This window comes from Grampus griseus, assembly GCF_964374135.1.
Source record: "Grampus griseus genome assembly, chromosome: 5".
Classification (NCBI taxonomy): Eukaryota; Metazoa; Chordata; class Mammalia; order Artiodactyla; family Delphinidae; genus Grampus; species Grampus griseus.
The window spans coordinates 130,647,736-130,791,914 of NC_138998.1; the positions used below are offsets into that span (position 1 = coordinate 130,647,736).

The 144,179-nt window shown below is 41.1% G+C and overlaps 2 protein-coding genes across 5 annotated transcripts; one reads left to right on the forward strand and one right to left on the reverse strand.

Annotated features, from left to right (window-relative positions):
- The first annotated feature begins 21,776 nt into the window (after positions 1 to 21,776).
- SOD1 (superoxide dismutase 1) lies at positions 21,777 to 29,184 on the forward strand. Its single transcript, XM_082655700.1, has 5 exons — positions 21,777 to 21,938; positions 25,073 to 25,166; positions 26,868 to 26,937; positions 27,752 to 27,869; positions 28,981 to 29,184. The coding sequence occupies exons 1-5, from the start codon at positions 21,867 to 21,869 to the stop codon at positions 29,086 to 29,088; spliced, it is 462 nt and encodes a 153-aa protein (XP_082511826.1). The 5' UTR covers positions 21,777 to 21,866; the 3' UTR covers positions 29,089 to 29,184.
- A 2,438-nt stretch (positions 29,185 to 31,622) lies between these two features.
- On the reverse strand, positions 31,623 to 87,826 carry SCAF4 (SR-related CTD associated factor 4). Of its 4 annotated transcripts, none has more exons than XM_082655071.1 (20): positions 87,422 to 87,826; positions 66,768 to 66,851; positions 65,818 to 65,862; positions 64,144 to 64,305; positions 62,850 to 62,985; positions 62,384 to 62,523; positions 61,589 to 61,759; positions 56,885 to 57,108; positions 56,422 to 56,530; positions 54,841 to 55,005; positions 54,223 to 54,308; positions 53,352 to 53,542; positions 52,319 to 52,419; positions 51,756 to 51,869; positions 50,743 to 50,899; positions 48,976 to 49,133; positions 47,173 to 47,338; positions 46,997 to 47,083; positions 46,649 to 46,840; positions 31,623 to 32,898 (listed from the first exon to the last, which is right to left on the reverse strand). In XM_082655071.1, the coding sequence occupies exons 1-20, from the start codon at positions 87,449 to 87,451 to the stop codon at positions 31,985 to 31,987; spliced, it is 3,432 nt and encodes a 1,143-aa protein (XP_082511197.1). In that variant the 5' UTR covers positions 87,452 to 87,826; the 3' UTR covers positions 31,623 to 31,984. The 4 variants fall into 4 exon arrangements, with proteins under 4 accessions (XP_082511197.1, XP_082511196.1, XP_082511198.1 ...); XM_082655070.1 differs by having other exon boundaries at positions 56,885 to 57,105; positions 61,589 to 61,765; XM_082655072.1 differs by having other exon boundaries at positions 46,649 to 46,774; positions 61,589 to 61,765.
- Positions 87,827 to 144,179: the final 56,353 nt, after the last annotated feature.

Sequence of the window (144,179 nt, forward strand, 5' to 3'; positions counted from 1 at the left end):
GGACTGAACCCAGGCCACGGCAGTGAAAGCCCGGAATTCTAACCACTAGGCCATCAGGGAACTCCCTCAATTACATGCTTGGTCTGGGGCTTCAGCTGACACTCCCAGACGGGGGTCTGTTACAGTCTTCCAAATCTGGAGGTCTGTGGATTCATCCCAGACACCTGATCTGTTCAACCATCAGTTTCATGGCTGACTCTTTCTCTGTGTCTTCAGTGTGAATATGACTCAGTCAAAATATGACTTCCCATCACATGGGCCATTCTGGTCGCCCTGAAAGGGATTTCCCAGCATCTTGGGCTTCCACAACTCCAGTTAGATACTTTCTTTCTTTCTCCAGTTTTAAGCATCTGGGAATCTCAGCCAGGCCTAAAATCAGAGGTCCTCATCTATCACCTCAATTAATGAACAATAAATATTATATACCCGGCTGGTTTCTATGTAAAATGTTTCTAGCACCAATTCCATTCCATTGTGCGAGGGGAGGGTGTTGGTGGCAGTAGGGAGGGTGGTTCCCAACACTATCCAACAAGTCTCCAGACACCAGCTCAGTGTCCCACAATTCAACTCTATTCTGACACTGCCTACTCAGAGATGGCATCGTATCCCACAGGTTAAGGGCTCAGTCTCACACGCCTACCCCCTTCCCCAGCTTCGGAAGCCAGGCATAAGGCCAGCTGATCACCTGTGCTTCTGACCAACCAGCTACAGTGTCGATTGGAGGTTCCAACAAGACCCCTCCTTGAGTTTGATTAATTTACTAGAGCAGCTCACAGAACTCAGAGAAACATTTAATTCACTAGATTACTGGTGTATTATAAAAGGATATGAACAGCCAGATGGAAGAGATTCGTAAGGCAAGGTATGGGGAAGGGGCGTGGAGTCTCCATGCCCTCTCCAGGCATACCATTCTCCCCCCATCTCCAAGTGTTCACCAGCTCAGAAGCTCTCCAAACCCTATCTTTTGGGGGTTTTCCGGAAGCTTCATTTAATAGGCATCATTGATTAAGTCATTGGCCATTGGTGGCTGATTCGACCTCCAGCCCCTCTCCCCTCCCTGGGGGTGAGGGGGTGGGACCAAAAGGTTCAGCCTCTAATCACGTGGTCAGTTCTTCTGGCAACCAACTCCCACCCTTAGGGGGATCCAAAAGTCATCTCATTAACATAAAAAAGAACATTCATCCTTCTAGTCACTTAGGAAATTGCAAGGATTTTAGGAGCTCTGTGTCAGAAATGGACGAGGACCAAGTATATATTTAATTACATTACCATACCATGACCCAAATATCCTTTTTTTTTTTTTTTTTTTTTGCGGTACGCGGGCCTCTCACTGTTGTAGCCTCTCCCATTGCAGAGCACAGGCTCCGGACGCGCAGGCTCAGAGGCCATGGCTCACGGGCCCAGCCGCTCCGCAGCATATGGGATCCTCCCGGACCGGGGCATGAACCCATGTCCCCTGCATCGGCAGGCAGACTCTCAACCACTGCGCCACCAGGGAAGCCCCAAATATCCTTTCTTTAGGAAAATGCAGAATTGGGGATCATAAGTATCCCGCATTTTGTTTTGACATCAATTGATTTAATCATCAAATACCTACTGAGGGTTTACCCTGTGCCCAGCGCTATGCTGGCACTGGAGGCTTAATGATGAGCAGGGTAGGCGAGGTCAAAGTTGAAGAAAGGCACCGCTGTGAGATGGCTTTCAGTTATTTTTCATTCTGAAGGGAAAAACCCTCTGAGACCTGAAAACTCTACCTCTGTCTTGTCAAAAAATAAACTGAGGTGTATTAAATGTTTTAAGAGTTTGAGCAGAAGTTAATTTGATTCGGGCAGCATCCAATCTAGGAAGTGGAAAGGAGCTCTGAGGAGCTGTACAAAATGAAAGACTTTTATAGGTAGAAGGGAGCAGAAACAAGGACATTATACTAGGCAAAAATGCCAGGTGGTTAGAGCAGGTTACTTTCCTTTCGAGTTTGTCAGGCAGATGACCTAACTAGTGCTAGGAGTCAGGCGATTCTAGGAATCAGGTGATTCCTGATTGACCAGTTAAAGATTCCATTTCTAGGAGAGCAGAAACTGTAATTAAGTTGTCTTGGTTTGGTGACATGGGGCTTAACATAAGCGACTCCATTTGGGGCCTGTTGTCTTGTTTTTAACCGTCTCAACCAGAGGTGGATCTTACATCTTATAAAATTTATCTTAGTAGTATTTTTAATAGTTAAGCATTTTAAAAATATATAATAAAATATTTTTGAAAAAAGATTACCCAGTACCCTAGCATGGTAAATTCAAATGGCCCAGAAGGGATCACAGGTAAGTCAACCGCTCCTTCCCCCAGAACTGGTAGAAGTTTAGGCTTCAGGCCTGCAGGGGGACCTCCTAGCCAGCTCTCCTTTCTCCTCAGGCCTATTCTAGATCCTTGGACCCGAGGGCTCTGGCATGCTGGGCAGAGGGGGGGTGGCGGCAGGGGTGAGACAAGTCCCCAGTCCCCAAGAAAGGCCTTGGGTTCACATATCCAACCAGCTGTTTGGGGTAGGGATGGAAGTTACTCATTCTCAAATGCTTATGGATGCCAGACACTGATCCAGACATTTAGCTGGGATACATCACCTTCTTGCAGGTGAAGAGCTGGTAAGGTGTGGCTGGATGAGTGCCTGGTGTGAGAACCAGGGCAAAAAACCTTCCCCCACCCCACTATTCTTAACTGCATACTAAACAGCTTCCTGTTGGCAGGGGGGCAGTGCAAGTCTTTTCTTCCTTAGTCACCTACAATGCAAGGGATTTGTAGCCACCACTGATGCCTCTGCATGAACAAAGGATCCCTGAAGGATGTTATACTCTACTTTTCTTCAACAAAAACTGACCTTGCAACACAGGAATCCCAGTGAACTACCGATTTTTCATCTTTAAGCAGTGCTGTACGCTGCCAGTTCTAGACAAGGAGCCATTTCTGATTTCTAGAAGACTTCTTGCAGCCAGTGGGTTGGAGACGAGGCCTGGCTGTAAAGGACTGAGAGTGGAATTCAGTTACAGGGCCTGCTGTCCTGGGGTTGCCTCTTGTGTTGGAAATTACCTGCTGTGAAATGATGTTAAAAACAACCGCTCTTCACTCTTCACTGTTCCTTCCTTCCCTCCTTCCATTTATTTTTAATTGCGGTAAAATATATACAACATAAATTTTACATTTTTAAATTTAAATTTTTAAATTGTGGTAAAATACACATAACATAAAATTTACCATCTCAGCCATTTTTAAGTGTACAGTTCAGTGGCATCAGGTACATTCACATTATTGTGTATCCACCACCACCATCCATCTCCAGAACTCTTGCATCTCACAAAACTGAGACTGTGTACCCATTAAACAACTTCCCATTCCCTCCTTCTTCCAGTCCCTGGCAACTACTACTCTACTTTCTGTGTCTATGAGTTTGACTATCTAGATACTTCACATAAGTGAAATCAAGCCGTATTTGTCCTTTTGTGTCTCACTCAAAAGCATAGCATAGGGCTTCCCTGGTGGCGCAGTGGTTGAGAGTCCGCCTGCCGATGCAGGGGACATGGGTTCGTGCCCCGGTCCGGGAAGATCCCACATGCCGTGGAGCGGCTGGGCCCGTGAGCCATGGCCGCTGAGCCTGCACGTCCGGAGCCTGTGCTCGGCAACGGTAGAGGCCACAACAGTGAGAGGCCCATGTACAGCAAAAAAAAAAAAAAAAAAAAGGATAGCGTAATGTCCTCAAGGTTCACCTGTTGTAGCCTGTGTCAGAATTTCTTTCCTTTTTAGGCTGAATAATATTCTGTTGTATTGATAGACCACATTTTGTTTATCTATTGATCTGTCCATGGACATCTGGGTTGTGCCCACATCTTGCCTCTTGTGAATTATGCTACTATGAACCTGGGTGTACAGATACCTGATCATGTCCTGTTTTCAGTTCTTTTGGATGTGTACCCAGAAGTGGAGTTACCCTCCTCACTTTTCTTAATTACAAACTAAATGACTCTGTGCTGGGAAGAGAAACTCAGGATGAACGTGCAGTCTGTTGGATGTTTACCACCAGTTTGATAACCCAGCCGAAGGCTTCTCATTTAAAAAAAAGAGAAAAAGGGATTTCACCTTCTCACAGTTTTGTATAAACTCCCACCCACTGACACACTTTCAAACATACCTCATTTCTGATATAACTGTCCTCCCTCTCTCCCTCTCTCTTGCCAGAAATTACAACCACCACGGATACCATACTCTTATGAGGTACTTTGCCTACTCACGTCAGAGCTATATCATAGAAAATTAGCCCTGAAAAGCAAATACTCCTTCACTGTAGGTATGGACTTTCACACAATCTCTTGTCTTAGATTTACGTAAAAGATCAAGCTCCATTTAAGAGAAAGAACAAAGAAAAGATGGTGACCAAAAATGCCTGAAGTGGATTAAACAAAAAATAGATCAGCTGCTCAAGAGGGAACAGGAAACAACTAGCAATTCACAGACTTAGAAAGTCAATAAACACAAGGAAGTGTGCTCATTTGCATGAATAATCAAATAAATGGCAATTTAAAATGAGATCTTATTTTTACCTCTCAGACTGGCAGATAAAGAGACCGGTATTACGGAAGTTTGATGAGGCTGTACGGAAACAAACACTGAGGGTGGGGATGGAAATAACTGCAACCTTTTTGAAGCACAATTTGGCCAAAAAAACCCCTATGGCTCAGCATTTACGCTTTTAGGAATCTGTATTTCAGAGGCATTTCACAAATCCATAAGAATACCCGTACAAGTCCATAAGAAAACATGCAGCCTCTGTTCTAATAGCAAATAACTGAAAACTTCCACGTGTCCATCCAAAGATAAGTTCGAGTCCTAACAATTAGCACCTGTGAATGTGACCTTATTTGGAAATAGGATCTTTCTAGATATAATTAGTTAAGATGAGGTCATACTGGATTAGGGTGGACCCTAAACCAATGTCTGGTGTCCTTATAAGAAGAGGAGAGGACACACACACATACACACAGGGAAGAAGGCCATGTGCCCATGGAGGCAGAGATTGGAGTGATATAGCCACAAGCCAAGGAATGCCTGGAGCTTCCAGAAGCTGGAGGAGGCAAGGAAGACATCTTCCTTAGAGCCTCTGGAGCGATCAGAACTCTGTTGACACCCTGATTTTGGACATCTGTCCTCCAGAACTGTGGGAGAATACATTTCTGTTATTTTAACCTATCCAGTTAGTTATAATTTGTTATGGCAGCCCTAGGAAAGCAATACAGTAGGGGATGGCTCAGTAATGATACATACACGTGACTAGGGATGGGTGTGAGACCCTCAACCTATTCCTTATTATGCTTTGGATTTTTTTTTTTTTTGCAGTACGTGGGCATCTCACTGTTGTGGCCTCTCCCGTTGTGGAGCACAGGCTCCGGACACGCAGGCTCAGCGGCCATGGCTCACGGGCCCAGCTGCTCCACAGCATGTGGGATCTTCCCGGACCGGGGCACGAACCCGTGTCCCCTGCATTGGCAGGCGGACTCTCAACCACTGCGCCACCAGGGAAGCCCTATGCTTTGGATTTTGAACTATGTGAATATAGTTCCTTTCATAAAAATAAAATTTAAACAATTAATAAAATATCATTCTACTTCTTTCCCTATAACCTAGTTGTTTGGGTTTTATTTATTGCACTTTAAAGTTACAGTAATGGAGGACAATTATATTGAGTTTTTTCATAACATTTTGAATTGGAAAGATCTAAGAGATTGCCTAGTGTGGTAGGCAGAATAACGGCTCCCAAAGATGTCCACATCCTAATCTCCAGAACCTGTGAATATATTAGGTTATATGGCAAAGAGGAATTAAGTTCACAGACGGAATTTAGGTTGCTAATCATCTGACCTTAAAATAAAGAGGTGGGACTTCCCTGGTGGCGCAGTGGTTGAGAATGTGCCTGCCAATGCAGGGGACACGGGTTCAAGCCCTGGTCCGGGAAGATCCCACATGCCGCGGAGCAACTTACCCCGTGCGCCACAACTACAGAGCCTGCGCTCTAGAGCCCGCGAGCCACAACTACTGAGCCCGTGAGCCACAACTACTGAAGACCGCACGCCTAGAGCCTTTGCTCTGCAACAAGAGAAGCCATTGCAATGAGAAGCCTGTGCACCGCAACAAAGAGTAGCCCCTGCTCGCCACAACTAGAGAAAGACTGCGCGCAGCAATGAAGACCCAACACAGACAAAAATAAATAAATAAACAAATAAATTTATTTATTTATTTTAAAAAATAAAATAAAAAAATAAAGAGATAATTCTGGCTGAGCTGGGTCAATGTAATCACAAGGATCCTTACAAGTGGGAGAAGGAGGCAGAAAAGTCAGCGTCAGAGTGATGTAATGTGAGAAGGACTCAATTGGCCATTGCTGACTCTGGCCTTGAAGATGGAGGGAATGGCCATGAGCCAAGGAATGCAGGCAGCCTCTAGATACTGGAGAAGGCAAAGAAATGGATTCACCACAAGACACTCCAGAAGGGAACAAGGATCTGCTAATACCATGGTTTTAGCCCAGTGAGACCCCCATCTGACTTCTGACCTCCAGAAACACAAGAAAATAAATCTGTGTTGTTTTAAAACACTAAGTCTGTGGTAATGTGTTATAGCAGTAACAAGAAACTCATCCATCTTGTCAACCCCTCGTTCTGTAGAAGAAGAAACTGAGATACAAGAACACCAGAGAAAAGAATCAATACTCTACCCCAGAGGTCCTGGTTAATAAGGGTGTTTTCACTATAAAATGTGTACACGAATAATTAGAGGATAAACTTCCTTTCACCTCGTACACATTTTGTCAAAATCAAACTTTCCTGGAACATTTAAAAAATGATTTGCTCTTTGAAAAATTCAGCACATTAACATTTCTGGAATATTTCTCATCTTCAAAGCAAAAATAAACAGTAGGGACATTCCACACTCACTCTCAAACCAACTTATTAAGAACCACTTTTTTAGGACTTGCCTATGGTTCGCCATAGTTTACCGTCCTGAATTGTAATTCCTCTGCTATTCCCAAATAAACTCATTTTCCTGTTGAAATAACTGGCTCTTAACAAAACCAAACCGAACAACTTTTCCTCCCAGCGGAACTGGTTTGACTTCCCTTCCTGGTAAAACTGGACTAAATTTCTCACTTCAAACCAATGCAGTTTTTATTCCAATGCAAATGAAGAGCTTTATGAGAAGAAAAACATACCATGCTGGTTCACACACAATGAATTGCATATGTAACAGGATTGCTATAAATTTAAATACCTGTTAATTGTCAAGAGTAATAAAAAGGTCACTTCTAGAATTAATGTGATTCTGAACCCTGTTATATAAGGCATTAAAAGGTTAACTCAAAGCACGTTTGTAAGAAAACTGGTAAGGGCAAAAACAGTCTTGATCAAGTGGCTTATGAAAGAAAATTATTGTTATTTTGAGTAACAGAAAACCAAACATACCCTAGAGACCTTAGGTATTTAGTGTGTGTTTTGTTTGAGTCCAGACACATGGGAGTCTTACAATGTTTAGTTACTTTAATCATGCTTAACATGTAAAATTAGAATAACCAAGTAAGAACAATGATGTCATTTTAGACTTTAAAACAAATTTCATGGTGTGGGTCAAAGAGTGCCGGCCTGGAATCTACCCTGGTTCGAGTCGGGGTTTTGCCATTTCTAGGCTGTGATCACCTCCCCAAAGTCTTAATTCTCAGTTTGTAAATTGGGAATATGCCTGGCCTCCTAACAGGCGCTTGTGAGCACAAAGTGGAATAGGAAGTGTGAAAGCAATTCATGGACTTGACTCTGCGCCTAGGACAGTCTTGTGTAGGAGGGCGGAGCTCGGAGTTGACAGGAGATGATAAGGCCTTGGGCACAGATACCCATACAGTGTAAAACACCGGCCCTCTCTGGCAAAGAAAAAGTAGAGACCTATGACAATACAAGCAGTTTCTAGTTCAAGTTCATAATCCAGTCAGTTCTTTGCACTGGAAATTGCCCTGCTGCTGGTACTGGCCTGACCTTGCCAGTGACAAACGGGCACCTTAATCTACTGCCCTGAACTTTCTGTGGTTTCCTCCTCAGGATGACTTTCTCTCCTTCCTTTGTGTACCAGTTAGGATGCTTTAACAGGCAAGTGAAGAAAACCCTTCTCGAAGTGGCTTAACGAATCAAGGGGTGCGTTATCTTGCGGAAGAGATCCAGAGAGAGGATGGTTCCCGTTAGTTAACTAATGGGCTGGAAAATGCTATCTTTCAGCTTGACCATCCTCAGCTTGTTTTTACTCACATCATGTTTGCAGGATGGTTGCCCTAGGACATCCAGGAGAAAAAGCCAGACCAATTCTTTCTGTAAATCTTTTTTAAAGAAAGAACATTTCCCAGAAGCCTCCAAATGACTGCCCCCCACGTCTCATTGACCCGAATTGAGTGGGCGTCAGGCTTACCCTTCTACTCCTCACTGACATGCAGAATGGGGTGACCCTGGCAGGTTTAGACAACCAGCATTTTCTCCAGTCACACAGGTGAGGTTAGACACTGGAACAAAATCAGGGTTCTGCCAGTGTGGAATAAAGGGAACAGGACAGTTGGGCAGGCACTCAACAGTGCCTGCTGGAATTGGAAAATAATCTTTATAGTTCTGTCTACGGTAATGGCATAGAAGTTGAAAGGGAAGGTCCATTATTACCTTTCTTATCTTAGATATTGAAAAGACATCACAAACTGTGTCCAAAATGAATCTACTGATCTTTTCCAAAGAAAACCTGCTCCATCTACACTCTTCCCAACCATCCTAATTAATAACAACCTCATTCACTGAGTCAAAACCCTGGAATCAGCCTGGACTCCTCTCCTCTTGCACCCAATATTCTAACCATCAGCAAATCCTATTTGTGTTGCCTTCAAATTACATCCAACTTGGGACTTCCCTGGTGGTCCAGTGGTTAAGACTCCATGCTTCCACTGCAGGGGGTGCAGATTCAATCCCTGATTGAGGAACTAAGATCCCACATGCTGCGTGGCGTGGACCAAAAAAAAAAAAAAAAAAAATCCAACTTGGGGCCCAGGAAACAAAGTGTGGCAGGAAGTTGGGGGAGAGGCTCTGCATAAAACCCAGCCATGCTCTGGTACCAGAGACGAGGGAGCACCCTTGGCCTAGAACGGGGTCCCCATGATGGGAAGCTGCAGGAGTGACACTTCTCCAGGTGGCTCTATGGACTACGGATGGGAACAAGAAGCCTGAGCAGAAGAGGAAGGACAAGGCCATATGGGGGCTGCAGCTGACATTCTGGTTTGTGGGCACTTGTGAGCTGCTACTTTGGGCTTGCCCAGAAATAACTAAGGACACGGGGTGAGGAAGAAAAGGGCTAATTTCCAATAGAGCTGGTGAGGCTTGTGCCAGGAGGAAATGCAAACTGCCTTTATTTTGTGCCCACAGGCTAGTTAGGCGCTTTGGTGCTATAGGCGGTTAACTCCAAATGTATATACAGGAAGTCCCCTACATACGAACGAGTTCTCTTCCGAGAGCATGTTTCTAAGTCCAGTTTGTTCGTAAGTCCAACAAAGTTAGCCTAGGTACCCAACTAACACAATCGGCTCTATAGTACTGTACTGGAATAGGTTTATAATACTTTTCACACAAATAATACATAAACACACACACACACACACACACACACACACACACACACACACAAGAAAACATTTTTAATCTTACAGTACAGTACCTTGAAAAGTACAGCAGTACAGTACAACAGCTGGCATCCAGGGGCTGGCATCGAGTGAACAGGCAAGAAGAGCTACTGACTGGAGGAGGTAGAGGAGGTGGGAGATGGTAGAGCTGAAGGGTCATCAGCAACAGGAGACGGAGGGCTGCAATTCTACTCACACCTGACGCTGATGGAACGCACGTTCGCCTCTTTGAAAGTTCGCAACTTGGTTCGTATGTAGAGGACTTACTGTAATGGGGATATGTTTTGAAAATATTAAACCACTGTGTTTTGTTTCCCTCTTAAATCACATTCCCTGGCAGTCTTCCATCTCCAAGTTTTTTTGTTTGTTTGTTTGTTTTTTGTTTTTTTTTTGCGGTACGCGGGCCTCTCACTGTTGCGGCCTCTCCCGTTGTGGAGCACAGGTCCCGGACGCGCAGGCTCAGTGGCCATGGCTCACAGGCTTAGTTGCTCCATGGCATGTGGGATCTTCCCGGACCAGGGCACGAACCTGTGTCCCTTGCATTGGCAGGCGGACTCTCAACCACTGGGCCACCAGGGAAGCCCTTCCATCTTCAACTTTGAGCCACCAACCTCTTTGTCCCAGGGAGGGAGAGCTTGTTTATTCCTAGAACAAGGAAGTAATTGCTTTGAGTTCCAAAGATGATTTTCTTGAGGCCGTAGCATGGGGTGAACAGGCATCCTGGTCTGCCTACGGCAGTCCGGACTACTCTTGTGGTCCTGGCATTATTATTATTATTAACCCATTTAAGCATCAAAGGTATCCCTGTCTGGACAATAAATTATAGTCATCCTCACCTTAGAAGATAATAGTTTGAAAATCTTTTGTTGAGAAGAAAGGATTTTCTAAGTCCCTTTAGCATCCATTAACAAACCAGGTATCAAGTTTTGCGAAAAGACAATAGGATTGTACTTGAGATCGGGGTAGCAAGAAATCAGGGTAGAAGGTAGACCAGTGGTTCTTAAAGTGTGGTTAGCACCAGCAGCAGCAGCATCTCCTGGGAACGTGTTAGAAATGCACATTCTCAGGCCCCATCTCAGACCTGCTGAATTAGAAACTCTGGGGATGGGGTTGAGTCATCTGTGCTTTAATAAGCCCTCCAAGGGGTTCTGATGCAGCGAAAGTTTGAGATCCTCTGAGGTGGAGAAAGTAAAACACTCTTCCTTCAACATTATGGGAAGGGAGGGAAAAGGAGGGAGCTGTAGAGCAAGCAAGTGGCGTGTGCCACTTGGGTCCTCACTTCCTCTCTCCCTGTGAGTGCTGAGGGCTGAGGTAGAAACACCCAGATGAAATGGAAGATCTTGACAACTTTAGGAATGCCGCTGGCATTCATACAACGGTGGGTGGAGGAGGAACAAAGTTTTAAGAGAGGATCCATGTGGATACATTTCAACATGGTGCCAGGGCAGGGCAGTGGGGTGTAGAGGGAGCTGTCAGGATAGAAAAGTTGGAGCAGTAAAATGTGGCCTGTGCCTAGCACCTGACGTTCCTGTGGGCCCCCTTGCTGGGATACGAAAAGGCCGAGTTGACTGGGGACCAGCAGAAGACTGGGGGCCATGCAAAAGAAGTGGAGATTTGGTGACAAGATGGCAGTGGTTGGAACCACAGATGATAGTGGTGGGACGAGTCACGCCATAGCTGTCACCGGTCCAGAAGCAGAATGGACCAGCTGCTGTGCAGCAGAAACCAACGGGGATCCTGATGACAACACGTGGATAGGCAGTGCCCTCCTCTATTGCTGCCTGACTTCTGCCAACTAGATGCCCAGAGTCCATCCTGGGGTGCAACAGTTGGAAAGGGAGGAAACTCGGCATTTACACATGAGAGAGAAAACTGTCCACTTCCACTATCTGAGGAGGGCCGTCTGGAGAAGAACAGAGGGGCCTGGTAAAATCAACAACCTCCTGTGGAAAGTGTCTAGCATTCCTGATAAAATAATTGAGCAATTTTCTTGTAGACTCTGATGAGATTAAGAGCTCCCGTGGGCTGCTAGACTTACTGGCGTGTCTTGTTATGAATCACCCGAATTGTTGACCATCAGGCTGGTTTGAACAGAGAGTGTTTCACCCGACAGGCCTGTCTTGAAGCTAATGTTAACAAAATTATCTAGTAACCTTTACTTCTACCAAAAGTTTCCACCAAAAGGAAATATCTGAACTGGTTTTATTGGATGCCTTGTTCCCCTGCAGCAAGTTTAAAATAAAATTTTATGTGTGCTCATAATGAATTCATATCTGAGAAAGTTGTTTTCACATCTGAAAGAGATTGATTTAACCTAAAGCAGTGGGTTTCAAAGTGTGGTCCCTGGGCCAGCAGCATCAGCATTAGTATTACCTGAGAACCCATTAAAATTCAAATTCTCCAGCTACACCTCAGGTCTAATGAATCAGAAACATGGGGAGGAAGCAGACTTCCGGCTACGGCCAAGTGAAATGGTTAGCAAATCCTCTCCCCAGATAGCAACCGTAAAGCTAAAAAAAATTGACAAGAACAACATTTAAGTGCCCTGGAAATTGACCAAAGACGTACAACAATCTGAGAAGTGTTTATGTCTGAAAACTGCTGAACTTCGGATAAGAATAGTGGATATCCGAGGCATGCTTGCCAGTACTGCTTCCATCTCCTCCAGCCCAGTGGGTGTGGAGGTTCTGCCAGGGCTGGCCAGGCCGTGAGGACTGGCACTTATGGTGCTGTGATTAAAGGGGTCTCAATTGATCGGGTGTAGTGGGTGATGCTTACATCCAGAGGCATTGTTAATGGAAGTGATGACAGCCTTGCCTTTCAAGACATATTACAGAAAGTCCTTCAGACTGAAAGGAAGTGACATCAGATTGCAATTTGAACACATGGGAAGAAATGAAAAGCACTGGAAATGGTAAATATGTGGGTTAATATAAAAGACTCTATAAATATATTTTCCTTATTTCTTCTCCTGATTTCTTTAAAAGACATAAGATTGTGTAAAGCAATAATCATAACACTCTATTGTTGGGTTTATACTACATATAAATGTAATACATATAACTGTAATAATATAAAGGTGAGAGGAGAGAATGGAGGTATACTGGAGCCAAGTTTCTATATTTTACCAGAATTAAATTAGTATTAATCACAACTGGATTTTGGTAAGTTAAGATGTTGCAATCTATAGAGCAACCACTAATAAAATAAATTTTTAAATAGTAAGAAAATTAACAGAGGAATTTAAATGATATTCTAAAAAAATTTTTTAACACAAAAGAAGGCAGTAAAAGAGGAACAGAGAAACAAAGAAGATAAGAGATGTATAGGAAACAAACAGCAAAACGGCAAAAGTAAATCCAAACATATTATTAATTACATTAAATTTGAATGGTCTACAATCCAATCAAAGAGCAGGGATATTCATATTGGACAAAAAGGGTAAGAGTCAACTATGTACTGTCTGCAAGAGAACACCTTAGATTCTGAGACATAAATAGGTTGAAAGTAAAAAGATGGAAAAAGATATGCCATGAAAACAGTAACCATAAGAGAGTTGGAGTAGCCATACGGGTATCAGCTAAAATAGATGTTAAGACAAAGAAATATTACTAAAGACAGAGATGTTCCAAAATGATAAAAGAGTCACTACATCAGGAAGGTATAACAATTATAAATATATATGCATCTACTACCAGAACCTCAAAAACATGAAAGAAAATGGAGAAAATTAAATGGAAATGTAAACACAAATAATAAATGTGGAGAGGGTGTGGAGAAAAGGGAACCCTCCTACACTGTTGGTGGGAATGTAAATTGATACAGCCACTATGGAGAACTGGCATGGAAGTTCCTTAAAAACCTAAAAGTAGAGTTACCATATGGTCCAGCAATCCCACTCCTGGGCATATATCCAGAGAAAACTCTAATTCGAAAAAGATACATGCATCCCAATGTACATAGCAGTACTATGTACAATAGCCAAGACATGGAAGCAACCTAAATGCCCACTGACAGATGAATGGTAAAGAAGATGTGGTATGTATATATACATAATGGAATACTACTCAGCCATAATAAATTGAAATAATGCCACTTGCAGCAACATGGATGGACCTAGAGATTATCAACTAAGTGAAGTCAGACAGAGAAAGACAAATATCGTATGAATCACTTATATGTGGAATCTAAAAAATGATACAAATGAACTTATTTATAAAACAGAAACAGATTCACAGTCATAGAAAACAAACTTATGGTTTTGCCACAGGGGAAAGGGCCAGGGTTGGGGGGCGGCAGGGATAAGTTAGGACTTTGGAATTAGCACATACAAACTACTATATATAAAACAGGTAAACAACGAGGTCCTACTGTACAGCACGGAGAACTGTATTTAATATCTTGTAATAAACTATAATGGAGAAGAATCTGAATCACTTTGCTGTACACCAGAAACACAACATTGTAAGTCAACTGTACTTCAGTCATTAAAAAAAGGAAATGTAGACAACACAATAATAGTAGTTGGAGATTTCAATATCCCACTCTCAATTAGTTATAGAAAAAGCAGACAGAAAATCAGCAAAGGTAGGGAGGACTTAAAAAACACTATCAACCTACGCAACCTAATGATATATGTAGACTATTTCACCAAACAACTGCATAATCACATTCATTTCAAGAGCAGGTGGAACATTCTCCAGAAGAGATCAAGCGCTAGGCCATAAAACAAATCTCACTATATTTAAAAGGAGTGAAATCATACAGAGTCTATTCTTTTAACTCACCGTGGAATTAAATTAGAAATCAACAACATGGGACTTCCCTGGCGGTCCAGTGGTTAAGACTCTGCCCTTCCAGTGCTTGCACTGCAGGGGGTATGGGTTAGATCCCTGGTCAGGGAACTAAGATCCCACATGCCGTGTGGCATGGCCAAGAAAACCCAAAACAACAACAACAAAAAACACAACGGAAGGAAATTTGGGGAATCCTAATATTTGGAAGTTAAGCACTATATTTTAATGCATGAGTGAAAAAAGAAATCATGAGAGCAATTAGAGAATATTTCAAATTATATTAAAATGAAAATGTGACGTATCATGTTATGGGTGTAGCTAATGCAATGCTTAGAGGGAAATTTATAGTTTTAAATACCCACACTAGAAAAGAAGAAAGATTTCAAATCAATAAACAATGCTTCCACCTTAAGAAACTAGACAAAAGAAGAGCAAAATAAACCCAAGGCAAGCAGAAGGAAAGACATAATAAAGATTAGGTTGGAAATCAGTGAAATAGAAAACAGAAGAACAATAAAGAAAATCAGTGAAACCAAAAGTTGGTTCTTTGAGGGGAATTCCCTGGAGGTCCAGTGGTTAGGACTCCACCAGAGTTTGATCCCTGGTTGGGGAACTAAGATCCCACAAGCCGTATGGTGTGGCCAAAATACAAAAACAGAAACATAAGTTGGTTCTTTGAAAAACGTTAACAGAACTGACGACTGTTTAGTAAAGATTGAGCAAGAAAATAAGAGCAACAAAGAAATAGGCAAAATCAGTAATGACGGCAGGGACACTACTACCACCCCTATAGAAATTTAAAATTTATAAGAAAATATTATGACCAACTCTATATCAACGAATTACACAATTTAGATGAAGTGGACAAATTCTTTAGAAGACATACATTACCAAAACTGAATCAAAAAGAAATAGAAAATCTAAAATGAATTCTAATAAGAACTGAATTAGTGATGAACAATCTTCTCACAAAGAAAAGCCTGAGTATGGATGGCTTCTCAATTCATTCAATGACACCAGTATTATCCTGGTATCAAATAAAGACATCACAAGAAAATAACATTACAGATATTAACAAATCAAATTCACAACACATACAAAGGATTATATACTCCGTTCAAATGGGATTTATTACAGGAATGCACGGTTGATTAAACACCTGAAACTCTATCAATGTAGTACACTAGATAAATAGAACAAAGGACAAAAACCACATGATCATCTTAATAGATGCAGAAACATCATTTGACAAAAGCTAACATCCTTCATGTAAACAAACTAGGCATAGATGGGAATTTCCTCAACCTGGATAAAAGGCATCTATGAAAAACCTACAGCAAATATCACACTTAATGGTAAGAGACTGAATGCTTCCCCTAACTATTGAGAACAACCCAAATATCTCAACTCTCACCACTTCTGGTCAACATTGCACTGGAGGTTCCAGCCAGTGTGATAAGGCCAAAAATGGGAATAGACTGGCATAGACATTTCATCAAAGAAGATATATAAATAGCTAATAAGCACATGAAAAGATGCTCAACATCATTAGTCGTTAGGGAAATGCAAAATAAAAGTACAATAAAATACCACTACATACTCACTGGAATGGATATAATAAAAAAAGATAAATAATAGCAAGTGTTGGCAAGGATGTGGAGAAAGTGGAACCTTTGTCTTGCTGATGGGAATATAAAATAATGTAACCACTGAAATATTGTTTGGAGGTTTTAAAAAAATTGGACAAAAGTTAAAAAGCAAACTAAAGGGAAATGAAACTGTATGTCCACACAGATGTGTATACCAATGTTCTTGGCAGCATTATTCATAATATTCAAAACCTGGAAATCACCTTGCATTAGTCTGCTAGAGCTTCTGTAACAAAGTGGCTTACATAACAGAAATTGAATTGTCTCAGTTCTGGAGACTAGAAGTCTGAGATCAAGGTGTCAGCAAGGTTGGTTCCTTCTGAGGCTGTGAGAGAGAATTTGTCCCATGCCTCTCCCCCAGCTTCTTGGGGTTTGCTGGCAATGTTTGGCTTTCCTTGGCTTCTAGAACCATCACCCTGATCTCCGCCTTCATCTTCACATGGTGTTCTCCTTGTCTGCCTATCTGTGTCCAAATTTCCTTTTTATAAGGATACTAATCATATTGCATAAGGGGTCTACCCTACTCCAGTATGATTTCATATTAACTAATTTCATTTCCAAAATCCTATTTCCAAACAAGGTCACATTTCGAGGTGGTTAGGACTTCAACATATGAATTTTGGAGGGGACACAATTCAACAACACAAATGTCCACCAACCTGTGACTGGAAAAACAATTTATGGTATATTCGGCAATGGAGTACTCTTTTAGACGTAAGGAGCAAACTACCAAAATATGCTACAACATAGATTAAGCTCTAAAACATTACGCTAAGAAGCCAGGTGCAAAATCATACACTACATACTGTATGATTCCATTTATAAGAAATGTCCAGATAAAGCAAATTTATAGAGAAAAACGTAGATCAGTGGTTGACTAGGGCTCGGAGTGGGAGAATGGCTTAAGCAAAAACCAGATGACAAAATCTCCTATGCTGATGGAAATGTTCTAAAACTGCATTTTGGTAATGGTTGCCAATTACATAAATGTACTAAAAATATCGCTTAAGTGTATACTTACAATGGGTGAATTTTTTATAGCATATAAACTATATATTAATAAAGTGCTTTTTTTTTTTTTAAAGAAAAAACTTCTGGGGTTGGGGACCAGCAATCTGAGTTTTAACAAGCCTTCCAGCTGATTCTAAGGTATATTAACGTTTGAGGATCACTGCTCTAAAGAGACTGTTTAAACCAGACGAACCCGAGAAAATGTCATTGATGCTTAAGTCTCACCAGTTGCCTACCCAGAGTGGTAGGGAATCGTGAAGACAATTATATCCCCTAAAGCGAACGAGTAACTACATTTTCCTTACAAATCTGAATAGCACGTGTGTTGAGTTTGATATAGAGCCTACACTTAGGGGTGACCCTGAGGTTCACATCTGTGTCCAAAAGGACACTTCCAGCTCAGCACTTCGAGGTTTCTCAGGCACCCAGATGCACCCTGACCTCACCCATGAACACAATCAAGCTGCTTCCTGCTAAAACTCCTTTTGTGGCTTCTTATCTCATCAGTTAGAAATTGTTTCGACCTCATGTAACAGAAACCTGGTTATGCTTGTTTAATCAAATATAAGTTTATTTTCTTCATGGGATGGAAAGTGCCAAGGTAAGCAGCCTATTTCCAGTGAAAACCATTGTTGGTATCTTACGTATCTTACAGCAATGTAATGTGCATTTACTGTTTAAATATATGCAATTTGAAGCTGTGAATATAATTGGGCCCAAGCACACTGTTTTCAAAAATCTCCCAGGTGGTTCTGAGGTGCAGCCACTGTGGACAAGCACTGTACCCAACCCAGGTGCCTCTGATCTACAGTTGAGTTCTAGAGAGAATTACCCAAGATGATACAGTGGGCCAGAGTGGGCCTGAGCCCAGGCTGCAACTGCTAAACAGAGACCGTATGACAGGTTATAGCCAAGATTATTAAATATACAGCTAACTCTCAATTATAGTTTGCAAATTTCTAATCCCAGGCTGTTCACTCCTGTTTACTAACAATATAAATTAATTTTTATAATTTTCCCTCTCCAACTTTCAAAAATGCCTCAGAGGGCTTCCCTGGTGGTGCAGTGGTTGAGAGTCCGCCTGCCGATGCAGGGGACGCGGGTTCGTGCCCCAGTCCGGGAAGGTCCCACATGCCGCGGAGCGGCTGGGCCCGTGAGCCATGGCCGCTGAGCCTGCGCGTCTGGAGCCTGTGCTCCGCAACGGGAGAGGCCACAGCAGTGAGAGGCCCGCGTACCACAAAAAACAAAAAACAAAACAAAAAATGCCTCAGATACTTTGTGATTCTGGGATATAATCTTCTCACAGTGTTTACTGGTAATAGCTTCCAGTTTTTGGAATTTACTAGCATTAAATATATGCAGGTAGGACTAGCTAATACTGCCTTTAACTGTTTTTAATTTGCTTCCTAGTTATTTTGTTTTTATTTTTTGGCTGCACCGTGCAGCATGTGGGATCTTAGTTCCCTTACCAGGGATTGAACCTGCACCCCCTGCATTGGAAGCGTGGAATCTTAACCACTGGACCACCAGGGAAGTCCCTGCTTCCTAGTTATTAGTGCATTTATTTCTTAGCATTTAAAAAAGCCTCTCTTGGGACTTCTCTGGTGGCGAAGTGGTTAAGAATCCGCCTGCCAATGCAGGGGACATGGGTTCGATCCCTGGTCTGGGAAGATCCCACATGCTGCGGAGCACCTAAGCCTGTGCGCCACAACTACTGAGCTTGCACTCTAGAGCCCATGCGCCACAACTACTGAGCCCGCGTGCTGCTACTGAAGCCCGTGCGCCTAGAGTCTGTGCTCCACAACAAGAGAAGCCACCACAATGAGAAGCCCACGCACCGCAACAACGAGTAGCCCTCGCTCACTGCAACTAGAGAAAGCCCGGCGCGCAGCAACGAAGACCCAACGCAGCCAAAAATACAAATAATAAATAAATAAATATTTTAAAAAGCTTCTCTCTTTGTACTTTGCTTCTTTTGTATTTTCCCTAGTTCTGACATTTTCCTACAATTCATATAAAAACATATTTTTCAACAACAAAGGTCTTGGTGATAATCCCTTTGTGATGTGTGATGTGAAGGAAATTAAAAAACTACTTATTTCCTGAGCATGAGGAAGGTGTAAAGGGGGGAATCACCTTGGGATTACAGAAGAAAAAAATGATTTGGGGAAAGAGAGAGATGAGATAAAGGAGAAAGGGGAAGAGTGAGTCCTAAGAAAGGAAGGAGAGGAAGAGAAAAGGATGGAAACGCCAGACCGAATTTCTGGTCTACCTTCTTGCTTACCTCTTAACCACAGAGGTCCCCAAACACCGATTTTCATCCCCAGGAATGCCAGAATGACACACGGTAAACTGCTTATTCATCCGCACAGGCTGCCTTAGAAGCAAACAAATACTGTTCAAGATCACATATTTATATTCCTTAACCTTGTTCTAGAAGGAGGGGTAAAATTCTGGGTGGAAGCATTTTCTTGGCAAAACACCCCCCAGGGGAAATATGGCCTGAGAGGAACAGAACAGGGTCCTCTAAAGTGTGGGACCCCCTTGCCCAGGTGTGAGGGTGGTCATAGGAATAAACCCCAGGGGTCCTCTAATCCTGCATGACACAAGCCCTGGCACTGACCCAGGCTTTGTCTACATATCTCAAAAGAGGAGGGACTCAGGGTCCCAGGGCCACTCTGTACATGGGCTGCTTTGTTGGCCAGCGAACTGAAATCTGATTCCAACTTCCTGGAATTTTGAAGCCAAAGAGAAACTCTGGCCTTGGGCAAAGACCCTGTGGCTGGAATTTGCACATTTATGCAATTGCCTAGCACAAGTCAGCTATCTGGGAAATGCTAGTAAGTACAACAAGCAAAATTACAAATATGTATACTTTCAAGAGGATGATAAAAAAATGTGGATTGTGTATCTCTGACAGAAGATGCCTTTGAGTCCAAGGGTGTAATTCAATAAATAAGTTATGGACAGCCAAGATGTGGTTGAATCAGCTTCTGCCTTGTTTCACTCTGGCCTTGAACTACGTGTCAGTGTTTCATCATCCTTACAACTAAATCCTCCCTACGGAGCATTAGAGGGAAATGCAGATTGCGTTGGAGTTCATGGGGAGATGGGAAGGATTTCAATCCCACAAAACAAAAACAGAAATCCCCAGTAGCCAAAGCTCTTCTCCCTTAGGTGTGTCCCTTATTGGGTCCCCTTGACTCCAAGTTTCTTTTCGGGATGCTTTCTCTATCTCCTCTTTTGAGTCAAGTAGGTCCAGCTCTTGCCCTCAACTTGCATACTTCACTGGGCATGAACAACACCTGCAAGTCAGAGTTTCTCAAAGTGCCAGCATCAGTGCTACCTGGGCACAAGGTAGGAATGTAAATTCCAGGTTCCCACCCCAGACTCGCTGAGTCAGAAACATAGCAACCTGCAGTTTAATGAGTTTTCTGGGTAAGTCTAAGGCATACTTCCAGGTTAAATTAACCTCACCTCTGAAAACAGTTCACTCATCTTTGTTATTCAGGCAGCCCCGAAGGGAGGGAAGATGAAAATCCTTCTCTTGATGCTCCCCTCCCCAGCCCCCTGGTTTATCAAACTGTTCTGCCAACAAAAGTATGTGTGTGTGTTGGCGGGGGGAGGGGAATTCTCATTCTAAGCCGAACTGTGGCAGACAAATGCACATGTATCGTAAAAAAATTTTTTGAGAGAACATTAGTAAAAGTTTAATTTGCACTCCCCAAAGGTACCCACCCATAGTCTCTTTGTACATCTTTCTAGATTTCTGAGCGCACAAGTAAATATGTGTATACTTTTAAATAAAAACCCACAGAAGTAGTTTGTACTGTTTGCTCATTTCATGTTTTTGAAGTCTTGTCCTTGAAGGATAAGAAGTACTCTGAGGTACGGAGGTATCATAAATTATTCACCCCTTCTACCCTTTTCCTTGACATTTGGGGCAGCAGAGTCAGACAAAACGCAGAGGTATGGAGAAATCAATCAGTTGACATTCTTTGGTATTTTCACGTTTGCGGCCTTGCCAAACAGGAAATATTCGAAAAGAATACACAATTCTGATAACCAAGTAACTCTATACGTTTAGGACTACGAAAATTGCGGGGAAGAAAAGGTGAGACCAGGGGCTGAGATGCGTGGACTTTACATACCCTCCGAAACCCAAAACACAAGACAATTAAAAAGTAAAAGCTATCAAAAGCACCCAGCTTGACAGTCCCAACTTTTAAAAAAACAAATGCGACAATATTATGACCAAAGTCAGTTATAACTAACTACATTTCCAGACAAAGGGACTTCAGATCTTCAAGGCGTGCCGCGTATACCTCATTTTCCTTATTTTGTGTACTGCAATCCACGGACTACACCCTTTGGAGGAGAAGGGCTGCTGTTTTTCGCCGTTCCAGGTTTCTGGGCGTTTTACGGGCGCCGGGCGGAGGGAGCCAGCAGCGCGAAAGGCAAGGCGCCCCAGGCAGCCCTTTGGCCCCGCCCCCGGTGATTCCCGGCCACTTGCGTCCCGTGGGGAGCGGGCTGAGAACGCGGGCGGCGATTGGTTCCGGGCCAGGGTGGGCGGGGTGCGGCGGCCCGGCATATAAAGGTGCCGCGGCTCGGCGCGGTGCTGCGTCCTCGGCTGTGTTTCCCGCTTCTTCTCTGGTCTTCGCAGTGGACCGGAGCGCGTCCCCGTGAGTCATGGTGACGAAGGCCGTATGCGTGCTGAAGGGCGACGGCCCGGTGCAGGGTACTATCCACTTCGAACAAAAGGCAAGGACCGGCGGGGGGAGACCGGCGGCGAGGCCGTGCCCGCACACCTGTGCCCGGGAGCGGCCGGCGGGGCCTCGGGCCGACCTCGCCACGCACCCGGCGCGTGGGTCGGCGGGTCGGCGGCCCCCGGGTCCTCGGCCGTGCGGCGCCCTCAGAGCCGACAGCCGCGCGCGGCCGCGGAGTGCTGAGTCACCGGGCGAGCCCAGCAGCGGCTGTGCGTGGCGAGGCCTGGGCGGGAGTGTAGGGAGGGAACACCCGGCCGGCCCGGTGGGTGCCGACCACCGCGAGTTTCGGAAGGAGAGAAAGCGTGAGAGGAAAGCCGGTTGCCCTGGCGCCTCCTCGGCGTCCGTAGGCCCGGGCGGAGACCTGAGGTGCTTGAGGACGCTGTGGCCCTTCTTGCGGGCTCAGATTCTGGGTCCTGAGATACCGCGGATGCTGAGTTGCGCAGTCCGAAGCCTGGCCGGTCCTTGAGACCCGGGGGTGGCGGATGCGGCTGGGCCGTCTGGGTTTCGTAGCATCCGTATCCGTTTGGGACTTTCCACCTTGAACTCTCTAGTTCAGGTGGTCTGCAGACTGCGGCCCGCGGGCCTAATCTGTCCCGAGGCGGTGTTTGTACAGCTCTCGAGCCGAGTGGCTTTTATATATTTATGGTTTTATATGTTTGTGTTTAAAGGGTCGTGAAAACAAGAGTAGGTGACAGTGATCCTTTACAGAAAAGTTTGCTGACCCCTGCTCTAGGTCAGGGTCATCCTCTAAGGGCAAAGAGGACGGCCCTGGTCAGAGCTCCAAAAGCCAGAGATCTAACAGCCTCCATGGTTGGGGGTTTTCCAGAGGAGCGATTTTTAACTCTGGGTGCACAGCAGACTCATTTGGGGAGCTTTTAAAATACAGATAGCAGGGCTCAACTCCGGATCAATTACATGAAAACCTGATGGGGTGCAGTCTGAGTGTTGCTCTTTTTAAAGCTTCCAAAGTGGTTCTTAACAGTGCACGGAGGATTGAGAATTCCTGTTGGTAGAGGGTAGTGGATGAGGTTTGGAAGTCCAATGTTAGGACACCTAGAGTATTTCCATTGCATGGAATTGTCACTTCTGTTCTTGGAGCATTCGTTTAAACAAATTCCCTGTAAAGTGACTTTGAAATTTCTCTACCCGTGGGCCTGTTAACTGAGATGCAGGTGGATAAACCCCTGAACAAATCTTGTAAAATAAAGTGTACAGACATACTCATTGATGACACTGCAAAACACAGGTGTTGTGAGGAAGGTGCTTGTGATAAGCCTGTCCCCCCAGATCTTAGTGAGGTTACCAGTGGGTGGAAAATTGTTTATGTTGGCTTGTTAATCATGAGGGAATATGAATGAGATTTAATCGTTAAAGTGGTTTATGGAAATGTGAGAGGACATGCAAAGTAATCTAGGTAAGTGTCCCCCATCTGTGAGATTTAAACGAGAGAGCTTATATTTGAGCTTAATTTTTTTCCTTTAGGTGGTTTCCAAATTTTCTAGAAAAGGCTCTTTGATATTTGACTGAATTTTGCTGTTTTCATTTGCAAGACTTTGTTTTGTCCATCCTCTCTCTCTCCACTAGAGAACCTAAGAAGTCTCTGAGGGATTCTTGCCCTGTGGCCATTGAGAAAACGGCTCGTGGTGTTGCATTCAGAAGTTAAACTGGTTTTTCCACCTTCCCTGAGCAGCTTCTATGGCCCCTCCTTTAAGTTCCAGCATCATTTTGGTGGTGCTCTTTGTACCTGATAAAGACCCTTGGATATGCAGATGTATTAAATTGACAATAAACTGTATTTCTTGGCCTATTGAGTGTTTAAAGTTTGGATTAGTTTCCAGTTTTCAAAAATCGGAAATTTTCACCTATTAAGTCCAAATTCTTAGCTTCTCTTGAAAAATCTGGAGATCTGCCCATACTGAGCCTTCATTAGCCCAGGGCAACGCTGTGCTGGACCGGTTTACATTCCTCCTGCTTCCCTGACCTGTTTTACTCATTTGAGACAATAGCCTGGTCCCTGCAGGGTTGTACCCAGGCAGCTTACTGTTGAACTTCTTGTGCTCTATGCATTACCAATTAAGTGGAGGCTTGGAAGAACCTGCCATGTTTGTCTGTCTGTGCTCTTGATAACATGGCGTGTTTGGGGGAATTACTTTCACATTTGGGGTTCTCCAAAATTAAAGGTTGTACGTAGAAGAATCATAGTGTATCTATTCTCAGAAAGAAACACAAGAGGCAGCGGTTGCCAGGCTGCTTCCGTTGAGCAGTGGTATCTAGCCAGTGGAAAGTACGATCTTCAAGGCTAACACCTCTTGTAACTGTTGGCCCTGGCTTTTTAAAAAACAAAGACACCGTCGTGTATTACTATATGGTGTGGATGCTGTGTCTATTTTATTTTACTTCCTAAGATCTCTTTGTAGCTGTAGAAGTAACTTCTTTGATTTCTATATGTAGCATGCGGTACCATTATCCATCAACATTGCCTGAATTGCAGTGTGTTTTTTTTCACCTGTTTTAGTGTTTCATTGTCCTTTCTTTTTGGTCTCTGTAGTGGAAAGGTTATGTAGGTTTCAATGCCTAAAAAGACTTGAGAAAGCAGTACTTCTGTTTGGACTAGGATCAGTCCCCCAGGTGCAGTGAGGTAGGATATTTTCTGGCTGTAAATCAAAGATATCCACGCCGGAAACGGGTCAACACCCCTCTGGTGGAGAGTGGAGAACAGGGATCCTAGGGTAGCAAGTTGGATATTGTTTTTCTTTTTAAGGCAGATTTGTATGATTGCTAACATAGAAGAGTGCATGAAGAAAGTAGGGTGCTAAAAAGTGTATGATGTGCTAACATTTGGGTTCAAAAGTTTGATTTGTACACAGACACTCACTATGCGCAAGTACGACCTATTCGAAATATTTACATAATAAACAAGAACTTATTCATATTACGTATGAATAGAGTAGCTTAGCAGCTTGCTGGAGGTTCACTGCTCCCGGCGGACCTGGGATTTGGACACAGATTTTTCGACTCCTGAGTCCATGTTCTTTTCACTTTCCTGTCAGTGGTAAAGATAATTCAACTGTTTTCTTTGTTCAGAAGCATTTGCTGTCTCAAACTTCTTGCACTTTTCTTTGAATAAAGGAAGATGGGACGGTCGTGGTATCGGGATCCATTACAGGATTGACTGAAGGCGATCATGGATTCCATGTCCATCAATTTGGAGATAATACACAAGGTGGGTGCTGTGCTGGTTTAGTGACTGACAGTTATTTCACCTAGTAAGATACACCGAGTAGAGTTACCCCCAAACATTAAAAACTTGTGACAGTTTTTTTAAAAGTCAAGTTAATATGACTACTAAAGTCGATCTCAGGGATAAAAATGGCTTTTGACTCTTCCGTGTGGAATGGAAGGAGAAGGAGTTGATGTTTTGTGATTATGGGTTGATTATGTAAGAGTCTCAGGTGTGTTTTAAGTAAAAACGCAGCTTCTTTCTGACCTTCCCCTTTACTCCCAGGTGTTGGTGAGCTGGGGCTTGAGGGCGGGTGTGGCAAGCAGGGTGCATATCTGCATAACCCTGCGAGGTAGCTCTGCGCTTCTAGCCTAAGGGCCTTAGCGGGGGGGGGGGGGGGGGGCAAGGTACAAACTGATGAGGGGGTGTAAACTCTTCACACTTTGGATTGTGCTTCCATTTTCTCAAGTTGGGTTTAGAAGCAAGTCAACAAAAGCTTATGGGTTAAATTGCCATATTTGAGTAAACTTAGTGTTTAGACTTTTTATGGTGAGAACTTAATTCATTGTGCTGGAACGTGTGTGTGTGTGTGTGTGTGTGTGTGTATTGGAGTATAATTGCTTTACAATGTTGTGTTGGTTTCTGCTGTACAGTGAAGTGAATCAGCTATATGTATACACATATCCCTTCTGTCTTAGAACTTGTTTTTAATGTTCCATAATTTGGTTTCTGTAAATAGTGATTTAATGATCAGATTTGATCCATTTCAACAATTATAAAAGGTCCTGGGACTTCCCTGGTGGTCCAGTGGGTAAGACTCCACGCTCCCAATGCAGGGGGCCCGGGTTGGATCCCTGGTTGGGGAACTAGATCCCGCATGCATGCTGCAACTAAGAGTCTGCATGCCACAACGAAGACCCGGTGCAGCCAAAATAAATTATTAATTAAAAAAAAACTCCTCACGTCGTTTTTTTTTTTTTTTTTTTTTGGTTTTACTGCTTCTGCTTTGGGAGGTGATTGCTCTGTGGCTTTGACTTACTGTGCTACTTTCTGTAACCTGCATGTCTTCTCCCTGGGTAGAGGATGGATAAAAGCTGTGAACAGGGGAAACTTTCTGTCAGCTGTTGAATGAAGAACCATGTCATGAAAGAGCCTCCTGCATTGTCGTGGTTGTGTTCTATGTGAACGCTGTTCCCTGGTGCACTGGAGTGCCATTTTTACAGAGTACAGTCTGAATGCCCCGGAGTTGTGCCGGGCAGCAGCCCTTGGATTAAGGTGCCGTTTTATATTCTGCACGCAAAGTAAAGGCCATAAACAGGAGAGCTGCCTGGTAGTATGTTGCTGGGGAGATAAGTTTTTTGTAGTTGAGGTGTGGTGTTGTCTAATGAAGTAGGATCATAATCATGGGATTTTAACAGAAGAACTATTGAAGATCGAGTCTTGGCCTTCTCATTTTACAGGGCAGTGAAGAAACCAGAGACCAGAGAAGGGTATTAATTTAACTTCACCAGTGTTACACAGTAGTTAGAATGTCTTTACTCCCTGCCTGTTTAATGTGTTGCTTTCTGTTTTTATTAGCCTAGAAGTCGCAGTGTGGGTCAGTACTTTCTCCATTTGAGGTTTTTAGCAATGACCAGTTTCTTTTGAGAACTTACTTTGGAATTTTGATTCATAATTTAGCACTTTTTTTTTTTTCGTAAACAGGCTGTACCAGTGCAGGTCCTCACTTTAACCCTCTATCCAAAAAACACGGTGGGCCAGAGGATGAAGAGAGGTGAGTGACCTTAACTCTTTTTGAAATAATAGCGACAGCTTTGAGGGGGCAGTATGGGTATATGACCTGCAGATTGCATGCTAAGATAATTGCACCTCTGCTCTTGAGTTTGTTGCCCTCATGTAACCCCTTGCCCCCAAGTGCTGGAATGGCTTACCCCTTGGGCTAAGGAATTAAATAGGGACACTTAAAACGATTTGGTTTTGTAGCATTTATTGAATATAGAGCTCATACAAGTGTCAAAGGGATCTAATACAGGAAATGTCATGAATAACAGTACTGTCAACCACTAGCAAAATAAACCATTGTGAAACACTGGAAGGTTTGTAGGTAAAAATTTGATATTGAAAATTCAGTGAGACTCCCATTTGTGTTTGTTTTCTGAGAGCCTTTCAGGAAAATATTAAATTTAAGGACAAGGATTAATTTATTTTTATATCAGAGGCCTAGGGGCATAGCTCTGCCATGCCAGGAAGTAACAGGCGTAACTCAGTAACTTAGAGTTTACCCTTTGGTCCTTTACCTGTGAAATTAGAGGTGCACCCCATCCTACCACTCTTCCCAGAGCATTGCTTTATAGACTTGAAGCCTGTGTTTGAAGAGCTGTGTGTCTAGAACATCTAGTTACTTGTTTTTAAACTTACATGTTTTTCAGGGTTTTGTCAGTCTGGAAAAGTGGGTTCTATTTGATACAGACTGTATCCACCTCTTAGCCCACCCTTACATATCTGACTCAGTCCATTTTTAATTTAGCTCATGAAGTAAAGTTAAATAGAAACCAGTCCTGATCCCTCTAACGCTTTTTCAACGTTAGGCATGTTGGAGACCTGGGCAATGTGAAGGCTGACCAGAATGGTGTGGCCGAAGTGCGTATTGAAGATTCCGTAATCTCACTCTGTGGAGACCATTCCATCATTGGCCGCACAATGGTGGTAAGTGTTCATATAATAAGAATATGCATAAAATTACTTCTAACACATGGTCACATATGTTTTCATGATTTCATGATTATTAGTCCTGGTTTCTAAGGATCCATATAAATTGTACTTTTAGTTCAGATTAGGAAAAGCAATTATTTTATTGGATGATTACAGTGAAGAATAATTAATGATCTAGGTCAGTTAAGAACACTGTTTTGCTAAGATGCGGTAATAAAGTAGATTACATTAGATCGTATTAATTAGATTTGTGTTACAGAAACAGGAGTGGTCTTCATCTAGTTTTTAAATGGCCAGACTTTCTTGCCACTACTGGGTTTTCCCCTTGTAGTTAACCAGAGCGTCTTAAGTCTGAAATCGGATGGACCTCAGTACTAATACTCATTCATGTCTGCAGGTTATCACCACTTGTTTAATACGTGGGAAGCAGTTGCCCCAAGTTACGTAGAGCTGCATCTGGTTCATACAGAACACCACCTAGGATAGGCTCCCTTTTGCCTGCCCCAGAGGACAGTTAACATTCAGGAGACACCTCCTTTCAGTTGACCCTTTTATTCTTAGAATTTTCTTCACCTGTAGTTGTGAAGCAGAAAAATCACGTATCAGTGTTTGATGAGCAAAATTTAAAATACTACTGCTCGAATACGTCAAGATATTTTTAGGATTACCTCTTGTTTATGGGTCCGTAATTAGGCATGATTTTGATGTTCTTTTTTGTTGTTTACTTTTTTTTCCCCCAAAGCAATTTATACAATAAAAGAATGACTACTGTAACTGAGATTACTAGAATTTCTCATGTTGGATTCAGCATGTGGCAGCCGTGTAACCTAATTGTGTGGGTTTTTTGTATTTCATTTAGAGATAGCACTGCTTACCTAGTGTTTGAGGGTAACTATTTCTTTGCTTTATCAAGAAAAAGCTTTGAGGAGTAGTTTCTACTTTTTACTATTAGATTAAATATTAGTATACTTTCCTCCTAGTAAAATTATTTTAACATGTTATTTTCTAATATTAAATGGTTCTTAAAAGTCTTTTGGGTATTGTTGAGAAGATACGGTAATTGCTTGATAGCCCTAAGTTAATGTGTTCTTAAAATTTTTTAAAGGTCCATGAAAAACCAGATGACTTGGGCAGAGGTGGAAATGAAGAAAGTACAAAGACAGGAAACGCTGGAAGTCGTTTGGCCTGTGGTGTAATTGGGATCGCCCAATAAACATTCCCTAGGAGGTGGTCTTGAGTCCTAGTAACGCATATGTTATCTTGCTAGTTGTAGAAATTTAGAGAAACATTAAACACCGTAACCTTAAAAGTGTATTTTGTGTGACTTTTAATTGCTTTAAGTACCTGTAATAAGAACTGATTCATGATCACTTGAAGATTTGTATAATTTTATAAGACTCATACTCAAAGTGTCTTGTTTCAGTGGTCTCTGTATTTTGCCAAACTTAGTCACATATGGATATTATTTGTCTGAATTTCTTCAGTTCTCAAGCCTGCAATAAACATTCTCTGTGGCACTACTGTATTTTGAGCCTATTAAAGTATCTAAGTTGAAATTCTAAATTAGCTCTGATACTCATACACAGAGCTTGAATGGAACAGATTTAGTAATATGTTGACGGGTATTAACTTCCATAGAGCTCTTTTTTGAAAGTGTTTGTTCTAAATGAGATCAGAATGTTTAAAATGTTAGCAACTGGTACATTTAGCTAAGACTAAGCTGAACTTTAATCTCAGACAAATAGGCTATCCTTTGTTAGCTTTAGGGAAATTAAAGTGGTACCTTTATTTTAAAAAGTAGATGTTACAGTTTAAGAGAGCCCTTTGATAACTTTCAGTGAAATTGTGAATGGCAAGTTAGTTAGAGCTTCAGGTAGCTGAGAAGACTTACCTACCTGTCAAATAGCACATACTGCATTTTTGTAGAACTGTGAACGTTTAGTTTATAATAAAAGTAGAGGTTGGCACAATCTGCTTTCAGATAAGCTCCTTAAAGAAATACATTATGCCACTGTAAGGTGGAAGCAAAGAAATGTTTGATTGTGGGTTCTGTTTGTTTAAATACAAGAACTGACACACCCAGTTAGTTAGTGAATTCAAGTCTGTTTCTCTTAATGGAAATATGTACCTGTAAGAGAATGCTTTTAAGTGTTAATCTAACTCAGGTTTGACGGTGGGTTATAATATTACTTCTGATAGGGAAGCCAGATAAGCAACAGTTTTGGTTGGTCGTAAATTATATGATGGACTTTATCAAGCGAAGGTCACTTAGGAGAGGAAAAGCTAATTTAGAGTAAGAATTTGTAGTCTGTGTGTGTTTTCAAAGTTTTAAATTGGTGATAACAGTATGCTCACAATAATGGTTACAACTACCATCAGGTAGGGAATTTAAAAACAAACACTAACAAACAGATTTCATAATGTACAGTTTTGTTACATAAATGGGATAAGACTCAAATACAGGACTTGCTTGTGTCCTTTAAAGCCTCAAGTGTAATTACTACCACTTGGTACTTTCGGGGTTTTGTCACGTGCAAATAGGGTGACCCTTAATACTTTCAATTGGAAATACAGGGCTGCGAGTCCTTGAAATCTGAACACTAATCAGTCAGGTGTATTTTTATTTCCAAAAGCAGTTTCAGCTGGGACTTTTAAACTTCTCAGTGGGCCAACATAAAACAAACAGGATAAATTTTATAACTCAAATCTGCATATATGAAACCGGATTTTCTCTTACTTTCCAAAGGCAGGGACTCAAGAACACTGCCCTAGATAAATACATTTTCCCCCCATCAAAACAAACAAAGGTCTTGCTGCAGAAAACTCAAAACCAAAGTAATAAAGCAGCTTCTCGCCTGGGGATGAGGGTAAAGAAAAAAGTTATCTTACGCACACTGAAACAATGACAGTTTAAAAATGTGATTTAAGAAGAAAAAAGCTTCAAGGCCGAAAGTACTAGGATTATGTTAACGGTCTTTTCCTTGGCACTAGGTAAGCAGCTTTATGTAACTGCTTTTCTTTACTATTTCAGGTATAGGTTTGATTTGGCTTTGGATGTGTTCATGTAATAGCTCTTGGATAACCTACGACTATTTTTCCTAGTTAACCCAACAATTTTAAGGAAAAGAGAGAAAGTACTTTGTAAGTGGCAAAAAGTTCAGTTTACCTCTGCCCAGCAGGGGACTTTAAAAAATGGTAAAGAAAGGCAACAGGCGAGGCTTGTAGAAACAATAGGTTGCATTTAAGTCCTTAAACAGGTAAGACCATAAGCTCTTAGGTTGCAAATACTAACCTTGATTTCTTTCACCCTTTTGAAAAATTTCATGGGATGGTTAAGAAAAACACCCAACCTTCTTTCTAAATAATACCCAGGCAATCAGATAATTTATAGTACAACGGGTAATGTTGGGGTCCAGTTTTTCCCCCAGCGAAAAAATTTTTTTACAATTAATTATTTAGGGCAACATTTACCACAAAGTCAATGGCAAAAAAAGAAGACCTTGACTGAATTCCAAAACAAGCTTTTCAGTTAACATTAAAACCACTAACCTTTGCCTTATGATTGAAATGCTAAAAATAAAAAATATTACAAATGAAGTGTTTGAGACTAACTACATAAAGATGTCTATTTCCATCAAATATACAAGTCTAATTTAGACTCCAACACAGTATTAACAGCTCAAACTTTGATGGTGAACAATCCTTTTCCACCTTAATGCAGTGTAGGAAGAATAGCACACATTAAAGTTTGTTACGAAAATAGAGTTTATTAAAAACATCCCTATTGTTTTTGAGGAGCTTTCACCGTTACCTTGTCTTAAATTAAAAAAAAAAAATAGAGAGCACTTCTAATTACGATTTGTAAACTTTTTAAAGTCAAAACTTTTAAAAAGTTACAGCAAAAAGGGTAATATTTATTCATATTTTCAGTATTTTTTGTTATTTTGTGGCTATTTTTAAATAGAAGGGAAGCAATCAAATTGCTTACAATTCCCCACCAACTACTGCGGGGCTGTGATATAGCAGGAGCAAGTATAATACAGCATCTGTACACTTCAAGCTCTACACTCCAGGAAGTGTCACTGTCACATGTGGACAAATTCCAGTCTCTAACGAGGAGCCTCGGCTGCTGAGCCAGAATCCTTTTCAGGTTCAACGGATGAGGTAGCCTCAGCAGGTAACTCTTCAGAAGGTTTTACAACTGCAGACTCAGACTCCCCCTTATCAAGTTCTGAAACAGTGTCTACATTTCCCACTTGGCTAATGGGAGGTTCAACGGTTTTGTTACCGCCTGCCCTGTCTGTCACCTCAGGCTTCTCCTTGCCTCGGTTTTCCTCCTTCTCTCTACGAGACTCTCTATCTCTAGAATCTCTCTCTCTGTCTCGATGCCCACTAGAGCGTCTATTCCTCTCTTCCAAGTCTCTGTGCCTGTCCCGGTCAGGGCTCCTTCTTCCCCACTCTCTCCTTTCACGATTACTATTCTCTCTATCATCATTACGGTTCCCATACCGTTCCCGGTCATTTTCCACCCTATTTCCAAAAGATCTTCTTCCAAACCTTTCTTGGTCTCTACCTGAAGTGAACTGCTGCCTGTTATCGTTTCTAAACGGCTGTGGCTGCGTCGGCGGCGGCTGCGGTGGCTGCGTCGGTGGCTGTTGCTGCGCCTGCGGTGCCGGCGGCGGCTGCTGCTGCTGCTGCTGCGGCTGCCTTCCATCTCTGTCCTCGGGACCCCCTGGGCCTGGCCCTGGGCCCCCGAGCCCTGGCACTCCACCGGGCCGGACAAAGGGGCCGTGGGGAGGAAAGGGACCTTTCATTCCATGAGGCGGAGGCATCCCGAAGCCCCCGGGGCCTGGTGGCGGACCTCTATGCATCATATGCGGAGGCATGGGGCGAGGCGGCATCAGAGGAAAGCGTGGCAGGTGAGGTGGAGGCATTCCTGGCGGGCGCTGGAGTGGGATCAGGCCAGGTCGGGCACCAAGAAGACCAGTGGATGGGGCTTGGAGCCCAATTACTCCTTGAGTACCTGCAAGGCAATAAAAATTAAAGTGTAAATAAAATAACATAGGAGACAGCATATTCTATTTCCAATTATTTCCTGTGGGGCTTGAAGCAAAATGAAATTCAACCCCAAATTCAAATTTCATACTGTCTGCCTGTCTACCTAGCAGAAAAATGTGACAGCCCAGTAACAAGGCAGGGCAAGCAGTCCTGGAGACACATACTATGTATACACGTCTACCTAATATAGATACAGGTCAAAATAAGCTGCAAAAAGAAATCGTAATATACCAAATTTTGGAAAGAGTACGTCAGAATCTCCTTCTATAGCCTTGACTAGTAGCTGTTTACCACTCAAAATACTTGAGAAACACATGTGCGCTGAGATAAAAGAAATAATGAGATAAAGAACTGAACTATTTGACCCAACTGAAGGTTATTTCAGGTGTACTCTTAGAAGAAAACTTCTTACTCTAAGTCTTAATTTGACTTTTTACTAGGAAAAAATGGGGTCAATGACCCAGAAAATCCAGTGAAGAGGGAGGTTTCTTTGATTCTGTCATTAAAATGCTTTGTGCAGTTATTATGCAGTAAGCATTACTTTAATGTTTATAAAATAAAGATCCATGCACAAACATAGTTTATTTTTACAAGTCCCTCTTCAAACCACAGCATAACGTGTAAACTGCTATGCCGAAATGACTGCTGAACAATGCTGCGTGCCCAGCCAGTCACCTTCTATTCACTTTCCCAAAGGTGGCAAAACTGATAAAGTTAGTGCTGCTGCTGAAAGTGACAATGCCTTTATTTCCCATTTACAGGAGTGTGCTTATGCTTTAAGAATCAAATTCAACCCATCATTTATAATACCATGGAAAAGGACGATCTGTTGTGGTTCACAACTTAAGTAACAGGTATCGTGGTCTCTCTCAATTTATTTCTCTGCAAATATAAACATCACAAGGCAAATACTATGACCAACAAGAGTTATTCTAATAAAGGAAAATGTTCCAGATATTGTCAGAATGTGCCATTTACCCATGTACTGCAGAAATGCCTTTGAGCAAGTTGTGCGTTATGACCATCAACTGGCAAAGGTGAGAAAAATGCTTGCGTGACACTGACAGAAAAACCACCAGAGAGCAAACCCAATACTTCACCTTTTTGTCCCCAGCATATTATTTTATGTTTACAGTTTCAATCACTTCCACTCACTTTAGCAAACATTTAACAAGTCCTATTTGCTCCTAGATTTTCTGTATAAACAATTAATACTAATATGATAGACAAGAATTTCTACTTCAGTTTTTGTTCCTCAGGACATATGGTCCAATACTATTCTGTCAGACTTAGGCACCAAACAGAGTAGACTGGAAAATGTTATGTGCATCAGTTTATAACTCTTAACATGAAGACTCACCGCCTTGGTATTTACTTAAACAGAGTACCTTCTTTTAAATGCTTAAAGAGAAATACATTCAGTGAAAAGGATCTCACATAGGAGCAACCTTGGACACATGCCTCAGAAATGGGGATAATAATACCTGCCTGTTGTTGAGATTAAATGGGATAAAGTACATAAGCATGAGCTCAGAGCTTGGCACACAGTTAAGTGCTGAAATTATTATTCTACACATCTATTTTGACAGACGGTAAGTATCCTAACACTAAATATTTCACTTTGCAAAAACACATTTTTCTTTTCTGATCATTGAGATCTTACTGGCCTCTCCTGGTCCCCCAATATCCACCAAGCACTTTGGTAACTGGGAAAAAATTATGCTTCCATATGTCAGGCCTAAAGTTGAGAAATGCTAATTACCATAGTGAAAAGCCAGAAATGATGAATTGGATGAACAAGGCCAAGACCCCATAGACTCTTTACACTCTCCTCAGGAAATCCCAGACAATGAATATATTACAGAGCTTATACTATTATCTCAGACTGATATAAAATTCATGGCAAACTAACATTCTTCATATCATTTAGTGAACATATATTGAGTACATACCATACAAGGGACAACAAGACACCTAAGATATGTCCTTGCTCCCACCTTTTAAAGAAATCGTAGAGCCGCAACATTTGTGGACTTTAACTTAAAACAAGCAACATAAAATGTGCCCCCATGTACAGCCTCCTTCAATAGAGTCATCATATAGAGAAGCACACTTCAACAAATTGAACTTTACTTTCCCACCAGCTTTACTCAAGGATGAAACCGGTAAATGTTTACTCTGTTAAAGACTTGTTGTGGCACATTCCAGTACCTAACGATATGCTCAAGGGGCCAATAGCAAGTTTTAAATAACACTAGAAAAATGAGGAAGGGGTTCAAAGCATCTTATTGTAACAGAAGAATTAAGTTCAGATGAACCTTTAAGAGGAAACAGACCTTTGCAGGACAATGGGAAGGTCCTATTCCTGATTTCCCCATAATGATGGCTTCCTCAGCTACCAATCTGACAGCTTGCCAAAGGAAGCAAGGCCAACCTCAATCTTGTACAGAAGAGAGCAAATGGGCAATGATTCTTTGTAAAATATAAACCGATCTCTAGCAACACATCTCTAAGTTTTTTATAACATGCATTTGAGGGTACATACAGGTTCATTTAACAGGGTTAACTTTTACAGCACCCATATATTTAAAACTCCTACAAAGCACATTTTTTATAAAGAGAAAAACATAGCCTAATTCATCTATTCCATATATGTGGATATTTGTATTTGGGATTTACTTAAAATATTATTCAAATTCTTTCCCTCTTTTGTAAATAAGCTGATTTCCTTTTAACCCTTTACAGACCAACAAAGTTTACAGATTCCCCCAATAGAATTCCCACAGCTCCAAATGTTGGCCTTCAGGGCACAGAAGTGGTGGAATTAGATATTTTTTTCTCTTCTGTTGTTCTGCAGTGAACAAAAAAGTACTGCTTTTATAATAACAGTTATATTTAATTAAAAAATATATCAGGTGGCATAAGCCCTTGGTAGGCATAAGAGCTGAATTTCATTTTTATTTTTATTAGGAAAGCTGTCATGATGCATATACCAATGGAATACACAGTGAGTTACCCAAGTCTAAAGGACATTCAAAGCAATTATTCATTTTGTTTGGAAGTATGACGTGAAATACCTGACAAGTTTTCTAGAGTTAAAAACTTTATTTATTCATACATATGTTGAACATCTAAGCTTTACATTATTAACATATTTAATGTGCTGGGGATATGAAGATTAAAAAAAGTAATAATCTTTTCCTTCAAACAGCACATAACCTAGTAGAAACAGACAAATGTCAATTGCTGTCAATAGGAGACGGCACACACTATTATGGTGACAAAGGTGGAACTGACAAAGTCAGTGTGTGTGAATCTGAGCGGGAGTCCCAGGGGAATGTCTGAATTGGGTCCCAAAGGAAAGGAAGAACATTCAAGGCCAATTTAAGGAAGGACATTACTGGTTAAACAGCGGCTTCTGGAAAGGCCTATTATATTATTAGCAAAGTGAAGCAGTAAAGTGTGTTGTTCTGAGAATTGCAACAGAATGTCTTTTGATGAGAATCAAGGAGAGAAAAGATGAGGTTTATTATTGAAGCAGCAAGAAAGAATCTGTATGAATACAGATTGCTATCAATTAAAAAAGAAACAAATGAGGTTTGTGAGGCTGAACAGTTAGGCCGGGGCAATCCAGGTCTTATATGCCATGGAAAGGAACCTGGACTCTGATCTAGAGTGGTGGGAAAACCGCGGAGAAATTTTTAGCAGGGATGATCCTCATGTTCATGTCTGAAAGACCTCTCCAGCAAATAGCATACAGGAAAGCAAGGAGGCAGAGGACACTGAATAGTAGTTAGGCTCTTATTCCAAGAATCTAGGGAAAAGAGGTGAGAGACAACTGAACGACGTGCGAGAGATGAAGAACAGACTTAAGCCCTTTAGTAGGCAGGACTGGCAGAATATGAGATGGAGGAACATAGCTGCTTCGAATGAGTGGGTGGATGAAGGCATCAACTCAATGCAGGAATTTAGAAAGAGGAACAATTTTCGGAGACAGACAACAAATTTCACGTGTTAATACTGAGAGTTGGAGGGGCCTAGGCTACACCTGGTGGAAGTGTGCTGAAGTCACTGATTAAATGTACAGAGCTCAGAAGAACCATGGTGTTAACTTATCCAGAACATGGATGAAACAAAAAAGGGAAGAGTTCAGACCTGGGGAAACTCACACTGTAGACAGAAGACTCCAAATTTCCTAATACAGCAAGATTTTAAGGCAGACCAAAAAAGTGACAGCCCCAAATGTCTCTACTTCAATTCAAGAAGTACAAGAAACACACTGAAGTTTAAATAACCAAGGCTACTTCCTACGATGAATCAAAAAACCACTTTCACAAACAGTAAAAATCAAGATTAAAGGGGAGGTGCCAGTGCTTTCTATAGCGAAGACGTTGGTAATTATGGGAAATAAAGAACAGGTATGTTAAAAGATTACAGGGGTGGTGAAGGAGGGGAAGGCTGCTATCATGACTGGAGACCAGTGGGGACCTTGAAATGTCAGGAGAATCGTTAGTTGAACCCTTTCATGGAGGATGTAAATTTAAGTTGGATCTTTCACACACACAAAAAGGAAGGGCAGAGAGAACATCTGAAAAGGGAAATCAGTAGAAAGGGCGGTTCTTCTACCTCTTCTCCGCCCATCATCTTGTCTTGCATTCTACCACAGCCAACGCCTCTAGAAGTCCTGGACCTTTCATTACAAGTAACTTTATCACTTCTGAATTCTCATTTTCAAGTACCCCACTCTCTGACCCTCTTTCCCAAAACAACCTTCAATCCCACTAGGATCAAGTCCCCAATGCCCTTCACGTCTTTACTTTCCTCCTTACCTGTCTTGGAGTCCACGGTTCTCCCTTACCATGTTGCCTGGAAAAACCTCAACACTGGCTTTAAATGCAACTCTTCTACCTAACCTGCACCTGAATATGGCTGGGCACCACCTCCGACATGCTGACTGGTCTCATTTTATTTATAACTACAACCACAAATGCTCCCTTAATCCTGGCCAGCAATTCTAATTTCCCTAGTCAATTCACATTCTTATGTTTCTGGATATCTATTTCACATGTTCCTGTTTCTCCTTAATCCTGTCTATTCTTAGCTGGTTTTATATAGCTTCTGGGAGGTAAAATTCACATAGCCTACAATTCACCCACATAAAGGGTGTAATTCAATGGTTTTTTTAATATATTCAGAGTTGGGCAACCATCGAAATAAATTTTAGGACATTTTCATCATCTCAAAAGAAACCCTGTATCCATTAACCATCATTTCCTGTTTCCCCCCAACTCCATCCCAACCCCCAGGCAACCATACATTTTATTTTCTGTCTCTATGGACTTGCCTATTCTGGACATTTCATAAATGTGGAATCATACAATACGTGACCCTTTGTGACTGGCTTCTTTCACTTAGCATATCTTTTCAAGGCCCATCCACGTTGTAGCATGTATAAGTACTTCATTTCTTTTCATTATCAAGTATTGTTAAATGGAAATACATTTTATTTATCCTAGTTGGTATATATTTTTTAAAAAAAGGACTTTTAGAAAGGCTTTTTTAATCCACCTACCTACCACCAAATCTACCGATTTACCTGCACCTGTATCTGTATTACTCCTTCCATCTGTCAACATGTGTGCCCCACGTTCAAACTCAGAATCCATACCCTCACCTACATAATATCAACCTAGAGAATATCTCTTCTTTCTTGCAACAAAAATTTCCCCTCTACTGGGTTTTCCAATAATGAACATGCTAGGGTTGTCTTTTAGAAATAAACACGAAAGAACTGCCCTCACCTTCTATCTCCCTTCAGCTCACCGCCGTTTCACTGTTCCCCTATATAGCACATCTCCTCAGAGAGATGTCCAAAATCATTGTATCCATTTCTTGTATCTCTCATTCTCTCCTGACCCTATCTATATATACTTGTGAACCCATCACTCCAATAAAACCACATTTCTCAAGGTCATCCAGAAGCCTTCATTTTGATAAATCCCGTTAGCAAGTCTCAGCACTCTTCTTTGACCCAAAAATGGCATCTGATAGTTGATCTCTCCCTCCTTCCTAGGAACTTTCTTTACTGGGCTTCCGGAATACCTTCCTCTACTTTTGCTTCCTAGCCCTCTAGCTGCACCTTCTCAGTATCCTTTGCTGGATGGAACAGTAGAGGACAGTGGTTAAAAAGCACAGGTGCTGGAATAAGTGTACCTTGAATTCTAGGTGCTGCCACTGGAGCTGTGACCTTGGGCAGGTCACTTCATCTCTTTACGCCTCTGATTCCCCATCTACAAACTGGGGATAACTGTGTTGACTTCAAAGAACTGTAAGGCTTAAATGACTGATATATATACAAACTCCTTAGAAGAGTTCCCATCATGTCTTAGCTCTCCGTATCATATCTTCAACTGCTAAATGCTGACGTTTTCCTGGGCTCATCCCTCTCACTACATTCCCTCCCTAGGTAATCTCACATACTCTGGTGGCTGTAAATATTATTTTTATTTGCTGACTACACCAGAATTTACATCTTTAGACTTTACGAGTTGTTTAGTTGTCATCTGCACCTGAATGTCGAAGTTAAAACATCCAACATTTAACTTGACATCCTCATCCTAAACCCACTCCTCTTTGAGATTTGCCCATCTGAGGAATGGCAATTACACTCAACTAAATTGCTCAGGTCAAAAACATAGTCGTCCTTGACTCCTTTCTCTCACATATATAATAAGGCCATTCTGAAGGCTGTATCTTCAAAATAAGTTCAGAATCCAAATGCTTGTTACCTCTGCTGTGCCATCCTAGTGCAAGCTGTTAGCACTCTAATCTCATCTACTCCAGTGGCATCCAAACTAGTCTCCTCTTTCCACTCTTACCAACGCCTGTAGTTTGCTTTCTATAGAACAGCCATCCATAATCCTTTGAAAAATGGAAACCAGATTTAAAGTGTTTAAGACCTATACTTCTTGTTGTACTCTGACTGGCCCCTGACAACCAGTTCTGAACTCATCACCTGCCGCTCTTCCATATGATTGCACTGCTCAACCCTAGCAGCCCACTGTAGTCCCTCCAACAAGCCAAGTCTGTTCTCAGTCCAAGCTCCCCTTCTGTTCTCCTCTAAATGAGATGTTTTCCCTGTGTCTCTATGGCTCTTTCCTCTATTATTTCTCTGTATTACCTCCTTAGAAGCCTTCCTTGGCCATCCTATATAAAAGAGTACATCTCAAACGACATTCCTCCAATCCCATTCTCTGCTTTACTCTCTTCATAGGAATAGCTTCATGGGAAATTATTAGTTTACTTACTATCTAAGTCCCCACTAGAACGTAAGCTCCAGGAAGAAAGGCCCTGTCTTGTCATTCAGGGATCTCTAGTACCCAGAAGGGTGCCTGACACACAGTAGGTACTCGAGTAAATACATGTTGGACGTATGAATGAATGAATGGTGGTGGCATAAGGGATGACTAAACTCATCAACAAGATACCTCTCGGGGGGCAAAAGCAGTGGCTACAAGGTCCAGGTCTCTCCCCCAGGGCGGTGAGTCTCTTTCCATTGTAAACCTATGAATATCTGAAATTTTGAGAAAAGCTGCAATGTTCTTTCACAACCGCCTTTTCCGCTCCTAGTCGCAGTTCCACCTTTTCTTGATTCCAAACGAATGAATGTCACTGTGGCATTGTGCATGGACCTAACTCAAAATTTGTTCATACAAGGAAAAAGATATACCAGCCACTCTTATCTCTCCCACCAATGCCCTGAGAGCCCCAAGGCATATACATATATGTATTTGTTTAATCATTAAAAGTGTTTTTTTTTTTTTTTTAACTACAAACCTTTAGAAAATTGAAATAACAGTACAACCCATACATGTATTTCCTTCGCCTAGATTCACCAGTTAACTACATTTAGGCCGTAATTATTTTGAAAAGACTCCCAGGTGATTCTTACAGGAGGCACTGTGATGGGAGAAGGGGAGAATGGAAAAATGAGGAGCTAGTTTTCAAAAGAATGAGAGAGAGCACATTTTAGATTGCATTATACATTACTATACCAAAAAAAAATCGTTCTTAGAATGGTAGCAAAAGATTGCTAAAAGAATTTTGAGTTTTCAATAACATATAGTGCAGGCAGACTAACACGTGTATCTATTTTTAGCATGGGGCACATTATGTTTTGATAAAATCTAATACATGAAAACCATAATTTCAAATGAAGAATCAGAGACTACTATCTCTTTAAAATGTCTCCTTGGATTTTTTGCAAAATAACGTACAATAAGGTTTGGTCAATTTCCCTATGGCTCATTTATAGTCGTTTTTTAAGAATTTGTATATGAATTGCTATTTTATTGTAACTGGCAAAGTATAACAGCTGTGACTTAAGAGTTAAAGAGTTGTACTATTAGAGTCAAGAAGCTTGGGATATACTGGTAATCCATCACTGAATGAGATCATCCATAGGAAATTTTATTTTCAATGTTAGCTGGAAAAAATCTTACCTGAAATTCTTCACAGCATTATCTTTGTCTACCAAAATCAATCTAGAGCCCAGAGTTTCTGCCCCTCCCACCTTCCTCAGGCCCAAAGAGACGTCAGAGAGATTTAAACTTAAAACAGACTCTTTAGGCTGGAGTTCTGCAGCCTAGGAAGTGCAGAGAGAGATGGAGACAATATGATAAGCAGCTTTCAAGTTTTCGTGCAAGACCCTCTCCATGTTTTGTTTGAACTGCTTCGCCTTCTGAGAAAATATAGTGTGTATTCATGCATAAATTCATATCCAAGGTAAACATCTGCTGTGGATCGATCACTATAAAAACATTCATTGAACAATGTTGTATACAAAGTTGATGGCACTGTGATGAGTATTTGGGAAAAGAAACATAGTGGAATAATATAATGCAATATTTAGAGTACCAATTCAAATATTTTAAAGCTTTCAAAGAACACTTTTAAAGGATAAACAAACATCTGGTAGACCCCTCTGGGTTATAATTTAACATAACCAATATTATAACAAAGTCTACAATAAGGAAGAATATTAAAATGCAAAAAGTGTTTAAAAAATTAGGTGTTACCATTAAAAAAAACTTTTGAGAATTTTCTTCAGGTTTCCTTTGAATGTTATTCACACTAGTAGATTGGTGCTCTAATGTTCTAATTTATAGTGTTAAAAATTACTAATTATAAAAGTATCAAAATTCTAGGCAGAAAAATCTAAAGCTAAGTGAAATCACAAGTCAAATATCAATTTTAAAGTACAGTTGACCCTTGAATAACACAGGTTTGAACTGTACGGACCCACTTATACACAGATTTTTTTTTTCCCAGTAAATACGTACTACATGATCCGTAGTTGGTTGAATCTGCAGATGTGGGACCTCGGATATGGAGGGCCAACTATAAAGTTATGTGTGGAGTTTTTACTGCATGGGAGTTGGCGCCCCTAATCACTGCGTTGTTCAAGAGTCAAATGGAATTACAGAACTTGATAGTAAAATTATTCATCTTCAAGGCAGTCTTAAGGATCATAGATAGTTATTGCATAAAAGCAAACACGCCTGTTGAATTCACAAACCAATTCTGTCTACATAATTCTTGAAGTGTCCAAAGTTTGGAACATCAAATGCCTATCGAGGCCAGGCAAGGATGTGTGAAAATCAAGCATGAAGTATACATCATACTACTGCCTAGCAAGTCAGCCTGTAGGCTACCAATCTGTGACTTTTGCTTTAAATATCTGGTAACAAATATTATCAATAAGAAGCAATCTTACACATACCCAATTCTTATTTATAAATTTTACCATCATCTATAGCAGTGTGACAAAACTGTAGAGAATCTCTGTATAATAATAATTAATGAGTAAATGTATCTGGCAAGAGAAGAGACTTTAATTTTCCACAATAGGAATGAATCCGATTTAGCTTAATTTTTCCTTGAAAAGATATTATGGATATGCTGGTAACACAATAGAGATATGTAACACAAACAAACATTTTTTTGTGTATTTTTTTATTGTTTGGAACACCAAAGTAACCCAAATTTCACATTTACAATGAAATTTTAAATAAAAATATGCTGTACATTGTATTAGAGATACATATACAAAAGTTTGGAAAAGTAAACACATACACTTATACAGTAAAGAGAATGTACTGATGAATTGCTATCACCTTTAATATGCCTTCTCTCCTAAATGGTCAACAACTGTAAACTGTTTCCTTTAGCTTTTATGAAATGACCACTGCTCTAGCTATTTTGAAGTGTGAGGTACTAAGAACAGATTCCTTTAAAATCAAGTGATAATGAGTGATTATTGTGCATCGAATAGTTTTATGTTTTCAGATTATCAGTTACTAAAATAATCAAAATCTCTAAAAGATGGAGGTGGTTCCCTACAAATCTGGCTGCGAGGGCTACTCAGCCCAATTCAAGAAACAGGTAGTCATCACTCCCAAACTAACATCCACACTTAAGTCTGATCATTCAGAAAATTCTTTACACCAAACCATCCTTAAAGCACCCCACCACCTCCTTCATAACCAGGGCCTACAACAGAATTTCGGAAGATGTTTGTTGAAATCTTTTTTTTGGCCCCTCTACTTTAAAAATATAATTGCCACATTTCAGAAATTAGGATCCAAGAACTCAGTTAAGTCTCAAGGATACATTTAGCTTCCATTGTAAGAAAACAATTTGAGTATCATTAATAGGAAGAATACAGATACCATATTGTGCTATTTAAATGAAATGCCACTATGACTAACACACATTTTCTCAGTAAGCCAACTGATGGAACTTTAATACATGTGAACTTATCTCCTGGTCTAATATACCATGAAATATCTGAGGCAACCATGCCAAGATACATACTTTCCTAAAAAGGCTGCTTCCTCTGCTGACAATTATAACAGTTTTAAATAAATCACAAGTAAGTAATATAATTTTAGAATTTCCAGTACTCTTCTCTAGGTATGCTAAATATCGTCTATGACATTCCTTACCTGTAATAAGCACCCACCATTCACTGAGTGCCTACTCTGTGGCAGGCCCCATGTCAGTTGTTTATATATGTTAGCCCAACTGAATGATCACAACACCCCGGTGTGACATTTCATTCCTTTTCTCACAGTTGAAGAAGCAAGTTTAGTATCACCTTCTAGGCTTAAAGTTTTCTGTGTAGTATAACACTGCTTTTTATTATCGTAAGAGAAAACATTAGAGCACCAAGAGAAAACTTGAAAGCATCTTAGTTCTAGTATTCTGTTACTTGGTTAACATCAACAATATTCAACCTATTTACTGATCCCTTAGTGCTACAATATTGCATGTGATTACAATATTCCTTTATCAAAATGATGGAATTGTGACTAGTCTTTTGGTTAAATCCTTTATTTGCATATGCATTAAAAAGTCTCATTTCTATAAAAGGTCAAATTCATGGGATATTCTTTTCAAGATTTCTAATTGAAGGAAAATGGAAGGCTCTCTTTCTCATGATTCAACTAAACTACTGCAGTTTAGTTAAAAGTGCCTATTTTAACAAAAGTTTTCTTTTTTATGTTATGTCATATTTTAACCTTTCCAGATCTGGAACAGCCTTCAATTTCTAAACTTTGTTTTATAAGTTACAGACAAAGATCATCATCAGAGGTGAAGTATAAACAGTCCTACACTGAAAACCATCCATCCACCCACTTACATAATAATGTTCCTCTCTCATGGAGCTTCCATTCTTGGGGGTGGGAGGAGATGGACATCCAAATAGGTATGTTAGATAATGATAAATCCTAAGAAATTTAATTATTTTTCTAGCAGTGACTAGCTTACTAAGTTTATTTTTCATGCTCACCAACTTTTGATTTGTTTCACATGTTGGCTGAGAGTTTAAATTATACATTTCAGTAGTGATAAGAAATAAAAGGGCAGAGTCTCCAAGACCTAAATGTTAAATAAAAGGCAGGTAATTTATTCTTTTTTTGGGCGGGGGGGGGGGGGGGGCTGCACCGTGTGGCTTGTGGGATCTCAGTTTCCCGACCAGGGAATGAACCCGGGCCACAGCAGTGAAAGCCCAGAATCCTAACCACTAAGCCACCAGGGAACTCCCTGGGTTATTTGTTCTTAAAGGTTGTTCGAAAGTAGCAGTTATTAAAGTCTTGGAGATGAGGAAATCTTTTCATTCATTCAGTGAATTTACTAAGACCAGAAAAAAACCACAAATGCATGAAATTCTGTAAACAGTCTCAGGTGGCCTAATACCCATGGACACCAGAGTAGGAAACTTCATTTCAAAGAGAATTCACAATCAGGAGCATGCGTGTGGGGTGGAGGAAAGAAGCTGATCAGAAAATTCTACCCAACTTAGATTCTTTGATTCTTGTGTAACCATCTTATTACAAATATGGGGGGGTGGAGAATCATAACAAAACTGAGATCCAAAGATATTAAGGTTTCCTGGCTCCTAGTTCACTGTTCCTTCTACTATGACTTCCATTAGGGCACAGACCTCTTAAGCAACTTCTCCATTAAACAAATCATTTTCCATCATTATGATGACTACACTACATTACTTGTGACAAATTTTAACCCTAAATCCTCTTTTACCATTACCCAGTCTGTGTACTAAAAGAAATAAAAATCAAGTTTATTATCAGCCTAAACTCAGTCTTGGAGAGGGCAGAAAACAGCATGCCATTTAAAAACAAATTGAGTTTTATTATAAATGTAGTACATGCAACGAAGTGAAAATTTCCAACAGTACTGAAAGCTGTAGGTGAAAAGTAAAAGTCCTACATCACAAACCAATGTCCCACAGTCCTACATCCCACAAGTAACCAATATGCTCTTTCCTTAAAAAACCTAAGATTATGAAAGCGAACATTTGCACACACATACCTCTGAAAAATACAATGGGCTCATAGGACTAGAATATTCTAACACTAAGGATGAATTAACTACCCATTAGGAGAATCAAGTGTTAATTATAAGTGGCAATACCACTTCAAATACAACAATTTATTAATTGTTATAGGATGGTCACTATAACAAGTATATGACATATTCACTTATAATTCAAGCAAGCAAGGGTAAGGCCTCCTAAAGATGTAAACAATCTAAACCACACTTCCATGGATCACAGAAGTAGAGTTGTGGGTAAAGAATACAACAGATGAACTCTTGCAGGAGAAAACTGAGGGGTCAGTGGAAAAAGCATTGCCTCAGGCTGTGTAACTGTCACTCAGGTAACAAAGCCATTTTTTGGCAATGTATCAAAGATAATTTCTTTGCTAGCCCACAGAGAATGCTACCAAAGTCCAGGGATTTTAAATGTATAAAAATTAATCCAGACAGGGAAAAAACCCACATTGTTAAAGAAATGCTCTCTCTTATAAAGCTGCGATGTCTGGGGTTTTGTTCATCATGGACTATGTACCAACTCCTTTTTATAGAGATTAGTTTAATCACTTTGCTATACCAAATTAAGATGTGCAAATCCAAACTTTTATTCAAGACAGACAAACAAACATGATTTCATTTTTGAGGCTGTCTCTTGAGCATATTCTTGGTAAAGACTAAAGTACACATATTTAAGAGAAAGATCTTCCTCAAAGAAAAATAGCCTCAGAGAACGTTTTACCAAAAGTAGCATTGTTTATATAAAAAGCCTAACTTGGGCAGGGGAAAGAAAACTAATGATAAAAAACTTAACTTACCAAGAAGTGAAACAGGCTGTGTTACAGGAGGGGTGGGCAGATTCGTGGGTGCAGCAGGTGGCACAGCAGAACCATACATTTTCACACTGTCACCAGACTCGGCGTTTCCTCTAGCCCCAGACACCACTGTTGGAATGGGATTTCCAATAGATAAGTCTTTTGTAGTGTCTTCATTTATACCAGCGATAGTAGCTAAGGAATATAATTACATCAACATGTGAAGCTGAATAAATAATTATCTCCCGGTCAACATTCTTTTGCCATACTATAGGTCCTATTACTGGTCCATTCTCCCTCCTACTCTCAATTCCAAGAGGACAAGTGAACACAAAGGAAAAACATGCTTACAGTTTGGGATGTTTATTGGTGGAGTGTGAGGAGGAGGAATGGATACTGGTGGAGTTATAGGAGGTGGGGGTCCAGGAGGAAGAAAACCTAGAATAAGAAAAATAATGTCAACTGAAGTTGTGTCACTTTATTTCAGGCTCTAAAAAAAGAATGTCTTCTCAAATAACTTAGTGTACCTGGTGGTAAATGCATTGGGTTGAATCCTGGGCGCAGAAATGGTGGAGGAGGTGGAGGAGGAGGAACACCAGGACCAAAGCCTGGAGGGGGAATTCCCAAAGGAGGCGTGAAAGTGGGTGGCTGGAGAGCACCAACTACAGGAGGTCCCGGCTGATGTGGTGGGACCTAGAAAGAAAATGGAAAATGAAGGCACAAATCTAGCCACCCTCCCACCCACAGTGTGTAGAGACAAAGAAAATACTTTGTTGAGAAAATCTGAAAAAAGGAACCTCTAAATTGTGCTTATTATGTGAGTACACTTATTAGATAACAGGTGGTAATCTGCACCTACCCCTAAACAATAGAAACCACATATTTTTTCCCTTTTTCTATTTGGCCGCACCGCGCGGCATGCGGGATCTTAGTTCCACGACCAGGGGTCAAACCTGTGCCCCCTGCAGTGGAAGCGTGGAGTCGTAACCACTGGACCGCCAGGGAATTCCGAGAAATCACATATTTACTCTCTACTTTATGACAGCAAACTCACACTGTAATTCACCAGCACCTGTATTGGTGTTCTGCTAGAATATTAATATGTTAAAAAATGTCTCATGGTTAGGTCAATAAGTTTGAGAAATACAACTTTTTTTTTTTTGCGGTACGCGGGCCTCACTGTTGTGGCCTCTCCCGTTGCGGAGCCACTGCGCCACCAGGGAAGTCCCGAGAAATACAACTTTTAAAAAAGCTCCCTGGTGGCGCAGTGGTTGAGAGTCCGCCTGCCGATGCAGGGGACACGGGCTCGTGCCCCGGTCCGGGAAGATCCCACATGCTGCGGAGCGGCTGAGCCCGTGAGCCATGGCCGCTGAGCCTGCGCGTCCGGAGCCTGTGCTCCGCAACGGGAGAGGCCACAACAGTGAGGCCCGCGTACCGCCAAAAAAAAAAAAAAAAAAAAAAAAAAAAAGCTACCTGGTAATCTGCACAGTGACTAAGATCACAGGTCCTTAGGGTCAAAGTGCCTGGTCCCCCTTTCAGGTCATTTTGTGACCTTGAGCAAGCTACTTACATTACACTCCCTAGACCTACCTCACTCATCTGTAAAATGGAAAAGTGCCAACCTCACATAATTATGGGGATTAAAGAGTGAATAAATATTAAGTGCTAGTGCCTGGCACTTAATAAATACCCAACATATGTTAGCTATTGTTACAAAAAAGTACAATCAATCTTAAGAGATTAGTCAAGTTTCTTTGACTTTCATTGAATCTTATTTAGAACCTGCACTGGAAGGCATATCCAAAAGGTCAGCTAAAGAGTGCCAATTTGAGGACTCCATTTATAAAATATCACAGCTAAGTATGTATCAAAGCATGTAATTTTCTCCTAACACTAGGAAAAATGAAGAAGCTAGGCAACCCAGTTTTGTGATAGCTCAGATTTATCTGATTCAGTTTTAACGTGAGAAATTGGGGAAAGAAGGTATTGAAAGAAAAGAAAAATCTAATGGATCATACATAAAAGTATGGGTCAAATATTTATAATTTTTACCAAAACATTACTTACTTAGCTCTTAACATGTAACAGGAAAATCACATCTCAAGTCAAAAAGGTTATGAGGTAAGACACTGAATAATCTCGACAGATGTAAGGCAATATGAAATTTATTCTGGTTTTTAAAAGCATTTATAAATAATAGGTCTGACATACCAACACACAAAAAATTAATATGCACTCATATCTTTGACTATGAATCTAGACATACATCTATAGTAAGACTTAGAAAGGTATCTTTCTAAAAGTTTAAACAATGCCCCAAATAGTCTTACCTGTGGAGGTGGTACTGTTATAGGTGCAGGAACAGGAATAGGAGGGACAGGCACAGGTAAAGGCTTAGGTATGGGTGATACTGGTTCTGTGTGTGAGGTTTCTGCCCCTCCATTTTGAGCAACTTCATTTTCATGCTTTTTGGGAATTCCCTTCCAATCTATGAGAGTTAAAGAAATTTAACAAAAGCTTACATTTCAGCTTATAACTTTAAACCCAGAAATGATTTTTTAAATGTTGATATTAAAATCAGAAAGCAGGACTTCCCTGGTGGCGCAGTGGTTAGGAATCCACCTGCCAATGCAGGGGACGTGGGTTCGAGCCCTGGTCCGGGAAGATCCCACGTGCCACGGAGCAACTAAGCCTGTGCACCACGACTACTGAGCCTGTGCTCTAGAGCCTGTGAGCCACAACTACTGAAGCCTGAGTGCCTAGAGCCCGTGCTCTGCAACAAGAGAAGCCACCACAATGAGAAGCCCGTGCACCACAACGAAGAGTAGCCCCCACTTGCCACAACTAGAGAAAAGCCCGCACTCAGCAACGAAGACCCAATTTATTTTTGGCAGCCAAAAATAAATTAAAAAAAAAAAACCAAACCCAAAACAGAGAGCATTCTGATTATTAAAGAAATGCCTATGCTGATCTCATAAACATTAATTATTTAAATTAACAATAGCAAACATGCAAAAAGAATGCTTACTTACGTGCCAGGCACAGTTCTAAGCTATATATATATTTATTTAATTCTCATAACCATCTATAAGTACCATCTATAAGTAGGTCCTACTATTATTATTCCCATTTCTCAAGAGGTGAAATCAAAAGACAATTTGCCCAAAGTCACATAGCTAGTAGTGGCAGAGGTGGGATTCAACCCAGGCATATTTGGCTCTAAAGTCTCTGTTCTAAACCACAACAGTGTATTGTTTGGATTAAAGACCCTGGGAGGGAGGAGCAGGATTCTTTTTACCCTGGACCAGAGTCTCCCAGAATGCCTGGCACATAGTAGACCCTCAATACCTGTCTGCCTGAACAGAAACCTAGTCCGATCCTTAGGCGAAGGCATTACGCACCAAGGAGGGAGGAGGTGGTGTATGGGGAAAGTCCAGCATTGTTTCACTGCCTTTTGGCTTTTCAAATCATCACTCCTGACTGAAGTTCTTTAATGCTTTAAGTATTTACTGTACTTTGCCATGCCACCCTGTGCTCCTTTCATCCTGCTATCTATCAATCTTCAGGTTATGCCCCCACAAGCTGCCATTTTTCCCAATGCAATTCCACTATCAATCTGGCATTTTTAATATTCAGCCTACAAATAACTGCACCTCCTTGTCTTACACGTTTACTTTTGATGGCTTCTCTGGACATTTAAACATTTTCTAAGAAATTACTATGAAACAGTGGATTTTACTAACAATGTTCAGTTTGAGACTCATTTGATCTGTTAGGTTTTTACAGTGAAAAATTCTACCTAAGATCCACTTAATACTATAATTAATAATTAAGCCCATAATCAGTATTTATTTGTGTCTGCAACTCTCCCACTAAATGTAAGTTCTCCCACTAAATGTAAGTTGCATAAGGGCAAGGACCACATTTGTCTTATTCACTGTTGTTTCCTCAGTTTATTATAATGGAGAGACTGGCACCCACATAGTGGGTATTTGAAAAATCTCGAAATTCAGATCCTAAGGCAAAGAATAAACATTTGTCATAGCACTACCAAGGAAACAGATGAATTTTTTTAAAAAAATTAAATACTGCTTTACCTGGATTAAGTGTATCACTGTCCAACATTCCTCCTTCACAAAAACTCTCCAGTTCTTCAGGCTTGACTTTGTCCCACGGAATATAAGTAACACCAAGTTCTACATCCCAATACTGCTTATAATCTGCCTTTATTCCTTTGTTTAAGGCCCAGGCAATCTATTTCACCATTTGTTAAAATATAAAAAGAAAGGAAAGGAGAAGAATGTCATAAATTGAGAGTTAACTGTTCCTCATGATTCTAATTACTCAGACTTTGTCAGCAAGGGAGCAATCTGGCCTGGCTTTCTCTGGATCTCACTCAAAACTTTATTCGGTGCTAAGAAACTGGTTACCCTACCATCTCACTTTGTTTCTCCTAGGATGGAAATCTGACTGGCAATCACTTCCTTACTCACTCTTCCAACCACCCACCACCCCGCAAACCCAGGCAGCATAAAACTTAAGAGAAAAGGAAAAAGTTTATCAGGGACAGGCTGAAGTTCCCTATACAACTCAGCATAAAAAAGTGGGGAGCACTTTTAAAAGTCTTGGGTAACTCGGAATTACTCAACATCAGACAAAATCCTTTTGCGGTGCGATCCAAGGGTAGAACATGGTATTATAACATTAAGGAAACACTGACTCTGGCCCCTCAGAGTAATACCCATGTACCTATATCTTTTCCTCTATCTTCAGTGAGTATTTTTCATAGTTCTAAGATGAGATGGCAAACTTTAAAATTAAAATGTGAAGAATACAAAATTTTCTGAATGACAAAATATTTTACAAAATGACATTATATTTAAAGCGCCAAGTAAATACCTTGATGAACCTACCTACCTTTAAAAAAAAAGACAAAATTCTACCATGCACCTAACATTTAAAATTTTATTTTAACTCTTAGGAGATAACCTCTTTAAAAAAAGATGCACAGATAATGCCCCGTGTCCAAAATTACAGTTTTTTTAAAAAAGTCACATAATATTATATATTAAGTTTTAAAAGAAATGAATTATAAACTATAAAACAGTACCTTTATGGATTTCTGGTTCACTTTATAGTTTCCTCGGCTCAGTTTCTGCAGGGCACGGTTAGCATCTTGCCTATGAACCATAACAATATAGGCACAACCTCTGGGAGGAATCATCTGCTCCAAAAGATTTTAATATTATAAAATATAGTAACAAAAAAATAAAAAAGCAACAAGATATAATACTACGTAATCAGTTCCAACAAGCCCAATTCAAACCCCCTGCACCCTCCAGAGCCAGAGTTCTATAACTGGAGATTAAATTAATTTGTTAAATTGGTGGTTCCAGTTTGGTCTCAACTTCCAATTATCGACAAATCTACAGTTCCCCAAGCTTTGTTATATAAAGACTTTTTTAGAAAAACTTTTTAGAAAAAGGTTTTAGGTTAAACTTGGTGACCCAAGAAATGTAGTTAAATGCTAAACATGAACTCAGAACACCTGAACGCTAGCCACATCTTCTACAAACATGGGAAAATTTTAACTTAGGTTTCAAGTCCTTAATTTCATAGAGTAACATTAGTCACATCTATCTACTGTCATTAAGTGATTTAATAAATACTCACATTAATTGATTCAATTGGACCAAACTCTTCTAAGAGACTGGCAACATCCTGCTGAGTAGTCCTTTTGTCCAGCTGTCCCACCCAGAGTGTAGTACTACAAACTTAAAATAAAATTATAATCATAAAAATATACACATTCGATAATGAACAGCACTGTACTTTACATGAAAAAAATCATTAAAGAAGATATGCATGAGTTACATTAAGATACCACAAGTTTAAGTAGAAAACCCCATATACATTTAAAAAATTCTAGAAAGTTGTGGTAGTACTTCCAGAAATGGAACCAGGATAGTGAAAGGTACACCTATGAGTTGGTAAAAAAAATTGGTCTTTTTGAAGACACATCTGAAGATTTCATCTACGTAAACTAGGGCCAGAGAAGCAGTATTTTGCCCAAGATCGCCCTTGGCAAGTGAACACAAGAGCTAAGACTTGATCCCAACTATCTTGATCACCAACCAATTCAGTGCTTTTGTTCACTGCATGTAGCTGTTCCTTTCCAACTGTCGAGAGTATATGAGTTTTGTTTCATGTTGTGTCCTCGGTAATAAGCCTTGCAGAGTCAGAAGTTTTATATATGCCCTAGTTATACTATAAATTAAAATTTCATTAATAGCTAGAGTTGTATCAAGAATATGTCTAGCACACCTTATTAAACATATTCTAAACACATCATGAAATTTAGGAGATAATGTAAGCTAGTACATTCTGTAAATCATAAATCTTTATAAAAGAGGGCACTAGTTATTCTAGGGGGAAAAAACCCCACCTTTCCACCATGTGTAGGAGAACTAGTTAATGACTCTATTTCATACATTCGATTCAAGACACACTTCCTCATCATTAGTTTGGTTCGCTCCTCATTGCTGCTTTACAGCTGGCTTAATGTACAAAGGCAAATCCAAGGGTATATGCCAAAGCACAAATGAGTAAGACCTCATAAAGTGGTATTCTGCTAACAGTTATAAAACATTTTAAACTCATGACATGAAAAAAAATGCAGGAAATTTGAATATAAACGTTCACGTACCACTAGCAGTTTCTGGTTTGATTTGAGGAAGGCCTTTTTGTCGGCGCTCTCTTTCTTTTTCCCGATCCCTTCTTTCTTGGGATCGAGATCTAGGAGAATGTCGGCGTCTATCTCTGGACCGAGATCGAGAACGTCGATGACGAGACCTTCGAGTTCTAGAACCAGATCGAGATCGTCTCCTTTTTGGTGACCTAATATTTTCAGAACAAGGGAGAATGGATTAACACATGGAGGTAAAAAAGAAAATGTAAGCACGTGTTAATCTGAAAAAGAAAAAATACAACTAGGTAATTTAATGTTTGGGTATGTAAGAATTTGACAGCAGGGAATTCATTTTAAAGATTTTTAATATGCTCAAAGTTAGAAAGCACAAATATATTATAAATGAGATAAATAAAGATGCTAACTTATAAAAGTACCTCCCATCTTTGATACCTCTGGTACTATACTAAATGACATCTTTATAGTGAAGAAGCTAATGTCATCATTGAGATATACTGACCACTATTCTCTATCTTCTCAGTAAAGTCTTTTCTGTGGGAATTAAAACATGTAATCCGATTACAGTATTATTTATTCTCTTTCCACTTTTTTGGGTTGATAAATTGGTAAAAGAACTCTGAATACATAAATCTTATGATTCCATGTATATCTGTAAATAGGCATTAAAGCAACTCAAAGGGAAAATATGTGGGTTAAGATGACTTAATTTTTTAAAATTAATACTTCTCCTACCCCCAATCCACACATGCATACAAACATACCAAGTGTTATTTTATTAGTCCTGGGCATCTGAAAACAATCCAACTAGATTTTAAATTCTATCACTCCTAAAACATACAGATTTGGATTAACATTTTCTATAAACTACCTGGATGCTGATCTAGATCTTGACTTTCTGTTATCGGACATGTGCCGCTTAACCTCTTGAATACAAGGTTGTTCTACTTCCATTTCCTTTAAAAAGAAAAACAAAACACAAAACCCATCATTAAAAGAGAAAGTGGCAATTATAAATAGAAAAAAACGGGACAAAAATCTAAAAAATGCTAAATTACAAATCTCTTGCCCTGAAAGTTCTCTTTTGGTTACTTGAGACCAAATTACTAGTTTAATAATGACTGGCCATGAGTGGGAAAAGTTTTTTTTATATGGTTTACAAGATTAGAAGAAATACTGATCTACTTCTGGAAATTATTTCGTAAAAGTTACATACTGTGTTTACCAACCATCACCTAAAGCAGTGAATTAGGCACTGTTTAAACATTCTATACTCTATCTCAATCCTCACAAACCGTATGGAAATTTGTAGTATTATTATGTCCACTTTCCAAATGAAAAACTTCGCTCACAGAGAGGGCAAATCTGTGCCCGAAGTAATAGTCTTTCTTCATATTCAAAATGGAAGATAACAAGCCAACAGGCAGCAATCTATTTATAAATCAAGGGAACCATACAGATAATCAACAATCTGAGAATGAAGTTTTACCTGATGTGCCTTTTGTGTAAGTGGTTCACTTTGTGCCTGAAAGGAAGTTTGGAAAGGCTGCTGCACGGGTGGAGTTGGAGGAATCACAGACTGAGCCATGGGAGGAAATGGAGGTGTAGGAAGAAGGCCAAATCCTGGCATCTGTCCATTAGGAGGAAGTGGAACCTTTTGTTTTTTAAAAAAATTGTACAAGCAGACTTTAAGTAATTAAAAAAAAAAACCTTGATCACGGAACCATGACTGACAATTCCTATTGGTACAATCTCTATTCAAAGAATTGTTATATATCCAAGAATACAGGGTAAAAATCCTACAACTCGTTTTAAAATTATGAATACATGATCTGGTTTTATAATTTAAAAACATAACTTCATTTATATGAGGAAGCAATGTGACAGACTGAACTTAAACTCAAAGGTACTCTCTATTGCAAACTGTCTCTCTTCAACTTTAAAGGCAATTAAGCTTTGGGGGGAGGAAAAGTGGCTAGAAGAATTGACTTCTAGGTATATTTTAAACATTTTACGCCAAGGGGAGTTTCAACCAACATGCCTAGGGTTGAATACATAATACTTAGGGTTTGATATTTAGGGTTTCAAATATCATAATAATGAGAGTAATGATGCCACAATGTAACAATTTTCTACATGTGACATTCCAACACTAATAGAATTAAAAGTATAATTGTAATGCCATTATAGTATCACAAAATATTCTTTCTAAATTATTAATAAACTTTCAGCAATTGTTAAACATCTGGAAACAAGTTCATAGGCTTTCTTTGTATTTTAAACAGGCTTATAAAATATTTTTCAAACTTCATTCCTCAGCAAGTCATTAAAATCACAATATCAATTTCATATGACCAAATACAGGCACATCTCAGATTCGATTCCAGGCCACCGTAATAAAGCGAATATCGCAATAAAGCAAGTCACATGAATTTTTTGGTTTTCCAGAGCATGTAAAAGTTATGTTTACACTATACTGTAGTTTATTAAGTGTGCAATAGCATTATGTCTAAAAAAATCAACATATATACTTTAATTAAAAAATACTTTACTGGGCTTCCCTGGTGGTGCAGTGGTTGAGAGTCCGCCTGCCAATGCAGGGGAGACGGGTTCGTGCCCCGGTGCGGGAGGATCCCACATGCCGCGGAGCAGCTGGGCCCGTGAGCCATGGCCGCTGAGCCTGCATGTCCGGAGCCTGTGATCCGCAACGGGAGAGGCCACAACGGTGAGAGGCCCGCGTACCGCAAAAAAAAAAAAAAAAAAAAAGCTTCTCACAAGGGAAATAGCTGTATAACTAAACAGGCCAGTTCCCTGAAATAGAACCACAATCTCTCTCTAAATTATTTAAACAAAAATGCCTATTAAATTATCAGCATGTAATGTTTAGCATCCTTGTTTTAATTAAAGCAAAAGCAACTCAAATCAGTTATGTACTCAACAGCTTTTACTGTAGCTATAGTATTTAGCCATGCACACAGCTAAGTAACAGTGGTCTGGGAAGTGCAACCCATATGCTCTAATGAATAGATCTTCAGTTATTAAAACTCAGCTATAAGAAAAATGCCTCTACCTGATGGTGCACTGGATCCTGCTGTATTGCCATCATTCGAGGTTGAAACTGATCCATGTTTTGGTGCTGGGTATATGCTGGTTGCTGCATGCCATCTCCAGGAAATCCACTAAAAAAGATGAGTAGTCTTTTCACCCATTCGAAAACACATGAATCTTAGCCACATTTATACTACAGAAACTTAAAGAATGCTGTTCAGGAGTTATTAATAATCAACACTTTACTGAATCATATATTTGCCTGTATTAACTTAAACACAGCATTTTCCCCAAAAGTCATTTTTAATTGTAAATCTGACAGGATCTCCTCTCCATTCAGAAGAAAACTCCAAATACCACAATTTAAAAAAAGAATTTTAAAAGACTATATGAAAAATGATTTCGTTATTAACTGTTACTTGCATTATGCCTTATTATGACTACCAAATCTCTATCTGCTGAGGAATCAAAAGAAAGCAACTCACAAGGGTGCCTGTGGAGGAGAAGCAGCAGTCGCAGCAACAGAAGGTACAGCAGCAGCAGATGCAGGGGGCGCAACAGCAGCAGCAGGTGCTGTGGTGGCGGCGGCGGCGGCAGCGGCGGTCGCAGCAGCGGCGGCGGCGGCGGCAGCAGCGGCCGCAGCATCTTCCTTCTTCGATTCTTCCACAGCTTCCGGCTCATCATCGTAATCAAATCTATCAAGTAGCTTCTGGAATAGGTGTGTATGTCAATTTTCCATTTTAAAATTCAGACTGTGATTCACTGAACAAAAAACTTTATAAAAACAGATATTTACCACCATCTATAATCCCGCAATGCTGTCATGTACAATTTCACCTTCCCACATGCCTCTTAGGACCCTAGTTCACAGACAATTTTTACACAAATGCCATTTTGAAAAGACACTTTAAAAAATTCTGTTTTTCTTCCCCAATTCTAAGTACAGTGTTTTCTTTTTGACTATTTTCTATATGATTTTATAACTAATAGTGATAGAAAGATTTTACCCATTCATTTTCCTAGACTAAAAACTTTTGGAACTTTGCACATATGAAAATGGGTACACATTTTCAGTCGGCTTTGTAAAATGTACAGAAAGAAAGACCATCTTATCCAATCATTATAAATGCCTACAGAAAAATGTCCATATGCCGCTTGATCGAGAATATGAAAAATAAGAGAATGGCACAGACAGGGCTGCAAAGTCTACCTGTGCACTTGCTTCTTTCTTAAAACTTCACAACCCACCTTAGATTACCAGAAACTTTCATTAAAAAAAAAAACAAAAAATCAAAAAAACCAATCAGTGCACTTCACAGGATCCCGTGTCTAGAAGAAGAGCCATTTAAAAATATGGTTACATTTACTCAGAAAAGAAGGAATGAAAGTAATGCAACCACTACTGTGTTTTGATAGATTATACACAATATTTCATCATCAAAAGAAACATGCAACGTACATATAGCTTCTTCTTCTTACAGACAAGGAGACTAAGGCTCGGGTAATTAAGAAACATGACCAAGACTGTACAGTTAATACATGTACAATTAGGATGTGGACAATGGTCTTTTCTACCTCAAAGCCCTCAGTCTCTGGCATCCAACAAGGCTGTCATTTCTCTCAGGCTGTGCCCTTCCTGCTCATGGATTTCCAACCTCAAATTCCTAAATTTGTATTATTCTGTGATAGTTCTGCCTGGAAATTCTGGTTCTACTTTATTGGACAACAGATTTTTAAATTAGGAAAGGAAGTCCCCTTCTTGGACAACACTTCTGTTTCTTTCTTCATAATTCTAGGCCACGTGACTAAAAGTTCTTATAACAGAGCGATCTAACATGGCCCAGGCACCTTGCTGCTTTACGCACGTTAGCTTACTTAACCCTCATGGCAATAAAAAAATATAGGTACTACCATAGCTCTTTTACAGTGGTACACAGTGAATACTAACTCAACATCAAGATAGAGTCAATGACAGGAGCCAAAATTAAAACCTGGGTCTAAACTGTCTACAAAAAAACCACAAAGCCTATGATCTTTGCAGTTTATCGCATATACACATGTTCCTTAAAGTTTTACGATTTATACCTATTGCTTGGGAGAAGATTTGAAGCAATTAAAAAATTAAACTGAGATCTCTACTATCTAAAGACATTTCTGTTGCTTTTTAGGAAACTGAAGAGCTATGAAGCAGCCAAAATAGAAAAACTGTTCCCAGTCAGCTGTCTGACTAGCTTAAAATAGACCTTTACAGTCAAAGGAAAAGCACAGAATTCCTTTTTCTAAACTTAATATAACTAACAAACATTGGCCAACCCACTTAAGATAAAACACTAGAGGAATTAGTTGTAATTCAAATTAACAACAAAACAAGCATGTCAGTAGCACTGCTATTACTCAACATTTCTTTTTTGGAAGTCCTAGCCACCAGAACAGTAAGAAAAGAAAAAGAAACAGGCCTAGATGTTGAATGGGAAAAGTCAAATTTAGTAGCCTAAATTTTCTCTTAGAAAGAAGTAGCCTTAGATTTTCTCTTAGAAAATCTAAGAGAACAACTAGAAAACTAAGCTTCTAATACCATGATAATTTACAACATAAAATAAAAATCAGTAGTTTTCCTGTATGGCATTATTAACTAAACGAAAGTGTTATGAAACACTAAACATGAAAAATGAGTAAACATCTAAGAATAAATGACACAAGAAATGTATGACATATTAAAAATCTAATAAATTGAGATTCTGTGTAAGAAATTATCAGTACTTGTTAAATTAACCTATAAATTCATAAAAATTTATGCTAAAGTTCATCTGGTAAAGTATGCTGTGATGATCAATTATATGTGTTAACTTGGCCAGGTTATGGTGCCCAGTTGTTTGGTCAAAGATTAATATAGGGCTTCCCTGGTGGCGCAGTGGTTGAGAGTCCGCCTGCTGGTGCCCCGGACCGGGAAGATCCCACGTGCCGCGGAGCGGCTGGGCCTGTGAGCCATGGCCACTGAGCCTGCGTGTCCGGAGCCTGTGCTCTGCAACGGGAGAATTACTATAGATGTTGCTGTGAAGGTATTTTAAAAATGTGATTAACAGGGAATTATTCCCTGGTGGTCCAATGGTTGGGACCTGCCCTTTCACTGCCATGGGCCCAGGTTCAATCCGTGGTCGGGGATCCCCACAAACCACATGTGCATGGCCAAAAACAAACAAACAAAACAAAACAAAACAAAGAAAACATTGGGAATTCCCTGGCGGTCCAGTGGTTAGGACTCTGTGTTCTCAGGGCCTGGGTTCAATCCCTAGTTGCGTACTAAGGTCCCATAAGCTGCATGGTGCAGCAAGGGAAAAAAAAGTGATTAACATTTAAATTAGTAGACTATGAATAAAGAAATACACTCTATAATGTGGCTGTGCCTCAACCAATCAAAGGCCTTAAGAGCAAGGACTTAGGTTTAGGTTTCCCAAAAAAGGCATTCTCAAGACAGCAACATGAAAACCTTGCCTTGCAGAATTCAGACTCAAGACTGCAGCATTAACTCTTACCTGAATTTCCAGCCTGCCACTCTGACCTACAAATTTCAAATTTGCCAGCCTCAACAACTGTGTGGGCCAATTCCTTAAAGAAAATCCCTCTCTTTCTCCCCTTTGTGTGTCTCTGTGTATAACTGGTTCTGCTTCTCTGGAGAACCCTAACACATATGCCCAAGAATAGCCAAAGAATGCCTGAAAAAGAGTAAGGGCAGAGAACACATCTAGAAATGAAATACAAGTTGCAAGTGTTTAAACTGTTATGTTGCAGAAATAAACAAAGATATTAGTGGGACAGAACAGTGTCCAAAGACAGACACAGAAACAAATGGGAATTAAATGTATGACAAAAATTGTGAGAATTGGCTATTTCCAAAACAAAGATTTAACTATCTTGAACCATATTCTAAAATAGGTTCTCGATAGATTGAGACAAACATGAAAAACAAAAATATAAAACTACTAGAAGAAAGAGAATTTTTAATACAAGTTCAGAGAGTTTTCCTAATCACAACACAACACAGAAGACTAAAAAACAAAACCACAATACATAACAATTTATGTTCACATATGGATGGGAACATACACAACTCTGTTCAAAGCAGAGTGGAACTGATTTCCCTTTCTACTTTAGAACTTTCTGTATTATTTGCAATTTTTTCCCTAAAAGCATGTACTTCTTTTGTACTAGAATAACAAGCAGTAATTATCATATGGATTCTTAATTTGGACTACCAGCAATAAAGTTTTGTATCTTAGAATGTTAGAAAGAATCAAAAATTTTAGAGATGATTGAAAGATACTTCGTTCTAGGATTTTCAAACTTTTGTGGTTTTTGCACTGCAACTTGTAAAATGAGATGAAACTGTATATAGTCATAAATCCAGTAAATAGACATGACATAAACAGACAAGAGTGGAGTTGTCTGGGCTAACATTTCAACAGGAAGCTCTAAGCTAGGCATATCCAGCACATCTATATCCTTAGTGGCAGCTCCTTAAACATAATGAAGGCCCAACAGAGAAGTTGGAAGACACTCAACCAACCCAAACCCTCATATTATAGATATGGTAACTAATGTTTTTAACAGCAGAAAACAGAAAGCAACTTAAATGTCTATCAATAGGGGAATGGTTAAATTGTGATGTCTCTATGTAATGGAATACTCCTAATAAGCACTCAGTAAATGTGTAGATTTACATCTATTAACCTTAACAACAAAGAGACAAGAGGATTAATATCAAAACAAGCAAGTTAAAAACAGTGTGTATGTATATATATGTGTATATATATACTAAAAACACATTTTATATATGCACACACATATATAATGACCAAAAAAGAAAAGCATATATCCAGGAAATTAATTCTGAAAAGATACACAGCAAAATGTTACAGTAGTTACCTTCACGTATGGGGGTTAATGGTGAATGTTCCCCTGTTTACTTTCCTTTACACTGTTTACTTTTCCTTTATATTGAAAATTGTGCAATGAGTATATATTAGATTTTTAACCAGGAATAATAATCAATGTTTTGATGTCGAGGGGGAAAATCCCTCAAATTACAAAACAACAAAATGAACAAGCCAGAGAAGCTAGAGAAGGGGTAACTTCCACATTCCAAGTTGAGTGATGTAAACAATGGGGTGGGTTATGTGAGAGAAGCATACCTTGTCAAATGCAGTTTTTTGTTCAGGTTGGGGGAAAGCAGCTTTTTGTTCAGGTGGTTGTGTAGGAGCTGTCTTTAACTGAGCTGTGATAGCCTGAACCTGAGCCATCACAGCATTGTCAATGGCGGGAGACTGTGGTTTTGGAGGCTGTTGAAAAGTCTGAAGGATCTGCTGAAGCTTAAAGAATGGGAAGACTGATAAACCACATAATAAAGTATAATCACAGTATCAAAAGTTAATTTACTAAAAAAAAACCTTAATGGTGACTCAAAATAGCATAGGCACAGAGTAAACTGGAAAAAGGAACCAACCTTTTAATAATGGTTACGTTTATTGTGAATGAATGTATCAGGGATATAAGATGTGTCACTTAAGGTTAAAAATGTATGCTGATACCCCAACAGTAGAAAATGATGGTCAGAGAAAAGAGAAAATACACTGAATTGTGAACAAGGTAAATATGTTTTCTAAAAAAGTGTAAAAAAAATCATCTCCACCAATCCAAATAATTTTGAAATCTGGAAATGCTAGAATTGTGAGCAACAATACCACCAGTCAGCGGTTCTGCAGTTCTCTCCAAAGGGGTACTGCTATTTCTCAGTGTGCTGTTCCCTTGTTTCCCACATTTCCCCTATTATCCCTATGTAGTATCCCTTCCCTTCCTAGTAAAGGCCTTTCTATTTGAAAAGTAGAAATATTTCCTCCCCACAATGTGCTCATTAACTAGGAATGAAAAATAAGAACTGACAACAGTACCTAACTGCAAACAATTTAATCTTTGGATAGGCAGTTTACCTGTTGACCTTGAGTTGTCTGAAACAGTTGGGCCACAGCAGCAAAAGCATCAGAGCTGGGCAACTGTGGTACAGTTGGTATGGAGTTTGTAGTGGCTTGTGAGGGTTCAGAAGAAACTTTAACTGGAGGTGGAGGTGAACCTAAAAAAGAAAAGATCATTAAGCACTCGGTAAACTTTAACTCATAAATATTCCTTTTAATCTCCATTAAGCTTCTTTACTAAAATAATACTGCATTCAGTTTAACATAGAGTAAAAAATACAGATTATGGTAATACAGCCTATACGGTAACAAGCACTGAATACTTTTATTAGAAATAAGAATTATGGGAAGAAAACTATACCTTCTAAGATGTAAACTCAAGTTTCCTTCTTATAGAAAACTTCCATCACTATAAACAGACTCCAAACACTTCATGCACAAAAAATTATACCATCTTCTAAGCTCACAGATACATCTGCCATACCTTCATTATTAGTAACATTTTCTGTTACTGGGGCGGCATTACTGGTTCCTGCTGCCATGTCCAAAAGCGGTTGAATGATTTCAATTTTGAATACTCCATTTTTTTGCCAAAGGTTCAGCACACGAACTATTTTACTCTGTTATGTGTGAGAAAACATAAATATACAATAAATATTTGCATAAATAATTTATTATACCTCTTACAAAAAGAGGAGGAAAAAAAAACCACCCCAGGCTAATATTTCCATGCTATATCTGTTTTCATAAACAGAAAAAAATCTATCATCAGAATTACAACCTGGTTAAACTACACTAACTGACCTTTCTTCAGTAGTGCAATCTAGAGTAAGAAACAGAAGGGCGGAAAGAAAGAGAAAAGAAATATAACCTAGAGGATCAAAAGAAATGCATTATAATACTTAAAAATGTATCTGAAGTTTCCATTATATTTTACTTATGAGTACAAAGAAACAACCATTTATCTTACAGAAGTGAAGAATTTCCCGGGATGACTATAACAGTTAAAATATTTAAGACAATTATTGGCCTGTAATTGTTAGGTAAATTGTTTTGTGGACTAGTAAATATGAAGGAGATCCAGAGAAAACGTGTTATTCATGGTTGTAACTCTTATTTCCTACTCATGGAATGATCTTCTTTTCTCTTGTATATTTTCCCCACAAGAGCATTCCTTCAAGAATATACAGAATCCATAACACTCAAATTTATATGCCGTTTATTGTAGTCTCCAGTCTTCATTTTTCTGAGTCTACCAGTGCATTTCTCCCACATACTGGAGTCTAGTTTTCTGTCTATAATGTTTTTCTATCTTTTTATAGTACATAGTAAAACCAGCTATAAATGTGAGGAATTAAATACTGTAGTCTGATTGCTAATGAATACCATTTACATTCTAGCAGCTCCATATGCTGGGGAAAGCCATCAATTATTGGTCCCTTCCTTTTGGAATAAGCAACAATCTGAGATAAGCACTGCTCTCCTCTACTTGCAGAATTTCTTTACCATTCAACCACAAGAAATCTTTCCAACAATGTCTTCTTAAAGCAAGACTGTGCTCCTTTTATATTTCAACAGTACAACATTCCTGAAGGACTTCCCAAGAAAACAGATATGACTACTATAGAAAAAACTGGGTTTTGTTTCAAGTTCATGATTATCTTTCTAGTAATACAGAAGGCTTTAAATATCTAATATACATTTAAATAGATTTAAGTAGATACAAAAACAAAACCAAAACAAGAATACAAGCTTAATTTAAAAATTATAAACTCTACCTTATCTTCAGATGGACAAAGATACAAATATTGGAATGTGGCAGTTATGTTTTTAGAGAATCTTGGCCCAAAAACATCTTTATCAGTTCCAAACTGATGACGAGACTGTCTCACAATTGAGTCGATTACATATAATCCCGGAACCTTGTATTCTGGTTTACACTACAAAGATTAAAGATGTAAATTCAATACAGGAAAAGCAAATCACAATTTGACACCCATTAATCTCACTTTCATGAAACTATATATCCAAGAATTACTTCTATTTAGAAACTACTTGAATGTTTAGTTCTCACTGGCTAGCTTGTCAAATTTCCCACAGGTCTGCACAGAATTGCCATTCTCTTGATACTTCAGACCCCCAATATTTCACTTTTCTCTGATCCCTCTGTCTCCCCACACACAACTTCCCAGAATCAACATGACTTTACCAATCCCTAAGCCACCTCCATACAAATCCACTTATTATGGATAAATCTCTGCTGTAATTCATCCTGCTCAAAAAAATAATTTTTACCTTTTAAAATTATCAAGGAGATCATTTTAACAACATATCAATTTCAATTCTATTAAAGTACAGTACCAGAGAAACAAAAACTGAAAGGAGAGGTCATTTTTGGCCTTTCAAATTGACAAGGTAAAATGAATAGACAGACACCTGCACACATTTCTGGTGGTACAACCTTTACAAAAGATTTAGCAATAAAAGTAAAGCCTTATTTGATCCATCAAGTCTATTTCTAGAAATTTATCCTAAGGAAAACAATTAAGATGCCTCTGAATTTTTTCCACAAGGCTAGCCACTGAAGTGAAATGGCCAGTAATAGGGAACTGGCTTAGTAAATCGTGAAAAACAATCATATGTTAGAATACTTTGCAGATGTTTATAATAAATTCCGTGGGAAAAGCAGGTTATCCATCAGCCTATGTCTTCATTTTCCTTTTATAAATGTACATACTAAAACATGAGTAAATATTCATCATAACTGGGGTGGTGGCATATAGGTAATTTTAATTGTTTTTCCGTTTTATTTACTGGTACTTTGATTTGCTACTATAAAAACCTCTATTGACTATACTTTTTAGTCTTTTGGAGCTCTAACTCCTATCTCACAGCCAGCATTAAATGGCCATGGACCAGAGACACTCCCACACACATTTATTAGAGCGTACTACATGGCATAGCTCCAGGTTGGGGGAGAAGACAAGGATATCTAAGTAAGCCTCCGTTCTCAGTCCTTTACTGAGAAAGACGTGTGCTAATCACACCATATAATCGTAGAAGTGAAAAACTGTTTAATTATGACGGGAGCAGGGGAAAGTTGGAAAAACTTTAAGAAGTGATTTCATTTGAAGTACTCCAAGATGAGTTAAATGTCAACAGAGCAGACAGGGCAAAGGGGAGAGAAAGCACATCAGGCTCAAGGAAGAGTCCTGTTCAGTAGAGAAGAAACTGTTGTTGAATCCTACCTCATAGTAAGTGCTCAAACAGTACTGCTATAAATTTTTGTTTTGTTAGAAAAAAAAAAAAAAACTCTAGTGATTAAAAAGAACTTCTAGTGACAACTTTTCTGTAGAGTGGCTTTAGAAGCAATTATCCAAATTACTATTTACAAAGTAAATTACAAATACTGATCACAACTAAAATGAGGTAATAAATAAATGGATAGTTACCTTTTTGATGAACTTTTCCACTATTTGAACTACATGCTTATAAAGCTGAAAAGAATGAAAAGAAAATCATTATCCAGTTTACATACTTCTACATTCCTTGTAATTAGAAAATACTTAAAAATCTTGAAATTTGCACAATTTGAATTAATTCCCAAGATGATACTGAAAAAACATGGGAAATAATCCATAGTCAACCCATAGTCAACAACTGAAAAAATCTTAACACATCATAATGAAACTACAAACTAAAACAGAAAACTACAAAAATTCCCCCAAACACAAGGTCCTTTTCTTAGATTTTTAATCAGTGAATCTTCATAAAGTAGCTTATTAAGGAACTTTATGAGAGGGCTAAGAACAATGGAACTGGAACTAAATAATGCAGTTTTTAAAGAGACTCACTTATTCAAGGTGTGACTGGGTAAGACATTTAATTTCATGAAGTCCAAGGTTTTTAAATAAAAATGAAGCTAATACTCCACTGATTTATGATAAGAATTAAATGAAAACAAAACAAAACAAAACAAACAAAAAACCCTCTGCCATTCTACTCTCTACTTCAATGAGTTCAACTTTTTTTAGCACCACACACAAAAAGGCAATTATGTGAGGTGATGGACGTGTCAATTGGCTTAACTGAGGTAATCATTTCACAATGTACATGTGTATCAAATCGTGTTCTATTACATTATATTACTGAATTTGTCAATTATACCTCAGTAAAGCTAAAAAATATAAAGGGAAAATATTAACAACAAAACAGGTTTTGAAATAATATGTTACAACATAGATGCACCATACTGTATTATTATGTACTTTCAGCAAAACCTGGTGAGTGTTCTTCGATTCAGGCCTGAAGTAATTCACAAGATGAATTCTCACATTTAACAATAACATTTTCAAAATTTCAAAAACATTTTCCAAATTAAATACATTTCTTTTACGCTTACCTTAATAGCTTTAATAGCAGCTTTCGTGATGAGAATCATCTTGGCTCGAGAGATGGGAGGCTTCATATCCATAAGTGAAAAGAGCTTAAAAAACAGAAAAAGAGGAAAAAAATGTTTTAATTACAAGTAAAATTAGAGGTTAATCCTTCAGTTCTACAAATATATTTGTAATATATTAACTAAAAGAATAATAAATTTTGGGGGCTTCCCTGGTGGTGCAGTGGTTGAGAGTCCACCTGCCGATGCAGGGGACACGGGTTCGTGCCCCGGTCCGGGAAGATCCCACATGCCACGGAGCGGCTGGGCCCCTGAGCCATGGCCGCTGAGCCTGCGCATCCGGAGCCTGTGCTCCGCAACGGGAGAGGCCACAACAGTGAGAGGCCCGTGTACCGCAAAAAAAAAAAAAAAAAAGACTAATAAATTTTTGGAACTAAGTTTAATAATTCGTCTAGTAAAGAAAAACAAGAGCTTTCCTACATACTGGCATCACCACTTCGAAAATACAATGGGAAAAAATCATATTAAAAGTAGCAAAAGAGGGGGAAAAAGGTAAAATATTTACAAAATCTGTAACAGAAAAAATTACAAAACTTTGCTGGAGAACTCAAAAATGGTTTGAATGGAAACAAACACACCATGTTCCTGTACTGAAAATGGCAATACTGTGACTCAATATTTAATATTTCATTCCAAACCTCATTGAGATTTTGGAGAACTTCAAATAATTCTAACGTTCATTTGGAGAAACACATGTATTACATCAGGCAAGAAATTTAACATGCCATTATAAAGCCTGAATTCACAATTTCTTGATTTAGTCAGGAATAAAAATGACACCATATTTAACAAATCTCACTACAGTAAATCCAGCAATCAGGTGCTCACAGGAGACTTAACCACACATGCATACTCCTTCCCCCTGAAGTTTAAATCCAACCAAGATATAATGATAGCCCATAGAGGGTTACAAAGATAAAAGACATTAAGCTTATATCTAGTTTCTTAAATTCTTGTTTTTGTTTTGTTTTAATCATAGACACACACATACTCTTCTAAAAATACATCTTGAAATAAGTTTCAGGGCTTCCTGAGCATTATCAACCTTATATGAACCATGTTTCCATTTCTTTCTAATTAATGTTGGTATTTCAAATATGGAACCCCTAAGACATAGACCATCTTTACTAGACCACTACTAAGAGGCTACCCTAAAGAACAAAAGTCTCCTTTCCCAGAATAAATAGCCCTACCTAGCAACATACCTTAAATTCCCTGGCAACAGAATTTTCACAGCTTTTCAAAACTACAGACACAATGGACTACAGACAACGGTAACAGTAATTTTTAGAAAAAGTACGCAATGAAAGATATACTCAATATAAGAACCAGATACATACCCTGCCTAAGCAGAGAAAAGCAGAATTTTTCCATAAATAATACTAAGATACAGAAAATGGGAAAAACACAAAGATATTAACACAGAAATTCATTTTTTAAAAAGAGATTAAGTAAATAAGGTCATTCTTTATCATTTTATTTACCAACATAATTAAAATTCTCCTTGAGAATAAAAGCTCACTAATTGAAAAACAATTAGAAAGGAGACAGTAATCTTTGAAACTATAAAAACTAATGAGAAAATACGAAATGATTTAAAATATTTCAACTTCAACACAAACTGAAAAATATCAACACTGCATGAAATATACAGCACACATTTTATAAAAGGGCATGTTCTGCCCATTTCTAAGTTATAAAAGTTATTAAGACAGTTGTTTATTACCGTAGTTCTATTTCCTTCTCTGGACCTTAAAGCAGAGAAAGGGGAGACAAAAAAGTTTACACATGGATCTTAAGAATAAGCAACAGTGGGACTTCCCTGGTGGCACAGTGGTTAAGAATCCGCCTGCCAGTGCAGGGGACATGGGTTCAATCCCTGGTCTGGGAAGATCCCACATGCCGCAGAGCAGCTAATAAGCCCATGCACCACAACTACTGAGCCTGCGAGCCACAACTACTGAGCCCACGTGCCACAACTACTGAAGCCCACGGGCCTAGAGCCCGTGCTCCACAACAAGAGAAACCACCGCAGTGAGAAGCCCAAGCACCACAACGAAGAGTAGCCCCCGCTTGCCGCAACTAGAAAAAGCCCACGCGCAGCAACAAATACCCAACACAGCCACAAAAAAAAAAAAAAAAAAAAGAATAAGCAACAGTGAGAACTACTTCTCTGGCCATTAAAAGCTTAAGAGACTCATATTTCAATGAAGCCTAAGCCAGAGCTAATATTCATTTAATGTCCCAAAAAGCACTTCTTGATTATTTCCGCAGTAGGGAACTCCCCATATTAAAACAAAACAAAACAGACAACTGAGCACAGAAGACAGACCAGTGGTATCTTCTGATGAAACGTTCCACAGTTTATACTTAAATCATAATTTATTTAAAAAAATTAAAATACAGACTACAGGCAATAGAACAGCAAGAGAGCATTCAAGTGCTACCATCTAAGAGACAGAGGAAGGGTGTTTATTCCACTAAAGAAGGCACAACTCAGGAAAAGAGGAGGGAACCAACACTGAGTGCTTATGTATAAGGAAGAATTACCTTTGGTGGTACATTATCTCATTTAATCATATTAACAATTAACATAGATTGTTACACCTATTTTGAGATGATACCCAAAGGGATTGCATCTGTTTCGGATGATGCCCAGGGAACGGGTCTGGACTACAATTTGTTGATTTTAAAGCTTACAATCCTTAATAGCATAGTCATCTCCTTATACAATTGCTGCTTATTGACTAAATACATGCAGAGACCATTAACTACGATGGGGAACACAGACAAAATATCAAGTAGGCATCTGTGCCTGTCTATATGTATACTGTATTGATTCAGGGATAATGATAAGACATAATGAATTTAATTTGGGATGCCTACTGAATATTCAGGTAGAGCTATCAGCAGACTGGAAAATGCATCTTGAACAAAGAAGAGGTTCTGCTAGAAACTGAAAGGTCACAGAATCAAAGCCATGAGGATGAGTAAGACGAGAACAAAGATGATATAATTAACTAGGGTATACCAAATATTTCAATGTGGTACAGAGAAGGGAGTTGCACAAAGGTATTTGGCAAAGTCAAATGTTATAAATTAGCTTTTGTGTATGAACGACTAGTATATCATCTGCAACAGGGCAAGTGCCCAATAAACATCACTAGGTGCAGTGTTCTCCCTGTTATTACAGATCTGCATTCAGAATTAATGTAATCTGTCAAAGAAAACAAATGTGTCAAAGCAGCCAGAGAAAACCATGCAATTCTCTTATATAAAATAATAGCAGCAGTAGGACCCAAAAGGTACAAAACCTCCTTAGAAAGCCTTAGTAAGAAAAAAATACTTGTCAGCAACAGATATGAGTTTGTCTTTTTGCTGTCACCAGCTAAATAACTATTAGAAAATACTAAATATGAACACTGCTCTGCTGGGTGCCTGATTTACAAAGTATTCTAAAAATTATGAAGAATCACTCACAAGGATCCCTTATATCAATAAAGAACAGTTTCAAAAGAAGATAAGGAAGGAGCATATTTGGCCCATGACACCTGTAGAATTCAGTGTTTGGGGGTTAGTCAAAGTAACATAATACTCTGCTATTTATTAACAGTATAAACATTGACAAGTTTAGTTAACCTTTTCTAAATATCAAGGATTTCTGAAATCTGAAAAAAAGGATTAATAGCACTCACTTCACCTCGTAAGACTGTTAAGATTAAATGAGATAATGTATATAAATCTCTTAGCCTAGTACCTGACATATAAATGGCTCAGTAAATAGAGGTATATAATGCCCTGGGAATCTTGACACACACCTCGAGTTTAATTTTTTGTTATGGCTTACCATAATACCTTTTTTGTATTACATCTACTATTCAAGTGCTGACTGAATTTAGAGAAATTTTCTCTATACTGAAAATACAGTAGTATCAAAGAGTTTTAAAGCTGTATAGCACCTTAGTATGTAATCCAGTACTCATACCAAATTCAGAACTGCTTTCACAATACACCCGGCAGGTCCCATATTAGTCCACAGGCTTAATAACTCATAACTAACCTTACCCAACGGTTACAGCAGTCTTCTTTGTACTGACCCCAAATCTCCCTTCTGATAACCTTCCCTCCTTCTCCTGTTCTAGTTTTGCCTCTGGAGCACAGAACAACAGTGATCTTTCTCATGTGATAAAATAAATATAACTAAGCATGTTTCCCTTTCTCTTATCTTCTTCAACTACTAGCCAAATGATATGATTCCTAGATCCGACTATCCTGGCTAATTCCTTTCAAGTATAATAAACCAAAATAAACAAGAGCCCGGATATATTCCTGTAGAATCTAGTGGATTGTCTTTTGTATTAGTTTCCTATTCCTGCAGTAACACATTAGCTTAAAACAACACTTTTGGAAGTCAGAATCTCCAGACTTCCCTGGTGGCGCAGTGTTTAAGCATCTGCCTGCCAATGCAGGGGACATGGGTTCGAGCCTTGGTCCGGGAAGATCCCACATGCCACGGAGCAACTAAGCCTGCGTGCCAAACTACTGAAGCTTGCACGCCTAGAGCCCATGCTCCGCAACGAGAAGCCACCGCAATGAGAAGCCCGTGCACCACAAGGAAGAGTAGCCCCCGCCCACTGTAACTAGAGGAAGCCTGCACGGAGCAACAAAGACCCAACACAGCCAAAAATAAATAAATTTAAAAATAAATAAAACTGTACCTTGTTTTTTAAAAAAGAATCTCACTAGTCTGAAAACAAGGTGTTGGCAGGGCTGCCTTCGTTCTGGGTGCTCTAGGTCAAAATCTATTTCTTGCCTTTTCTAGCCAAAGTGTGCATAAATTCCTTTGGCTCATAGCTGCTTCTTCCATCTTCAAAGCTGGCAGCATAGCATCTTCTCTCTTCCCTAACCTCTGCTTCCACTGTCAGAGCACTTTCTCTGACTTTCCTGCCTCTCTCAAGGAAGGACCCTTGGGGTTACACTGGGTTCACCCAGATAATGCAGGATAATTAACTCAACTCAAACCCTTAATCACATCTGCAAAGTCTCTTTTGCCAGGTAAGGAAACATATTCACAGGTTCTAGGATTCAGAACATGGACATCCTGGGGTAGGGGAGATCATTTATTATTTTTTAAAAATACTGCTTAATTATTAACTCACATTTATAATCAACTGAAACCCTCAGACTGTTTTCACTGGAATCTTTATCAAAACTAGATCTTCATGTTGATTTTATGTTGGTTTCTGACAGTACTTTCAATCTACTTAGGTAGTCTGGAAATGATTTTCTGTTTTCAGTGTAGCAGCTATTCCAATCAGTTTGCAAATTTCACAAACTACTTTATATGGCTTCCTCCAACCCCATGGTTTTTTAAATATTAAAAACAGGACCTACTTGTAGGATGACCTTATGTGATATTCCTTGGGCCCTGCCAGTCAGCTAAAATTCACTTAACAATACTCTCATCCTATGTATTTTTAAAATTTATTCATGATGAAATCATGACAAATATCTTTCTGAAATATTTGGTTTAGAGTCATCACTAGACAAACTTTACAAAAGAAAAATGTTTAATTTGGCCTGTGAGAATCTGTTCTGGCTCCTAGTGACTAGATATCTCTAGACAGAATCTCTTTCAATGGGATACTTACCCCTACCTTCCCCCCACTTAAACTTTTAAGTATTTGCTTTCCTTAACTTTATTTTATAATGAATTATACTGATTATATCTAGTACTCCTTCCTTTGCTATTATGACCTCCAAGATGATAAATTCTGGCTTAAGCTCCTGTTATTAATAATTACAAAGTTCAATTTCAGGAAAAAATTTGAATGCTTCCAAACAGAAATACATACACTCACAGTAACAGGCTGGTACTCAAATCTCCCTTCTGACAGATAAAGATATCAAAGAGTTCAAGTCTACAGTCTTCCCTCCTCTTTCGTTCATCTGACTCATCAAATCTGATACACTGGCTTCAACCAAATCAAGAGTTAAAGCCAACATAACTTAAATGTTTGCTTGTAAAATATATTTTATAAAAGTACACATTAGGGCTTCCCTGGTGGTGCAGTGGTTGAGAGTCCGCCTGCCGATGCAGGGGACGCAGGTTCGTGCCCGGGTCCGGGAGGATCCCACGTGCCGTGGAGCGGTTGGGCCCGTGAGCCATGGCCGCTGGGCCTGCGCGTCCGGAGCCTGTGCTCCGCAACGGGAGGCCACAATAGTGAGAGGCCCGCATACCGCAAAAAAAAAAAAAAAAAAAAAAAGTACACATTAAATTTAACAAAACAAAACTTAGTGGAAAAATCTTTTAAAATCATCATCTCCACAAAGATGCTTTTTTGTCCATCTAATTATAGCCTGAAGATAGCTCCGTAAAACACTTACTGCTAGAACAATTACAGTCCCTTCTTACCTGGCATTTCAGTTTATGCCTTTACCAAAAGGTAATACTCTCTTAATACTGGGCATTTAATGTGATGGGGGGAACAGGTGTGTGTGTCTGTGGGGGGGGGAGGTGGGGCACACAGGGAAAGGGGAGATGCAAGCACATGCTAGACAAGTATCATTATGCCACTCTACCTGAAAGCAGAATATTGCATATGAGTTAATCAATAGCACATACAAACAGTAAGAGAGAAAATAAAACTGAAAACTGTACATAGGAGAGTAACTCAATTAACAAAGAGAACCCCAAACTAATATAGAAAAAAAAATGTTCAGTCTTATCAGTAGTCAAAAAGGTATAAATTAAGACAATGAGATACAGTTCTTCAATTATCTAACTGTCATGAATGTAGATTAGCATGAAGCAAAGAACTAAAAAAGTCCATATCTTTTAAACCAACAATTCCACTTTTAGAAATTTATCTAAAATAATCAGATGTTCCCAAATCTCCCAAGATGACTTTTAAAATTAGAAGATAATTCATGTTATTGAAAAGATCTGGTAACCATATATAAAGTTTCCATACACAAGTGGAAGGGAAAAAAAGACTGAAATACTCTAAAATGTTAATGGTATTTGGTAGAATACTTTCTTATTTTCTAGCTTAAGTTTACCTAATTTGCATTAATTTTATTCTTTTGTTTTTATAAACTTTATTTTTAAACATTTTTTTATTTTGTTGTGATTTCTCATTCTTTTTAAAAAATATTTATTTAATTTATTTATTTTCTTTATTTTTTTGGCTGCTTCGGGTCTTAGTTGCAGCACTCGGGATCTTCGTTGTGGTGCGCGAGCTCAGTAGTTGTGGCGCGCAGGCTGAGTTGCCCCACAGCATGTGGGATATTAGTTCCCACATGCTGGGGATCAAACCCACATCCCCTGCATTGGAAGGTGGATTCTTTACCACTGGACCACCAGGGAAGTCCCATAATTTGCATTAATTTTAAAATGAAAAAATTAAAATTCATGGATTAACAATGAAAAACTTTGTGTCTGAGACACAAAAATGCATTTCTCCAACTTGACTGTAAAATATACAGAATCATCATTATCAGGTACAACCTGTCCATGGAGTAAATCGTGTCTTTGAAGTTAACAGTTATGTTTAAATCAATGCCTTGTAAACCTTTAATACAACTTTTCAAAATTGCTAAAACAAAATTTTAAAAATAAAATTTGCCATTTTAAATCTTTATAACTGAAGCCTCTATGCACACAAAACCCAAATCTGAAAAATTTCTTAAATATATTTTTGACATCTGTGCATTAAAGAAAGCATCCCTTTTAATTACTGATATATGATTTACTCCCATGTAAACTCTATTTACTTTCCAGAGAGTCAAATCCTTTGAAACGCAAATAATTAACCAATTTTCCACTTGCTTAGAGGACTGTCTGGAGACAAGACAGGTCTGGCATTAATACAAAATATACCTAACAATAGAGCAAATTTACATGGCTCTTTAAAACAGAGATGAGAAAAAGAAACTGTACTGTTCTCCTGCTCCTACAGAGCAGGGTCTTTACTTTGACTTAAACACTACAAAATAGTTCTATTTATTTCTCCATAAAAGTCACTTTTCACACTTCTAAAGTTTCCAAGCCAGATATTTTTACAAACAACAAACCTGCAAATAATATTCTCAAGTTTAAAGAGTTTTAAAATTTTTCATACTTAGGTCTACACTTCTTTACCTTACTACACTTTCCCACAAACATAAACTTTTCTCCTGGTTCCAGAATTTAGAGAAATGCTTTACAAAATACACACATATAAGTTCAAATATATACTGTTAATATTAAATACGAAACCACTTTCAAGTTAACTACTTAAGTTTCTATGTGCTTTATGAAAATAGAATATAGTAATATAGCAAACAGGAGTTTAAACTTCATCACTTTTTAATTATATCACCAACTCCTAATTCTGTTACCATTTGCTGCTGGCAGGACTAATTTTCTAAGTAGTTAATTTCTGACAACTCACTTGCTACCTTGCTTCAAAGTATGCCCTAATTTATTCTTCAACTAAGACTAACTCCCTTACAATTTCCAAGGGTCTACCCTTCACTCAAACTTTTTACTTTAGAACCAAGGCTGCCTCCCCCGAATCAGGGATTTTAACTCCTTCAGCTCCACTTACTACAACAGGTCATTTTTTATTCCTTACCTCCATTTTGATTCACTGAACTGCAATCAATCCTCAACTTCCTTTTCACTTGTTCGAGAAATAGGTCAGGATGTGATTTTAGGAAATGCCAAATATTTTATCCATGCCATTACTCTACTTTACTAGCATAGACGCCAGGTTTCAAAATCACTTTTACTGTGCCTCACTAAGTAAACTTTGTGTCCACCCAAAGTTGGCCATAAAACATTTTTATGAATTACATAGTTCCTTCCAGACCTCAATCGAAGAAATAAAAATTTGTTCCAGGATATAAAATCATCTGATTAGAAGAAAAAAAATTATCTCATATATTATATATTTTATCTATACCTATTTTTCTCCCACAAAGTTGTAATGACTAGATCTATACAAAAGAATGGGATTAAAACTGAAAATGCTAACATTTATAAAATCCCTAATTAATTTTAAATTTTAATTGTGAATATAAATTAGTAAATGAAACATAAACACCTAAAAGCATATCTTAAGTTTTAAACACTGATTGCATCTATTGCATTATTGTGGATGACTTAAAAACTCCCAAACTTCATCATTCTTAAACTTTGGCGAATCCTTCCACAAATATACATTACAGTGCCTTGCTATCTTTCTTCAAATATACAAAAGTTGTTTAGGGAGCCCTCTCCCTTCATAAACAATAGACAAAGGTCAGCTGCTCAAAAAACTTCCGAGTAGCCATGTGGGGCTGTAGACTGGGCTCAGGCAGCCTCTTACAGTACTCTGTCAAATCACACCACCCCTCCCGTTTCCTTACCTCTAAAATGGAAGGAAGGTAAAGGCATATATAAAACACCTAACTGGTATGCTGGCATCTGGTTGGTATTTAATGAGCAAATGCAGGATTCATTTCCTGTCCTTCCCTTGAACTGGCTCCACTGGATTACTTCTTAAAATAGCATGTAAAAACTAAAGATATCCTTTGAACAAACTTAGGATTCAGGATCAACAAAATAACTTCCAGAGCCACTCAGTAGCTAAGAGATATTGTTTTCAACCTGATAGAAAATAAGATCAAGCAACAAAACAATGAAAATGGTGTTAAAACCTGACTTTTTTGTGTTTTTCTTTAAACAGCTTTGAGATATAATTAATATACCATAAAACTCACCCCTTTAAAATGTACAGCTCTGTAGTTTTTGCTATATTCAGAGTTATACAACCATCAACACTATTTAATTTCAGAATATTTCATTACACCCCAAAGAAATTCCATACCCATTAGCAGTTACTTCCCATTCCTCCCTCATACCACCACCAATAAACTACTTTCTATCTCTATGGATTTGCCCATTTTGGATTATTTCATATATTTAAAAAACCACTAACTTTATAAAATATGCTCTTATATTTACTCAGAAATGGTTAAGGCCTTTATAAAGATTTGAATGTATCTCTGAATCCCAAATGTGGCTATCCTTTCTAAAGTGATTTATCATCCAGCAACTCTTAATTACAGTAAACTAGATAATATATGACCATTAAAGTTTAAAAGAGTATTTTATGTTTCCTAAAAGCTTAAAAGCGATATTACCATAAATTTCCTTATTATAGGTTTCCTTTAAGCAGGGTATTATAATTCTACATCAGCTAAAACTAACCTCTGACAAAAGGAGGAATAAAGTGGAATACTCATGGTAAAGTGCATAAAGATATTTAGGGGATATTGCAGAAAAAGATTTACAGACTATAGGGTTAGTCAACTATCGCTCTCCAGAGTAATAACACACCTAGAGAGGGACAGTGGGAAAAGTCCACCCAGGGGAAGGCAGAAAGTGGGTGAACTGTCTATAAAGACTCTAAATAAAACAATAAAACTGTTTGAGAATTGTTTTATTTATCACCAAATGCTAGCAATTCTAAATAATATCAGGGATAAAATATTCCTTCCCCTAAAACATTTTGTTGACTGAGATTCTTGTTTTAAACTACGGCTGTGGTAACTGATAAGTTTTTAATACATAAGCATCAAACCTGTACATTTTTATTATGTATCCTTTAATAAGCGATCTATTCTAAGTGGAATTTCATTAGGAAACCTTCCAGTTATATGATCAGTGCATAGAACATGCAGATTCGTTACACCTGTTCATTTGGAGAATGACTACAAAGAGGTTCAGGACGGCCTGCACTCTCCTCAGGGTCAGTTTACGTCTGCAATTCTGTAGTTCCTATGTATATATATTCGTATGTTTAAATGGTACGTTTAAAGTATGATAGCTGTTTGCAAGTCTTCTTTCCTGATATATCTTTTTTTTCTGGTGTAAATACTTAAAAGCAGCCAGAATTAGTCTTTAACAAAGAAACACAAAGCTTGATGATCCATGAACAAAAATTATGGAGAATGCCATTACACATAATTTCAAAGATGTTCACCAATCATAATAGAGACCTACACTGAAACTCTGGGTGAAAATATTTTAGTGAAAATTTTTTGACTGAGAGTACATTTGGAAGTCACTAGAATCGATGCCAAAAAAAGACATGGACAGTATTGTGATTTCTAAAGTTTACTGTGAAGTGAGCTTTTTCTAAATTTCTGCTAAAGGAAACCTTATGTTTAAGTCATCCCAACTACTGTATATGTGCTGCTTCACATACAACCTTTAGTAATTAGAATTAATGAGAAGTGTTTTTTCAGTCACTTACAGGTGAAGGTAAAATTGCTAAATCTGACTATAACTGTCTACTGAACTCAAATATTGTGAAAATCAACTGACAATCATTGACAAATATGCAGAAGTTAAGGCTTAAAAAGAAACTGGAATATTATTATTCATTACTGTGACAGAGCAGGATGTAGATAAAATTTTCTACTTTTATCAAAAAAGTATTAATGAAATTTAAAAATATTAATCAATTAATTCTCTCTGTTGTAATATTTATTTGTAACCGGCATGAAGTTCAAATTTCTTTCCTGGCCAATTTCATGATTATTTCTGAGAACTGTTTTGTTGTAGAAGATGAATGTGTTAAAAGAAAAAAAAGAAGAAAGAAAAAGAAGAAAGTTCTGCTCTGGATGCCAAATATGCTAGGTACACTACTGCTCTACGATCTCTTCCAAGTGACCCACATGGATTTACACCAAAAGCCACAAATTATCCAAACACCAATTATAACTTTCAAGGGGTACTTGGATGACCCTCTACTTTTCACTGAGCCCTGCTATCTCCCAACCGCCCCCCAATCTAAACCTTGGCTTCTAATTCTTTTTTTTTTTTAACATCTTTATTGGAGTATAACTGCTTTACAGTGGTGTGTTAGTTTCTGCTTTATAACAAAGTGAATCAGCTATACATATATCCCCATATCTCCACCTTCTTGCGTCTCCCCCCTCCCACCCTCCCTACCCCACCCCTCTAGGTGGTCACAAAGCACTGAGCTGATCTCCCTGTGCTATGCGGCTGATTCCCACTAGCTATCTATTTTACATTTGGTAGTGTATATATGTCCTTGCCACTCTCTCACTTCGTCCCAGCTTACCCTTCCCCCTCCCCGCGTCCTCAAGTCCATTCTCTACGTCTGCATCTTTATTCCTGTCCTGCCCCTAGGTTCTTCATAACATTTTTTTTTTTTTAGATTCCATATATATGTGTTAGCAGACGGTATTTATTTTTCTCTTTCTGACTTACTTCACTCTATGACAGACTCTAGGTCCATCCACCTCACTACAAATAACTCAATTTTATTTCTTTTTACGGCTGAGAAATATTCCATTGTATATATGTGCCACATCTTTATCCATTCATCTGTCGACGGACACTTAGGTTGCTTCCATGTCCTGGCTACTGTAAATAGAGCTGCAATGAACATTGTGGTACATGACTTTTTTTTTTTTTTTTTTTTTTTTTTGCCGTATGCGGGCCTCGCACTGTTGTGGCCTCTCCCGTTGCGGAGCACAGGCTCCGGATGCACAGGCTCAGCGGCCATGGCTCACGGGCCCAGCCGCTCCGCGGCATGTGGGATCTTCCCGGGCCGGGGCACGAACCCGTGTCCCCTGCATCGGCAGGCGGACTCTCAACCACTGCGCCACCGGGGAAGCCCACATGACTCTTTTTGAATTATGGTTTTCTCAGGGTATATGCTCAGTAGTGGGACTGCCGGGTCATACAGTAGTTCTATTTTTAGTTTTTTAAGGAACCTCCATACTGTTCTCCATAGTGGCTTGGCTTCTAATTCTTAACTCCAGAGTTTCACTGGATTTCTTGTTGAATTCACTACTAACCTGTACAATGCTTCATCAGTATTATCAAAGTTTCTATGTATTTATCCATGAATTCACAAGCACCAATAAAGAGCTCTAACTATAACACAATAAAAAGTAATCGACAAACCATGCAAATATTGAAAAGGATCAAGGTGACTGGAGCATAATAACTTACAATACTGTTTGAGCAATCTTCTAGTTCTCAAAAAAAAAATCATGACAGTACATTTTAATTACACTTACTATTAACACAGAAATGTAGACATGTCTCTTCAAGACTAAGCTCTCAACAGATCTTAGTAAGGCCTAATACAAATTTAACTATTACCAACTTTACCAAAACTTCAACTGTTAATAGCTAAGCTGCTTATCCTATATACTACCTGATAACATAACGTAACTTGTTTTAGGCTTATTATTAAATCTGCATGCTGTTGCTCTGAAGTATGCTAAAAAAAAAAAAGATTCCACATATTATCTCAACAAATATCAATAACACTAAAAGTTCATCATTTATGTTAACAACTTTTTTCCTATCATGTTATCAAGGTGTATCTGAAATGAGTTTTAAATGCAGGCAGACATCTATAGAAAAGTAACCTGTCATACAACTCAATATCAAAAAAACCAAACCAAAAATGGGCAGAAGACTTAAATAGACATTTTTTCAAAGACACACAGATGGCTAACAGGCACATGAAAAGATGCTCAACATCGCTAATTACTAGAGAAATGCAGATCAAAATGACAATGAGGTATCACCTCACATGGGTCAGAACGGCCATCATCAAAGTCTACAAATAAATGCTGGAGAGGGTACGGGGAAAAGGGAACTCTCCTACACTGTTCGTGGGAATATAAATTGGTGCAGCCACTATGGAAAACAGTATGGAAGTTCCCTAAAAAACTAAATTAGAACTACCACAGGATTCAGCAATTCTACTCCTGGGTATATATCCAGAAAAAACAAAAATTCTAATTCGAAAAGATACATGCACCCCAGCGTTCGATACCAGCACTACTCACAATAGCCAAGACGCGGAAGCAACTTAAGTGCCCATCAACAGGTGCACGGATAAAGAAAATGTGGTATATATACACAACTGAATATTACTCAGCCATAAAAATTGAAATATTACCATTTGCAGCAACGTGGATGAAACTAGAGAATGTTTAGTGAAATAAGTCAGAGAAAGACAAGTACTATATGATATCACTTATATACGGAATCTAAAAAATAATGCAATGAATCTATGTACAAAACAGAAACAGACTCCCAGACACAGAAAACAAGCTTATGGTTACCAAAAAGGAGGGGGGGCGTATGGGATTAACAGATACAAATTACTATATATAAAATAGATAAGCAACAAGGATTTACTGTATAGCACAGAGATACCCAATATTCTGTAATAATATAATAACATATAATGGAATATAATCTGCAAAAAAAAACGGAATCTATGCTGCACACCTGAAACTAACACAATATTGTTAACCGACTATGCCTCAAAAAAAGTTTCCTGTAATGATTAAGTGAATTATATTCACTTGGGCTCCATGTCAGAGGACAGCAACCTACAATTTGTACCTGGTAAACAAAAAAACACTCCCACAAAAACATACACATACAGGGACTTCCCTGGTGGCGCAGTGGTTAAGATTCTGCCTGCTAATGCAGGGGACACGGGTTCAAGGCCTGGTGCAGGAAGATGCCACATGCCACAGAGCACCTAAGCCCGTGTGCCACAACTACTGAAGCCCAGGTGCCTAGAGCCCGTGCTCCACAACAACAGAAGCCCGTGCACAGCAACAAAGACCCAACGCAGCCGAAAACAAAACAAAAAAACTCCCACAAAACAAACAAAACATACACATACAAAAACCAACTACCATTCTGTCAACTTTTTATTAGGTACTTTTATCTCCTGAATTCTGTTTCACAAGATTTACAAGCCAACTTTTCCATTACTCCAATTTTTCTCTGAATCAGTTCCTTATCATATGTCCACACATTTTTCTGAAACAAAATACTAAACAAAATGAGAGACTAGGGAGAGGAATATTTTCAACAAGAACATCAGTGATAAATCCTGCTACAGAAAGCTCTGAAGAGCCAGCTTTATTCCACTCACCATAAAGCCAGACCTCTACTGTTGTCAGAGATAAGCAATTCTCTGAGTCAAGAAAGAGCAGAGGAACAAAACTATAACTTTTAGTATCCCAACTCCTGTGATTAACAGCGGGACATTGTCAAATGAGTCAAGAGAAACCTCCAATTTTACTTCTGTTGCCCTGGTCCTCTACATCTCTTCCACACAGTAAGAACCGTGTTTCAAATCTTTGTCCACTTCTTTAGATAGACCTCTCAAAGAAGAAAGGAATGATCAAAAAGCAACCAGACTGACATTACAGGTTAAAAAAAAATGCTTTACAATACTCATCATATGACCTAAATTCTAGAAGACAATCATGCCTAGTAATCAATAGGTAAAATATACAATAGTTCATACAGAACAATTTCCAGTGGGAATAAGAAGAGTGGCAGGCTCCCCAATGAGATGTGGAGCTCAATTCTTCCTTCAGAGTAACATGATTCAAGACTGTCAGCCCAAGTGAATAAGAGCAGCAAAATCAATTCATGTATTAAAATTACTCATAAAGTTTAATTTGTCTGATTTTAAAGATAAACAAATATAAAAGCACTCATATTTTCTTCCTGCACTTCAAAGTAGCATTATATGCATACCACACCTCGATACAGTAGTTCTCACAAAGTAACTCCAGGATCCTGGGGGCTGTGGGGAGCGGTGTGGGGAAGAGGGTGTCTGAGTTCCTTTCAGTGGTCTGTGAGGTAAAAACTGTTTTCATATCAATACTAAGACATTTCTTGCCCTTTTCATTCATTTTCTCAAAAGTATACAGCAGTTTTCCAGAGGCTACCTGATGCAAGAGACTGAATGAAAAAGTATATACAAGAATTCAAGTTTTATTAAACGTAAGTTTAAATGAGATTTGCAAAAATATAAAACCATGTCACTCTTCTAATTTTTTTTGTTTTGGAAATGTTATTTTTCATTAGAAATGTTATTTATGTTCACATGCAATAGGTACATTATTTTTAATAAATGTGTTTCTCAGCTTAAATTTCTGATATGGTAAATATCAAGATATAACCCACAGATACAAAAGCTCTCTGTGGTCCTTAACTTTTAAGAGTTTAAAGGAGCCAAACTCCAAAGTTTGAGAACAGCTGTCCTAGAGAAACTCTTCCACAAAGAGACATGATTGAGAAAGTTCATTGCAGTGTTTGTCAGTAACAAATGAGAAACGAATGTTCATCAACTGGGGAACCAGATAAATAAAATACGGTCTATTCAAATAATAGCATACTACACAGCAGATAGAAAGAACTAAATCTTAATATACAGTATTAATAATGTTTAAGCAAAAAAGCATTGCGGAATATGTACAATATACTACTCATGTATACCAAAATATAGAATATTGTTTAAGGACCAGAGATTGATATTATACTAAATTCATTACTTGATTGCTTCTGACTGGGGGGGGGGGGGCGGGGATAGAGGAGATGGGAGGAAAGAAGGACTTTATAATACTTTATTTTAAAATTAAAAACACATAAATAACAACTGTCGATTCTTGTTATATTCTCTGCACGTTTTTTGTACTTTAAACATCTTAAAATCACAGATGTTGCCCCCCCAAAAAAAAAAGTGAGGGAGAGGGAAGAGTTCTTCTTTTGGATTTAGCGAAGACTGATTAAAGGCTAAAAATGCAATCTACAGATTTAAAAAATCCTATCTATAACCTTTATCCATTCAACAAACTTATGAACTACCAAACCCTTCTTATTAAGGAGTGTATATAAACATAATAGAACACAATTAAGTATCACTGATTTTTTTTTACTCATCTTTCCATCTTTTACAACACTTAACACAGTGTCTTGTCATAAAAGTCCTGTCAAAATGCCTTTAATAACCTTGGCTTTTTTTATCTTCCTTCCTCTCTTATCACAGATATACTGACCTCTTTTACCTGTGCATCAGATCTGTTCCCTTCCTCTCATCCACAATTTTGCTCTAAGTTAACCAATCCCTCTGGCTGCTTTAAACTATGCTTTTTTTTTTTTTGCACATTCCGTCCCTCAACATGCTTTAACTTCTATGCCCATCTAATAGAGACCAGGGCTTGAACACCACTTACTTAGGTTAAGACTTTATATATACACGCTATATAAACATACCAAAGGGCTAGCACCAGTGCCTACTACACTGTTAATTATTCTTCCTTCCCTTCATCCTTGAAGCAACTTTTCCCTGGGAATACCTCCAACCAAACTTCTAAAACAACAAAAACAAACAAAAAACCCCAACTACTTTACATTTGCTACCTCTTATTTCCTTATCTCTCCTATCACCATTCAACTTTAAACTACAGATTCCATTACCCTCAAAGAATTTTGTGGCCTTTTTCTTACTTAAGTCTTAACCTGTGACCACTCCCCTGGTATTATATAAAATATTATCTTCAGGCAGCAATTAAGAGGGGACCATCTGTATTCAAATCTCAGCTCTGCCATTAACTAGTAGTATGCCCTTGAGAGATTTATTATTCAACTTCTTTGAAAATCAGTTTTCTCACCTATAAATGGACGTCTACGCAAGGTTGTAGGAGTATTAACTTAGATATGTATATATAAAGTGACTGACATGCTATATAGATGCTTATTAAATATTAATTCCTTTGTCTCCCCCTCTCAATTTTCTCTAGGGCACATCTGAGAGTGACTCCCTGATGTCTCCCTCTAACTCTTGCTTCCAAGTTTGAGTCCTACGTGACCAACTGCTTGCCAAAAATTTCTACACGACTGTTCCACTCAAACTCAAGCTGTTCAAAATCGAGCATATTTTCCCATCCACTAAATATACTTTTGATGACTGCTTGTCATGTTAACAGCATCCCCCCTCTCCCAGCACTCAGAATGTGGAGGCAAAAGGTGCTTCTAAACCTACCAGATGTCAAGTCCATGGATTCTTCTGGTCCACATCCTTCCCCTCCTCTCCACTCCCTCTACAGACGTGCCAGGTTCAGATTCTACTTGCTTCTCCTACCTCAGTCCCCAACCCGCCAAATTTCTCCAAACCTCTGCCTTCTCCAATATATACTACAAATCAAGCAGTATTTTGATTATCACTCCACTACTTATAACCTTCAATTTATCCACGACCTGGAAAAAAAAAATGGAATTCAAACACATCAGAGATGTAAAACTTGTCAGACCCAAAATTATTGATACCTTAATGATTCTTACTTTCCAGTACTCTCAGGAGTCAAACTACTGTTCCTTATTTCTCACCACTGTAGCCTCTGGATTACTTTTCCAACACCTTCGGAAATCCTGAGACTGATACTATCCTCTCCGCCCAAGTCTAATCCCCCACGGCCATCCCACAGTACTCTACAAGGGCCCCAAAGGAAGCCATTCTATCCCATATTAAAGCTACTTGCCTAAGTTTTGTGTCCTCTATTAGTTTAGGCTCCTATGGGACAGAGGTCCTCAGTAGTAGTGCCATCGTATTAAGGACACAGCTTTACAGCTAAGCAGGTTTGCAAAATGAAGATTTGGGAGATCTGAAGTTACAGATTTGAACTAATCAATAACATTTCATGAATGGGGGGAATTAACTGAGAAGCACTACAATCAGGCAGGCACAAGGAGATGGATTTTAAAGTCAGACTATTTTCTCCAGAAAAAAGTGTTTTGGGAAGAAAGTCTGGCAGAAGAGAGTTGGAATTGGTAACATACACCTAACATAATGCAATTTGCAGTGATAAAGACTAGGAATGGAAATAGAAATTATTTAAAGAGGAAAATGATCAATGATAAGAAAATTCTCATTTTGTACATTTAAAAAGGTTAAAATACCATTTTCCTTTTTCAAGGAGTCAGTATCATTCCTAATTTTGGTTTTCAAAGTAAAAACTACTGATGACATTTTTCCAGAATTAACATAAGACACTTTGCTTAATAATGTGCTTAATGTGAACTTCCATAATGTCTCAATCAGAATTAAATACTTCTGATCTTAAGAATACACTAAAAACCCTCCTCTTTGTTCGTTAAAACCATTCAAAAAGTTTTTATCTTGAGAAAGAAATGTACTTATCTTCTAAAAAATTGTACCATTTGTATAAAGTCTCATTCATTCAACAAGTATTTGCCAACCATGTGCTATGCTGGGGGGGGGGGAGAAAGCAAAGAACAGAAACTCCCTGCCCTCATGAAGCCAACATTCCAGTGTATTTTGCCTCAAGGAAACAAAGTCAACTTCCAACTCTGAAATCTTTGGAGCATTATCACAAATTCTCTAGCCATCAAAAATGAGGAAATACTATTTCATCATTTTGAAAATAATCAATACTGAACTTTACAAGACACTGCCCAACTTCTGCAGTTAAGACATGTTATGTATCCATCAGTTGAAGACAAATCATTTCTAGGATAATTGATAAAGCAATAAACGGTGCTAACTGCAGTGTTAGTGGAGGGTACGATATTATAGCACTGCAAAGTGAAAGTTACTGCACCCTAATTCTGTCACAAGTGAAACTACAAAAATCTCACTGTGAGATGCACCAAGTTTTTAACGCTGTCCCAAGACATCTAGCACTACACTACTACATCTGACTTCTTCAGTGCTGGGTTTATCTTTAGTACTTGGAAAAGAAAGATAATCCAACTCAACACATGACAATTGTTTCCATTCTGTAACTACATTTTAAATCATCAATGGTCAAGACCTCTCCCCTCAAATCGATTCTGAAAAATAGAAATGTGTGGACTCTACGCTTCAAAAACAGCACCTGGAATGTTTGGAGATACAACCAGAGAGCTTTAGGGCGGCAGGCAGCTTTGTTCCCGGTTTTGGGAGGTTTTCACATGTAAATGCTCCCAAAGAAGGGAGCCGAGGATTAACTACCGCGAGAAGGGTGCAAGGGTGGGGGACTGGAGGCCAAAGCCGGCATTCTAGCGGTCTAAGGCGGGGCGAATACTCTTCCCTCCCATTCAACTTTTTAGGTGTCACGTTGGGGCCACAGAGCCCATAAGACGGTTGGGTTCACGACTCGGTAAGATAAGGAGCCCCGTTTATTAAGCCCATTTCCCAAGTGTAGGAATCCCGGGGGAGAGGGATGAACACCCTCTCCAACTCCTCCCCGACCCGGGATCAGAGTCCAGCCGCTGTCGCGCCGCGGCCCGAGCAACAGGAGAGCCGAGGCCGCCGCTCCGCCAGCCCTGCGACCAGCAGATGCTCCGGCTCCCCCCGCCCCCTACGCCCGCCCGCGCTTCTTTCTTAGCCCCTTGCGGGCTCCCGGTACCGCGAAGCCAATACGGGGCTGGGAGCAGAGAGCGAGAGCACCCGGACCTGAAAGGGGGCGAAGTTAGAGGCACCGGCGCCGACGCGGGCTGGAGAAGGCCGGAAGGGGGCGAGAGGGGCAGCCCGAGGTCGCCGCCCGGGAGTGGGAGGTGGGGGAGGGGTGTGGGGTCGGCTCCCGCGGCCGCCGCGACCTCCCCGGGCCACAGGCCGCTCCGCGCAGGCCCCGCCGCCCCGGAACCGGGGCAGGAAGAGTCCCCACCCCGACCTAAGCTTTAAATCTCCGGCGGCAGGAGAAACGACGCCCCGACTCCACGGCAGGCCCGGCACCCTCCTGTTCCAAGCACCCCTTACCTCTTGGTTGAAGGCGTTGACGGCGTCCATGTTCGCGCTGCGGCGGCGGCTGCTCCGGGCCCGCCGGTCACATAGACCTCGCGCCGCGGCGGAGCGGGGCCGGGGAACCGGCCGGGCCTGAGGGGCCGGCGGAGGCGATGTGCTGCGGAGCTGGAGGCCGGGCAGGAAGAGGCTGCGGCCGAGGCGGCGGGGCGGGCGGCCGAGGCAGAGGCGGCGGGGTGGCGGGCCCCCTCTCAGTCCCGTTCGGAGGATAAGGAAAAAGAGGCGGCGGCGGCCCTGGGCTCCAACATGTCCGTTTGGTGGTGGCGGCTGCGCTCTGCGTCTCGCTGACACGGCCCCCCGCGCCCTCACGCACTAGCCCACACTGGCCCGACCGGCAAGCGGGCGGGCCTCTCTCTCCTCCTCGCCAGCGGGATGGCGGCAGCTGCCCGAGTCCACGCCGCGCGGGGCACGCTGGGACGGCTTGGGCCTCCCAGCTCTTCCTGTGCCCGGCTCCAGCCCCGCCCCGCCCCGCCCCCGCTGGCCCCGCCCCGCCCCGTCCCGCCCCGCGCGTGCGCGCGCGCCGCCCGCCCAGCCGCTAGCGCGTGACGCTGGGCAACGGAGTGCTTTCCCGCCCGCTGCGGCCGCGGGCCGAGAAGTCGGCTTAGCCCAGAGACTGGGTCCCCGAGAGGGCCGCCGGCGAGCGCGGGGTCCCAGGGCCAGGAGTCTGGCACGGAGAGGGCCAGTGCACACGCGCGCCCCTGCCCGACACGGCGCTCCCCGGTGCGTTTTTGTGTGCCATTCTGCCCAGGCAGGCCCTGCACCCGTCAGGGCTGGCGGGCTCGGAGCCACTTGCCCTCCGCTGCCTGGAACAAAGGGCTCAGGATTTGACCTCAGCCCGCTGAGCGTGCATTTGCAGGCTCCCGTGCAGGCTCTGCCGATGCAGTCCTGTGTCTGCCCTAATCGTGAGGGTTAAATCTGCCTGAGCTGAAGCCCCGAGAAGGACATGCAGGCACTGGATATCCACGCAGGCCTAAAGGAACCCCTGTGCAGCCTTGTGCCGCGAGAGGAGTGGATTCGCTAAACACTAATATCGATTCCCCAAACCACGTTGTTTCCTTTTAGGTGGAAAGACTGTTCTGATTAACTTCCCGTGCAACCTACTGCCTGCCGGGCACTGTGCTGGGTTCTGGGAATATGGAAATTAAAAGATACTTTTCTTTCCCGCAGGTAGCTCGATTTAGTGGGAGAGGATAGGCAAATGAGCAGGTAATAACTAAAGCATGGTAAGTGTTAGGGCAGAGACTCTGTGGAACAAAGGACAAAGATATTCATCTGACTGGAAGTCCAGGAGAGCTTTTTAGAGGAAGTGGCACCTGAGCTACATCTGGAAGAAGCAGCAAGAGTGGTTGGAGAAGGCACTGTGGCCTAACTGAGCTTGACGAGTACTGTGGCATTACCCAAGGAGGACGAGCTGGAGCTTATGGAGTAAGGAGGAGGACTGAGACCAGGTCCTGAAGAGCCTCTGTGTCCTTCCAAGGAGTTTGGATTTTGTCCCCAAGGCAGTGGGAAGCCATTGAAAGCTTTTAAGAGGAGAGTGGTGTCATGCAATATGCTCTTTCACGACTAATGTGTAGAGTAGCAAGAGTGGGGTCAGGGAAAGAATAGCCCTAGCCCTCAGCCCAGGGGATGCTGAGAGCTTAAGGCAATGGAGTAGAGGAGAGACAAGCTCAGGTACTTAAGAAGGGAAATGGATGGGTTGGGACAGAACAACTATGAGGTTAAGGAAGAGGGAGGTATCAAGGAGGATGCTCTAGGTATTTGCTTGATGAAGGACATGGGTGGTGGGTTTATAAGTTAGGGAATATATGGGTAGGAAGGAATGGGTTTGAGTGAAGTCACAGTAATGGTTTAACACTTGTAGATCGTTTACCATGTGCCAGGGTCTGACATGCCATTCTGTGTTATTTCGTTTAATTTAATGTGCTTCTGTGTGACGTGGCTATTGGTAATGCCCCTGTTTTATAGTTGAGGAAGTGAGACCCAATTCGGTTAGCTAACATGCCCAAGGCCAGATGATCTCCTTCTGGTGCCTGTGGAGTTTGAGCTGCCCCTGGCGCAAATAAGTGAAGGTGTCTAAGAGGCAGTTGGGTAAACGCGAGTGGAGTCAGGAGAGATGGCTGAGAGGAGGTGGAGGTCTGGGAGTCAGTAGTGCAAAGCATGCTGGGAGGAGCTGAAACTGACAAAGGGAGACGAAACTGGAAACTCAGCTATGTGAGGGGTAAGAAGCTAGAGTGAGAACAGGCCGAGAAAGAGCATGGGAGAATCGGTCAGCCTGGTCCGGTGCTGAAGGTAGAAGTCAGCAAGGTAAAGGTTAGGAAGTACCTGCTAGCAGTGGGATCTCAGGAGGAACGTTGGCAGGAGTGGAGAGGGCCGAAGCCAAACTGATGTGCCCTCAAGAAGGGAATGCAGGGACTTCCCTGGTGGCGCAGTGGATAAGACTCCGCACTCCCAATGCAGGGAGCCCAGATTCGATCCCTGGTCTGGGAACTAGATCCCACATGCATGCCACAACTAAGAGTTCTCATGCCACAACTAAGGAGCCATGGAGCCACAACTGAGGACCCCCCTTGTCACAATTAAGACCCGGTGTAGGGACTTCCCTGGTGGTGCAGTGGTTAAGAACCCGCCTGCCAATGCAGGGGACACGGGTTTGATCCCTGGTCTGGGAAGATCCCACATGCCACGGAGCAACTGAGCCCGTGCGCCACAACTACTGAAGCCTGCACGCCTAGAGCCCGTGCTCTGCAACAAGAGGAGCCACCTCAATGAGAAGCACACCCACTGCAACAAAGAGTAGCCCCTGCTCTCTGCAACTAGAGAAAGCCCGCGCACAGCAACAAAGAACCAACGCAGCCAAAAATAAATAAATTTTAAAAAAGACCCGGTACAACCAAATAAGTAAATAAATACATTTAAAAAAAAAAAAAAAAAGAACGAAGGGAAGGCAAGCAGGAGATATTTTACAGCCTTGACTGTGAAGGCAAGTTTGTGAGGGACCCAGGGAAAAGCTGCAGGATGAAGGAGGAGTGTACTTGTTTCTTTTAGGATGTGAGATGATGTGTACTCTTAATTATTTGTTGAAGGAAAAAAAAGTATTCTTTGGGGGCCCATCTAACATCTACTTCATTTCACTCCCTTTTTATCTCTCAGCTGAACTACGATTATATTTTTTTAAGCCCATTTTGCTTCTCTCAGAGTAGTCATACATAGGACCACCAACATTGCATTAGAAAATATAGTTGTTGGGGACTTCCCTGGCGGTCCAGTGGTTCAGACTCCGCGCTTCCACTGTAGGGGGCACGGGTTTGATCCCGAGTGCTATGCGGTGTGGCCATTAAAAAAGAAAATATAGTTCTTAGTAGATCTACCCTTTGGCTTTTCTGGATCTCCATTGTCTACCAAATCCTGTCCAAGACCCCCATACCATGTTGCCAGCCTACTGCCAGGGCACAACCCAAGTTTTGTCATTTCCTGGACACGTCTGGGAATTGACACAGCTTGCCTTTTTTGCTCTCATGTAAAATCTCTCCCGGCTTCTCCATGTAGGCAGGCCCATTTAGCATCAGGTTGATATTCAGACATTACCTCCTTTCAATCATTAATCACTTATCAGTCACCTACTTTGTGTCAGGCACTGTACTGAAAAGCTTCCCGACTCTCCTCCTAGCCAGACTCAACGTCTCCCACCATATGCTTCCACGACCCGGCTATAGCACATCTTACCTTGTCTTGTTATTATCCGGAAAAGTCTGCTGTGCCCTTGCCCTTCCCCTCCCTCTTTCTGTGAACTGTGGCAGATCTTAAAAATGGGCCCACAAAGCCTAATGGAATTCCTTCTCCCCCAGCTCATATCTGTAATCTTCTTTCCTCCTGTGAGTCAGAGAAATGGATTTGCCTAAGGAAGTTTGCAGTCTTGAGCTGGGCGGAAGGTGGTGAGTTCAGCTTCAGACATTTTGCATTTGGGACTCAATGCATGATAGCTATTGAGCTCTGTAATGGCTGCTGAACTGAGGGAATGATGGCCAGGAGGAGAACATTTCCTGTGCACCATTCTACTGAGATATGAACGTACAAGGAACAAGATTTGACATCTGAGATCCTTGTGTTTGAGGTAGATAATTTAGATTCAGGGGGTTCTTTTCTGTATAGAGTTGTTTGGTTTATATGTTATAGTGTTTGGGAGGCCTTTTAAACAAGTTGTTTGGGGAATATGTGTTGCTGACTAGGCTTTGGGTGCCTTGGCAGCATTTCCTACCATTTTTCTTTTCAGAAGATAGAGGCAGCACCTCTATCTGCTTTGGGACGTCTGGCAACCACTTGCAGAACTACTGCTGGACTTCTGTCTCTCTCTCTCTAGGCACACAAGTCAAATCGTACAACAGGAAATTAGGGGCTAATAACAAAAACTCATGAGATCTGTCCTTTGTGAGCACACCTTGAAGCAGTAGGAATGCAGCCTATTAAAAAGATGGCTGGAGGATCATAAATGCATGCGACAAGAATCAGCAAGACATTTTATCCACTTGCAAACTTGCCTTCTCTCAAAGAACATTGATTTAAACAGATTCTTGTATTCATAATGTGTGCGTGGAAATAGACAGTTCTGAAAAGCCATTCCAAACAAACTTGTTTTTAAAAAGAGTAGATGAAATCAATATTCAGAGGAAAGAGAAGATGGCATTCAGAAAGTAGTATTCTGGTTAATTCTGTGCCCTTCACATGTCAACTCACTCTCTTGAAAAGAATGCTGACTACAGTCTGCAGGTGTGGAGAATACAGAAAGAAAGCATCTCACTCCTGAAGAGCCCAGAAGAACATTCATAGATAAGAATTCAAGAGAAAACAGATTCTTTCTAATGCGTTACCCCATATACTTTCTGGAGCAAGTATAAACTAATGATACTGTACAAGATTCTTCCTTTCTTCTTGGTCTGCTTTCCTTCTCTGGCCAGCTTCCTCCCCTTCCTGAGATTTCACCTGACACCTCTGTGACCCCTCTCCCTCCCCACTTAGAGATCTGAAATCTCTCCTGGTTTACATTTCCAACTACCCACTAGAAAATTCCACATGGACGTCCATACCCCTCTGTCCCCAAGGGACCCACCTGATTCCTTTTTGTGCCAATCTCTATCTCCATGCCCTTTATGTTGTTAGTGCCAAAATAGTGGAAAAAACTATGAGGAAAACAGGAAGTGGAAGAAGGAAGAGCTCAATGTCCATTGGGGTGATGGGATTTTAGGGAATTTTCACTTTCTACTTAATTTTTCGGCACTTTCTAGACTCCATACAGAAGGCATGTATTACCTTTGTAATCATAAAGAGTAAGCTCCTTACAAAAAGAAATCATACAGATAAGTGTGTAGCAACCCTAAAGTATTTTGGATAGACAATCTTATTTATGATAGTAAACATATGAGCATATGAGTAATGTATCAGTTAGGGTTCTCCAGAGAAACAGACCATTAGAATAAACATATATATATGTGTATATTAAAATATATATTCTCTCTATATATTCTCATATATATACCATTAATATATCTATATTTTTTTCTCCATATATATTTTATATAGAGTTGATCCTTGAAAAATACAGGTTTGAACTATGTGGGTCCCCTTATATGCAGATTTTTTTCAGTAAATATATAGTTGGCCCTACATATCCTCAGGTTCTGCATCCACAAATTCAACCAAATGTGGATAGCAAACTTAATACATCATCCACAGTTGGTAGAATCCGTTCATGCAGAACCGGTGAATACAGAGGGCAGACTATGGGACTTGAGCATCCCTCGGTATTGGTATCCACAACAGGTCCTGGAACTAATCCCCCTCAGACACCAAGGGATGACTGTATATGGAGATACATATATGCGTAAAATCTGCCATCTGCAAGCTAGAGTATCAAGAAAGCTGGTGGGGAAATTCCCTGGTGGTGCAGTGGTTAAGAATCCACCTGCCAATGCAGGGGACACAGGTTCGAACCCTGGTCCAGGAAGATCCCCCATGCCGTGGAGCAACTGTGCCTTGTGCCACAACTACTGAGCCTGCACTCTAGAGCCTGCGAGCCACAACTACTGAAGCCTGCACGCCTAGAGCCCGTGCTCCGCAAAAAGAGAAACCACCACAATGAGAAGCCCGTGCACCGCAATGAAGAGTAGCCCCCGCTCGCTGCAACTAGAGAAAGCCCGTGCACAGCAACGAAGACACAACACAGCCCAAAATAAATAAGTTTGTAAAAAACACCCCCACAAAACTCAAGGCCCTTAAAAACACAAAATATTATTTAAAAAAAAAAAAGGAAAGAAAACTGGTGGGCAGTCCTAGGCCATGGCCTGAAAACCAGTGCAAGGGCAGGAGAAGATGAGATGTCCCAGCTCTTGCAGTGAGGCAGGAAAAAAAAGAGCTAATTCCTCCATTTTCCACCTCTGTTCTGTTCAGACCCTCAGTGGATTGGCTGATGCCCACCTGCATTGGAGAGGGCATTCTATTTTTGTGGTTCCATCAGTTCAGACGCTAATCTCATCCAAAACACCGTCACAGACACACCCAGAAATAACTTATCTCGGTATCTGGTGGCCCAGGCCAGATGACACAGAAAATTAACCATCAAAAGTAACTGCTAAAGGAAAACAGTTTCTCTTAGCCATATTCTGTCTTACTTAAGAATAGGGATCTAAGATTCTTTTTCCAAAATTGAAATACTAAAATTGTCTTGACTGAAGTGAAATGTGACCTCTCAGGACCGAACTACCCCAATCTAACATTTGCCCTTTTATTCATTCATTCACAAAATAAAGGCAAACACCTACTATGGACAGGCACTGCACTGGGTATTTAGGATATTGCAGTAAGCAAAAACAGATACATTCCAGGACTACTCTGGTGGCGCAGTGGTTAAGAATCCGCCTGCCAATGCAGGGGACACGGGTTCAATCCCTGGTCTGGGAGGATCCCACATGCCGCGGAGCAACTGAGCCTGTGCACCATAACTACTGAGCCTGCTCTCTAGAGTCTACGTGCCACAACTACTGAGCCTGCCTGCCGCAACTACTGAGCCCGTGTGCCACAACTACTGAAGCCTGTGCGCCTAGAGCTTGTGTTCTGCAACAGGGTAAGTCACCACAATGAGAAGCCTGCGCACCGCAACGAAGCGTAGCCCCCGCTCGCCGTAACTAGAGAAAGCCTGTCCACAAACAGATAGATTCCTTCCTCATGGACTACTTCCCCAGAGTCTAATACCTGGCCCTGATGTTGAGCATTTTTTCATATGCATATTGGCCATTTATACATGATCATGTCTTGCAGGAAGACAGTTTTATGTTTTTCTAGCCACTCTGTATGTCTTTTATTTATTTTTCTTGTTTGCACTTAGTCCTCCATTACAATTTTATTTTTCACCTTTATTGGAGTATAATTGCTTTACAATGTTGTGTTAGTTTCTGCTGTACAAAAAAGTGAAACAGCTATATGTATACATATACCCCATATCCCCTCCCTCTTGAACCTTCCTCCTACCCTCCCTATCCCACCCCTCTAGGCAATTTTAAATAAAAGGAGGGAAAGGTGGACATCGTTATCCTGTGTCTTATCTCAGGGGTAAACATTCTTTCACCATTACATTGTTAGCTGTAGGTTTTTCACAGATGCCCTATAACAGGTTGAGGAAGTTCCTTTCTATTAGTTTCTTGAGAGTTTTTAAAAAAATCTTTTAAATCATGAGTGGTGTTATATTTTGTCAGATGCAGTTTCCATGTCTATTGAGAGGCCTGTATGGTTTTTCTATTTTATTCTGTTTTAATGGTGAATTACATTGATTGGTTTTTTTTTTTTTTTTTTTTTTGTGGTATGTGGGCCTCTCACTGTTGTGGCCTCTCCCATTGTGGAGCACAGGCTCCGGACGTGCAGGCTCAGCGACCATGGCTCACAGGCCCAGCCGCTCAGCGGCATGTGGGATCTTCCCGGACCGGGGCACGAACCCGTGTTCCCTGCATCGGCAGGCGGACTCTCAACCACTGCGCCACCAGGGAAGCCCACATTGATTGGTTTTTGAATGTTAAACCAACCTGGCATTCCTGAACACATACCACTGGTCACGGGGTATTACCCTTTTTATACATTGCTGGATTCAGTCTGCAAATATTCTGTCAAGAATATTAACTTCTATGTTTATGAGTGATACTGGTTTGTAGTTTCTTTGTCTTGTAATGGTTTTGGTGTCCGAATAGTCTGTCCTCATCAAATGTGTTGAGAAGTAGTTCCTCCCTCCTCTATTTTCTGAAAGAGTTTGCATAGAATTGCTATTATTTCTTCCTTAAGATTTTGTTAGAATTCACCAGGGAAACCATGTGGTCCTAAAGTCTTCTTTATGGGAAGGTTTTATATTAATAATTCAATTTTAAAATTGATATAGGGCTCTTTGGGTGCTCTATTATTTTGAGCCAGTTTTGATAATTTGTATTTTTTGAGAAATTTGTCTATTTAAATGTTGATGATCTATTGGCATAAAGTTTTTCATAATATTCTCTTATTATCTTCTTTATGTCTGTGGTGATATTGCCTCTTTCAACCCTGATGTTGGTCACTTGAATGTTCTTTTTAGAATTTTCTTGTTCAGTGTTGTTAGAGGTTTACTTATCTTGTTGATGTTTTTGAAGAAAGAGTTTTGGTTTTATTGATTAGCTCTACTGTTTGTGTACTTTCTGGTTCATTGATTTTCACTCTTTATTATTTTCTTTTTTCTGCTAGCTTTGTATTTAATTTGCTCTTCTAGCTTCTTATTTATTTAGTTATTTATTTTTGGCTGTCTTGTGTCTTCATTTCTGTGCGAGGGCTTTCTCCAGTTGTGGCGAGCGGGGGCCACTCTTCATCGCGGTGCGCGGGCCTCTCACTATCGCGGCCTCTCGTTGCGGAGCACAGGCTCCAGACGCGCAGGCTCAGTAGTTGTGGCTCACGGGCCCAGCCGCTCCACAGCATGTGGGATCCTCCCAGACCAGGGCTCGAACCCGTGTCCCCTGCATCAGCAGGCAGACTCTCAACCACTGCGCCACCAGGGAAGCCCCATCTTCTAGCTTCTTGAAGTGGGAGCATAGATCACTGATTTGAGACATATTTTTTTGTAGTATAAGCATTTAAAACTTTCAGTTTCTCTCTAGGGAATTCCCTGGTGGTCCAGGGGCTAAGACTCTGTGCTTCCACTGAAGGGGGCATGGGTTTGATCCCTGGTCCCGGAACTAAGATCCTCCATGCCGCGCAGCATGGCCAGAAAAAAAAAAGGAAATTTCCCTCTCAAAATTTTGATGTGTTGAAAAAGAAATTTTTTTTGATGTGTTGTGTTTCCATTTCTGTTTAGTTGAAAGTATTTGTAATTTCCCTTGTAGTTTCTTCTTTTATCCATGAGTTATTTAGAAATGTATTATTTACATACAATATATTTGGGAATACAATACAAAATATTTGGGAATTTTTCAAATATCTTTCTGGTGTTGGTTTATAATTTAATTTCATTGTGGTCAGGGGTCATACTTTGTGTGACTTCAGTCCTTTTAAATTTATTGAGACTGAAATCTATTTTGTCTGATATTGATATAGCCACTCTAGCTTTCTTAAAAAAATTTTTTTAATACCATGCAATTTCTTTTTAAAAAAAATTATTTTATTTTATTTTATTTATTTTTGGCTGCGTTGGCTCTTCATTGCTGTGCGTGGGCTTTCTCTAGTTGTGGCGAGCGGGGGCTGCTCTTCATTGCAGTGTGCGGGCTTCTCATTGCAGTGGCTTCTCTTGTTACAGAGCATGGATTCTAGGTGTGCGGGCTTCAGTAGTTGTGGAGTGCGGGCTCAGTAGTTGTGGCGCAGGGGCTCAGTAGTTGTGGTGCGTGGGCTCTAGAGCGCAGGCTCAGTAGTTGTGGTGCCCAGGCTTAGTTGCTCCACGGCATGTGGGATCTTCCTGGACCAGGGCTCTAACCTGTGTTCCCTGCATTGGTAGGCAGATTCTTAACCACTGCGCCACCAGAGAATCCCTAGCTTTCTTACGATCAGTATTTTCATGATATATATTTTTCACACTTTTACTTTTAACCTATCTGTGTTCTGTCCAACCCTTGTGCTCAGTTGTCCTGTATTTTACTCCTACATATGTCCACAACACATTAGTATCGTTGTTGCTTTAGACAGTCATTTTTCTTTTCTTTTCTTTTTTTTTCTTTTTTTTAATCTTGGCCATGCTGCGTGGTCTGTGGGATCTTAGTTCCCTGACCAGGGATCAAACCCGGGCCACGGCTGTGAAAGTGCTGAGTCCTAACCACTGGACCACAAGGGAATTCCCATTCTTTTTTCTTTTAAAGACATTTAAAAAACAAGATAATCCTTTTATATTTTCCCATATATTTAACATTTCCAGTGCTCTTCATTTATTTATATAGATCCAAGTTTCCATCTGGTATTGATTTCTTTCTTCCTGAAAAAGTTCCTTTAATATTTCTTTTAGCGCATGTCTACTATCACTGAAACTCTCTCTGCTTTTGTTTACCTGAAAAAGCCTATATTTCATTTTTATTTTTGATATTTTCAGAGAAAATATCTGGTAAAAATATTTACCAGAACTGAGCTATACGATCATCTCTAAACAAATGAAAAGAAGAATGAGATTCCCTATTTAAAACCAATCCAGATTCATTTTTTAGAGCTAGAATATGGGTGACTTTCTTCATACCAAGAGATCTTTGCATACTATCGGAACAAATAAATTCTGTTAACAAAGAACAAGTGGGAGGAAGGGCCCTAAAGTATGGCTGTTGAGTGGACAACAAAGATTGACTGCCATCTAAACAAAAGACACTCCACGTGTGCGTGTGTGTTGTGTGACTGTATACGCATATGCAGAAAATGTGGAAGGATATAAACCCAGTTGTTGGCACATGCTACATCACAGCTGGGAAAGGAGCCCTAATGTGGATATGTAGATGAAGGCAGGAGAGGATGAAAGCAAAAAAAAAAAGTGTCCAAAAAATACATAGATCACATGTATGCATTTATATAAAATTCTATACATTTGTGAGTACATAAATCAATCAGAAGATTAAAAAAGCGATTCTAACCCCATCCAAAACAAAGGTCATTTCTGGGGGCAAAATATTAGCCGCACGGCTGAACCCTTGCATTCAAGCAAAAGATAAATAAATGAAGGATGAGTGAATGAATAATATCTGTAAGCAGCCACAATAAATGTTCCATCTAAACAGACAAATAAAAACAATTCTGTAAGCAGCCAAAATAGATGTCTTATTGTCCACATATTAAGACCATATATGCTACCAACTGGACAGTCACTCAGCCCTCACTGTTACTACAATTATCCAACAATTCTAACACCTTGAGTCTTTGATTTTTAAGTCCAAGCACATTAAAGGTAGCAAAATAGGGAAGGAGGCTGCTAGGGATAGGCAAACTGACAGCAATGTGAAGTGACTGCTGACAGGCTGACAGTGAGGAAGGAGACAGAAACATCTGTAGAAAGCAGACACAAGAACTCATCAAGGCAAAGTTGTCAGGGCCATTCTTTTTAAAGGAAACTAGTTCTAGGCACCTCCATAACCCCCAGTGACATCCGTTTTACAGCAAGTCACAACAAGGCTGCTGTAATGTCACACCCCAGTTAACAAGGAAACTGAGGGTGTGTGCCACGTTCTTTAAGAAAGCAAGACAGCCTATGATAGAATGGAGGACGATAGCTATGCCTTTTTTGAGAAAGGAACTCAGTTCACTCTGTGACTTTCAAGGCACAGCCTTCAGTTCTCTACTGGAGGCACCAGCTGGAGTGTGCAACCCTCTCCAGGCTAACGCATTTAAAACATTTCCTGCCTCATTTCCAATTAAGGTGCCACATGAGTGGACAATTTGTTATCAGTTACAAAAGTGTTGGTGAGGCAGGTCCATGTGTGAACATTTTCAAGGGAAATGTCTGAGAAAGTGTTTCTTAAACTCTTAAACATCCTTCCCCACTTTGAGATGATAAAAGTGGTCAGATTACAAAGAGAGAGGAATTGGTGTAAGGAGATTGGTAATGAGAAAGCGGCTGCTTCCAACCCACATAATTGGGAAGTGAGATGAGGTGTACAGGAATACGACCCTCCCATCCGGCAAACTTTTGGTTTGGTCATCACTTTTTCATAAGTGAAGTTTTGGGACTTCCCTGGTGGCGCAGTGGTTGAGAATCCGCCTGCCAATGCAGGGGACGTGGGTTCTGAGCCCTGGTCCGGGAAGATCCCACATGCTGAGGAGCAACTAAGCCCGTGCGCCACAACTACTGAGCCTGCGCCCTGAGCTCTGAGAAGCCCGTGCAGGGCAGCGAAGAGTAACCCCTGTTCTCCACAGCTAGAGAAAGCCTGCGTGCAGCAATGAAGACCCAACACAGCCAAAAAATAGATAAATAATTTTAAAAATAAAAACACTCGGAGTTTTTTAAAACAAGAATATGCTACAATAAATAAATAAGTAAAGTTTTACTGAGACACAATCATGCTGATTGGGTTACGTATTGTCTATATTGTCCATGTATTGTGTTTCAAGCTACAACACAGAACTGAGTAGTTATGACACAGACCTGGAGCCCACAAAGCCTAAAATATACTACCCAACTCTCTTCAAGCAAAGTTTGCTGACTTCTAATCTCATGCTTCATGAGGAAGACTTCAGGGGTCACTGGGAGAGTTTTGAAATGTGTTCTGTGGAGGGTGGGAGACAGGTATAAACCACGCCTAAGGCAACTAACGTAGCTCATGGGCTGGGGGTCTGACTCTTAAGGAATCTAGAGGGTAAGATCTTTCCTGGTGGCAGAACGAGGGTTGTGACGCCTGGATCCAGGGTGGGTAGGGGAAGTGACTCTGAGTGTTTCCTGAGGACCACTCAGGATTGAGTGGGAGACGGAAAGCCGTGATGTGGTTCATTTGGGGTCTTATTGGATAGGCCACCTGGAGACCTTGACAGAAAGAGGCTAGAGCTGACCAGGTATTGCATGCCCAGAGATTAAAGAAGGAATTGCAAGAGACCACACAGAATAGGTACATCCTTCGTGGTCAAACGAAGAGGGGAAGAAAAGGATCCAGAAAAAAACCTCTAAAGAACCCACCAAAACACCCATGAGGGAGATCCGGCACTAACCATCTGTCAGCCCTGAGACTCAGCATGAAGCCACCAGCCAAACGAGAGCTGGTCTAGACGCCTTCTCTCCTCCTTCCCCACTCCTGCTTCCCCCTGGTGGTACCACACTAACAACTGGCAAGTTGGGGAGGACATGAGCAGGGGCAGAGGAGGAGCAGAAGCTTCCAGACCAAAAGTCAAGGAAGGGTGAGGATTTAACACTGTCAAGTTGAGTTTTCTGCCATTCTAAGTAGTAAATTGAAACTGTGACTTAAGGTGACTCATTTATTACCTAGAAATGAGTAGGAAAGCTCTAGGACCTCGTAGAGTTTCATCTAGGCTCATGAGAAGACTAATTTCACTGAGGAGAGGTTGAAGGGGTGAGGGGAAACACAACTAAGGTTTTGTTTGTGGTGCGATTCATGCTTGTTCAACATATGGGATATGATAACTAATAGTTATGAGCACTCACACGTGCCAGATGCCACGTCAGGCCCTTCTCACGCGTGAGCACATTGAATCCTCCCGGCAAGTCTCTACTGTTAAGCCAGCTTTATGGGTAGGGAACCAAGACAAAGGAAGGATAAGCTGTGGTCCACAGTCTCACAATTAGTAAGTGGCAGAGATGAGATTCAACCTCAGGCAGCCTAAAGCCAGCCCGAGCTCCCAATCACTATGTCATGCTGCCTGGTAGCATAGCAACCCAAGAGCTGGTTCTCTAAAGGTTTGTTATTTGCTGAGAGGTTTGTTTGTTATTTGCTAGAACCATAGGGTCATCTGTTTGGTTCTCCTATCAGAGCCTGCCACAGACTCTATTGTATCCCAAATGGCCAGAGACATGTCAGACCTCATTGGATTAGCTGGATCACAAGTGCTAAATGGCAGAGTTGCTGATACTACAGCCTGGACCAGCTCTGGACTTTCTTCCTCTCCAAACTGAGAGTTGAGTCACCCATGGAGTCAGATGGCACACCCAATGTATTATACAAGTCTAAAGTCCACAAACATGGCACCCGACTCCCAGGGATAGGGCTTGCAAGGTACAACAGCGTACTCTTGGAGAGAGAGCCCTACATGTCCTCCATTATTGGACCCCTTCCCCCACCTCTTCCTCAAATCCACTACCCCAAATCTGATGTAGTTTTATGAGACTTAGCTTCCACACTCTTTTAAAATTAATTAATTAATTTATTTTTGGCTGTGTTGGGTCTTCGTTTCTGTGCAAGGGCTTTCTCTAGTTGCAGCTAGCGGGGGCCACTCTTCATCGCGGTGTACGGGCCTCTCACTATCGCGGCCTCTCTTGTTGCGGAGCACAGGCTCCAGACACGCAGGCTCAGTAGTTGTGGCTCACGTGCCTAGTTGCTCCGTGGCACGTGGGATCTTCCCAGACCAGGGCTCGAACCTGTGTCCCCTGCATTGGCAGGCAGTTTCTCAAGCACTGTTCCAGCAGGGAAGTCCAGCTTCCATGCTTTGATGTGAATTGTCTAACCCAGTCATCCTGGGTGTCTGCTACTTCAGCTCCCTGGATTCTGTCAACTTGATGTCCTTTGGACAACTGAGATTCCTGTAGACCAAACTGTGGCACAGTATCAGAGAAGTAACATAATACTGAAGTAAGATAGTAAAGGTGTACTATCGTCCTTGCCAGGTAAAACAAACAAGCAAACAAACAAACACCTGCTTCTGGTGTTCTTTGGGTGTTGGGATAGAGAAAACACGCTTTTGGCAAATTCATAGATGCATACCAAGTGCCAGGGTCTCTGTATGTTTGCTTCTGTCAAATGAAGCCTGCTGGAACAGCAGGTGTAACTGATTAAGATTATAATAATCTACTGTTACTCCCCAAAACCAATCTGGTTTTCTTCACTGGCCGAACTAGAAAATTAAATGGGAATGTGGTAGCAATCATCACCTCTGGATCTTTCAGGTCTTTTAATCTCTGAAATTCTCCTAGGGATGTGATATTACTTATGATGTGCTATTTTATGTAGGGAGAGCTCCATCAGTTTGCACTTGGCCGTTCCTATCATAATGACCCTTATTTCATGGATTTTAGAGAGCCAAAGTGGAGAATTACTCTGTTGTGTGTATCGGTTCCCGTTATACCTTTGTAAGCTGAGGAAATAAATACAGATTTGGGGGCTCTTTGAGCCTAATGAAGACAAACTTAAGTCAAAACTCAATTTATTACCTTACTCCCCATAAATCTCTCTGACTGGTAGACAACAGTGGTATTCTGCTTCCATAGGAGTTAGCATTAGTAACAGACCCAGTTTCTAACAATGCTCTGAAGATCTAGGTATTTTCGCTTCTCTAGTACACATTTATTCTGATTAATGATGGTAACTGTTTTGGAGGAAGATCAAAATGAGGATTTTCAATATATATTTGTGATCATATTGTAGTGTTCCTCACCAAGAGTTCCTGACCTTTCCTTCATTCAAGAGGCTCTGGGTCTGTAAACTAATTCAGGTCTAGCATTTGAGAATCTCTCCTGAAGTGTCTCAGACCATGCCTCTGTTTATGAGCTCCTTATGATTTTGGTCCTAGAAATTCCATGGTCAATTAACCATGGTGAAAGATCCCTTCCAGGCAGACCATTCAGATTCTATTCTGACCCTGCTTCCTTGGGTCACTTGCTACTGATTCATCTCTGGGGATGACTGAGGGAAGGAGAGGTGTCCAGTTGACCAGGTCTAGGTCATTTGCCTACACCTTAGCTACAAAAGTGCCTGGGGACTGACAAATCTGTTTTTCAGTTTCAATCATAGGTAATTAGAGTTTGCTTTCCACCAGAATTTATAATCTGGGAAAATAAATCCAGATTCTTATCCCAAACATAAGGAGGTTCAGAGGCTACTCAGCCAAAAACAATGACAAATGCCTCCCCTGATCCATTTCATCCCTTTGCTGTCTAACAACTATGAATCTGGATCTGCTGGATTAAACCAACCCTGAAGCCTGCTCTACTTCTGGACTTAGAATTATGAAAGTCAATACATTTCCTTATTGTTAAAGCCAGTTTATGCAGTTATTCATAATTGAGAATATCTTAATTGATTCAATATAAAATCTTCTGCATTTATAGCTCCTAATGGCATCCTCCAGAACTGGTATTCCTTTATAATAATCACTACTGTCCTGCAAGATGGGAGTGGCTAGAATCTGGACTAAGATGGCAATATAACATGTGTGAATATTGACATGAAAGGAAATAAATAGATTAAAGAATGATTGAGGGACTTCCCTGGTGGCACAGAGGTTAAGAATCTGCCTGCCAATGCAGGGGACACAGGTTCGATCCCTGGCCCGGGAAGATCCCACATGCTGGGGAGCAGCTAGGCCTGTGGGCCACAACTACTGAGCCTGCGTGCCACAACTACTGAAGCCCGCACGCCTAGAGCCCGTGCTCCGCGACAAAGAGAAGCCACCACAATGAGAAAACCGCGTACCACCCGCTCGCCACAACTAGAGAAAGCTTGCGCTATGCAACGAAGACCCAACACAGCCAAAAATAAATAAATTTATTTATTTAAAAAAGAAAGATTGAAATGTATAGTTTTATAATGAAAGAAATACACTTTAATTACCAAAAAATTTATGTTGACAACTCAATTCCAAGTAATACAAATAAATGGGCACTATTAAGCATTTAGAAAATACTTGTGCAAGTAAAATAATAAACCTGTTTATGCCTCACTGTACCATGTCCCTCACATTGAGCTACTTTACTATTATGAAGCCTTGGACAGAGTCCAGGGAATTGGTTTTTAATACGATTTAATACGATTTAATAAGGTGAACTTGATTCTCTGAATCTTAGATTTCTAGTATGCAAAACAATTGTTGTTAGCATCAAATTAATTCATATATGTGAAAAATCATTTTAGAGCCCAGGACATTGATGAGGCAGGTTTTATTTATTTAAAAATTTTTTTATTAGAAGTTGTCAACTAAATTCTAATTTATTTTTCATATATGGAAGCATTTATATTTCTTTTTTTTAATTTATTTTTTTATTTTATTTTATTTTTGGCTGTGTTGGGTCTTCCTTGCTGTGTGCGGGCTTTCTCTAGTTGTGGCGAGCAGGGGCTGCTACTCTTCGCTGTGGTGCACAGGCTTCTCATTGCAGTGTCTTCTCTTGTTGCAGCATGGGCTCTAGGCACGCGGGCTTCAGTAGTTGTGGCACTCTAGAGCTCTAGTTGTGCTCTAGAGCACAGGCTCAGTAGTTGTGGCACACGGGCTTAGTTGCTCCACGGCATGTGGGATCTTCCTGGACCAGGGCTTGAACCCGTGTCCCTTGCACTGGCAGGCGGATTCTTAACCACTGCACCACCAGGGAAGTCCAAGAGGCAGGTTTTATGTTTGAATTCTGCAAGGCTGAGATGGTCACAGTGATCATTCATGAATTTTGGTTCTAGTATAAATACTACATTTCCTATTTTGGTTGTTGATTTTCATATCCGAGAAAATAACAGATCTATTGGTGTTTATATCCCAGTGCTTCATAACTGAGTATTGATATTAACTAACATATTGTGGAAGCGAACAGAAGTAATGAAGCCCTTTCCAATGCATAATCACGTTTGAGAGATGCAGGGACTCTGTGCAATCAAAAGGGAGGGCACCATTATGATCACAGCTTTCTGAGGTACTTAGAGAGGAGTGTATACCAGCTAGTTACATGGTCTAACTAGTTAGTTGTGGAAGGGAATTTTAATTTAGTCTTCCAATAATATTTCTATGAGAGTCTCTCCTAATTTGACTTTCTTGTCTTCCCATCATGACTAGCGTTTTGATGATGGGCAAGTGACAGCCTCTTTGTCTTAGTTTCCTTATCTGTAAGATGGGGATAATAATGGCTGTTTATGATAGGGCTGTTTTGGGAACTAAATGAGCTAATATTTATAAAGCATTTGGATTAGAGCCTGGAACTTAGTAAGCACTGTGTAAGCATTTGTTAAATAATAAATAAACATGCTTTTTTTCTTCCCTTGTTACTTGCCATCATCACCACCATTAATTGTCACCTTCAAGTATCTCTCCTCAAATACTAGTGTCATTTTGATCTGGTTTGTCTTTGCCTACTATGCATGAAAGAATGTTTTATGTAAAAGCCCATTATTTGTTACTTTTTGAACAGTGTTTTAGATTGGGGTAGGCATACTATGGGCCAAATCTGGCCCACTGCTTGTTTTTAGAAATAAAGTTTTATTGGAACACTGCCATGCCCATTCATTTGCATATCGCCTATGGCTGCTTTCATGCTACAGTGGCAGAGTCATGTAGTTACAGCAGAGAACCTATGGCCCGAAAAGCTTAAAACATTTATTATCTGACCCTTTACACAAAACGTTTGCTGACTCCTTTATTTTAGATACATCTTTTTTAGAGAAATACTTGGGTTTTAAGGTCTTTAAGAGAAAGGAAATCTCACACTTTTTAGATTCAAAAAAGATAAATATTTCCTTCTTGTTTCTATTGGATTACGAATATAAAACTGTTCACCCACCTTACCTATATCACAAATAAGGGGCAACTATTATTATTGTTGTTACTATTACATCAAGTGCAGATTGTCATTGCCTACCCAATGCCTGCCAAGAAGTTGTGGATTTGGCTCTTCTGTATTTGAGGAGGCTCATTTTCCTCCTCAAACGTGTCTTATGATCTGAGGCTCTCCTTTAGATCAAAGGAGTGATTCATCTCCCCCTGAGATCAGATCAAAGCGAAATGGGGGCCTAGGTCTTGTGCTGTCCCCACCCCCTACCTCACATACACTTCCTGAAACAGAGCAGTTCCCAAGCTTGATCCCGTGTTATAACAGCTAGCTTTCCACTCTTTCGTGATTGCCTGTCACCCTCTTAATCTCAGGTATTCATCTTCTACATCTGTGCTTATAAGAGATTCAAGGAGAAGAATTTGGATGGATCAGATCAAATTCATTATGATTTCTCCCTTGGGAAAATAGTTTGGGGCCCACGACATATGTTTCCTGCATAAACAGATCCAGTTTACGTGCCTGGAGTGGGGTTATACCGTTGTGCATTTTTAATATCCTGATGTTTTACGTTTTAAAATGATCTATTAGTGGCTACGTGAGAGTTACCTCACATCTGGTTCTTTCAGTGGAATTGCTTTTCATGGATCATTTTTGGCAATTTGTCTTTAAAGTTCTTAAAATTGTCACAGTATTCTCCTGTAATACCTGTCACTCTAAGAATCTGTCTCCCCTAGACATAACTCCTATCATTCTATAATGTAAGGACATCGCTTCATAAATCTTTAATGTATGTTACTATTCAGATTGACAGATTCTGTACTTATTATCTATGACATTTTCATTGACTTCTCTTGCAAAGTGACATTATTGCCATCCCAGTCTGGGTAAGATTTAATACCTGATCTTCCTTCCATCCATTTATCAAAATCATTCATAACTCCCTCTTTTTTCCCCTCCCCCTATGCAAAGTATCAATGCAAAGATTTTTATTTTTATCCTATTTCCTTGGATATTTTTCTCTAATTATTACTTTGGTAAAGAAATATTATCACCTGAACGACAGTAGCTGTTCCAGTCCTTGTCTGCATTCTGATTTATTGAGATAGTTTATGGGCTTTTTATACAAAATTCCTAAGGAAGTGTCCAAATATATTGCTAATGCCAAAGGACCCTTGTTTCATTACTTCCTTATAAACATTATTTATAATGTCCTTATTAGAAACATTATAAATTGTTTCTAAGTTACCTCTATCTAAAATTTACTATTTATGAAAATTTAAAACTTTAAAGCCTATTTATTAAAAATATTATAATATATATTTAGTATATTTGAAAGCATTGATCTTAAATTTTCAGGACAAATCAATAAACTTGAAATACTAATTTATTTCTTAATCCAAAGGCAGTGGAGACACAGATCTGAATAAACATAGATCTGAACAGTGTCCCTGCCCTCATGGAGACTGCAATTTCAGGTGAAAGTCTGACAAGTTAAAAAAAAATATTATAACGTGGGAAGTGCTAAAGGAAGTACTGTTGTGGGTGTGTTGTATGGGTTTTACTGGAGCCCATGTGATGGTGTCATTAGGGAGGACTTCCTGGAAGAGGTGAACTAGGTCTTAAAGGAAGCACAGGATATCCCTGTGTTGGGAAAGGTCTTCCAAGATGAAGGAACACATTGTACAAAGTAAAGTAATTCTGTTTGGATATTATCCAGCAGGTCCATGTGAACATAGAGTTGAGATTATCTAACTATGCTTATAAACATATGTGCTAAGGGAAAAACTAGACTAGACCACAGGGTTAACAGGCTCTCTCTGGGAAATGCAACAAGGTCTAGAGACAGGTTGGGGGTATGGGAAAAGCATCAAGGACCTTTGACATAAGAAATGACTATAGCTGCAGATAAAAGAAGGTTTGAATTGGGAACTATATTCAGTGTCTTGTAATAACCTATAATGGAAAAGAATCTGAAAAAGAATATATTTGTGTGTGTGTGTGTGTATATATATACATATATATATATATATATATAACTGAATCACTTTGCTGTACACCAGAAACTAACACAACATTGTAAATCAATTATACTCTAATTTAAAAAAAGGTTTTTTTATTTTAAAAAGAGTTTTTGTTTTTGTTTTTTAAGGCAACAGCATTCTTCCCTAGCTGGCTATGCCTCAATAGAGATTGCATTTCCCTGGGGAAAGGTGCAGAAGTTTTGAGCAATGAATTATAATTATGTGGGTAATTCTGTTTTTTTTCTTTTGTTCCCCTAATATCCCCACCCCCTTTTTCTTTGTTTCTTTCTTTTTGTTTTGTAATTCTTTAAAATAACACTTTATAGTCCCTATCTAGGGTCCTAACAGGGCAATCATATTTTTTTCCTGATTTTGTTTTTTTGTTCTTATTAAGATTCAGTGCACAGGTCTATAGTGTGAAGGGAGCAAGCTGAGGGGAACACTGTTTCCTTTCTCTTGGCTAAGTCTAGTTTTAGGAGGCAGCAAAACTGATACTTAATAAAAACAGATGTTTCTAAGCAGATTGTGTGTATGTTAGAACCTTTGCCCTCCTCCTGGCCTCAGCAATATCAGAAAACTGGAGTGAGCAAATTGATGCTCTGATGATTTTTTTTTTATATCTAAAACACACACATGGCAGGTTGGTTTCTGGTCTCACCCCCGGAACCAGGGTACTGGCTTAAAGACACTATACTGTAGTGATTTTGAGCAAAGACCCTGGAGCCAGGTTGCCTGGGTTCAAATCCTGGTACTACCCTTGCTAAATCCATAAGCTGGGGTGCGTTGCTCAGCTTTGTTTTCTGTAAAATGGGAGTAATATTAATAGTGCCAACCTCATGAGAGCTCTGAAGATTAAATGATTGACATAGACAGGTGCCTGGGAGAGTGCCTGGTGCACCCTTGAGCGTTGGCCAGCATCATCTGTTAAACAGAGTCTAGGGTTATATGCCGTGGCACCAAGAATGTTTGTCCTCAGCACCCTCTCTCTTCTTTCCGTCTTAGTCACCATGCAGTGTCCCCCCGTCTTCACCTCAGTTTGCTCCTGGGGCCCCAACTTGTTCAGAGGCACAGTGGCCTGGCCAGTGTCAGTCATTGGTAGCAACGAGGTGTATTGTGTTTTAACTGAGGCTCCCTGGCATCGAGGAAGAACTTGATTAAGAATAAGAAAACCTGGGATCTATTCCTCCATCACTGCTTACCGGCCCTGTGTCTTTAGGGAAATCTAAAAGTGCCATGTCCCTGAGGTTCCTCATCCTGAAAGCTGGGATGACAATCTTTGTCCTCATCTCACCTGTACACTGTGAGGGTTGCAGGAGATAGCACTTATGGAACTCTTTTTAAACTGTAAAATGCAAACAGATATAGACAGTTGGTTCTGTTGACCCAAAGAAAAGACTTGTCAATGAATAGTATTCGCTTTTCCTGGTCTTGATGTATTTAGTACCTGCAGCACAATGTTGAATAGGAATCTTGTCTTATCTCTGACTTTTATGGGAAGGATTTATGATATTTTACCCATAAAATGGAACTTGCTTAGGTTATTAACACACTTTATCAGGTTTAAGACATTTCTTCTCCTGGTTTGCTATCTCAAATGGGTGGTGAATTTTAGCAAAAGCCTCTAAAACATCTGTGAATGCATATGGTTTTTCTACTTTCATCTCTTTGATAGATTCTTTTTTTTAAATAAATTTATTTATTTATTATTTTTGGCTGCGTTGCGTCTTTGTTGTTGCACGCAGGCTTTCTCTAGTTGCGGCGAGCGGGGGCTACTCTTCGTTGGGGTGCGCGGGCTTCTCATTGTGGTGGCTTCTCTTGTTGCGCAGCACGGGCTCTAGGCGCGCGGGCTTCAGTAGTTGTGGCACGTGGGCTCAGTAGTCGTGGCGCACGGGTTTATTTGCTCCGTGGCATGTGGGATCTTCCCGGACCAGGGATCGAACCAGTGTCCCCTGCATTATCAGGCAGATTCTTAACCACTGCACCACCAGGGAAGTCCCTCTTTGATAGATTCTTAATATTGAAACATCTATACATTCCTAGAATGACTCTTTTTCATGATTCCTTTAATACACTGCTGGATGTGGAATTTTGTATTTTTGTTTTAAGTGAGGTATATATATATATGTGTGTGTGTGTGTATTTCTACCATATACACACACCATATATATACCATCTACACATATATGTGGAGAGTAAGGGTGTATCCTAGTATGGAATCTATAAAATGATTAGATAAGCTTCCTGTCTTTTCCAGGATGTGAAAACAGTTTATATAGATTTATCTCTTCTCTAAAGATCTGGTAGAATCTACCTGAAAATCCCTCTGAATTGACGCCTATTTTAGTAGATCTTTGAATAGCTCTTCACTTTCTTCTATGGTTGAGATTCTATTCAAGTTTCCTGCCTTTCCTTGGATGAATCTTTATAACGAATATTTCCCTAGGAAGTTACTCACTTCATCTACAGATTTTCTAAAAGCTTGTCACAAAGGTAACATTCTTACAATTTTTGACTTAATATTTTGCCTTTTTTCTTTCCACAGGTATGCCAAAGGTTTGTCTTTCCATTAATTCCTTCAAAGAACCAGTTAATCGAGTCTATTGTCTTTTTAAATTTTTATTAATTTCTACTTTGATCTTCCCTGGTTCCTTTCTTCAACTTTCTTCAGATTTATTTTCTATCTCTCTCTCCCCATCTCCCCCCAGCTTCTTGAGTTGAAAACTTGGTTGATTCATTTATTTTCAACCTTTCTGGTTTTCTATCAGTGTTATATGTGTTTAAGGCTATATATTTCTCCTCTGAATGCTGCCTTATCAACTTTGATACATATGTAGCGCTCCCTTGATTCTTTTTTATAAATTTTAATTAATTTATTTATTTATACAGCAGGTTCTTATTAGTTACCTATTTTACACATATTAGTGTATACATGTCAATCCCAATCTCCCAATTCATCCCACCACCATCACCCATCCCCGCTTTCCCGCCTTGGTGTCCATACGTTTGTTCTCTACATCTGTGTCTCTATTTCTGCCTTGCAAACCTCTTCGTCTGTACCATTTTCTAGATTCCACATATATGCGTTAATGTACAATATTTGTTTTTCTCTTTCTGACTTACTTCTCTCTGTAAGTGCTCTTGTGATTCTAAATAGCTTGTAATTTCCAGTTTTATTCCCCTTAAAACCTAGGACTTAGCTGAATGTTGTAAAATATCCAAGAGGATAGATTTTTTGATGGTTATCTTTCTGTTATTATTTTCTAATTTATTCCATTATAGTTCATGAATGTGTACTCTCAGAGTTTTCCTTTTTGGATTTTGTGTTATGATTTCTTCTGTGACCTAATACACTTGGAGAATGTCTCATGGAATTTTGAAAAGATTGTGTAATCTCTGTTGGGTAAAAAGTTATTTCTCTCCAGATATCTGTTAAATGATAATTGTTAATTGTATTAGGTGGGACTTCTCAAGCCTTATTCATTTTTGTAATAATCAGCCAATTTCTGAGAGGTGTGTTTAAAGTCACCAATTACAAGGCTTCCCTGGTGGCGCAGTGGTTAAGAATCCACCTGCCAATGCAGGGGACACGGGTTCGAGCCCTGGTCCGGGAAGATCCCACATGCTGTGGAGCAACTAAGCTCGTGTGCCACAACTACTGAACCCGTGTACCTAGAGCTCGTGCTCTGCAATAAGAGAAGCCACTGCAATGAGAGGCCTGTGCACCACAACGAAGTGTAGCCCCCCACTTGCCGCAACTAGTGAAAGCCCGCGCGCAGCAACAAAGACCCAACGCAGCCAAAAATTAAATAAAGAAATAAATTAATTTTTTTAAAAAAGAAAGGCTTAAAAAGTAATAAAATAAAGTCACCCATTACAAGAATTTTTCAGTGTCTCCTCACATTTCTATCAGGGTTTGCTTTATATATTTTGAGGCTAAGATTTTTAGGTTAATAAAGGTTTGTGACATATTTGGTAGGTGATAATTTTCTACCTGGCATGCCTTTAATATGTACCTGGCATGCCTTTTTCTATCTCTTTCCACATCTTTATATTTAACTTTCCTGTGTTATTTTCATTAGGTGTTATAATTACTGATATGTTTGCCCTTCTTTCTGGTAGTGACATAGGTGACCAGTTGACCACCAAAAATTTATGCTCTCCCCTCCCCAGTGTGGAAAGTGACTGCCCAGTCAAGGGCTACATCCGGGTACAGTCACGTGATTAGTTCTTAGCAATGGAATGTGAGTGGCAGTGATGGGAATCACTGAGGACTTAATTATTTTCTCTGCTTAGATTTGATGCTCATTAATTGGAGATGATTTTGTGAACAAGTGGAGGAGGCAGATGGGGAGGAAGGAGCTCTGTTTGTGTATTGATTCTGAAACCCCCAAAAGCCAGGGGACCAGAGGTATCTGAGTCCTTGATATAGTCTAAATGGTTGTGTCTCCCTAAAATGTATATGTTGAAATCCTAATCCTCAAGGTGATGGCCTGTGGGGGGTGATTAGGTCATGGAATTAGTGTCCTTATAAAAGAGACCCCAGAGAGATCCCTCCCCTCCTCTGCTGTGTGAGGGCATAGTCAGAATACAGCCATCTATGAACCAGGGAGCAGGTTCTCACCAGACACGGGATCTGCCAACACCTTGATCTTGGACCTTCCAGCCCCTAGGAGTATGAGAAGTAAATTTCTGTTGTTTTTAAGCCTCAGTCTATGGTATTTTGTTATAGCAGATCGAACGGACTAAGACAGTTGGTGATGATTTGCTTGATGTTTGCTTTCTCTGTAAATTCCCTGAGCCCCAGGGCTTCCCTGCCTGGTTCACCATAGTCTCCCTAGAGCTCAGCGCATGATAGAAACTTCATTAATATTTATTGGATGAATGAATGAAGTGCTGACCATCTTCTCCGTCACATTTACTTCCTGGTGACTCGACTGATTCTTTTAATAAGTGAATCTCTGCTTACACCAGGCCAACATCTTTCTCAGTAAGAAACCAAGCCAATGAATGAGGGAGTGAGACCAAAAAAAAGAAGCCTCCCCTGTGTCTTTAAGCCTCCCCTGTGTCTGTTAAGTCATGTGTTACGCAAAGAGTGGCTAGAAAGGCTGTAAATTGAGATTAATGAAAAGAAGCTGTAAATAGTAATAATGACAAAGACCTGCATTGTGTCAGGCACTGATCTGGGTGCTTTTTATACATTCCTTCACTTAATTCTCACAATGGCTACCACGGAGGTGTTATTCGTTCTATTTTACAGATGAGTCAACTGAAGCCTAGGTGTAGTAAGTGAGTAGCAAAGCTGGGATTCAAATCCACATCGTGCTACCTTCACGCTTGAGTTTCCCTCTTCTATAGCTTGTGAAAAAAATTCAGCAGCCTGAGGTCCAAGGCTCAGCTGCTTGAGTTTAGAAAGTCATTTAATTTCTCTGAGCCTCAGTCTCCTCAGCTGTAGAATGGAGATAATGATGATACCGATTTTCAGTTCCTCTTGGGATTACTGTGAAGACTAAACGAGCGGATGTTTATGATGACCGGGATTTGCAAACTGCTAAACTCTGCAAATGTTGGTTATTTTATGGTCTACTGGAGAAACTTACATCAGACTTTGAAATTTCCAAGTTTGAGTGTAAGCTTTTTCACAGGCAACCTCTCAGTTATTCAGAGCAGAAATAATGTTCCCAGTCCCCTGACAGACCATTCTTCTATTTTCTTCTATTTTAAGTATTCAACTTTCTCTGCAGCGCCTTTTGTAGGTAGGCAAGCCATCACCAAGTTTCTGTTCCTCAAATCAGTTTCTTAATTTGCACTGGGGAGAAGTGTTACATAAGCTTATTTTATTGTTGTCCAGCCTTTCATAAATCTTTTCCTAGGGTTATCAAAAGAGGCCTTGGTTGGTTGTCACGAGCCTGGGATGGAGCTGAGCCCTGACACTCAGCAGCCTTGTGACCCTCGGTGAGCTACTTCAAGCTTCCCATCTGTAAGGCAACGGGTGGCCCTTCCCTAAGGGCCCCTTAATGTACAGCTTAAGAATGATTGCAAAGGGTCTTAAGCAAAACTGAACGTCTTCTGTAAAAGCCTGCACCTCAGCAACATGGTCCACGGTGGAATCTATATTTAGTTGTGTTGGAATCAATTTCCCTCCTCTTTTAGCTTTAGAACTTCCTACCTCCAACTATTTGTTTATTACAGCTGTGCCCCCTTTTTGCTCTACTGATGCGGGTGAGATGCAAATATGCCTTTTGCAACTTTTGCTGGGGCTCCTGGGCCGGAAGTTGACAGACAAGTGATAGAACTGTTGTAGAAGTACATCTTGGGGCTGGCAGGCTTCGGGGGCAAGAAGCGTGAATCAACACACAAGAAAAATGAGGCAAATAGCTGGAAAAGGAGGAAAGAAGATTTGAATCTAGGAAGAGGGCTGAGAAATGGGTTAGTTTCAGAGATTTCTGGCTCTGGGACTCAAAAGAGGGCCCTGCTGACTTGAGTATGGCCAAGTTAGGGCTACATTAAAAAAAAAAAAATCAGATCATAACACTCCCCTGCATAAAACTCTTCAATGGGTTACCATCTTACTTAAAAATAAAAGAATCTGTCCTTTTATTGGCTGACAAAATCTCCATGGTCTAAGCTTTGCTGTTTCTTTTTTTTTTTTTTTTTTTTGCATTACGCGGGCCTCTCACTGTTGTGGCCTCTCCCATTGCGGAGCACAGGCTCCGGAAGCACAGGCTCAGCGACCATGGCTCACGGGCCCAGCCGCTCCGCGGCATGTGGGATCCTCCCGGACCGGGGCACGAACCCGTGTCCCCTGCATCGGCAGGCGGACTCTCAACCACCGCGCCACCAGGGAAGCCCTTTGCTGTTCCTTCTTCACATTTTCTGCCACTCTTCTCCTTGCTCCCTTGGGCTAGCAACACTGGTTTCTCAGAGTTCCTTAGCAGGGTCCTGCCTCAGGGCCTTTGCACTTGCTATTGGAACACCCTCTTCCTTTATCCAAGTGGCCACGTCACCTTCTCAGAGGCCTTCCCTGGCTACCCAAACTGAAGAAGCCAGCCTCACTCTAGGCTTTCGTCGTCTCCCTGCTCAAATTTATTTTTCTTTGTAGCACTTACCGCCACTTGACCTTATATTGGGTTGGCCAAAAAGTTCTTTTGGTTTTTAAGTAAAAATAGAAGACACATTTTTCATTTTCATCAAGAACTTTATTGAACAATGTATTCACCCTTCCATCTTCCCAAAACTTTTTATCTTTTTGAGCAAAGAACTGTTCCAGGTGCCTTTTACAGTCTTCCAGGGAATTGAAATTTTTTCAATTAAGAGAATTTTGTAAAGACTGAAATAAATGGAAATCCAAAGGTGCCATGTCTGGTGAATACGGTGGAGGAATCAGAACTTCCCAGCCAAGCTGAAACAGTTTTTGCTTGGTCATCAAAGAAACATGCGGTCTTGTGTTATCCTGAGGGAAGATTATGGGTTTTCTGTTGACTAATTCCAGATCCCTTCCAATACCACCATATACACAACATCACCTTCTTTGGATGAAGACCGGCCTTTGGTGTGGTTGATGGTGGTTCATTTCGCTTGCCCCATGATCTCTTCCCTGTCACATTGTTACACAGAATCCACTTTTCATCACCTGTCACAATTTGTTTTAAAAATGTTTTTGTTACATTTAAGTAGAGAATAGCATGAGAAAATACAATCAGGAAGGTTTTCTTCGCTTAACTTATGTGGAACCTAAACATCAAAGCGATTAATGTAATCAAGCTGGTGAAAATGATTTTCAGCGCTTGATCTGAATATTTGTAGTATGTCGGCTATCTCCCACATGGTATAAGGTTGATGGTTCTCAATTCATGTCTGGATTCGATCGTCATCAACTTCAACTGGTCTACCCGATCGTGGAGCGTCGTCCAGCGAGAAATCTCCAGCATGAAAGTTCGCAAACCACTTTTGACACAATCAGTCACAACACCTTCTCCATACACTGTGCAAATCTTTTTTTGCGTTTCAGTTGTATTTTTACCTTTCTTGAAATAATAAAGCATCATAGGCTGAAAATGTTGCTTTTTTTCTTTCATCTTCAATATTAAAATGCCCTATCACCAATTTTGATGACTTTTTAAAAAATGCATGCTGATATGACAGCGGTCACAGTACAATCTAACAAAATTCTTTCAAAAGAATTTAAAGACAGCTAAGCGCTACTAGAGCCACCTTACGGAAAAAAGTGAAGGAACCTTCTGTCCTCCTTCACTGGTATGTGAACACTCAAGGACTAGAGCATTGTGGGGTTCTCCATGGTGCCCCCGGCACAGAGTTCAGTGCCAGACCCATTTGTAGAGTAAATGGATGAGTGAGCAAATGAATGAAGGAAGAGATGGATGGAGGAAGGGTTGCTAGGCTTACCAGAACAGTAAGCTTTGGGTCCTGCTTCTGGTTCCTCAGATTCCTCTCGGTCATCCTAATCTTTGGCCTCTTATTTCCATGTATGTCTAAGTTCTACTCTCTCCTCTGGTTTTCTTTGCTTACCCACAGTCCCAGTGAGAAGTTTCCTTGCCCCATCCTGGTTCCATGGCCCCTCACTGGTCAGGTGGTGGCCTTGAGGAGGAAATGGGGCACTGCCGGCAGGACACAGGGGCAGATCTTCTCCAGCAGAGAGGATGCTGTAGGTAAGGCTGGCTGTGCCCAGTCACCAGTGGGTGCTCAGGGGCCTCAATATATCAGAGGCTAAGCATTAACTGATAGGCTCTTCAACAGTCCAGCTGCCCCAGGTCTAGGTCAAGGTCATGAGAACAGTGGGACAGGCAGCCAGGGCCAGTGGAAAGGACATGGTGCCAGACCCCAGAGGCCTCAGGTCAGACCCTGGTCCTCACTTAATTACTACAAAGCTTCTAAAGGTATGACCCTCATGGATTGGCTACAATATGTTGTTGCCTTCAAAATAAGACAGTCTCAATAACCAACAGTCATTTCAAAATATCTCAGATTTGTTTCATCTATTTCCTGTACTCGAGGAAACCCATAATCACTGTAGCTCTGAAAATCCCCCTTTCCTCTCTCCCATTCACTGCAAATGTACAACACAGATGCTGTTCTCAAGACACCCCACCTAAAATACTCCCCTGGTCCCTGCTCCCTCCCCTGCTTGCCTCTGTGGTTTTTTTTCTCCCCTCCCCAATTCTCTATCTCAAAAGACTTGCCTTGGAGGGAAGAGGAAGGAGAGAAATGGAACTCTTCCTTAGTGAGTACAGGTACAGGGTCGAGTCAAAGCCTTAGTTTCCTCACCTGCCAAATAGGAATAATAGAAAATCCACTTGCTAGTGTGGAAGGATCAACCCAGCTAATGCGCAGGGAGCAGGGGTCTCCATCAGAGCAGAGAAAACAGTTGGTTTTCTGAGTATTTTCCTTCCTCTCTGCTGAGGTTGCCCCCAGGACACACAGGAACCGAAAGGGATACATACCTCTGACCCAGATGAAAGAAGGACCTGGAGACTTAAGAAGATCTTGAGGGGGAATTCTCTGGTCCAGCGGTTTCACTGTTGAGTGCCAGGGTTCAGTCCCTGGTCAGGGAACTAAGATCTTGCAAGCCGAGATCTTGAAGGATGTGAGGGCAAGGTGTGGAGGGGGCAGAGCTCCTAGACCGGAGCAGGGGAGGTGGGGAGCGTGAAGGATCCACCCCTTTAGATTCCCACATTCCCCCAAACGCTGGACAGACACTTGAGACTGGGGATCTTTCCGTGAGAAGAGGTGGGCAGAGCAGGAAGGGGACACTCTCCCCTGACCAAGGACAAGTCTAACTGAGGGAATTTCCCTCTGAGCTGGGTGACTAGACACAGCCACACATGGGCCGCAAAGGCTATAATTTGCCCTTGGTCTTGTGATCAATGCTTGTTGCCAGGAAGGGGCGTGGCACTGGCCTACAAGACACTTCTGTGACCTTCCTGGGAAGTCACCCCTGGGCTGACATCACAGGTGTCCCTGCTCCAAGGCTGTCGTCTGTGGCCTTGAGGAGGGAGACGGGAGAAGCAAGTCTTTCAGCTTGTGCAGAAATGGAGTGGAAGCTGCGTTGAGCATCCCCCCTGGGTGCCATGCAGGGGGGCTGCAGGGTAGAGAGAACAGGTTCCTCTCTCTCTTCAAAGTGCAGCAGGGAGGGAGGGACGGGGCTCCTTGTGGTTTTTTTGCCAAGAGCCCTGTCTGCCAAATGAAAGCAGTTAGCTCCTTCTTCCTGTCTCTCCTTCTCCTACCCCTCTTCTCTCACCATCAGGATGAACCATAACATATTTGCTTGGTCTTTCATATATACATATACATATAACAAATAAAATTTTTCAAAGTGAACGGAAGTCCCATTGATCCTTCCCCAGTCCCTGCATCCTCTCCTTCTTCTAAGATAATTTGTGCTATAAATTTGCCAAGTATCCTTCTGGCCCATCAAAAATATATATCGTATACCTTTAAATATATTTTCCATGAAAAAATATAACATTATTTTATATGTTTATAAAACACATGATACTATATTGGATGTTCATTTAGAAACTTACTTTCACTCGATACTAAATTTTTGATAGCCAAACACACACACACACACACACACACCAGTGAGAGAGACAGAGAGACAGAGAGAAAGAGAGAGAGAGAGAGAGAGAGAGGGAGAGAGATATAATGTCTTTCTGTTGTTGTCTAGAATTCTATCCTATGGACATGTCACATTTTATTTAGCTATTCCTTTACTGATGTTCTGACGTTTAGATTGTTCCTGGGGGGTTTTCAACATACAAACACTGCTACAGTGAGCTTCCTGGTCCAGCCCTCCTCGTGCATGTGATAAGAGGGTCCTGCAATCACATCTCTTGGTTCTCATTTTTGCTCTGCAGTGGTTCACAAGTTACGGGCTCACTGCTGCTCCCAAAGCACCCCAATTAGGCTGTGTCAGAACACCTGTGTGTCTCAGTGGTCTGTATTTGGACCCCAATGATTTCTAAGAATTGCTTTGCAACACATTTTATTTCCCGATGAGAAGAGGGCATTGTTACAATTCTTTCAGTCACCTACTGCTGGGGGTCAGCTCTGCTTTCAACACAGCTGACCCTGTCACAAGGCAGGAGGCCGCCAGCGGGATATGTTTTGGTCTTGTCAGTCTTGGGTTAAGCAAGATTCAATGGCTGATGAAGATGAGACCATGGCTTTCCTGTGGGGGGCTGAGCAGGCCTGCCCAGGGAGGTGTGACCTATCAGGAAACCCGCCTACCTCTCCAGGGACTGTCCCATTTAGCTGTGCAGGAGGCCAAGGAAACCAATGGTTTTGGAAAAATCCTGTCGGGACAAACCTAACTTGTTTAAAATTTAGTGGGATTCCAGCTGTAGCCTGGAAGCACTATTTGGGCCAGTCATGCTCCATACCACTTCTACCGTAATGTGCGTATCTGTTTTTACCACTGAACACTGACATCTGGATTTATAGGTGTCAAGAGCCCTTTGCTATTAATTAGTTGTTATGCCACATAGCAATTCTCCAGGGCAGATAATGATGCCCAAAGTACCTTGCCTGGGGCCAGATGCTTTTTTTTTTTTTTTTTTTTTTTTTTTACGGTGCGCGGGCCTCTCACTGTTGTGGCCTCTCCCGTTGTGGAGCACAGGCTCCGGACGCACAGGCTCAGCGGCCATGGCTCACGGGCCCAGCCGCTCCGCGGCATGTGGGATTTTCCCGGACCAGGGCACAAACCCGTGTCCCCTGCATCGGCAGGCGGACTCTCAACCACTGCGCCACCAGGGAAGCCCTCTTTCTTTATTCTTTTATGCAGCAGGTTCTTATTAGTCATCAATTTTATACACATCAGTCTATACATCATGTACGATTTCTATTCCAAGAACATTTTACAAAAATTAAAGAGAATTCTGATTCAATAGTTGCACACAGTTCAGCTGAAAAATTGTAGTTAATGGGTACGCCCAGTCTGAACAGCAGAGGGCTCTTGTGTCCATCACAAAAAAAAACTGGTTTTTTTTTTTTAGAGAATAAGCACAAGTGTGCATACCCTCTGACATCATCTGTGTGTCTCAACAGGTATAAGTTTCTACAGGTATAATTCCTGTCCTTATGGCCACCATTGCCCAGGCCTTCTAATTCCCAGTGTGATTTACAGGAGCGAAATGTGACAGAGACAGCCCTTGGGGAAGTGTTTAGGCAACTCTAACAGGAGACACAGACGCAAAGTATTAATATTAACCAGTAAAAGTGCAGAAGTAGTAACTCCGTCACAAGGAGGCTGTGCGCTTACTGGGCTCAGGCACACAGAACGTGCTCCACGATGTGACAGATGCAGCGCACATGCATTCTTTGTTACCTACACGCATCGGCTACTCAGCTGCCTCTCGCTAGAATTTCAGGCCCGCATCTCCAGTGTCCTGCTTGGAATTCCTCCCCAATGTCAAAGAGGCATTTCAAAATTAATGAGGCTAAAATAAATTCTGGATCTGTTTCCTTCTCCACTTCCAAAAAGAGAAGAACCAATTACTCCAACCACGGTCTTCCGCATTTCCGTAAGTGGCACCCGTATCCCCTGAGCAGCTCAGGCCCCAAATCCAATCCTTGAGTCCGTTCTTTTTCCTCTTCCACTAATCCCCAAAAAGGTCCTGCCCACTCTCCTAAGACACATCCCGACTCTGCCCTTCTCTTTTCACCCTCTGTCTTCCAGCCTAGCAGAGCCACCGTGATTGCTGGCCTGGACTTCTGCCAAGAACCTTCCTCTTGGTTCCCCTGCTGCCTCACTTGTCCTTTTTAACCAATTCCTTAAACACAGCCAGTGTTCTTTACAATCACATCGTGCCACTCCCTTAAGCTGCCACCACCCACCTAGGCTTCCCTATAGCACTTAAAACAGAAGCCAAGATCCTTTCCCTAGCTTAGAAAGTCCCACCCGGTCACGGCCTTCCTACTTGTGCAGACCCTTCTCCCTACCTATTCCTTCGCAGTCTATGCCACACCTTCTTTCCGTGGACGCTGCACATGCGGGGTCCCCATTCTCATGGTGGCTCCTGTGATCATCCGAGTTTCAGCTTAAATGTCATCTGCTCAGGGAAGTCCTTCTCATCTCCCCATCTAAAGCTCTCACAACTTTTCACCTTTTTCACCAGGCACTCTTTTCCACCCTACCTGAATGCTCTGTGAAATACTTACCACCAACTGATGTTACCTGCACATCACATCATGTCCCTAATAAAGCATCTGCTGTTAAATCCCATCCATTGACACAAATCCATGAATCATATCAGACCAACAGTCATGTCTTGTTTCGTAATGGACATGTCATCCACATCCCCTCAGTATCGTCACTCAGAGACGCAATGATTTCAGAATCCAGGGGTTAAAATCCACATAAAATATGACTACAGATGTGTTATCCGTGGAAACTGAAAGAGAGTGACAGTGACGTCACTGATGTCGAATCAGCCTTCTTGCTTTAGAGATGTCCCTGGTATATTTCATGAATTCATCCCTTTAGTTATTATCAGCAAACATTCACTGAGCATCTACACTATTCCAAATCCTGAGGAAATCATGATACCGAGTCAAATCAACCCACCAGGGCTATTTTATCATCTTCTCTACCCTCCCTACCCCATCCCCTTTCCCTTTTGTTAAAACGTAGTTGGTGAATACATTAAACCTTTCTAAGCCTATTCCTAAATACATGTTTTGGTTATTTGGGATGCTGATACAATTACTAGGCAGTTGAAACCATCATGGTAATGATTTCCAGTGACAATTTGAACCAATACGTGGTCTTCGGAAGCCCTGTACCAGCTTTATAAGGATGGAATCCATGACAGTACCAGAAAAATAAACCAAGGTCATACATGTCAAGAGCAGTCTCTTGGAAAATTTACAAGGAAAATAAGCCTCATGCTTGGAACCCTCCCATTTTCTGAAAACCCGATTTCTTTTTTTTCTTTTTTTTTAACATCTTTATTGGAGTATAACTGCTTTACAATGGTGTGTTAGTTTCTGCTGTATAACAAAGTGAATCAGTTATACATATACATATATCCCCATATCTCGTCCCTCTTGCGTCTCCCTCCCTCCTACCTTCCCTATCCCACCCCTCTAGGTGGTCACAAAGCACCGCGCTGATCTCCCTGTGCTATGTGGCTGCATCCCACTAGCTGTCTATTTTTCATTTGGTAGTGTATATATGTCCATGACACTCTCTCACTTTGTCCCAGCTTACCCTTCCCCCTCCCCATGTCCTCAAGTTCATTCTCTACATCTGTGTCTTTATTCCTGTCCTGCCCCTAAGTTCTTCAGAACCTTTTTTTTTTTTTTTAAGATTCCATATATATGTGTTAGCATCCAGTATTTGTTTTTCTCTTTCTGATTTACTTCACTCTGTATGACAGACTCTAAGTCCATCCACCTCACTACAAATAACTCAATTTTGCTTCTTTCTATGGCTGAGTAATATTCCATTGTATATATGTGCCACATCTTCTTTATCCATTCATCTGTCGATGGACACTTAGGTTGCTTCCATGTCCTGGCTACTGCAAATAGAGCTGAAATGAACATTATGGTACATGACTCTTTTTGAATTATGGTTTTCTCAGGCTATATGCCCAGTAGTGGGATTGCTTGACACCCTGTTTCTGACTCAAATGCATGTGCCTTCTCACTGCCTGAGTCAAGCCCCTCCAACTACAGCAGCCCCTCCCCTCAAGCCTATTCTTCAGGCGCTTCTCCTCCAATGCCACCCCTCCCTTCCCACCTTCAATGAAAACTCCCAAGTATTTGGAGTAATATTTGATTAAGGTACTTCACACACATGTGTGAATGACTGATGGCCTTCACTAACCAGCTTATACTTTTCCTTTGAGAGAGAATCTTAACGAAACTTTAATTAGGAACAAACTATTAGGAAATTTTATTTAATTAATATTTTAGAGCAGGGTGTTACGGACCTCTCGGTTTCTTGCTTGGGTTTCCTCACGTCTGAGTAGGTATCATAAAAGTACCTGCCTCAAAAGACTGTTGTGATGATTACATTAATGAATGTATGTAAAGCATTTGCAGCAGAGCCAGGCATGGAGAAATGTTACATATGGATTAGATATTACAGCCGCCATCACCACCAGCATTATCACCAGCACCATCACCAGCAGCCACAGAATATTTCCTCCATCATTAGAAGGTCTTAGGGCAGAATTGGCCCGTTTCTCCTTACCCTCCCCCTTTTCCCTCAGTAAATTCAATCTCAGATGAGTTTGCTTCATAGTAACGTCACCAGAGGGCAGACTATGGAAGGAAAATGTGATCCAAGTTAATACATGGAAGAATTTTACTCGGTGTTTGAATTTTGGAGCTGCCTGAGTGTAAATACCTCCAGACTGCTCCCCAAACCAGGCTTTATAGATCTACTAAGCCGTTCTATTTTTTCCCCCTATTTCTCTGTCACAGTGAGTTTCTCTTGTTGAGTGAAATACATATGGTTTTGAATATTTGAACCCAATGTTTCTTCTTTGCTTTAAATTCTGAAATGTTTTGCAAAATGTGGGAAGATGGAGCTTGATATGTCAATTGCATTTTTTTTCCTGCCAAAAAGCTGTTATTTTTTTTGCGGTACGTGGGCCTCTCACTGTTGTGGCCTCTCCCGTTGCGGAGCACAGGCTCCAGACGCGCAGGCTCAGCGGCCATGGCTCACGGGTCCAGCTTCTCCGCAACACGTGGGATCTTCCCGGACCGGGGCACGAACCCGCGTCCCCTGCATCGGCCGGCGGACTCTCAACCACTGCGCCACCAGGGAAGCCCCAAAAAGCTGTTTTGATTTTAGGCTTCATTCACAGGCAGATGTCCAGAGTAAGAGGGTTTACATTTCTGAGTCCGCACACATGTGACACATGGCCACCCTTGCCTCATTCTTTTGCCCTCGGAAGGCACTGTTGATAGATTTAGGTGATCTTCCTTGCTGAGTTCAAAGGCAGGTTAGATGCCATCTCACCATAGCACTTCGGTCAACTTCCAGCAATCAATGGAACTTGAGAGAAAACCAATTTGGCATCCCTGAGATATTCTCCTTCACACTTGCATCACTCCCCGTTTAAAGTATAGTGTTTGGGCCTCAATTTTTTTTTTTTTTTTTTTTTTTGGCCTCGCTGCGAGGTTTGTGGGATCTTAGTTCCCCAACCAGGGATTGAACCCAAACTGGCAGTGAAAGCGCCGGGTCCTAACCACTGGACCGACAGGGAATTCCCTGGGCCTCTATTTTAAAAAGCATATTTGATGCTTAATTGTGCAGTTCCACTCTCGGAGAATTTTGGAAATCTGCAGGACTTTTTTTGCTATTGCTTATTTTTTTTTTCTATGTTATCAGTATCTCCAGTTTGTGTGTGTGTGTGTGTGTGTGTGTGGGTGGGTGGGTGGGTGTGTGCGTGTGATGAAATATACATTACGCAAAAATTAATATAAAGACAGTCCACTGCTATAGACAAGGTGTTGCTTTTCTTATCTCTGTTGAAGAGGGGGTTGCAATGAACTCAATGTGCCACCCCAAAATTCCTATGTTGAAACTTAACCCTCTTATGATGGCATTAGGAGGTGGGTCCTTTGGGAGGTGATTAGGTCATGAAGGTGGAGCCCCCATGATGGGATTAGTGCTCTTATAAAAGGGACCCCACAGAGCTCTCTCACCCTTTAGCCCATGTGAGTTTACAGTGGAAAGATGGCCGCCTAGAAGCGGGTTCTCACCAGACACTGCATGAGTTGGCACTTTGATTTTGAACTTCCCGCCCTCTAGAACTGTGAGAAATCAATTTCTGTCATTTATAAGCCACTCAGTCTACGGTATTTTGTTATAGCAGCCTGAATGGGCTAAGACAGAGGCATTACATGCCGGCTTTCTAGGAAGCTGAGCTTGGGTGAAGTGCGTATGTGTGAATGTGTGGGTTTAGTTTTTTGTTTCGTTTTTCTAATAGTGGCAAATGATTTAGGCTAACCACTTCCACTCTTTCCAAGTCCATACATTGCCAAAAGTGCAGATTTTTGAGAGCAACGTCACCTGGGAGATGTGTCACTCTGATTCAGATGCTATAGGTAAGATTCTCTGATGTACATGAGATTGAAGGCACCAGTGGGCCCTCATTGCTGCCAGTCTCTGACTAACCGTGAATTCTGGGTCTTCAAATAACTTTTTTCTTTTTATTGGGGTATATTTGCTTTACAATGTTGTGTTAGTTTCGGCTGTACAACGAAGTGAATCAGTTATATGTATACATATATCCGCTCCCTCTTGGACCTCCCTCCCACCTGCCATCCCATCCATCTAGGTCACCACAGAGCACCGAACTGAGCTCCCTGCACTATACAGCAGGTTCCCACTAGCTATCTGTTTTACACATGGCTGTGCACATAAAATAACTTTTAATTTTATGGCATCTTAAAATAGATTTAGAAGTGACATGATATGAGTAACTCTACCTCATCTGGCAACATTGATGAATTCAACAGATGTTGACTGGCCTCTATTTTGTGCTGGGCCTCGTTTGAGGTACGGAGGACAAGGTGGAGAACAAAATGAGTCTCTTAAAAAAGGTGGTGGCCTAGTGGTTAGGATTCCGGGCTTTCACTGCTGTGGCCTGGGTTCAGTCCCTGGTCAGGGAACTGAAACCCCTCAAGCCACGCAGCAAAAAAAAAAAAAAAAGGTATCAGAAGTCTGGAAACTGCATTCTTTTTGATACAGCGATCTCCTGTTTATCCGAAGGAAGCTACCAGGCAAATGCAAAGTGTGCATTGTTTATCGGATGAAAGTAAAAACCAGGAAAAAGCTTACCTGTGAAACAAGAGGACTGATTGAGTTATCATACATTTATATAATGGAGAACTAGACAGCCATTAAATTTAAATTTATTAAAAGGGAAGAACAAAATGGACATATATTTAGTAAAAAGTTGATTATAGACTGTATGTGTATTATCCACTTCAAAAATTTTTTATATTTATATGCATATATTTTTGTTTTTTAAAAGTTTTGGAAGGATTTGCACCAGTGGTGAGGGAAGGGGAAATATAAATTTCATCAAATTTCTGTTTTCTTTTCTCTTTACAAAAATGTTTTACAACGATCAGGTATTAAGTATGTAATTTCAAAATGAATATGTTTTCCACAAACATCTGAAATAAACAAAATTTGCCTATATACTTGCTATATTTGATTACTAGCGCTGTCATAAAAATGTACCACAGGGCTTCCCTGGTGGCGCAGTGGTTGAGAGTCCGCCTGCCGATGCAGAGGACATGGATTCGTGCCCCGGTCCAGGAAGATCCCACATGTCACGGAGCGGCTGGGCCCGTGAGTCATGGCTGCTGAGCCTGTGCGTCCAGAGCCTGTGCTCTGCAATGGGAGAAGCCACAACAGTGAGATGCCCGCGTACTGCAAAAAAAAAAAAAAAAAAAAAAAAAAATGTACCACAGACTGGTAGCTTAAACAATAGAAATTAATTTTCTCACAGTCCTACAGGCTAGAAGTCTGAGATCAAGGCATCAGTAAGATTTCTTCTGAGTCTCTTCTCCTTGGCTTGTAGATGGCCATCCTCTCCCTGAGTCTTTACACAGTCCTGTCTCTGTATGTGTCTGTGTCCTAATCTCCTTTTCCTACAAAGACACCAGTCATATTGAATTCGGGCCAGTCTAATGACCTGATTTGAACTGAATTGCCTCTTTAAAGACCTTATCTCAAAGTGTAGTCACGTTCTGAGGTACTGGGGTCAGGCCTTCAACGTATGAATTTGGGGGAACAAAATTTAGCTCATAACAGTTGCCTTCTAAATAAAGTAAGGAAGTCTAGCTTTCACGTGAAACACTTTCTGCTGTAAAAATGTAATTACAGCATGAAGCTATAATGATGCTAATAATTATTTTATAGCAGGCTAAAAGTTTAGACACATTTAGACATAGAGTTCCAAAATGTCACTGGTGATGTGAAGAAGATCCAAATTCATGCCCGCACAGCAGTTTTCCTTCCTAAGTGGATTCATAATTTGTACTATTTGAATTGAGTCATGCTTTCTCCCTTTGAGGCCAGCAGTCAATCAACCCACACCTACTGGACACCCACAGGATGCGGCACATTTTACTAGGTGTGGGGCTGAATTAAAAATAAATGGAAGCTCAACTGATGCCCTGAAGGAGCTTTTAATTTCTGAGGGACACAGAACATTCCCACTGAACATAAACACACTCACAATGAAACATTTCGCGTGGGGTTTAGAGACCAGCAGCCTAATTTATTTTGTGGAGAGTGACATATTTTGTAATTAAGGGACCACAAAGTAACGTGATAAGCCAGGATTAACCTGTAGCCTCTTGACTCCACGCCCAGTACTTTTCCCATCAGATTAGCCGTCGCAGACCCCAACGAGCGCCACGAACTGCAGTGCTAAGTTGTGCCCCAAATGCCTCGGAAGTTTTAAGCAAATGCAAAAAAAAATCAGATCCTGGTATCAGGAAGAGCATTTCAAATGCATCTTGGAGGAGGGAAGCATCAGGGAGGAAAGGAGCAAGGAGAGCAGTCTTATGGCTGGTTATCCTCTTGGTCTAAGAGTTTGCTGTGTTGAGTAGCACAGAAAGTAAGGAGCTTCTTTCAGGCCAAGGGAGGGAGATTGGCAAGGTGGGGGAGGGGATGAAGGGGGTGAGGGGGGCGTGAGAGGAAGGAGAGATGCTCCCCTGGGGGAGTGTGGGTGGGGCGGGGTAAGGTCACTGAGAGTGAGCCTGGCAGAAGCTGAGTTTGCCAGAACGCCCATCACGTTCCATAGCTTCTTTCACTGCCAATTATTTCTTGGTATGGTTAGAAGAGATTTAAAGTTTTCTCCTGGGGACACTGAAAAGCCTATACGTATTATTCCATAAAGTCCAGGGCAATTGCATGGATTCATTTTTAAGGACAAGTGTGTGAGTATGTGTGTGAATGAGTGTGTGTATGCGAGGGAGCATGTGTGAGGAGTGAGTGCGTGTGCATGGGTATGTGAGTGAATAGTGCATGTGAGTGTGTGTCAGTGTATGCGAGTGTACATGAGTGTGCACATGAAAGAGAGTGTGGGTTGGTGGGAATATGTATGTGAGTGTGACCACATGAGTGTGTGCGAATGTGTGTGAGAGTGAGTGTATGTGTCTGCACATTGGCCCCAGAGGTCACTGTTTTTGTTTCCTGTTGCTGCTGCAACAAGATGACACGTATTTAGTGGCTTGAAACAACACAGATGTATTATCTTATATTTCTGAAGGTCAGGGGTCCAAAATGGGTCTCATTGGGTTAAAATCAAGTTGTCAGTGGGGCTGCATTCCTTCTGGAGACTCTAGGGAAGAATTTGTTCCTTGCCCTTTCCAGGCTCCAGAGGCTGCCCATGTTTCTTGGTTTGTGGCCCTTCTTCCATCTCCAAAGCCAGCAATGGCAGAAAGAGTCCTTCTCACATCGAGTATTCTGACCTATTCTTCTGCCCCTGCTTCCACTTTTAAAGATCCTGGGGATTACATTGGACCCACCTGGATAATTCAGTGTAATTTACCTAAGGTCAGCTGATTAGCAATCTTAATTCTATCTGCAACTCAATACCTTATGCCATGTAACCTAACGTATTCACGGGTTCCAGGGATTAAGAGGCGGCATTATTTAGCCTACCACGGTCACTATCATAATCACTAGAAGAGCTTCCATAAAGCAGAAATGTCTCTTTCCCCTTTCTCCAAATGTTGACTTGCCTTGGAGGGGCAGCAGCCAGTGCGCTGGAAAAGCCGGTGTACTTAGCAAAAGTGATTCAGCTCCACCTCTATTGAGATCCACTGGATGAAACGTCATCCTGAAGTAGTGTCTGTCTTTTCCCAAATAGCTCTTCAGGACTTTTGTGATGACCTCTCTAAACCTTTATTTTTATTCATGAGAAAACGAAAAGCCAGGCTGTCTCCAAGGTTTCCCAGCTGTTGGGGCAGAGCTGGATCTCTAAGAAGCTCCTCAGAACGCCATCCACTTCCCTTCTTACTGTTATGCTCATCAGTGTTCCAAGATTATTGCCCTGCCTTTTTTAACCAAAAGGGATGGTGTTTAATTCTCTTGACTAACAAAGCGTATCTGTCTGTGTGTATGTGTCTTAAAAGCAATTACAATAATTGGACAAGGTGCTTACATGGGTTTGCTGCGTTTGCTGCCTGAGGCACCTAATGAGATGGGGAGGTGAAAGTCTACACAAACGTGCTTGGCGTTCAATCCGCAGTACCATGGTATGAAGAAGATGCAGACAAATTGGCAGAGGTTCCAGAAGAGATCAGCTAAAATGATGAAAAGCGAGAAGATTGAAGCAGCTAAGCGGGGAAATGCTTCACTAAGCAGTCAGCCGGCTGGAAGAAAGCCGGCTCCAAGACTTCTATGAATATTTTCAAGCTATGATAAAGAGGGGACATAATTACTTTAGCATTTTGGTAGATCTAAGAAAATGCACTGTGTATAGACACAAAGGAAAAAAAAAAAAAACTACTTGTGCCAACATGCAGTTGATCTCTGCTTGTAGGCATTCTTTTTTTTTTTCCACTTTGGCTGATTGTTAGGTTGACCAGTTGTCCCAGTTTTTCTGGGACTGAGGGTTTTCCTGGGATGTAAGACTGTCAGTGCTAAAACTGGTACCGTCCAAGGCAAACCAAAACAGGTTGCCTCACAACTGACTGCACTGCTTGTCTCATTGCATGTGAGGGTCATGATCTAGGCCTAACCTGTCTGTCCATTTGGAGACACTGGGATACCAGAGGTAACCAGAAATCCTGTTTGTGTGAGGATTCCAAATCTCCTTGGAGAAATGAGAAAGACATCCCTGGGACTCATGGTAGAGCCTCAGAATACCTGTTTGAGGTATTTGGTTCAAATCAGGGAGGCAAAGCCTGCCCACTTTGTCTGAGATCAGTAGGTACCTGGGTATTTCAAGAAGGTGGAGAAAATGGTCTGAGATTGCCTGGGTTGTCCTGTGGCTCCTGGTCAGGTATAGTGACCAATACATTTGATGTAGTATTTGATGGATCCCTCAAATCAACTCTAGTCTAATCAGAAAGATTGAGGCTACTTTTTGGGGCCCTGGACATTTATAATCACCGAGGAAGGAGAGTGTCAGTGTTGAGGGCCCTGCAGAAGCAGTGGGACAAGTGTTGGGGCTCGGGCTCTGGTATCAAGAGGATGGCTAATCACTTTTCAGTAGCAAAAACTGCAGCCATCAAGCCAGGCTGTCAGATGAAGGAAAAAAAAATACAAAAACATCCAATGAGAAAGAATGTGAGGTTCCCCCCAAAAGGGAAGACAATTAGTGGAAACTTAGAAACACAGTAATAAGACCTTGTGAGCCTTCCTTCAAACCAAATACAATCTCTGTTTTTCCCAAGTTGTTAGAGTCTAAAAGTCCTATTTTACTCACAGACTTAGAGAAAGAACTTATGGTTACCAGGCGGGAAGGGTTGGGGGGAGGCATAGATTGGGAGTTTGGGACTGTACATGTACACACTGCTATATTTAAGATAGGTAACCAACAAGGACCTACTCTATAGCACAGGGAAGTCTGCTCAATATTCTGTAAAAACCTAAATGGGAAAAGAATTTGAAAAAGAATAGATACATGTATATGTATAACTGAATCACTTTACTGTACACCTGAAACTAATACAACATTGTTAATCAACTACACTCCAATATAACAAAAAAATTTTTAAAGAAATGCAAAGAAAAAAAAAAAGCCTGCTTTTCCAGAACAGAGAGATTGGGCCCTGCTGCCCTGGAGTTGGATGAACCCCTGGAAACATTAGGCAAAGGTACATAGCAGAGGCAAGAATCAGGATCCAGACAGGTTGCTGAAATGTGAAAACAGAAAGAAGGGAGAAGAATTTAGTTCAAAGTAGCCTCGTCTGAATAGCAGAACTGAGGTGTGGGTCAGGTTATGAAGGGGTATTTAATTACCCTTCTTGCATATTCAGAATCAGTCAATATTCTTAGTTGTATGCAAGACAAAATGACTGGCTGGTATAAGTAGAAAAGGAATTTCCTACAAGAATAATAGGTATTTATTGGAAGCTTCTGAAGGGCTGAAGAACTAGGCTTGGAACTAGAAAGCAAAGGAAAAAAAAATGTCTACAACTACACCACAGAGAGGACAGTGATGCCACAGCCTGCCCCGGATGCCTTGGCTTCCATTGCTGACCCAAGAACTCCATGCCTCTAATCACCACCCCTCTGCCATTTTTGCTGCTACCGTGCCTCCGCCTCAATCCTCCTGCCACTGTAACACACACATACACAGAATTCTCTGCCATGCTGGCTTCGTATCAGCACGTATTCCTCATCTGCCGTCCATGTGGATGTGTCTGATGCAAGGAATCTGGGTCCAAGGAGGTTGGGGAAGAAAACATCTGTCATTTCCAGCACGTATCAGGGGTGGTTGTCTTTGTATTCCTTGGAGACTCTGTGTGGGGAATGAGAAGCTGGGCAGTCAATTGTCCTTCAGCGTGTACCCCTTCAGCAGCCCAATAACATATACTCTTATCCCTATACTTATACTTCCCACCTAACAACCATCATTCATGCCATTGAAAATATGCTCTCACCTCCTAAATATAGGTGACTCAAAGTCTCATTGCTTCTGAGTCCAGCTTGGAGTTCAGGATCTCTGGGCCATGACCATTTCTCATCTGTTCCATAATGATTTCATTTTGATATTTTGTAATCTCTGGGAAAATTTGTAAGGGTAATAACCATCACCTGATATAAAATAGTGGGAGAAAGGAGAAGAAAGTTAGTTAAAATACCAACATATATATTTTATTGAGGAAGAAAATTAAGGAGCTCATTTCTGTATTTGGTCAAGAGGATTAAGTTGATGAACATATCTCCCCTCCACTACCACCATGTTTCTTTTGAACTCAGACAGCATCTCACCTGGTCAGGGTTCTGAACCTGATGAGATGATACAAACTTTCATTCTAAGAGTTCTGAAACCTTGGCGGTCTTGCCTGAAGTGTGTTTCTATAGCCCTTGATTGGTTTTTTACCATTGGGCACAGTAATATTAAGAGATAGCCCAATGATCCATGGGTTCCATCCATCTCCAATTGCCTTTAGTTTGTAGCAGCAGCCCTGTTTCCCTGTTGATAGTCAAGAGCAATCAAATGCAACCAACAACACATCTTTTTTTTGGTCTGCTTGCAAAGCTATTTCTGGGTGAAAGTGTACAATGTAGGACCAGTGAATTATAAATGCAGCAGCCCTTTCACCTTTTGTTCCCTGTAATGTGTGTTCCTTAGACAGACACAATTTGATGGTGGATGGTGATGCTGACCAAAGAATGACAGGTGCAGAAAACAAGTCCAAATCCAGAATGTGTTTATATCTATGAGGACAAATGCTGATGCCTCACGATAGAAGGGATTGAATTCAGTCCAGCTGCCACCAGGTAGCAGGCTGGTCCATCCAGGGAAGACAGTATTAGGGGATAAAGGATGATTCATCCCATTTGCAAGTTGGACCTCAGTGCTGGAGGGAGGGAGGTTAGCCTCAGTGAAATCTGTGTCTTCGAGTCCATCAGTATGTTCCACTCCCACCTCCGTGGCCTCTTTGCTCATGAGTCCATTGAACCACCACTGGGGTGGCTGGGGAGGAGACTGACCAATAGCTACAGGAGTGGGCATCTTGTCCATTGGTTTATTGTGTATCCATTGGGAACACTGTGGAGTGAGAGTCTTTTAGTGAGTTTGCATTTGAGGCACTCTCCTAGAAGCCCATCCACATACCTTCTCAAATCCTGTTACTAGTTCTCCAATATTGTTCCTTCCAAGTTCATGACCAACCATTCAAACATTAGCTGCAGCTCACAGCCCAAGAATCCTAAGCCATCTTAGAAGAACATATATTTCATGAAGCCAGGGATATCATCTGTTTTATTTGCCATGGCTCCACACTAATAAATGAATGCCTAAATGAATGGTTGCTTTTTAAATCTTAAACTAATATTGTAATCATTTTCCATTATCAATAGAAAGCAATCCATTTTAATGGCTAGGTAAGGTTTCATCCAGTAAATGTAATATTACGTTTCTAATGAGCTGGGGTCTGAGAGAGAGCCTGTTGGACAATGACAAGACCCACGTCACTCCTTGAATCTTCTGCAGTCTTCCCAATCTGTCTGAAAGTACGGTATTCTCTACTTGCCTCTTGCCATAAGTTTTGATTGTCCCAGAAACAAAAGTGATCTGAAATCTGAAGAAGCAAAGGTTAATTACATGCAATGGTTCAGGGCACTGAAAACTCATTCTTCTGTGGTAGGAGCAGAAATTCGATCAACAATTGTTTTTGTTTTTTTGCTTATTTGTTTTTGACACTCCCTAGGCCCCGAGAAAGAAGCACAGCACAGATACAAATACATTAACAACGTGTTGGGTTCAAAATCTTCACCTGTGTTATCTCATGAGTTTTCACAATAACCCCATGAAGTGTTATCAGCAAGGTAGAGAGAAGGTGAAGAACTTGTCCCAGGTTTCACATCGCTGATGTAACACTAGGATCATACAAGGCAGTCTGAATCTCTGATGTCATTCTAGATGTGGTCTCAAATGACTTTTTAAAAAAATTTTATTGGATTATAGTTGATTTACAATGTTGTGTTAGTTCCAGCTTCAGATGATTTTAATCAGATGCATTCTTGGCAAAGGAGGACATGAATAAAGAACACCAGGAAGTAGGTGGGTATCTTGCTCTTAAAATGGTGGCAGGATGTGTACCCCCTGCTGGGAATCACAGCAACCCCTAGCTATTTAGAAGGTGTTGAAAGACTTTAAATGATTTCTTTGGGAGAAGAACTCCTTGGCAAACGGGAAACTGGAGAAGTTCTACCTGACTTCTTTCTGTCTCTCGGGCCTCAGTTGACCTAGGCTCCTTATCTTATCAGGAGAGAGGAAAGTCTCATGACAAACCTTCACTTGACTCCCCAGCTTAATGGGCACTCTCCATTGCCTCCAAAACACATAACAGGTACCCATGGTAAGTTGAATCGCAGAGCTAATTGACCACTCTCTCACCCACTTGCGGATTTAGCTGCTGTGTTTACCAAGTCAGGTGTTAGCTCCCAAATATCTGTATGCTGGTTGTACTTATTACTATAACTAATAAATTAAATATTATGTGAACTTTTTTTTTTTTTAAGAAAAACAAATTGAACACCAACAACATACCAGGCTTTGTTCTTCAGGCTTGGAATAAATCGATGAACAAAGAAACAAGGATTTCTTTTTTCATGTAGCTTATCTTCTATGCAAAAAAAAATCTACGTCATAGAGTTGTATCTATGTGAACTATGTTAAATGCTTCTGTGAGACTCAACACATGTGAGTTGCTCAAAATTTTTGCTTAATTTGGTGTGGTTAAGACAACTGTAAAAAGATTTGAAAAAATATTGCCAAGATCTAGAAGGATTCCACACACAGAGCACTTCACAAGTGTCTTTAAGTTCTTGTTCTATTTTAAAGTAGTCAAAACTAGAAATACATGGATGTGATTTATACAAGAAAAACAATGAAGACATACAATCAGCAAACCTATACCCAAGAAAGACTTTGGTCATTCCTCAAGAGGTAGGTGAAGCAATGGACATTTACGTGTTTTAAGTTACAAGGAAGTGTTTAAGGTAAGTATGGTAAGTATGTATCTTTTTATTTTTTTAAATGGATTTTCACTGTAAGTGGTCTTTTTGATTGGCAACCAACAACTAGTCCCCAGCTGGGTCTGATGAAAGGGTTTCTACTCTAATTTTCAAGGACCAGTTGAATCAGAATCATCAGGGGAGCTGCAGTCTGAAGTCAGAAGTTCTGAGGACGGGCTGGAGGAACCTGCATTTAAACAACCCCAGTTGGGACCAACTGAGAAGAGTTGGCCTCTCAGGGCTCTTCTACTAATCAGGGCAAAATCCGTAGGTCCTTCTTTGTCTGGACCTTCAATCCTGAGGATTGGAGCTCAAGACATCACTTGGTGGGAAGGCTCCATCCTGCCTTTACAGGTGAAACCATTGTTGTGGGGGGCGGGGGTCTCATTTTGTATTGTGTCATAGCAGAGACCTGGTATTTAAAGAAATGAAGTCAACGTGCAAGTCTTGGTGCCCAAATTAGGTATACCAAGGAGATTAAGAAGGGACACTTGACTTGAGCAGTTGGGACAAACTCAGCATGTGAATCAGTAGGTTATATTACTAGACAGCATACAGTGTAATTAATAGCAAAATCACATGCTACCAATCCTGTAGGGTGGTGAGAGTCTCAGGGTGACCAGCCAGGACTAAGGGGTCTCCTGGGACATGGGACTTGGAATGTTAAAAGTGAGACAGTCCAGGACAAAACAGGACAGTTGGTCACTACAGAGAAGGATTGATTTTAGAGCAAGCCTAGCTGGGGAAGGCTTTGTGGAGGAGGGAAATAACTGAGTGGCCATCAGAGTCTAGAAGAACGTATAGCAGCCAAGAGCTAGGAGAGAAGAGGGAGAATTCTAATTCGAATGCATGAGCGCCTTCACAGATCCCCCAGGTCTATCAGTTTAGATCCAGGTATTTTAAACCCAGTGTGTTTTTAGTGATTATTTGGCATATTGCTACAAGAAGTGTGACAGAGCTAAGTGGTTATGCTAGCTCGAGTGGTAACAACTCACATGTGCGCCCACCTCTGAGAACAGGCTGATTAGTTCACGTTTGCAGAAGCCTCGGAGAGCATGCCGCACAGCCTGAAACCCAGGTATCATTAGCCAGTGAGCTCCACCTTTAAAAATGTACGTTTCTGCCCTTCCATCCTTACTTCTTCTCGATTCCTTTGAAATAGCTGAATTCCTGCAGATTCCAGCATGAGCCTCTCAGTGGATTAGAAGAGGCCACAGGTGCCTGACTTGTGTGTGAAAGGGATTATATACAAAGAGCCCAGGGCCCAGGCTGCATTACTGGTGGGCTACAGGGCCAATTTCTTTTTCTTTTATGGTTACACTAAAAACAATTTATTGGAGTGTAGTTGATTTACAATGTTGTGTTAGTTTCAGGTGTACAGCGAAGTGAATCAGTTATACATATACGTATATCCACTCTTTTTTTAGAATCTTCTCCCATATAGACTATTACAGAGTATTGAGTAGAGTTCCCTGTGCTATACAGTAGGTATTTATTATTATCTATTTTATATATAGTAGTGTGTATTATGTCAATCCCAATCTCCCAATTTATCCCTCCCCCCTTTTCCCCTGATAAACATGTTTGTTTTCTACATCTGTGACTCTACTTCTGTTTTGTAAATTAAGTTCATTTGTCCCCTTTTTTTAGATTCCATATGAGTGATATCATATGATATTTGTCTTTCGCCGTCTGATTTACCACGGGGCCAGTTTCTAACTGTGCGGTCGGATTCCTGTTGGAGAGCTCTTGCATTGCTCCTCCCCCCGCCTCTCCTCTGGTTGGCCTATTCATAGATATCCTTTACATCGCTCATATATGTTTTATGTACCATCCATGTAATATCATAGACCACATGACATTCTATCAATAGATGACATATGTCTTGTAATGAGAGATGGAGCTGATGTGACAGTACAGCTAAAACACTGAAGAGCAGCCCACGCTCTGCCCTGAGCTCAGGCTGATGGCGAATGCCTCTGGGATGGGGCAGAAGTGGGAAAGGCTTCAGCACAGATGTGCCCCCCGACCCCTCTCCAGAGCTGCTGCTAAAGGGGAGGGGGGAGGCGAGGCCCCACTTCCGGAGCTTGTTTCCTATTCCCGGGCAGCTTAAAGCTGAGCCAAGCAGAACAGCGCTGTCCAGAGCATGTAAGCATGTAGATGTGTGTGTGTTGTGTGTGTGTATGTGTGAGTGTGTATGTTGTCTGAGTGTGTTTAAGTGTGTATGTTGCATGTGTGTATATATGCACGGTGTGTATGTATATATTTGTGAGTTTGTATGTTGTGTATATGTGTGTATAGATACATGTGTATGAATATGTGTACATGTTGTGTAGGTACTTATGTGTTTGGGGAATGGGTGCATATTTGTGTATGTTGTGTGTGTGTATGTACGTTGTGTGATTACGTTGTGTGTGTGTATGTACGTTGTGTGGGTATGTTGTGTGGGTATGTTGTGTGTGTTGTGTGTGTGTATCTTGTGTGTGTATGTTGTGTGTGTGTGTATATTTTGTGGGTATGTTGTGTGTGTGTATGTTGTGTGTGTGTGTTGTGTGTGTGTATCTTGTGTGTGTATGTTGTGTGTATATTGTGTGGGTATGTTGTGTGTGTGTGTGTATGTTGTGTGTGTATGTTGTGTGTGTGTGTATGTTGTGTGTGTATGTTGTGTGTGTGTTGTGTGGGTATGTTGTGTGTGTTGTGTGTGTGTATCTTGTGTGTGTATGTTGTGTGTGTGTGTATATTGTGTGGGTATGTTGTGTGTGTATGTTGTGTGTGTGTATGTTGTGTGTGTTGTGTGTGTATGTTGTGTGTGTATGTTGTGTGTGTTGTGTGTGTGTATGTTGTGCGTGTGTGTGCATGCCAGTATGCACATAGCCTTCTTAAAAGATCCCCGAGAGTTGATGGTTATACTCTGGACCTCGGGTGGTGAACAAGCTTGCCAGCCCCCAAATGTGGGTGCAGAGACATTCCCCTGCTCCTTGTTTTGGTGAGAGGGTGGGTGACAGCGCCGGCGGAGGGGGGAAAAGGACGGAGTGAGCAGGACCAGAGCCCAGGCTGGGGGCGGGGCCTGTCTCCAGGCCTGGGTTTGCCTCTTGTCATCGCCTCTCCCCTGGTCACAGTGCGAGGCAGAGGGGATCATAGCCGGGCTTCGCCACTAACAATAACCCGTCTTAGACATCCTGCCCATCTGTGGAACTTCTGGAAGCAGCTCTCTCAGCCATCGTTGCTAAGCAGTAGAATATGAATTGTGCTTTGAGGTCCCACACTTGGCTAGGATTTTGTGAATAAAAAAGCACAGGTGTTGGCAAGTCAGCCCTGGCTGGGTCACGCTCACATTTATGATCCTGCCCAGTTCCAGAGCTTGTTTGGATAATTCCATTCTTGGCTAGCCCAGCAGACAGGGTGAACAGAGTGAGGAGTCAGCAAACCTGATTTTCGTTAGACTTCACGGAGCCCAGAAGCCAAGGCTACTCTTGCAGGATTGCTGTTAATGAGTCTTGAAAAATCAATATGGCTGTAGGATGTACACTAGCCATTTACTACTTGACAGTGGAGGAGGGGATGGAGTCTTACTAAACAGAGCAAAGGTTTAAAGACCTAGAGAGATGGGCTGGTAGGTTAGAGAAGCCAGGAACATGGGCACCACTCACTGTCATGAGCCCCTGAGTCTGAATACCAAGACTCCTTGGGATTACAGATTCTTGGGGTTTCTTTCCTGGCGTCTTGAACAAGTGCAATCAGTTCCTTTGCCTGTGTGTGTTTTTTCCCCCAGTGGTGGCACCCACATAGGTTATTGCACAACTGGCCAGTCATCCACCGTGACCTTAAGAAAAGGAAGCCATGTGTAAATAGGGGTTGGGAGCGATTTAAAGGTGACATCACCCTCCTTCCTCATATTAGGTCTTTAAACAGCCACATCAAACATGGCCCATGATCATGTCTGCACGATCACGTCTTTGAAGCCACTTCTTCAGATGAGAACGTGCCTGCCACCTTCAGATGGGGCTTCAGACAAGTTGGTCCCTGGCCACTAGCTTTCCTGTGCTGTAGATGTAGTGGGTTCTCTTGATCTTCAAGGAGACACCTTAGTGCTGATAACCATCTGACTATCTTCTTTTCTTCTCTCTGCCCTTCATTTCTTTCTTTCACCATTTTTTTAAACTTTATTTTTTTATATAATTTTTAAAGGTTCTGTTCCATTTACAGTTATATCTTTCACCAGCATTGAGAGAATATCTGAGTGCCTTTTAAAAACAATTATGTTTTACTCTTATTACGGTTACCCAAATCCATTCCATATTTTTCCAACACATTTTTTTTTTTGGGGGGGGTATGCGGGCCTCTCACTGTTGTGGCCTCTCCCGTTGCGGAGCACAGGCTCCGGACGCGCAGGCTCAGCGGCCATGGCTCACGGGCCCAGCCGCTCCGCGGCATGTGGGATCTTCCCAGACCGGGGCACGAACCCGCGTCCCCTGCATCGGCAGGCGGACTCTCAACCACTGCGTCACCGGGGAAACCCTCCAACACATTTTAATGGTAGGAGCTTCACATTTTGGTCTTCCTTATAAGCATTACTTACTTACAGATCAGAGCTGCCGAATAGAATTTTCTGCAATGATGGAAATATTCTATAACTGCCCTCTCCAATACAGTAGCCACTACAGGTGGCTCTCGAGCGCTCAAAGGTGATTAGAGGGACTGAAAAATGGCGTTGTTGCTTTTAGTTCATTTCAACTCATGTCAGTTTAAATAGCGGCATGTGGCTAGCGGCTCCAGTATTGAACCCTGCCGTGGTAGACCATGGCTGTATCTCCTCCCCCTCTACGCGCTCCAAATCGCAATTCAGTGGAGTTTTTCCCCTTAGGAGATCCAGGCACACTTCATCAACCCCCTCTAGGCTCCTTGACACCAGAGAAAGTAAGCAAACACTCAGCTTACTGCCCTGCAATTTCTCTGCAAGCTCTCAGACTTCTTCACAGGGCAAGTTGTAAGGTAGGTTGGGAAAGGCTTATTGAAATGTCAATAATACAGGAGAGAAAATGTCGCTTCTTCGCCAAGAACTTTCTTTGTTGACACAACAGGTTTATCTGCATATGTGTAGAAGGAGACAATGGCCAGCTCTGAAATGGAGTTCCGGAATCCCGGGTGGGTTATATTTCTATGCCAGTTTCATGTACGTTTAAACTAATGTAAGTTGTTAGAGATTTATGCATGCTTGAAGGTGCAATATTACAAACGTTTTAGGAGCAAGCCTGTGGGAATTACAATTACATAACGAGAGAAGAATTTGAAGAGTCCTGGGTTTGCACGGAGGAAAGCAGCTCAGGCTGGGTTTAAGCTTCCGACTGAGGCACCATCTCTCTTGGACAGAATACTCCAACTGTAATCGGGTGATATTGGCAAAGACCTGTGAGGGAGGTGACTGGGAAGCGTCCATTTACACAAACAGGCTCCTGGCAAAAGAAAGGCACAAGGAATTTTCAGGGTGGAAAAAACAAAATGCATACTTTTTGGTAAAAGTCAAATGCAATTATTAAGCCCCGAAAACAGAAAGTGGCTAGACAGGCGATACAGCTCAGACAATGCTCTACACATGCAAAAGCTCTAAGGACCCAAGAGAGCTCATCAGTGTCAGGAAAACAAGATAGATGGGGATTGCCTGAGACTGAGTGTCAGACAGTGACCACGTAAGGAAACAATTCCCAGGTCTGGGGAGGAGTCCTTGGTTAAGGTGATACAGCTCAGACAATGCTATACACATGCAAAAGCTCTAAGGACCCAAGGGAGCTCATCAGTGTCAGGAAAACAAGATAGATGGGGATTGCCTGAGACTGAGTGTCAGACAGTGACCACGTAAGGAAACAATTTCCAGGTCTGGGGAGGAGTCCTTGGTTAAAATAGTGGGGGGTACAGCCCTGCATTATTCTGCCACCCAGCTGTTTTAGTCAGCTTGGGCTGCCATACCAGAATACTATAGACTAGATGGCTTACATGACAGAAATGAACTTTTCTCACAGTTCTGGAGGCAGGATGCTGGCCAATTCGGTTGCTGGTGAGAGCTGTTTTCCTGGCTGGTAGGTGGCTGATTTCTTGCTGTGTCCTCTCATGGCAGGGTGGAGTGAGGGAAGGAGAGAGAGAAGGGAGGGAGCAGGGTGGGGGTGTGGGGAGACAGGGGAGGGAAAGAGGGAGGAGGGAGACAGAGAGAAAGAGAGAGAAGCACTCCGTTGTCTCTTCTTATAAGGGCACTAATCTCATCATGAGGGTCTCACCCTCATGACCTCATCTAACCCTAATCACCTCCCAAAAGCCCTATCTCCAAATACCATTACATTGGAAGTTAGGGCTTCAACCTATGAATTTGGAGGGGAAGACAAATATTAAGTACATAACATCAGTCAGTCAACAAATATTTATTAAGCGCCTACTATGTGCTATAGTTGTGCTGATGAGTAAAACACTGTCTCTGCCTCAAGGAGCTCAGTGCAAACAATAGACAAACTGCTAGGAGTGCACAGAGGATGGGGGACAAACTCTACCTGGGAGAAGATATCATGGGAAAGTGACATTTGAGCCAGTCTTGAAGGATGAGGGAGGCACAGAGGGGGTGATCCCAGACAGAGGTGACAGAAGTGCCAAGTCAGGGAGGTGGTCAAGGCACAGTGTGTGCTGAGGTCTGTGTTGATGTGTTGGGTTATGCTATTGGGGATGGTGACGTGGACCAGGAGAGGTGAGCAGGAGATGACATCAGTGGCCTTGGAGGAAGGGCTAGGTGTGCCATAAGGACTTTGAACCTGATCCCAAAGGAAACAGGGAGGCTGAGAGCTGTACAAGGGTTTTATTTAACTTATTTATTTGGCCACACTGCGCAGCTTGTGGGATCTTAGTTCCCTGACCAGGGATTGAACGCCGGCCCCTGGCACTGAGACTGCAGAGTCCTAAACACTGGACTGCCAGGGAATTCCCTCTAGAAGGGTTTTAAACAGGAGAACGTACAGGTCTATGCGTAGGAAGCTAATGGGCATTGTATTAGTTTGTTGCCATAGCAAAATATCACAGACTGTGTGGCTGAAACAACAGACATTTATTTTCTCACAGTCCTGGAGGCTCGAAGTCTGAGATCAAGGTGTTGGCAAGGTTGGTTTCTTCTGAGGCCTCTCCCCTTGGCTGGTAGATGGCCACCTTCTCCCTCTGTCTTCACACGACCTTCTCTCCATGTGTGCATATCTGTGTCCAGATTCCCTCCTCTTATAAGAGAAGCAGTCATCCTGGATTAGGGTCCCCCTACAGACTTTACTTTAACTTATATACTCTTTAAAGACCTTATCTCCAAATATGGTTACATTCTGAGGTACTGGGGGTTAGGACTTCTACATGTGAATTTCTGGGGGGGACACAACTAAGTCCATAGCAGGCATACAGGTAAGAAAGACTGGTAGGTAGTGAAATGAACCACTTATAAAGCTCTTTTGTACAAGTCCACTTGGTGGATGATGGTGAAGACCTGACTGGGGGCCGTGGCGGGGATGGAGAGGAGGTGGTGGATTGGGAAGGTACTCGTGAGGTAGGTTGAATAGCAATAATGGGGGAGGGGAGAGGTAGGTCAAAATCCTGGGCCATTTCTACAGTGGACCTTTTGAGAAGAGGCTGGTGGCTGAAACCAAGGCAGGGAATTTAGTAGAAGGGACAAGTTTGGAGCCCTTAACTCAGAATTCCTACCTAGTGTCAAACAAATGAGTGTAACCCCGTAAGTTTAGGATGTAACAGAGACACTGATTGCAAAGTGATGAGATCCAGTTCTCAGTATAGCACCCCGGATTTGTTGCTTAGCTAGGAGTTGGACACCTTTTGGTGTCTTATCCCAGGACTCTTCATCCTGCTAATAAATTCTGCTTCTCCGTATGTCCAACACTTTGAGCATGTACCTTGACCAGGTCTGAACAAATGGACCAGTATGTTTCCTAATATCCCAAAGAAGTGGTGGGTGACAGGTCTGATTTTTGGGAACAGAGTTACCTAGAAAAATCACTGAAGGGACCTAGATGCTGTCAGAGTGCTCCTTTGTTTCCTCTTAAAAACCTCATTGTTTCTTTCTTTCTTTCTTTCTTTCTTTTATTTGGCCACACCGCACAGCATGCAGGATCTTAGTTCCCCAACCAGGGATCGAACCCAGGTCCTTGGCAGTAAGAACTTGGAGACCTAACCACTAGGCCACCAGGGAATTCCCTCATTATTTCTATTTTCTGCATTCTCAGCATTGTAAGGTCAATCTGTATGACATTACTTACATTATAGACTTGTTTTTGACTCAATGCCAGAGGCAACCGGACGGGGCAGATGTCTGATTTCATTGAAAAATAGCTTCCAAGCCTGAGTAACTTCTCAAATGAAACGTCTAAAGCCTCGCTCTCGAGTCATCACCCCAGAATTGGACTCTTCTGCTTTTCTTCTTCCATGCTCCTTCATGCTCCTGGCTCAGTGCCACGGGGATTTTCCTCTAAAATACTTCCCAGCACCTTGAGCACGGCACCGCCAAGCACCAGGTAAGAGGGGAGAAGGCAGTGGAGACGAGAATGGCAGAGTGCCTGCTTCCAGGAGCGTACAGTCTCACGAAGGGATGAGACAAGTACAGGACTTAAAATGGGACTCTTGTCTCAGTCTTTTTTTTTTTTTTTCCGGTACGCGGGCCTCTCACTGTTGTGGTCTCTCCCGTTGCGGAGCACAGGCTCCGGATGCGCAGGCTCAGCGGCCATGGCTCACGAACCTAGCTGCTCCGCGGCATGTGGGATCCTCCCGGACCGGGGCACGAACCCGCGTCCCCTGCATCGGCAGGCGGACTATCAACCACTGCACCACCAGGGAAGCCCAGGCCCCAGGCCCCAAGTCAGTAGGTGAAAGAGCACATTCCAAGGTGAGGTGTGTGGTTTCCCAGCCAGGACTGCAAAGGAGGTCATTGGAAACCAGCTTCAAAGCCGCCAGCTGATCACCTATAGCTGCAGCCTATACAAAACATCCAAGAGGCTGAGAGAGGGGCTGGAGGTTAGTGGAGGGTTGCTTTGAAGAGAAATAGGCAGCGTGCAATATGCTTTACCCGTCCATGGAGCAGGAGTGGGGTGCTACCTTCTTTCCTCAGTCTGTGAGGGTAGCTTCAAGTGATGCCTTTTGGAGATGACATTCAGTGTCCCAGGAACTTAGGTCACTCAGGGACCAGAGTCGGATTCGGGCCTGTGGATGCTCACAGGCAGGGGGCTGGCTGAGGCCACAGAGAAGAAGCCCGTGTGTCGGCACTTCCGATGACCACAGGCCAAAGATGCAAGTTCAATGCAGAGCAGGGGTGAGCCACGTGAGAGAGAGCCCTGT

What these genes read in the sequence shown, in the direction of transcription:
- SOD1 (XM_082655700.1), top strand. Translation starts at nt 21,867, where the DNA reads ATGGTGACGAAGGCCGTATGCGTGCTGAAGGGCGACGGCCCGGTGCAG. An exon ending in ATTTGGAGATAATACACAAG is followed by an intron (nt 25,167 to 26,867) that starts GTGGGTGCTGTG and finishes TTTCGTAAACAG; the next exon opens with GCTGTACCAGTGCAGGTCCT. An exon ending in GGGCCAGAGGATGAAGAGAG is followed by an intron (nt 26,938 to 27,751) that starts GTGAGTGACCTT and finishes TTTCAACGTTAG; the next exon opens with GCATGTTGGAGACCTGGGCA.
- SCAF4 (XM_082655069.1), bottom strand. Translation starts at nt 87,451, where the DNA reads ATGGACGCCGTCAACGCCTTCAACCAAGAG. An exon ending in AGGATCCAGTGCACCATCAG is followed by an intron (nt 55,006 to 56,421) that starts GTAGAGGCATTT and finishes AAAAAACAAAAG; the next exon opens with GTTCCACTTCCTCCTAATGG. An exon ending in TAACAGTACCACCTCCACAG is followed by an intron (nt 47,339 to 48,975) that starts GTAAGACTATTT and finishes TTTTCTTTCTAG; the next exon opens with GTCCCACCACATCAGCCGGG.